The 121896-nt window shown below is 41.9% G+C and overlaps 3 protein-coding genes and 3 non-coding genes across 7 annotated transcripts; 3 read left to right on the top strand and 3 right to left on the bottom strand.

Moving 5' to 3' along the window:
- Positions 1 to 3284: 3284 nt before the first annotated feature.
- TRNAM-CAU lies at positions 3285 to 3357 on the top strand. The gene has a single exon. It is a non-coding gene; the product is annotated as a tRNA-Met (tRNA).
- A 10574-nt stretch (positions 3358 to 13931) lies between these two features.
- On the top strand, positions 13932 to 25328 carry LOC122740763 (ADP ribosylation factor like GTPase 2 binding protein). 2 transcript variants are annotated; one of them, XM_043983426.1, is made up of 7 exons: positions 13932 to 13988; positions 14403 to 14494; positions 16636 to 16697; positions 20560 to 20666; positions 22202 to 22287; positions 22495 to 22591; positions 23632 to 25328. In XM_043983426.1, exons 1-7 carry the CDS (start codon positions 13950 to 13952, stop codon positions 23731 to 23733), a joined length of 585 nt encoding a protein of 194 aa, XP_043839361.1. In that variant the 5' UTR covers positions 13932 to 13949; the 3' UTR covers positions 23734 to 25328. The 2 variants fall into 2 exon arrangements, with proteins under 2 accessions (XP_043839361.1, XP_043839362.1); XM_043983427.1 differs by having other exon boundaries at positions 13956 to 13988; positions 14407 to 14494.
- A 2033-nt stretch (positions 25329 to 27361) lies between these two features.
- LOC122740764 (plasmolipin) lies at positions 27362 to 62892 on the bottom strand. Its single transcript, XM_043983428.1, has 4 exons — positions 62496 to 62892; positions 33265 to 33438; positions 29388 to 29510; positions 27362 to 28533 (listed from the first exon to the last, which is right to left on the bottom strand). The coding sequence occupies exons 1-4, from the start codon at positions 62640 to 62642 to the stop codon at positions 28417 to 28419; spliced, it is 561 nt and encodes a 186-aa protein (XP_043839363.1). The 5' UTR covers positions 62643 to 62892; the 3' UTR covers positions 27362 to 28416.
- Positions 62893 to 79504: 16612 nt separating this feature from the next.
- LOC122743544 (40S ribosomal protein S29-like) lies at positions 79505 to 79786 on the bottom strand. The gene has a single exon (XM_043988586.1). The coding sequence runs from the start codon at positions 79784 to 79786 to the stop codon at positions 79616 to 79618; it is 171 nt and encodes a 56-aa protein (XP_043844521.1). The 3' UTR covers positions 79505 to 79615.
- A 13710-nt stretch (positions 79787 to 93496) lies between these two features.
- On the top strand, positions 93497 to 93579 carry TRNAL-CAG. The gene has a single exon. It is a non-coding gene; the product is annotated as a tRNA-Leu (tRNA).
- Positions 93580 to 93779: 200 nt separating this feature from the next.
- On the bottom strand, positions 93780 to 93862 carry TRNAL-CAG. The gene has a single exon. It is a non-coding gene; the product is annotated as a tRNA-Leu (tRNA).
- Positions 93863 to 121896: the final 28034 nt, after the last annotated feature.

Below are 121896 nucleotides of genomic sequence, written 5' to 3'. Positions count from 1 at the left end.
CTGATATGTTCTATGAATTTCTAACTGTTTTCTGTAGTACACAGTTATGAAAATATATTTTTTCACACCCACGATCCCTGGCACTACAGACTGTCTTTTTTCTCTTTGTAGGGTCCTCAGGAAGCTTATATTAGGTGTAGTCTCTGCTGGGTTTGTTTCTCATTTGGGTTCCCAGGGTCCTATCCTTTATACATTTTGCCTCTCTGTGCCAAAGGTCTCATTCCTCAAAGCTTCTCCCTCCCTGCTGTGCCTTTCTGTATTTATGTCTGTTTGGAGTGTGTCTCTGATCCCTCAGTTTTGCCCACAGCTCTCTTGGACCCACCAACTCTCAAATGGGATGTCTCCCTTTGGGAAATTTACTAGTAGATTCCATGGTCCATTTGGAAGGAGGAGAAAGAAAATCTCTCCTCTCTTCATCCTATGCCCTTGCAGGGGTCCCTTCTACAGGCCTATAAGCTTTTCAAATCTCCAGGGTTTCGCTATTTATAGCCCACAGGGGTTCTAGCTAATTTTTTGCTTGGCCAATCATAGTTATTTCCTTGTTGGTACAATGGGAAAGGTGTTTGTAACCCATAAAGTTATCACCCAGTGGCCACTTTTTCCCCCACTTGGTTTAACACCTCTTTAACACCTAGTAATTATGGGTTGGGTGAGGAACGGTGGTTAAGGACCACTACTCTACTTAAAAAACAAGTAACAGCTGTTACTCTGACCCACTCCACCCCACCCATAGGCAGAGGCATCCACACAAAAACATAAAAGGCTTCTTTCTGTCTCTTTTTGTTTCTCTAATCCAGAAATGGGTTCATTTTAAATTTGACGCTAGTGACATCTTGCACGTGAATTACACTTTTCAAAACACTTCATACACATTATGCTAAATACCCTTAGTAATTCCCAGCACTCATGTCTGAGTAGAATGTATTTTTCAAAAAATTCACATGAAATGTGGCTGTTATTTAGTCATGCATCCCACTACATTCAAGTGAAGTTAGTTCATTTGTTCAGACATTAGATCATTAAAAAATGAGATAAAGATTTTATTATAACTATGTCATTAAACAACTCCCTCGGACACTGTGAAGGATTTAATAGATTGTCTAAAAAAGGGACATTCAACATCATTTAGTCCAGCTCCCTTCACTTTCTAGAAGGTAAAGTTATAGGAGTGTATACAGACATAAAGGTGCTGCTGACTTTTGAGGCAAAGAATTTAACACTACCATCTTTTCAGAATTTGAGAGTTGGAAGGGACATAATTAGAAATCTAGCATTAAACTCCAACCCACACACGACATTGTCCTTCAGTAAGAACAAAAAAAAAAAGAGGGAGGAGGGATTTCAGATTGACTGGCCTGAAAAAAAAAAAGCAACCTCTGCTACATAAGGAGGCCCCAGATTCCAGATTCAATTCAATTAAACAAATCAATCAGTCAACAAATATTTGGTAAGCACCTACTATGTGCATAGTGGGATGCAAACACTAGGACTCAGGATGCAAACATACGAAAACCCCTTCCCCTAAACAAACAGTCCCTGCGCTCAAGGACTTTACATTCAATCCAGAGAGGGACGGAGATACTTTAATAGTATAAGGACTGGAGTTGGGATTTCACTGGTGTGAAAGGAATTCTGAGATGAAGAAATTCTCTCCAACTACCGCTCCCGCCACCTTCTCGGCCGACTCGGAGATTGCCTAAGAGCACTGATAGGTTAAGTGACCCGAGTCACTCAGAACCGGTTAATTGACAATATTTATATTGATAAGTAAATTCAATTTAATTTGAATGACCGTAGGGCATCTAAGAGGCTCAGAGAATAGAGAGCTGTGCCTAAACTCCCGAAGACCTAAATTCAAATCCGGCCTCATACACTTACTAGCTGTGTGACCCTGGGCAAGTCACTTAGCCCTGTTTGCCTCAGTTTCCTCCTCTGTAAAAGGAACTAGAGAAGAAAATAGTAAACCACTCCAGTACCTTTACCAAGAAAACCCCAAATGGAGTCATGAAGAATGGGACACGACTGAACAACAAATTTTACTTGAATATAGGGGGGGAGCGGGGGAGGGAGAGCGGCGGAAGCTAGTGTCCCTCAATCCAATCGCGTTTATTTTGATAGCCTCCTGGGGGGTTTGGGAGGAGGTGTGGAAGGAAAGTCCAATCTTACCTTATTTTTAAAAAATTATTTAAAAAACGATTAGAGGATAGAGCACCGGCCCTGGAGTCAGGAGTACCTGAGTTCAAATCCAGCCTCAGACACTTAACACTTACTAGCTGTGTGACCCTGGGCAAGTCACTTAACCCCAGTTGCCTCACCAAAAAAAAAAAAAAAAACGATTAGAACACTGCACCCCTCCGCAAAAAAGCTACATTGGGGAAAAATATATAGTTTGTCTGCCAAGACAAGGACAGAGCAAGGAAATACAGTAGGGGAGGGGTGGAATGAAGACAGAAGAGAATGTTGTATTTAAATTCTGCTCTAACTATCCCGTTAAACTGATTATCAGACTTTGGACCAGTTTGCGCCCCCCCCCCCCCCCGCCTCGTTGTTTGCCTCTGCTTGGGTTTTGCTGAGGCTTCCACTTTGAATGAAATCCTAAAGGGAAAAGACAGAGTTGGAGGTGAGGGAGAATAGGCAAGTAATGGGATTAAGAGGGACTCCTTAGGATAAACCCTCACACTTTCAGCCCACAGTCGCATCCACTGAGCAGCCCAGAATCTGAATTTGAAGGAGGGGTACCACTTCCCTTTCCCCCTACCCAGAACCAGGTTAAGTCCTTGCGGAAACAAACAAACAAACAAACAAAAAACCCAGGACCCCAAGGAAGCCAGGAAAGGGTGGTGAGGCTGAAGTGGGGTTTGGAGTTTAAGAGGAAGTTGGGAAGGAGCTGTGATAGGTGAGTGGACTTCGATGGATCCGTTCTTGGGGGGCGAGAAGGGTTTAGGGATAGAGGGAGGAGAATTCTGTACAATTCCTAATAATGAAGGGGTGGGGGTCCAATGAAGGGGGGGCGCCCCTTTCTCAGGTGTTCTGACAAAGAAAGGGATTTGCGGAGTTTAGAGAAGACGAATTTGAGAGTGAGGAAGGAAAAAGTTTAGGGGCTCGTGAGAGTTCAGGCAGGTGCCGCAGATTACCGCGGTGGGTGGGGAATCGGTGAGGTTGGTGGAATGAAAAATTTGGGAATAAATGAGAAACAAAATCAAAAATTACTGAGAGAGAAGGGGAAGTCAGCAGTCCCAAGATTAACAAGACTTGTGGAAGCTTAGGGGAATGTTGAGCAAGGAGCCTCGTTAGCGCAGTAGGTAGCGCGTCAGTCTCATAATCTGAAGGTCGTGAGTTCGATCCTCACACGGGGCATCCGCATTAGTTTTTGTTCTGAGAAGACTGTAAAGCTTGATTCGAGGGGGGAAAATTCATAATAATTAGACCTTTCATGTGGAATGGGCTTCCTCGGGTGTACTTATTCGTCTGTTGTGGAGAAAGTTAATCGTAGAGTACACTGCGAGTCCGCGTTCCCTTCAACAATGGGTAAGGGTTGGCCCGGGGCCAGGAGTACTTTTTGTCTCTGACACTGGTGAAATGAAACGTTGTTACCTATCCCGGCACCTATTTGAGATTTTGTTGTTGTTTGTTTGCTTTCAGGGAAAAAAAATCTCATTTATTTAAGAGAAAACTAGTCCTCGGAAGATGCCTAACACACACACACCCCTCCCCCTCCCATCGCTCTTTCAGGACTAGCTGACCTGGGCAGAACCCAGAGCCAAACAGCCCAGGCGGAAGGGCTTTGGGCTGTGACATTCCCTGTGGCTTTTCAGCCTCTTTTCTCTTGCCCAGAGGAAATACACCTTTGCATAGAATTCGTCCCACTGGGTCTACTACAAAGAAATTCCAACTCCCTTAAAGAAGGGGTTCTCAGGTAGCTTCTAAAAATGGGTTCCAGCCCTCCATCCCGGGTGCGGTTCTCATAACCCGGGGAGGTTCCCAAGCCTCTTGTGGGAGACCAGCTTTTAAAATGTACTCCAAGTTGAGACCAAATTGTGAGGGAAGTTAATCCCTTCTGATCCCTTATGGCTTCCAATTCTTCTCTAATTCTACATCTCCCTCCCACCAATTCTGACCCCGTGTCATCCTTATGCTTCTCTGATCTTACAGTTTACTTGATCCCTACATCATTGACGTCTATTAGTAAAAGATAAGCTTCTTGAGGGCAGGTACTATCTCACTGCTCTGATTGTATCCCCAAAGCCTGCCACAGTGCCTGTCACATAATATGCTCTTAATAAATGGTTATTGATTCATCGGTTGATTTACCGAGCTCAGTTACTCATGGCCTTCGTGGGAGTTAATCTCCCTCACAATTTGGTCACAACCTGGCAAACTTTAAAAGCTCTCCCACATAAAAACTGGGTCACTGCTGCATGGAGGGCTGCAACCCACTCTAGGAAAGGTCACCTGAGCATTTATTTTTCAGGGAGTAGAGGATTGTTTGTTTTAGACATACTTAATTGAATTCATTCAACATTTAATAAGCACCTACTATGTGCATGGTGCTGTTTGATAGATACAAACATTAATTAAGACCTACTCACTGCCCTCCAGAAGCTTTCAGTTTAAAAATGGCACACAACTGACCAAAACACACATTTTTAAAAAGGACAGAGGTCAAACAGAGATTCAAGAGAGATATGAGAAAGGAATAATTCAACAAACATTTGTCATGCTCTTACTACTCCCGGCCTATATCTCTACACCCTTTCAGAGCAAAACTCCTAGAAAAAGTTGTCCACACCAAAGGTGTCAAACTTGAGGCTGCAATCCACCTCAATACTCCTGAGTGCAGGTGAACTAGATTAAAATGCAATTGAGAGGGGCAGCTAGGTGGCACAGTGGATAGAGCACTGGCCCTGGAGTCAGACGTACCTGAATTCAAATCTGGCCTCAGACACTTAACATTTACTAGCTGTGTGACCCTGGGCAAGTCACTTAACCCCAATTGCCTCACTAAAAAAAAAAAAAAAGAAACAACAAAAAAATGCAATTGAGAAATGCTTTTAAAAAATTAAAAATTAAAAATAAAACATAGATAATGTAAATTTGTGGCTTTCTAAGTCAATATGTAACCTGCCAGGATCTGTTTCTATTTTACATTTGACTCCACTGCTCTATAACCATTATCACATTTCCTCTACTCTCACTGACTTCCCAGCTCTTTTCAATGTGGCTCCCTACCTCATCACCTAACTGAAAATTCTTTCTTCAAAGTTACCAGTGATTGTCATATCAAAAGGCTTTTTAAAAATTCTCATCTTTCTGGATCTTTCTTCTGGGTTTTAATTACACCTCTCTCTTGGATTTTCTCCTACTTTGTCTGACTGCTCCTCAGTCTCCTTTGCTAGTTCATCAATCAATGGGTAAATATTTATTAAGCACCTACTATGTGCCAGGGTGGGGATACCAAAAAAAAAAAAAAGGCAAAAGACAGTATCATGATTCCCCACTATGTGTCTATGCACTCTCTAAGCTCTGGACACTGAATCCACTTCTCTTTTTTCTTTATCTCATTTGGTTACTCTAATAGTTTACTGGGGCTTAATTATCATCTTTCTGCCAATGACTTCCAGATCTGTACTGTATCTCCTTTCCTAGTTTTCTCCTGAGATAATTTTTAATCTCCAACCACCTATTGTATATTTCAAACTGGATGGCTCATAGGCATCTCAAACTTAATATATCCCAAACAGAACTCATCATCTTTTCTTCCCAAATCCATCCTTCTTCTGAATTTCCATCTCTCTAAAATATGACCATTTTTCCAGTCACCTAATTTTCAAACCTTAAAGTCATCTTTTTACTTCTGATTTTTCCTCAGCCCACATCTCTAATTCCTTGCTAAATCTTGATGCCTTCACTCCTACAGTTGAGGTCAACATTTTGGGCATCTATGAACTTCTCACTATTTACAGAGATGCATGCCATGCTAGTTCAGGCCCTCTTGGATTATGACAATAGCCTTTGAAAAATATTTAAATTTTTAAAAACATGTTGAACTTAATGGACACTGAATAAAATGAATGTTTCCATATACATAGTAGAACAAAAAGAGGATTATGTATAAAACCAGAAATTATTAATTATATAGAGTTTGGGGGGTGGCTAGGTGGCACAGTGGATAAAGCACTGGCCCTGGATTCAGGAGGACCTGAGTTCAAATCCAGCCTCAGACACTTGACACTTACTAGCTGTGTGACCCTGGGCAAGTCACTTAACCCCCATTGTCCCACTTAAAAAAATTATATCGAGTTTGCTTTTCTTTTTAATAAATTAAACATATCACTTTCAAAGTTGTCCTGCTTGTCTGTAATTTCTTCTGGCTGGCTGTTCTCTTCTGTGCATTAAAAAAATGCATCAATGATCTTTTCTTTCTTTTTTTGTATGTATGGGGAAACCCTATCCCTAACTCCTTCTAGCAGCTGTGGAGAGGATCTGGAAAGTTTTGTGTAGAAGGTATCATTGGAAGGGAGTTTTGAAGGAAACAAGGGATTTTAAGAAGCAAAAGCAAGGTGGAAATATATTCCAGGCATGGGGACAGCCTGTGTAAAGTCTCAGAGACTGAAGACACGTGTAATGTGTGAAGAACAGCAAGAAGATGAATTTGGCTGGACTATAGGAAGGGAAAGAGGAGTGGTTTATAATATAGTTGAAAAGGTAGCTGGAAGTGGGGTACAGTGGTACACGTCTGTGTTCCCTGCTACTGGGAAGGTTGAGGCTGTGCTTAGGAGTCTTAAGCTGCAACAGGGTAAGTACCTCCTCAGCTCGGTGAGACCCTGGAAGCAAGAGACCACCAGGCTACTTGGAGAGGCTGGAACTGACCCAGGATGGAAACAGAACAGGTCACAATTTCAGTATTTATCAGCGGTGGGGCCAACTTCCAGCTTAGTCAAGATAGGGAGACCTAATCTTAAAAAAAAAAAAAAAAAAGGGAAATCAAAAAGAAAGTGGTGGGGGGAGAAAAAGGTAGGTTGGAGCCAGGTTATGAAAGCTAAAAAAAAAGTTTATATAAAGACAATAGTGAATCACTGAAGTTTTTTGAGTGGGGGGGATGATGTGATTAAACCCGCTCACTTTAGCAGCTGTATGGATAGATTGGAGAAGGGAAGGGCTTACATCAGGAAAGCCAATTAGGAAACTTGTAACTGTCTGGGAGAGATCTGGAAGGAGTGGTCTGGTCATTTTATGAAAACTAGATATCTGGAGTGGCCACAAGTATACACACACACACACACACACACACACACACACACACACACACATATATATATATATATATATATACATACATATATACATATATATACACATATATATACATATATATTCATTTATTAAATGGAGTTAGCCTCCATTTTTCAAAATTAGGAGAGTGAAATTATGTCTACAAAACAACCCCTTACTTGTATCATGACATATTGATTGATGACAGAATTCATCCATTTTTAAGGCTGAAGAAAATTTATCATTTTTTACTTTTGATAGCACTCTTTATACCACCAGACCATATGCTTTCCATCTCATGCTGCACTTGTCTCCACCCTGATCTCCAGCCTCCTCTGGGAAGAAGAATGGAACCTTCCACTCAATGAACATTTTCACACCTGGTCATACCCTCCACACCCCAATGATTCTGAACTCTCACTATCTTTCACTATCCCCCTTCCCCCATTCCAATTTGTTGCCAAGACCTGTGATTCAAACCAAGATCATCACCCAAACCACATTTCCCATCCTCCACCACTGGATTTCTAATTCCCTCATTCCCTCAACCCTCAACTTCATCCATACCTTCAACTGTGCCCTCTGGGATGCCTGTTCTATAGGCAACAAACTTTCCTTCATCCTAAATATTCCTCTCCCACTCCTTTGATCATCTAGCTGTCACTAAAATGTGGGTCCCCCTTGATGACAAAGCTTCTAAGCTTAGCCTCTCTTTCCAGTTCTGACTGCACTTTCACTCATTCTCCTAGTGTTTAATACACTTTTATGGATTTGTTGAGGAAGGGAAGTTGGAATGACTCTCTGCTCCCCATTGGGATTTCTAGGTTTTTTCCCTTCTTCATCACTCAATAATCTCTCTTCCTTTAAGGATCATACAATTCATATCTACCACTTAATCAAAATCTTGCTATTTGTTGTCTACAGACCTCCAGGTCAGTATCTTTCTTTCCTCAATGAATTCTGTACCTGGCTCACAATTTTTCTCTCCTCCCCAACTCCTGACCTCATACTGGAAGATTTCAACATATATACTGACTCTTTCAAACACCCCACCCACTCATTTCCTCAACCTACATCCTTCCCATTACCCATGCCTACACCTCATCTCAGCCACACACAAAGATGCTCTTGATTTTACCATCATCTACAAAAACACCACCTCCAGGTTCAACATCTGACTATAATCTTTTGGTTTTACACCTCTCCCTCTGCTTTCTCAACCCCTCTCCCAGGCTTTCTTGCCTCTTCTCTCCATCTTGACCCCTTAGTGAACCAGTTAAACTCTACACTGCCCTCTTCTTTGGAGTCCCAAACCCTCTTATATCACTGATTGCTGCCAAGCCTTGGCCTTGGAACATTCCCACCGTTCATTGTCTTTACTCTTATACATGTGCTGCTGAACAAAAGTAGAGAAAATCACATGACCATTCTGTCTGGTTCTGCTACAGATTTACATTACACAAATCTCAAGTAGGCCCTCACTGCTTCTAGGCAATTCTACTATATCTCCCTGTTCAACTAGCTCACTATCCCATTCTCCACAGTAGCTCTTGCAAACCTTTTTTATCCCTCATTAAACCTTCCATGGCTCTCCTCCCCATTCTTTTAGGTGAGAATATTGCCTCATATTCTACAGGAAAAACAAAATTGAGGCCATTCCCCATGAGGTCCCAGTTCTCCCTTGTTTCTTATCTCATATCACTCAGATGTCTTCTGCCACTATCTCCTAGATTTCTGTCTCAGATGAAGAGGTGGCTTTACTCTTTACCAAAGCTAACCCCACTACCTACACATGTGATTGCCCCTTCTGTCATCTCCACTCTATCACTTATCTTCAATCTCTCCCTGACTACTGGCTCTACTACTGCCTACAAACATGCCCATGTCTCCTCCATCCTCAAAAAACCCTCACTTGATCTTTTCATCCTTACTACCAGTTTATGTCTTTTCTGACTTTGTAGTTAAGCTCATTGAAAAGGTTCTCTCTTCTCATTCTCTCCTTAACCCTTTACATTCTGGCTTCTGACCTCATCATCCCACTGATACTGCTCTCTCCAAAGTTATCAATGATCTCCTAGATTTTTCTGCAGCCTTTGACATTGTTGATCACCCTCTTTTCCTTGATACTCTCCTCTCTAGGTACTGGGGACACCATTCTCTCTCTCTTGGTTCTCTGCCTACCTAGCAGACCATTCCTTCAAAGTTTCCTTTGTTAGATCTTCCAGATAATACCCTCTAACCCTAGGCATCCCACAAGGTTCTGTCCTGGGCCCTCTTCTTCTTCCTCTATACTACTTTCCTTAGTGATCTCATCAGCTCCCATAGATTTAATAACCATTTCTGTGCAGATGATTCTGAAACCTACCTATCCTGATCTAATCTCTCTACTGACCTCCAGTCTTGAATCTCCATCTGCCTTTCACATATCTTGAACTAGATGTTCAGTAGACATCTTAAATTCAATATGTCTAGGGGCTGCTAGATGGCGCAGTGGATAAAACACCAGCCCTGGATTCAGGAGTACCTGAGTTCAAATCTGACCTTAGACACTTGACACTTACTAGCTGTGTGACCCTGGGTAAGTCACCTAACCCCCATTGCCCTGCCCCCCCCAAAAAATTCAATATGTCTAAAATGGAACTTATTATTTTTCCTTCTACACCTCCCCCTCCCAGGCCCACTTCACTACCACTACACACACACACACACACACACACACACACACACACACACACACACACACATACACACACCCCTCTTCCCTATTACTGTTGAGGGTCCCTCCATCCTCCTAGTCCATCAGGTTTGCAATCTAAGTGTCATCCCTGATTCCTCCCTATCTCTCACTCCACCCTACCTCCCCATATCCAATCTATTTCTAGGGTCAGTTTCACCTTTGCAACATCTCTTGAATATGTCCCCTTCTCTCCTCTGAATCTGCTACTACTGTGAGGGCCAAATTTAAGATGTAGAGAGTTAATTGGGTGGCTCGCCGTAATATTGGAGTTCAGAAAATAATGAAGGACCTGTAAGTCCAAAACTTCCTCCCCTCCGAACTGCCTTTTTAGATATTTCTCCCAAGCCAATAAGATAGGAGCTTAACAGCCTCTTTTCCACAAATGAATCAGGTTTTATTAATGGGAATAAAATACACAGCAAAGGTGAAATTAATAAACTCAAGGACAAGGGAATAAAGAAAAATAAAAATGGATAATCCCCCTAACTCTAACAATCCCCAAGCCTATACAATCCCCAAACTCGCTTCCAGCTCAGCTAATTCAAAGAGCTGGGCTCGTTTATTAACTCATCACCTGGAGTCCATAGCTTCGATAGGAAACAGCTATGCAGCCAGGGCCCACAAGACAAACTGCTAGGAAAAAATCTCTCTCTCATCTGCTCCCGCAGCTCACCGACCCAAAAAAGAGACTGAGCTCCCCTCAGCGAGCATTTACTCTCCCTCCCCCCAAAAGGGGAGGTCCTTCAAACTCGATGGGAGAGTGGTTTCTGCTAACATCAGCAGCATATGTCACTCAGGACAGGCCAGGTGGGGCCCATCCCAAACAATCCACCAAATTCCATTATTTTACCACACCACTCTGGTACAGGTCCTCATCACTTCATGGCTGGACTAAATAGCTTGCTGGTGGGTTCACCTGCTTCAAGTCTCATCCCCTTTCCAATCCAACTTCCATTTAGCCACCAGAGTGATTTTTCTAAAGCTCAGGACGCCTACACCCCTTACTCAATAAATTCCACTGACTTCTAATCACCTCCAGGATTACAGGATCACATACAAAATGCTTTGTTTAGCATTCAAAACCCCTTATAACCCAGTTCCCTTCTACTTTTCCAGTCTTCCTACATCTTACTTACTGCCACGAAGTGTTCCTTGCCCCAGTGACACTGTTCTCCTGGCAGTTCCATGAACAAGACACTTTATTTCTCTGCTCCAGTCATTTTCTTTGGCTGTCCCCTATGTCTGGAATGCTCTCTCTCATCTCCATCTTCTGGATTCCCTAGCTTCCTTTAGGTCTCAACTAAAATCCTGTCTTCTACAGGAAGACTTTCCCAACCCTTTTAATTCTAGTGCCCTCCATCTTTTAATCGTTTCCTATTTATCCTGTACATATTTGTTTGCTTTTTGTCCCACCCATTAGATAGTGAGTTCCTTGAGGGCAGAGATTTTTTTTTTTTTGCCTCTATTTCTATTCCCAAAGGTCAGCACAGTGTCTGGAGCATAGTAAGGTGTTTAATAAATGTTTATTGACCAACTGAAATAAAAATGGAGATTGAAAAACCATAGAAAGTACAAACATGGATATACTGAAACATTTGAAATGGCTGGTTCTTTGAATACACAAGACCATGTTGGGCAGATAAAGAAGTCTGACAAATCCTAGGAAAATTAGTTTGGTTTAAATAAAAGAAAAATATAAATAAAATATGCTAGACCCACAAAAGGATGTGTTTGACAAAGTACCATAAAAATTTATAAAAGGAAATGCTAGCTAGCATTTATATGTACATTAAGGAGTTTGCAAAGATAAATATTATCTCATCCTATCCTCACAGTAGTAGTAGTAGTAGTAGTAGTAGTAGTAGTAGTAGTAGTAGTAGTAATAGGCTTCTGCCAGTCGTGGATGACCATGGATCAGTGCCTTGAAGAGCCACAGGCCACAGTGTGGTTGTGCAGTCCGATAACGGGAGCCACAGCTCCTGCCTCAACGACGACGTTGGAAAACTGCGCTCTCTGTTGCCATTGGTTCCTGTGTCTCATTTGTTTTTCTTCCTCCAGAGCTTGAAGGCTCATCACAGCTGCTCGCAAGCTGCTCCTGAGTACTGAACTCCATCGGGCATGGTCCTTGGCCATCTCCTCCCAGTTGTTGATGTCTATTCCCAGAGCCCTCGCGTAGCAAAGCTGGGGGCGTCCAGCAGGTTTTTGGCCTGAGGCTAACTCGCCATAGAGTAGGTCTTTAGGAATTTGCCCGTCTTGCATGCAGTGCACATGACCAAGCCAGCACAGCTGTCTTTGTTTCGGTAGTGTGTAGATGCTCAGAAGTTGCACGCATTGGAGCACTTCTGTGTTGGTGATCCTATCTGACCAAGATATGCCAAGGATGCCCTGAAGGCAGCACATGTGGAAGCTGTTAAGCTTCTTATCTTGTCTATTATACATATCCTATCCTCACAACAACCCTGAAAAAGAATGTGTTATTATTATCACCATTTTACATATGAGGGGGCAGCTAGGTAGCATAGTCAATAGAGTGCTAGGCCTAGAGTCAGGAAGACTCATCTTGTTCAGTTCAAATATAGCCTCAGACACTTACTAGCTGTGTGACTCTGGGCAAGTCATTTAACCCTGTTTGCATCAGCTCCTCATTTGTCAAATGAACTGGAGAAGGAAATGGCAAACTACTCCAGGATTTTTGCCAAGAAAACCCCAAATGGGGCCACAAAGAGTCAGGCATGACGGAAGATTGAACAACAACTTTACATATGAGGAAACTGAGGCAGAAGTTAAGTGACTTGTCATGGCTCACACAGCTAGTAAGGGTCTGAGGCTAGATTTCAAATCAAGTCTTCCCAATTCCAGGTCTAACACTCTCTTCACTGTACCACTTATAAGATTCCATCCTTCAATTACATGTCTTTGCACTGGCTAGCCCCATGGCTAAAATGCAATCCCTCTTCACAGATGCTGTTTAGAATATCCTACATTCCTTCAAAACTCAGTTCAAGACAGCTTCCACATGTGCCCTTTCCTGATGCTCCCAGCTGCTAGTGTCCCTTCCCATCCCATTACTATATTATTTGGCATATATTGTATAAACACACATTATGTATTATACACACGTATATGTAACATATATGTACACATTGTGTTTCTGATTAAATGATAGTCCCTTGAAGAAAGGGACTATTTAATCTTAGTTTTTGTATAGTACCTAGCATGGTTCTTGGTACAGTAGCAGACTTTTTAATGAATTGTCAATTCCTTTTTCATTTCAAATCACATATGTCTTTTCAAATTTTTTATAGATCTTCAAATTTCTTTATATGCCTTTTCATATTTCCAGTGCTTAGACAGTGCCTAGCACATTGTAGGCATTCAATGAATGCTTGTGGACTTGAATTTGGAATTCTGTGATTTTTAATCCAGTCTCCTTGTAGTGTGGCTCTTCTTCCAGAAGAGGGAGGAATTGTCTTTCAAATCACATACGTGAGCTGGCTTAAAGGGATCCCGCCTAATCTGTAATGTTGCTCACATCGATACATCCTTTGCTTACCTGTTAGGTTTCCGTGGACAAAAATTAGGCTGTACACAAGTCCATGACAAATTTTATTTTCAACTGAAAGCAAGGTTTGGGCATTGTCACATATCCCTGGTCATCTTGCTTGGACCTGGGGAACTTTAGGAGAGATTTTTCCAGTCATGAATGGTTCTAGTAATTTTGCTGAACCCTACCTTTCTCTTTTTCCCTCACTTTTTTCTGGCACCTTTCCCCTTCTACCTTTAGCGTGATTTATTTATTTCCTCTCCTTTATTCCTCCACTTCTCCCTCCCTCCCTTCGCATCACGCTGCCTCACGTAGTGCGAGCAGACGCATACAGCGTCTGCTGTGATAGGCTGGTCAGCCCCATCCTATCTCTCGGTCGTAAGGAAAGCCACCCGGATGGGATTGGAACGGCAGGCGGAAAGGATCGTCGTCATGGTAACGGGAGGCGCGGCTGGGGGAGGGAGGAAGGGAGGGATGAATTCCAAGTTCGGGAGAAGCCGGGGGGAGGGGTGGGGGGAACCAGAATCGTAACGGATTCAATGGGGCATCGAATCCGGTGGAAGAGTTCACGGTCACCTCAGCTCGGGTGAAGGCCGGGTTTCGACACCCGCGACTTCCGCAGGACCGTGGCCAGTGCCGTGGTTTGGGGGCAGCCCTTTAGCGCCTCGGGGCACTTGGAGCACCCCGCAGGGTGCCGAGTGGCCCCTGCAGTGCGCAGGCGCAGGCTGGTCCCCGAGACCCGGCCCACCCGGGACGGGGAGGAAAGGGGAGGGGGGGTGGAATCGCGGGGAGGAGGAGCCCGAGGCGCCGGGAGTCTCCATCCCGAGCTCAGGCCGCATTCCCGACCAGGTAGAAGTGAGGGAGGAGGCCCCAGAACGACTGGGAGCTTCACGGTCAACTATGATGGACACTTTAGAAGAAGAAAACTTCGCGCTGGCCATGTAAGTATCCCTGGCAACAGCCTCGCCCCAAAGCCCCAACTTTTTGGAGGGGGTCGAGGTGGGGGTGGGGAAGTTGGTCCTTAGGCTGCTACCAGACGTGTGCAAGATTTTCACAAGGATTGCTAAAAGTTGCAATGCACCAGGGGGTCCCCATGCTATTAGCTACACGAGGAGAGGCAGCGAGGTGCTGTCGTGGAAAGAGGAACGAATGTGGACCCGGGTTCAAGTGCTGCCTCAGTCTGTTTCCTGGGTGACCAGTCCCTTAAACTGCTTTCTAAAGCTGGTTTCTCATCCTCAAAATGGGGGTAAAGGAGAGGAAGGTGGGCGTGGTCTCAGGGTTCTTAACCTTTTTTTAGTCTGTGAGCTTTTCGTGGGCAAGAACTGGTGTATGGGTTTGAGAGAGTGTGTGTGTGTGTGTGTGTGTGTGTGTGTGTGTGTGTGTGTGTGTATGGGGGTTTTTGGAGGAAGGGGTGGCCTTTCTTTTTATGCTTGGTGCTTGGCACACAAGTAGGCACTTAATAAATGCTTGTTGACTTAACCTTTTTGTGTCATGAATGGACCTCTCTGACAATCGAGTGAAGCCTGTGGGCCCATTCTCAGAATAATGTTTTTAAATGATTGAAAGAAGTACTGTTTCAGTTAGTGGCTAGCAAAAATATTTTTCTTTTTTTCCTCATCCAAGTTCAGTACCTCCTCAAGTCTAAACTCCTCATTTTACAGATGAGGAAAGTGAGGACCAAAGGGGCTAAAGGAATTGCCCAAGATCACACAGGGTGGTAAGTAAAGCAGCAAAGATGGGATTTGAACTCTTGCCCTCAGACTCAAGAATCAGTGCTCTTTCCATGGTACACCACTGCTTCTTGGATCAAAGGACCTAGCTTGAATCCTGATTCTGCTTACTACCTGTCAGATCTCTGGCAGTTACTTCTTTCCCCTCTGAGCCTCAGGTTTCTTATCTGTAAAGTGAAAGAGTTGGGCTGGTGGCCTGTTTTTGTACAACCAGGTAGCTAAGAATGATTTTTTTTGCAGGTTAAATGACTTGCCCAGGGTCACACAGCTAGTAAGTGTCAAGTGTCTGAGGCTGGATTTGAACTCAGGTCCTCCTGACTCCAGGGCCGGTGCTTTACCCACTGCGCCACCTAGCTGCCCCAGCCCTGGATTCAGGAGGACCTGAGTTCAAATCCAGCCTCAGACACTTGACACTTACTAGCTGTGTGACCCTGGGCAAATCACTTAACCCCCATTGCCCCACCAAAAAAAAAATAATAATAATGTAAAAGTCATACTTAGCTAGCAGGCAGCAGCCATAGTTTACTGATCCCTGGACTAGGTAATCTTAAAAAATTCCTTCCAGCTTCTGTTCCTACAACTTGGATCTTATTAAACTGGGTAAAAGAATTTTAAAAGAAAGCTCTCTTAGAAGAATGTATCAAAAGAATAGATTTCTATACTGTGTTAAAACTCAACAAGTTTCCTCCTGCCCACTCTGTGCTTGCCATACCTCCAAGCCAACCAGTAATTTGTCTAGTATGTTGTCATGGAATTATATATGCTGCAGTCACAATGGGGAACAACCTATCTCAAGCCAGTGATATTCAAGTCCTGTCATGCATCTAACTGATTGCAGTTGTCTTGATAGCAACATAGGAAGAACGGGTCCCCTGAGGTAACCAAAAACCATACAGAATTTGGGGCATTTCCAAGTCAGCTCTTTGAATTATACTTCTAAACAGGTGGCCAACTTCAGCTGTGGTACACAGGTTTTAATGCTCCAGATTGTGGTGACCATAAGCAGATAGTTTTGTACTAGTTTTGGGGTCCACTTCAAAGATGCGGTAAGTAGAACAGAGAGCACGGATTCCTTGCTTAATTAAATAGTTATGTTGCCAAAAAGTTATATGCCTGAAATCTATATTTAAAGGAACTCTGCAGTGACTCCTTTTATTGCTTATTTTTTCAGGAAACCTTACGTAAAACAGTTTGTTCTTATAAAGGCTGGATGTACCTATAATAGGATTTTAAAACTTTTTTTAACAATCTGGCAAATATATATAATTTCTTTTTAATTATCTCTTGATTAATAGAATTAAATCAATGATTTGATAAATGGTCTGACCTGTGATCCTGATATTTATTTTTAGTTCTTCCGCTTCTGATGCAGAATTTGATGCCGTAGTTGGATGTATAGAGGACATTATCATGGGTAAGTTTCATTTATAAAAAAAGAAAAATAGATACTTAAAATAAACAAATTAAACTCTGTACATGTACATAAAAAAAATACAAACTCCTCCCGGTGTTAAAAAAGAAGATAATTATCCTGGCATAGAAATTTTTATTCTAATGCAGTACATTGCCAATAGAATTGGAATTCCAGAATTGAAAGAGATTTTAGCCCACATACTCTGTGCAGTATTCTTTTCTGTTGCATACCTGAGGATAGGTGGCATTCTTTTCTCTGCCTGTACATTTCCTCTCCAAAAAACAAACAAAACAACAACAACAACAACAAAAACTTTAAGGCCCTGTTTTAATTAGAGTTTAGGAATATAACCATGTTTAATATTGCCTTCCTTAGATCCCATGAACTCTAAGGTGATGAAATTTTCACCCAGGGTTCCCATTGCTTTTGTTATACAAAGCAGTTCCTTGTTGGTCAAGGTAAGGTCTAGAAGAGGGATTCTTAACTTTTTTATGTGTTGTAAGCATCTCTGGCCTTCTGCTGAAGCCTATGGATCCCCCCTCAGAGTAATATTTTAAATGCATAAAAAATACATAGGGTTTCAAAGGAAACAATTATATTGAATTATAGTTATCAACATATTGAAAATTCCATATTCACAGACTCCCCAATATCTGTTCCCCCCAGGGGGATGGAATAGCAATATAATTAGCCCCCAAGTGGTCCGGGGACCCCCTGGTTAAGAAGGCAAGTCCAGAATTTATCACGAGCTGAACTGTTAGTAGAATAGAATACTAGATGGTTAAAGTCCCCCATCTTTGCTTGCCTCCGGAGCAATTTTATGATCATCTCTTTACACTGAGGCAGTGCGTAATAGAGGGAACACCATACTTAAAATAATGAAACTTTCAGATACTGACTCTTTGGCTTCCTAACCAGAGGACTTTGGGCAAGTCACTTCAGGTCTCTGAGCCTTGGCCTTCCTAATTTGTAAAAGCAGAAAAATAATGCGTGTCTTAAGAATAGTACTCTACCTCACAGGGTTGTTGCGAGGGAGCTGCTTTGTAAGTCTTGGAGTACTATATAAATATGAGCTAATATTATTGAAATTATCCTGATATTTGCAGTTTAGTCCCATAATATTCTTTTAGTTTTCACTTAAATGTTCTTCCTGTGCTTCAGTGTTCAGGTTTGAGAATACCTATTCTTAGAAATAACTTTTTGGGGGCAGCTAGGTGGCACAGTGGATAGAGCACCGGCCCTGGAGTCAGGAGTACCTGAGTTCAAATCCGGCCTCAGACACTTAACACTTACTAGCTGTGTGACCCTGGGCAAGTTGCTTAACCCCAATTGCCTCACTTTAAAAAAAAAAAAAAAGAGAACTTTTTGGTGTACAGTGGTTATCCCTTTATAATGTTCTTTTTTTGAATGAGTATATCTTGCTGCTGTTCTGATAATTTAAGACTGCAAAGTCATTCATTTTTAGTGTGATGCTCTGACTTGTATCAGCCATTCAAACTTTCGTGGATTTAATGACCTCAGTCTATACAAAATTAGAAAGATAGGGGCAGCTAGGTGGCGCAGTGGATAGAGCACCGGTCCTGGAGTCAGGAGGACCTGAGTTCAAATCCAGCCTCAGACACTTAACACTAGGTGTGTGACCCTGGGCAAGTCACTTAACCCCAATTGCCTCACTAAAAAAAAAAAATTAGAAAGATAGATAAAAATTTAAGTAAAAATTTAAGATCTTGGGAACATCTGTAGTCCAAAACTTCATTGGAGACAGCTAGGTGGCACAGTGGTTAAGAGTGTAGAACTTGGAGTCAGAAAGACCCAAATCTGAATGTTTCCTCAGATACTTAGTAAATAACTGGTCAAGTCACTTGACTCTCTATGTGCCTCAGCTTCCTCATCTGTAAAATAAGGGAATTGGACTTGCTGGTCACTAAGGCCCCTTCTAGCACTAAATCTATAATCCTGTGACACTGGGTAGTTGGGTGCCTGGATGGGTCTTTTTTTTTTGGAGGGGGTCCTTTTCAGAACATTTTCTTTACTATTAAGGACAGAGAAGGCTCAAAACTAAGCTTCAGGTTTCAGTAACATTTTTCTCAGATAAAATTAGCACAATGGTACTCTTGCATATTAATATTTATTTTTTTCCTTAAAAAACATCTATATGTTGGAGAGAATGTCGGAAAACTGGGATGCTAATCCCCTGTTGATGGAATTGTAAATGGATCCAACCATTCTGGAGATCAATTTGGAACTATGCCCAAAGGACTATAAAACTGTGCATACTCTTTTTTTTTTTTTTTTTTGCTGGGCAATGGGGGTTAAGTGACTTGCCCAGAGTCACACAGCTAGTAAGTGTCAAGTGTCTGAGGCCGGATTTGAACTCAGGTACTCCTGAATCCAGGGCCGGTGCTTTATCCACTGTGCCACCTAGCCGCCCCCTCTGCATATTCCTTGATCCAGCAATGCCACTGCTAGGTTAATATTCCAGAGACATCCCAAAAAGGAGAAGATGACTTATTTGTACAAAAATATTTGTAGCAGCTCTTTTTGTGGTGGCTCAGAATTAGAAATCAAAGGAATGCCCATCTATTGGGGAATGGCTAAATAAGTTGTGGTATATGATGGTGATGGGATATTATTGTGCTATAAGAAATGACAAGCAGTATGCTTTCAGAAAGGCCTGGAAAGATTTGTATGAACAGATGTATAGTGAAGTGAGCAGAACCAAGAGAACTTTGTACACAGTGACAGCAATATTGTTTGATGAAGAACTGTGAATGACTTAAGTATTTGTGGCAATACAATGATCCAAGACAATCCCAAAAGACTAATGATGAAGCATACTATCCACCTCCAAAGAAAGAACTGATCTTGATTGAACACAGACTGAAGCATGCTATTTTTCCACTTTCTTTCATTTTTTTCTTTTATTCAAGTTTTCCCATACAAAATGACTAATATGGTAATGTTTTACATAATTGCACATGTATAACCTATATCTGATTGCTTACCACTTTGGGGGGGTATGAGGGGAAGGATAAAATTTGGAACTCAAAACTTTAAATAAAAATGTTTATTATTTAGAAAAAAAAATTATCCTGATATCTATAACCTTTAGCACGGTGCCTGATGCATAAGAAGCAAGTGTTTAATAAAAGCTTGCTTATTGAAAAAACAAAACATCTATATCAGTGCACTATGGAAGTGGCTTTAATGACAAGCCATGACTATTTTCTACAGACTTCTTTTCCTACAGATGTGCTCCCAAAATATCAATGGTGAAGTTTGCCTTTTATTTTTAAATGTGGAATGTGAATTAATTGATAAAGCTGCAAATTCCCTTTTGAAGTTTTCCAACAAGGATCTTGTACTCAGACTATGGAATGAGTAACAAAACTGGGGAATGTCTGCCCCTTAAGTCCCTCAAAGAGAAATGAAGACTTAAGAGGATTTCCTAGGCCTTCCTGTAACTTCATTTGTGTTTAAACTGTGCTGTATTTACCCATTAAGATACTAATGTGCTATTAAACTTAATCATACTGCCCATTTTAAATAGCTGCCAGCTTTTTTTTCTCTTGGGATTTGCCATTAAGGAAGTTTGTAAACAGAAACCTTCCCGTTGCAGAGACTTCACCATTTCAGGAAGAGTTTTTCTTTTATTTTGTTCTACTTTTATACATGCTAACCTAGAATGTGTCTGTTAATCTTTTGGTATTCCCTGAGTAAAGTCACTGCTTATAGGGTTTAAAGCAAAATTAAATTTTAGAGTGGGTTATAATTGGTAAAATTGTTCGGGTAATTGACAGTTTCTAGCCTGTAACTGGAGTGATTTTATCCTTTTTGATTGACCTTAATGGCTTCACTTCAGATGGCGAGTTCCAATTATTACAGAGAAGCTTCATGGAAAAGTACTACCAAGAGTTCGAAGATACAGAAGAAAACAAACTCATCTATACTCCTATTTTTAATGAATATGTAAGTTTGTTTCCTTTTTTTTCTCTTTCCAAGAGATTAGAAATTCTTTGAATTTAGACCTAGAACCAAAAGATGTCATTGGTATTACATATCCTTTTTTTTTTTTTTAAGTGAGGCATTTGGGGTTAAGTGACTTGCCCAGGGTCACACAGCTAGTAAGTGTTAAGTATCTGAGGCCAGATTTGAACTCAGGTACTCCTGATTTCAGGGCCGGTGTTCTATCCACTGTGCCACCTAGCTGCCCCTTACATATCCTTTTTTTTTTTTTTTTTTGGCGGGTCAGTGGGGGTTAAGTGACTTGCCCAGGGTCACCCAGCTAGTATCAAGTGTCTGAGGCCGAATTTGAACTCAGGTCCTCCTGAATCCAGGGCTGGTGCTTTATCCATTGCGCCACCTAGCTGCCCCACATAGCCTTTTTAAAATAAGTTTTTATTGTTCCCTTGTTTTTACATCACCTAGTCCCACTGTATTTTTCCCCTTACAATCTTCCAGAGAACCAGTTCTGTGAAATTGAACACCATATTGAAAAAGGCTGTGCTCATATGTAGTATCTTAAACCAATGGGTGTCCTATCGGCAGAGAAGCAGTATACCCTATGTCTTTTAAAATGTAACTGAGGGGGCAGCTGGGTGGCGCAGTGGATAGAGCACTGGCCCTGGATTCAGGAGGACATGAGTTCAAATCCGACCTTAGACACTTAACACTTACTAGCTGTGTGACTCTGGGCAAGTCACTTAACCCCAATTGCCTCACCAAAAAAAAAAAAGAAAAGAAAAGAAAAAGAAAAAATGAAAAAGTAACTGGGCTTTGATAAATGGGCAAGTGTTCCAACCCTAGTAGAATTTGTCTCTCATCTCCTGTTAATCATTTTCACTACCTTCCATTTCCTTCTTTCCAAAAGCCTTTCATCAAAGTGTCTGGGAGAGTTCATCAGTTTCTTATTTTAAAAAACAATGTTGGTATGAAATATCCTCTCACCATGATCCTATCTTCAGTTACCATGTACACAAGTCTAATCGAATATAATAACACTTTTCACTTTTCCAAATTCTTTTACAGATTTAATTTTAATAAAATTACAATAAATTATTATAATTATACAACAACCCAGTGGGTAGGATAGTAATTATATTCCCTTTTTACTGATTTGAAAACTAAGGCATAATAAACATTTAAGTTTTGCCACCCAGAAAGTTGGTGGTAGGGCTGGGAACTCTGCTCCAAGTCTCTTCTTCTCCAGAGCTCTTTCTGCTGACTGATGCTTCCCATAATTTCAGTAGCATTAGTTAGCCTAATTTAGAATAGGTTTTAGCCTCAGGGACTTAATTTTCTTAACACAGAAGCTAGAAACAAAAGAGCCAATTAATCAATTTAGAAGGCTTTATCAACTGAAGATATATATGTAACTCTGCCTTGTGAAAACAGGAGACATAATTAAAAAGGCATACAGCTGTTGATTCACAAAGAAATGTTCTTCTTAAAAAACATTTACTTTCTCTAAGTATCACTAACCAGGAGACTTTCAAATCTTTTAGATCTCTTTGGTCGAAAAATATATTGAAGAACAGCTGCTTGAGAGGATTCCTGGGTTTAACATGGCCACTTTCACTACAACATTACAGTAAGTGGAGCCTGGGATGTAGGGCTCTCCCCTCTCCTCTTCTACTTCACAAGTCATAGTGGAGGAGGAATCAGAGTATTGCTTGGAGAATGTCATTGGGCTGGTGGAGGTGCCTTTTAGGATGCTGAAAATTAGTCAGAGGAAGACTTTAAAATGTAATATTTGTTTGATTTCCAGTTTTAAAATTGCTAACCTTTCCATTAACAGACAGCATAAAGATGAAGTAGCGGGTGATATATTTGACATGCTGCTCACATTTACGGATTTCTTGGCCTTCAAAGAAATGTTTTTGGACTACAGAGCTGTAAGTAGCTTCCACTATTTAAGTAGATCTTCTGCAGCTGAAGGAATTTTGTTCAGTTTAACACATTAAGAATCTACTATTCATAAGGTATTGTGCCAGACTCTGGAGATGACGAAGATGAACAATTGTTTCTACCCTTAGGAAACCAGCCTCATACTGTGGGATAAATACCCAGACTGAGTGAATGCAAGATAATTTGTTTTGTGGGGGTATTTTTGGGCAGGGCAATGAGGGTTAAGTGACTTGCCCCTGAATGCAAGATAATTTGAAGAGGAAGTGGAAAACACTCACGATAAACCCTAAATAAGGTCCCCATGATGAACCTGTCAAATAGAAGCACTGTGCCTTACTCCCTTCCATCCTGTAATGCCAGTCTATTCTGACTCTTGTGCAGTTGGTGATGATTATTTTGCAGTCAGTGACCCACCAGATCTCTCTATTGCTAGGTCACATTTTTATTTCAGTGATGATGCATGTGAGCACAAACCTTAAAAGATGATCACATTGGGGCAGCTAGGTGGCTCAATGGATAGACCACTGGCCCTGGAGTCAGGAGGACCTGAGTTCAAATCCAGCCTCAGACACTTAACACTTACTAGCTGTGTGACCCTGGGCAAGTCACTTAACCCCAACTGCCTCACAAAAAAAAAAGAAAGAAAGAAAAAAGGAAAAAAAAAATGACCGCATCCCCGATTTGGACTGTTTTCCTGAGTGATCTTACCTGGGGAATGTGCTTTAAGTTTTTAGGGTAAGTAAATATGTTCTTTTGGAAGAATCTTACCGGGCCTGACCTTGGTCAAAATTGTAATATGAACAATGATTTCCCTCCTTTTTCTTTTGAGGCTTTCATCACCCAAACCTAAGAGTGCAAATGCCAAGCCTTCTTTGCTCTGGACAAAGGCAACACCTACTAATCTCATTCACGAAATATCTTACTTTCCCAAGGAATTTAGAATCTGGAGTTAGGAAGGACTTCACTGTTGATGTTTTTCAAGAGTTTTGACTGTCACTTTTTAAGAGGTTGTTTCTTTTCTCCAAAGGAAAAAGAAGGCCGAAGTCTGGACTTAAGCAGTGGTTTAGTGGTGACATCATTATGCAAGTCATCTTCCATACCTGCTTCCCAGAACAATTTACGACATTAGTTCAAATTCTCTGGATGAGAGTTTATCATCTTGGACATTCCAAACTTGAAAGATGGTGAGTGACCACAACGTGATCAATGACCAACATGCTCAGTGATTGGGGAATACAGCTGGAAAAGACTGACCTTGTTTTGGTGCTTTTAATTAATGTTAAGTGTACAGTGATCATAAAGAACCCTGCTGGAATATTATAGGCTTCTCATGAAATATCCCCGTTAGCCCTGGTGCACCAGCCAAAGTGGCCTCAGCCCCGGGTTGCTTCTGACCGGGAAAGAGGACACGTGTGCATGTGTGTGTACGTGTGTACACATTCGTATATACACTTCAGGATGAAATTATATTGCCCATTTCAGCTATTGCTCCCTTTCAGTATATTGTGGGAGAGGAACCCAGGATGAGTGTTATCAGCATGTTTCCTTTAAATCAAAAAATATTACGACTTAAGTTCTCCATCCTAAACATGGACAGATTTTCCTCACACCTCTTTGTGGCACAAGGCTGTCTTTGGCTGGTACATATGTCAACCCAAGGAATCCTACTCCTATATTTTGTTATATCTTTTTGTGTTCATCTAGGGACAGTTATTCAAGCCCAGCTCATTTTCTTAGGGATTTATGAAGTTGATGTTTTAACTTTCTTTTCACTGTGGTAGGAACATTGGGAGGAACACCAGTTTGGCTGGGAGTCCTCCGAACTAAAATATATAAACCAACTCATAGTCTCAGGTTTGTAAAAATCTTGTGACCTCAGCATGACCTTGTGCTGGTCCTTATAGCAGCAGTCTTATTATGTCTAGCCAAAGCACCCTTTGAGAATCTACTAACAGTGTACATTGTAGTAGCAAATTCTAAGATCTGATAAATTTGGTTTGGACACTTCATGAATGTCCAGTTAGGAAGAAGGCTAAGTATTATGTTATAAAGCTTTTTAGGTTTAAAGTATTCTTGGGTGATAAGTTATCTTACATTATTAATTCCATTTTGTCAAAGACCCTACAGGTTATATACAGACATCTGATTTATATTGAAAAAACAGGGACTGAAACATGTGCTTTTTTCATAATGCTCCCATGGTTAGTGTAAATCTGTTAAAGGGCTCTGTGTCAGAGATCATTTTTTCCTTCAAAAAGTGTGTAACTCCCAACCTTGTTAATATTCTCTCCTCTTAAAACCTTTCCTCCCAAGATGGTGTTCCACTGACCCACACGAGTGAATAAGAGGAGGAAATGGGCAAAGGCTTGAATTATCATCTCTGCTTTTTTCAGATTACGAAGATGTTTAGTTTCTCTAATAACTGTTAAGGTACTGATAAATGTATGTGTCAAAACACTTTGGAGGGAAGAAAAGACAGGTGGCTGGCTGACTTTCAATTGAAAACTATTGAATTTTAATTTAACTGTTCCAGTTTTAAGGCACGGACTGAAGATTGCTTCTTTTTAAAATACAGGTGCAAATGCATATACATATGTCATGTATTGAGGAACATGGGTTGGTTTGGGGTCTTTGGGTTTGTTTTTTTTTACTAGAAGTGTAATCTGACATACTTATCCAGAACATCATCAGACACTCAGATATTAAAGATCATTCTTTCTTTAACTGTCCTCAGGTGACTGCTTTTTGGGTTTTAGAGGTAAGCTGAATAATCCAATTTTGAAAGTTATTAGTTTGTCCAACAAGCATTTTTCTCCTGAACCTTGTTACCAGTGGGAGGATCTAATGCCTGAGTCTTTGAAAAGTACTTACTGTTTTATCAGGTTTAGAAATTGTAGCTGGACAAACCTGATGCAGACTTGGATGTGAATCAGCCAAGAAATATTTGTTAAGTTCCGATGTGCCTGGTGCTATGATAGGCACTGGGGATACAAAGACAAAAATAAATTTCCTCTGCCCCCAAGAAACAATAATGAAAAAGACTAACTGTTCTTTTTTGTTGTTACGTTTTAGGGAAGAGTAGTGCCCATGCTCCTTTAGAGACTGTAGGGGAGAGGATGAGCAGGAGAGGCACTCCAGCAAGTGCATGCACCATTATTGAGGTGGTCCCCCTTTTGTAAGAAAAGAGAAGCCCCAAGCAAATGACCTCTTCAATCAATGAACTTAAGGTTTTAGGCAGGATGGAGGATGTTGACTAAACAGTGACTGGACAGCTTGAGTGATGACCATGTTTAAGCCTCGTGGTGTCCTGCCACAGGCAGACTTATAAAGCTGTGAGCACAGAGATTCAGGAATGTTAAATCACTTTAATATTGATTGAAGGTTTTTTCAGCCCTGAAAAGCTTACGTGCTACTTGGTGAATATTTCAGCAAGACCTTTTTTAAAATATCACTTCCTGTTAGTAATGAAACAATCTATCCTCAACTTATTCATGTATGTTATTCAGACCACATATATTTGTGTATAATCATATTTTTAACATCTGAGAGGGAGGACAAGTGAAAACAGGTGAAATTTTGTTTAAAGAACTTATAGAAAGTACTGTCAAATTTTAGCCCTGCCTATACTTCAAAACTTGGGATGTGTGTACCAATGACAAGTGTTCTGAGTAAGGGTCATTAATTACTCCCAATATGTGCCTTCTATTAATGGCCTTTTGAAGGTAAATAGGTCAATTGGTAAATAACCAACTTCAAACTTGAAGGTGATGTCATTCTGTAGGTAATTTACAATTAGTAAGTGCCCTTGGGTACCAAATCTATAAGAAGTGTGAAGGAATTGTAAATTATTCAAGAGAATGATGTGACCCCTGGAGCCTCTCCCAGAACATGTGATATTTACTTACAAGACTTAGGCTTCCTTTTATTTTGTCCTTTCTAACCCATGTAGCTGTATAGTTTTGTTTAGCATGAGATTGTCCCTAAGAATGAGGTTTAGACTGGATTTGTTTACAATTCAGCAAACTGTAAGTCATATTAATCTGTACTACTAGAGAGACATCACTCTTTTGGCTTGGAGGGTTAGATTGATTGATCCAACAAAGCTTTGGGCTAAGGTTTGGGCCTTCTTAATTCTTTGTCCCTCTGGTCTCAGTGTTATTTTCACCAGTGGAGCTCGACCAAGACACAGGTACTTCATAATTATTAGTACCACACTCTCGCATGGGTTTCTATAGGACCTTTTTAAGCAGATCAGTGGCATGAGCAATCTTCCTTTATCCTGACCTCATAGACTAAAGGGAAAACATCCAAACAGTGGCCTTCATTAGCAGTAGGGTCTTAGAATCCTTGAAGAAGGGGGCAGCTAGGTGGAGTAATGGATAAAGCACTGGCCCTGGATTCAGGAGGACCTGAGTTCAAATGTGGCCTCAGACACTTGACACTAGCTGTGTGACCCTGGGCAAGTCACTTAACCCTCATTACCCAGCGCAAAAAAAAAAAAAAAAAAGGAAAAAAAAGAATCCTTGAAGAAGATAATACTGGGGTAGGCTTCAAGTACATAAGTGCAAGGAGGACTACTGGGTTATCCTGAAAAAGGAGTCACACTAGGAATCACACCAAGTGTTAGTATTCACACTTTTTCCACAGCACTTGCAAGCGAAAGGGATAGTGAAGATAGGCCAGAAGGATCACCCAGCCCCAAAAAGCAAAGGGAACAGCATCATGGAGCCATTTACAAAAATTTCCAACCACATCTCTTCCAAACAAATGTTTCCATGGTCTTTATTTATTTATGTACAAAGAACAAATTCATTATTATCCAATAATCAGGCAAGTTTGTGAGCCACCAACCACCAAATCCATAGCCTTTGGGCTCAGTCAGTGGTATCAGGAAGGAAATCAGCCTTGGTACTTAGCTTTTTCCAAGAGGATATGTAGGTGAAAATGATGTTTTAAAGTATAGAGAAAGAACTGGACAGCAAGTATCTTTGAGAAGCAGGTAAAAACTAGGGTTTCCATTAAATACAAGCTTCTAAAATGTGCAAATGCTCATGGAGATGCCCCCTATATATTAGTGAGATCTTAACCTAGTACCTAAGCACGGTCTTATTTTAGTAGCCTATTAATGAGGTTTATTTTTTAATATCTCATAGGCCTTTCCTTGCCTTGGTCCCATAACTAGCCATGGAAGAAAGTGAACAATCTGTTCCTTTTCCCATTGAAATAGAATAGTTTGCATTGCTAGATACTCTCCATATAACTTGGGCTTTTTGTTTGAGGTGAGACCAGCTTTTGGGTACAAATTTGAGAAATTCCAATAGCTACCTTGAGTAGCTGAAGTCTTTTCATAAAACAGTGAGGCTACTACCCATTACCATGGTTACCTTTACACTATATACATGATAGGGTCACAAGGTTTGAGGTGTTATATGTTAGCAGATTTAATGCTGGCAAAAGGGGTTGAATTCCTGGCCCTGGAAACTGAAGCCTTACGAGTTCAAAGCAGGGGTGGCCACAACCCCACTCCCTGAGAGGTGGCCTTCCTGAAGGTTGGTGAGGTCATTTAACATCCTTGACCCTTTCCCTGCCCCTGCTCACAAATGCCAGTTTATGCCAATCCAGCGTGGTGGATTGTGTTCCATTAGGAGTGGAGTGAGAGCACAAATTCCATCAGCAGAGGATAGCAAATTTGGTCACAGCTGGGCCGGTTTTCTGCTGGTTATAGCCTCCTTGTGATGACCAGTGGTATCCAGGCTCCTACACGATGGCACGTAGACTTCAGTACCAAGGTGGTCCATGGGCATTGCTGGATTTAGGAATAGCCACCAGCCATCTGACTAGTAGCTGCATTGCTGCCCATTCCCTTCCAGGCTCGGAAGCTGAAGAAAGCACTCACCCCATAGGCGATCATCACTACACATGCAAAGAACTGAGAAGAGAAACAGACTATGTGAATGGACTGGAGACTGAAGAATCCACTTTGTGGATGTCATAGGGAGAATGAGACAACAACCTGCTTGATTTGACTAGCAATTACAGTACAGCTTTGGTGAATCGGAGCAGGCAGTTAACCAGAATTTTAGACTATCAAATGACACCCAGATAAACTGCAGTCAGGAAACCGGTGCAGTGGCAAGAACTGGAAGACCTGGATGCTCTCCTGTTTGTGCCACTTTCTTTGTAATATTAGGTAGCCATTACTTCTCCTGGGCATCCTTTCCTTTTCTGTAAAATAAGGGAATTAAACGAGCGATCTCTAAGGTCCCTATGAACTATATTGAGTCAAAAGAAAGGAAGAAACTTCCAGGGAGATGTCTTGGGATCAATCCAGATTTAACCCAACCTTTTTCATCTGTGAAGGGAAGATTACTGTTCCTAGTCTGGTTCCTATTCTTCCCAGTTTCTAGTACCAGGAAGGTAGGTTCTAGAAACATTTTCAGCAAAACATGAAGACTGATTTATTTGGAGCTACCCATTCCTTACCATTCTCGTTAATTGAGGTTTCACTGTAAGCATCTTTATTAATAGTTATAAATACTTATTAAATATAACTGAGAAAGCATAGCTCAGTTCCCTTTGCATTGTTAAGAAAAAAGGAGTCAATAACTACAAAATAAAATGGATCTGACTTGGAATGGAAAACAATCCTGCCGTTGTACCTTCCCCTTTACCAAATTTGTGGTTTGAGTCCTGGATACATAATCATGTCCAGTTTTCTCCTCCCCCTTCCTTCCACCCTCCGTAATTGTAGAGGACAAGACCAAAGGAGAAGCAGGCACTTACAGAAGCAGCAGCCCTTTTGTCATATATATAGGAACCAGTTATTGATGTTTGTTCAACTGCAACCGCACAGGTGATGAATCCAGTAATGTAGAGAATCGTGGCACTTATATTAAATATCATTAGCTAGGGAAAAAATTGATAGAAAAAAGTGGATAAAGCACCCGCCCTGGATTCAGGAGGACCTGAGTTCAAATCCAGCTTCAGACACTTGACACACACTAGCTGTGTGACCCTGGGCAAGTCACTTAACCCCTCATTGCCCCACAAAAAAAAAAAATTAGAAAAGAAAACTTAAAACAAGAGGGCTCCAGTTTCCAGCAAGCTAAAAGGTTTATTCTCTTCCCAAAAGACAACATCACATCCCAACTCTGATACTAGCTTAGCTACACAACAAAGGCAGATTACAATTTATTTCATTGAGGCTAAATCCCTGTAGCACCTCCCTCCAACAGAAAGAGTTCTGAAGATCAAATCAGGAGTGTGTACAATGCTTGGCAAACCTTAAAATGTTACATCCTAACTGTTTTTATTATTCCTGCGATTTGATTTTCACAATTCTAGAAATGCATTACTTGAGCATATATTGTCTGAAGCCGTACAGGTTTTTTTCCACAAAAACTTTTTATAGCACTTAGCCCAGAGCCAGTGGGGGTAGGATTCCCTCTTCCTCCCTCCCCTCCAAAACCAAGAATATAATCCCTTGTCACTCTTAAGCCACTCAACTGACAGTTTTAATGGACAAATCTAGCATGATGGTATGTTTGGATATGGAGACCACACGTAGAGAACAAATATGTCCTGTCATCACAAAATGATTCTGTTACACAGCAAGCTAAGAGCAACTGGGACAAGTTACAGTATCTATAAAGTCTTGAGTTTTCTCATCTGTGAAATGGAAATTACAAAACTTGTTCTAGCAGCTTCCTGGGCTAGCCTTAAAAATGAGATGAGGTATGTCAAAGTGCTTGGTAAACTAAAGCACTATATCGCTATTAACCCATATCATACTTCTGGGAGACTGGATTGACTTAAAAAAACACCCAGCATTCTCCCTGATAAATTGTTTCTGAATATCAGCAATTATTTGTATTTTTCCAACTGGTAGGTAAAAAGCCCAGTCAATCAAATGTAGGAAGCAAACATATGCCCTCACTTTCCTCTGGCTACAGAGTGAGCCTCATTAGGTAGCTGTCTCCCAGGGGTGCTCTGTTTTCAGGAAGTTTCCAAGAGTCTGTGGCAGGTCCTCTGTGTAGAAGCCACAGTACCACAAAGAAAATGGAGCCTCCCATCTGGCATGTTAACAGGCCACAGGCTGATAGCAGACCAATGTGGAACCCTATACAATTCTGAGACAATAAGGATCAGAGACAGTGGACTCTGATCTTGGGAGGCAGAGGAATGAAGACAACTGGGGAGGCACATGCACCTAAAGAGGAGGTGACAGTGGTGGAAATAAAGGGAAAAAAAAACCTTTTACATCATTTGTAATTTAACAAATGATGACTAGTCCATTCAAGAATGAGGCCTCTACCCATCTGTCCCCATTATCCCAGTCAGCTAGATAAGCATCTGTATTCAAGCATTGCTATGCATTAGCCAACCAACAACCCAGAGAATCAGGGGCTACAAAATCTTGTCCCACCATTGAAAGTGACATGCCTCCTCCCAAACTAAACTAAGCACTACTTCTGTACTTTACTGTCCCCAGCTAAAAAATGGGAGGTAATACTACTTGGGGAGGGGAAGGTGGGGAGCGGGGGGGGGGGGGGGGGGGGGGGGGGGAATGCATCCAGAGGGGTTTGAGAAATTTGTCAAGAGGTATAGAGAATATTAAAAATTAATCTGTTGCTCCTCATTGTGCCTATCCATGATAACATTTCTTATGCCCTTTCATACTGAATATGGGGGTATAGGAAGGTTTACTGAAAGCTAAGAGGTGCAGGGATTGAAAAAGTTGGCAATCTCTGGCTTAGAAGATGAGTTTGAAGAATACCTGAAGCCCATAACTAAAAGACTGCCAGGTACTAAAGACATTCTAAGTTACTAATACAAATCAAGAACTTCCTTCCTGGCTTTAAGGATCAATGAACACTAAAATAGGTAATTAAATGGGGCAGTAGAAACTTTCCTCCTCAGTTGGTTGGTTGGTTTATTTGTTTGAAATCAGTTGCAGCCTTTCCTGGACAGGGGGATGGACTCTGGGATGCTATGACACAGTTCTAAGACCTCTTTTCGTAGCTCTAGGATTTTCCCTCCCAGTCCTGCCCCAGCAGTAGAAGGAAGACAGGCTTCTAATCAGTGATGTAAAGATCTAACAAAGCAGTTCTGTTTCTGGGGATGACTCACATTTCCTAATTTTAAAAAGTCATTGAATTCAGAACAATGCTGCCTATTCCAAGCTTTGCTTATCTTAAGATCATGTGCCTCTTACCCTTTGAAAGCTCCCAATCCCAGCTGCAGGGATTCTTTAGATCACAAATACAACTGAGGAAGCCGTGGGGGAAGCACAATAATGAGATCATATATTTTGCAGAGCTGAATTAGGATCTGTGTCACAGAATCATGGGTGAACCCTCCCGGGAGGAACCTCCTCAAATGGAAAGCTCTGTCTTTGATGTTATCCTTATGGTCCCTTGGGTAGAGGGGTGTGAATTGATGAGGATAATGTCAGTTATCTATCATCAGGAATAGTACCAGCCCTTCTCTTCCACTCCGTGCCTCCACAACAGGCTCATCATTTCTCCACTACAGCTGAAATCTGGATGCCAAAGCCCCACAGATGCCAAAACTGTATTTTGACTCACATTTAAGCCTTTACTAATATGATCTTCATCACCAAAGGGCCAGCAGTGACATCAGTTTGACTTAGAAGGACCTGAAGGCAAAATCCACCTACCCCCTTGCAATTTAAAAATGCCTTTTAATTGCAAAATATTGAGGGGCCACCTCATTTTAAGTTCTCTGTTTGGGAGGTAATTCAAACCTTTGGCAGCCTCCTCAAACCAGTGGCAATTCTTTTAAACATTTTGAAATGCTGATTCTTTTTGTCTTGACTCTCTTTTTGGGAAATACTTAAAAAGAAAAGGGAAGGGAATAAACATTTTCATGGAACCTACTATGTAGGGAAGCAGAATAAGTATATAGCTCCTACTATGTGTTAGGTACTGTGCCTAAGTGCTTTTATAAATATTTGATCTTCGTGACAACCCTGTAAGGTAAGTGCTAATTACTGACATTTTACAGTTGAGGAAACAGGCAAACAGGTTAAAGTGACTTGTGGGGGGCACACAGCTAGAAAAAAGGCGGAGGCCAGATTTGAATTCTGGACTTCCTGACTCCACCCACCAGCCACAAAACTACTCTTGTAGACCACTATCAAAGCTACCACTGTTATCCAGAGCTGGATCCTCTAAACCAAGAGAACCTGTGTTCCAGTTTCACCTCTGATGCTTACTGTACCTGTGTGGCCTTGGACAAGTCACTTAACATCTCCAGGCCTCTTCATCTGTTAAGTGAGAAGATTGGACTAGATGAATTTTTAGTCCCTGTAGACCTATAATCTTTTTTTCCCCTGTCCTATAATCTTATAAACTATACCATATTATGGCCTAAGAACCTATGATCCTTTTAGCCAATCCCCTATCAGACTTCCACAAAGGGAGAGACATTGTCTTAGGTAAAATGTCTGCCACCTCAAGCATTAACCTGATGCTCTCTACACAAGTTTGTTTCATGAATTCAAGGCTCCAACCTTGTTTTGGTTGGTGTCTTTCAAGCCTCTTGACAATAACCCAAAAGACAGAAAAGCCTAAATATAACAGCTAATTCCAGAACTGCCTGCCCTTCGGGAATTTCACAGGCCACTTCCAGCACTCACCACCAAAGGCCAGGGTATCATGTAGAATTTCGTGTTTAGTTGCCACAGGTAGATGATGAAGAAGATGATTGTCATCAGCCAGAGGAAGACTGCTACAAACATCACCCAACCATAGATTGAGTAGTAGTGATAAGGAGTGTCTGCGATCAGGGCCCAAGTCAGCAAACCCACCACCTGGAAGGGCAGAACAAGAACAGGGCATCAGGAGTCAGGTTCCCCTCTAGATGGATTGGGTTAGGACTGGGGTGTGGGGGAGGTGGGAATCTCCATTTGTTGATCACCATCATACTGTATAAGTATAGAGCTATTTAAGCCTCCATGCCAGGGTCACTATCCTTTATTCCAAGACTCACTGGACAGTAGGAAGAATCCAGCTAGTGTTATCTTTACTTTATGAATAGAGAACCAGAGGTCTAGAGAGGTTAAGGGCACTCACTTGTGGTCACACCTTGGAAGGGACCCACCTAAATGTCATACCTGGGCACCTGGCCTCCCTGCTAGTGTTCTGAGTCTAGATTTAGGGACACCATCTGTTATGTGCTTAAAAAGCCAAAGGAGGGGGCAGCTGGGTGGCGCAGTGGATAGAGCACTGGCCCTGGATTCAGGAGGACCTGAGTTCAAATCCGACCTCAGACACTTGACACTAACTAGCTGTGTGACCCTGGGCAAGTCACTTAACCCTCATTGCCCCGCCAAAGGAACTGAATAACAAGGCCTTCCTTAGACATGGCATTCTCTCTAACCTTGCACTGGTGGATTCATGTGAACTAATGCAAAATGCCCTTCTTGAAGCCTCAGTTTGCTCATACAACTGGGAGGCAGGTGGAGGTTGGACTAGGTTACCCTTGTGGCTTCTTCCAGTTCTAACATTCTTTGAGTCTATAAATTCAACTCGAGTGAATTCGTAACCCAAGTTACACAGAGACTAGTAGCCCCACATGATGTGATTCTGCTAGCACTGGCTACTTTTGGTAAAATGAACCACAGTGAGCTGTGCAGGTAACTCAGCACCTGCGGTCTCAGGAGCCCAGATGAACCAATTATGTTGTGTCTGAACTCTGATAAAAAGCAAAAGTTTGAAGTTAGCTTTTGCTTCTAAAGCCAAAAGAAGAAATCAAAACTAAAAGTGGTATGCAACATAAGAGCCCACTAGTTGGGGAACAAATTGGCCAAATTATGACCTAAGAATGTCCAGGAATGTAGGCGTGATGATTGTGGAGAACTCAGAGGAACATGGGAAAATAAATGTATGAAGTGATACAGAGGGAGCAAAGCAGTGACAAAGGAATCCTACACAATGGATACACTGTAAATAAAGCTAGCCAGAAGCAATAGAACTGGTCAGACACAATAATCAACATTAGTGCTGTACTAGCAAAGAACAGGGACACATCCTTTTCTATTCACCATTGGTGAGTTAATGAGCTGGGTGGGGTGGGGTGGGGCGGAGTGGAATATGCTTTGAAGAGAGGTTTGTATTGTTTTGTTTTGAAATATCTGTTGCCTTAAATCAAAATCTGCTTTCACTGCGAATTGAGAGGTTAAGTAAATATATGAAAAGAGCAATTTTTTTAGTTATTAAATGTTAAGCACTAGAGATGCAAATAGAAAAGCAAGGCTGTTCCTGTTCTCAAATTCACATTCAGATAACTTGTCCAGATTTAATAGGCCTGGAGGGATTAAAGGCTGGGTTTCAACTCCTGTCTACCTTAGTCCAGGCCAGCTCTCTCCATTATGCCACATGGTTTCTTATTGACTATTTTTTTTTTTTTTTGGTGTGGGGCAATGAGGGTTAAGTGACTTGCCCAGGGTCACACAGCTAGTAAGTGTCAAGTGTCTGAGGTTGAATTTGAACTCAGGTCCTCCTGAATCCAGGGCTGGTGCTTTATCCACTGCGCCACCTAACAGGGTTTCTGTATTCCCTCCAACCCAGGCTGGGACTGTCGAGAAGTGGTCTGAGAAAGATCTGGTTTAATGGTCCATAGACAACAGTGGAGAAAACCCATTTCCTTGCTTCCACGCTTTTTCTTCTAATGCAAGATCCATAACCTGCCTAGAAAACCAAGTGGCTGCATTTTGCCTGAAAGCATGTAGCCTCCTTGGCCCATGTCACAGATTATTGTCTGCCCTCAGCCATGGCATATTTTGTCCCTGTGGCTCAGCTCTGGGAAGTAGAGCCCAAATGTGGTTATCAAACTCCTCTTCCCTCCTCACAGGTCCTAATGCTTTAACATGCCTGTTTTAAGGGTACCTACAAGATCAAAACTTTTCAAATGATAACTAAGATGTATTAACTTGGAATGAAGTAAATATAGCTATAACCCACACAAACAAAAGCTCTTTTTGGGGGGGGGGCACTGTTTTTAAAAGTATAAAGGGGTTGGGGCAGCTAGATGGCGCAGTGGGTAAAGCACCAGCCCTGGATTCAGGAGGACCTGAGTTCAAATATGACTTCAGACACTTGACACTTACTAGCTGTGTGACCCTGGGCAAGTCACTTAACCCTCATTACCCCACCAAAAAACAAAAAAAACTCCACCCTATTCAGGGTCCACAACCAGAGAACTTCAGTTCTGGGTGCCACATTTTAGGAAGGACATTGATAAACTGAAGAACATCCAGAGAGAATACTGAAGATGAGAATACCAGATCATTCCTTGTGAGGAATCAGCCTGGAAAAGAGAAGATTTAGCAGGAACATGATATTTACCTTCAAGAATTTATAGGGCCAAAATCTGAAATTGGAAAGCTTGTATAAACAAAAGTTGAGAACTATCTTTACATGTAACGGGAAAAAAATAAAATACTTTATTTAAAAAAAAAAAAGAATTTATAGGGCTAGTACATGGCCTGTACATGCTCTGAAGGGCAAAATCTGCTGCAATGGTAGAAGTTGCAAAGAGGCAAATGTTGGGTCAAATTTAAGGAAGAACCTCCTAACAATTAGAACTACCCCAAAATGGAATAGATTGACTAAGGTCACTAGAGGTTTCTGAGTAAAGAATGGATGACCACTTGTCTGTAAAATATGTTGTAGAGGGAAATCTTATTCAGAAAAAAAAAGGAACACATGTAACTCAGGAGAGTATAATAGAAAGTAATTCAGAGAAGAACAAAAGGACTGTGGCATAGGATCATGGACCTAGTTGAGAGCAGATAACATGGATTTATAATAGATTTATAGCAGGAATCTTTCTCCAGGGGAATCCAGTGCCTCAGGCACAAGAATGGAGGAGGTAGATTGTGACGGTCATACAGGCTTGAGGATTGGAAGGCTATCTCCAGGCGGGCTTCATGGGAATTATGTGAGGAAGATATCAGCCTCCTCCTTTGGCGAAGTACGGTAGGAGAAGGTAGTAGAATCAGTCAATAGATATTTATTAAATACCTACTATGATGCCAGACCTGGAGGAGGAAATGGCAAACCACTCCAGTATCTCTACCAAGAAAACCCCATGGACAGTAATAGTGTGCTATGGTCCATAGGGTCCTAAAGAGTCAGACATGACTGAATGACTGAACACACATACATATTGCCAAGCACTGTGCTAAGCACTAGGGATACAAAGAAAGGCAAAAGACAGTCCGTGTTCTCAAGGAGCACATGGTCCAATGGGGAAGACAACATGAAAACTACATGCAAATAAAATATACATAAAACAAATATGAAGGAGTCAACAGAGGTAAGGCTCTAGTATGACGGGGATCCGGAAAGGCTTCTTGTTTCTTGGAGGAGGTGGTACTTTAGCTGGAATCTGCAGGAATCCAGGAGGTAGAGATGAGGAAGGAGTGTATTTCAGGTATGGGAAATAGCCAGTGAAAATGCCCAGTGTAGAGGTGGATTGTCTTGTTTGAGGAACAGAAAGGAGTCCGGTGTCATATGGGGAGTAGGGAGAAGCAAGGTGAAAGAAGATTGGAAAGGTAAGAGGAGGCCAGGTTGTGAAGGCTTTGAATGCCAAACAGAGGATTTTATAGTTGATCCTGGAGGTGATAGGGAACCACTAGGGCTTAGTAGTAGGGGGAAGAGGAGTATGTGATATGGTCTAAACTCTACATTAGGAAGATCAGTTTGACAGCTGAGTGGAGGATGACTCACTAGCAGGCTATCACAAAAGTCCAGGTGTGAGGTGACGAGGGCCTGTGTCAGGGTGGTGGCCATGTTGGAGGAGAGAAGCGGTGGTATATGAGAGAGATTAGGAAGGTAAAGTTGACAGAACTTGGCAGCAGATTGAATATGGGGGTGGAGGAGAGTGTTGGGTTGAGATTGACATCTAGGTTTTGAGCCTGAGTGATGAGAGGATGGTACCCAGTCAGTGACGTTCTTCTCTTCCCCAGCTGAAGAGCTACAGATACACATCTGTAGGTTTCTTTATACTGTCATATTTCTTAAGCTCTCTTGAATAAATTCTATCATAGTCCAGCTTCTTCCTTGAGGTCAGGGACTTTCTTTTGCCTTCCTTTGTATCCCCAGAATTTAGCACAGTGCCTAGGACATAGGAGGTACTTAATAAATGTCTGATTGTGGGGCAGCTAGGTGGCACATTGGATAAAGTACTGGCCATGGATTCAGGAAGACCTGAGTTCAAATCTGGCCTCAGACACTTGACACTAGCTATGTGACCTTGGGCAAGTCACTTAACCCTCAATGCCCTGCAAAAAAAAAAAAAAAGACTGATTGACTTCACCTATAAAAGAGGAATAACAACTTCTGTCTTGCCTCCCTTACTAAGGGTGTTATGAGACACCAAGGATAGCATCATGGTTGTGAATAGGATTTGTTGGTCCATGGTTTAGTCATGTCCAATTCTTCATGATCCCATTTGAGTTTTTCTCAGCAAAGACACTGGCGTGGTTAGCCATTTCCTTCTCCAACTCATTTTACAGATGAGGAAACTGAGGTAAACAGGATTAAGTGACCTGCCCAGGGTCACACAACTACTAAGTGCCTGAAGCTGAATTGAATTCAGTTCTTCCTGACTCCAGGTCCAGCCCTCTGGACACTTCAACATCTAGCTGCCCTTACTGAAAGTAAGGCACTAGATGAGCATGAGTTATCATCATCATTGGGGTATCATCCCCTTTTTTGTTGTTTTTTTTTGGGGGGGTTGTTTGGTTTTGTTTTTGCTAGGCAACTGGGGTTAAGTGACTTGCCTAGGGTCTCATAGCTAGTAAGTGTTAAGTGTCTGAGGTCGGACCTGAACTCAGGTCCTCCAGACTCTAGGGCCAGTGCTCTATCCACTGCGCCACCTAGCTCCCCTATCATCCCCTTTTTACAGGTGAGAACATTGGCACAAAAAGAGAAATGACTTGCTCCTGGAAACAGGAGGGAGACAAATGCTAAGTTCAAGGCCAGTGTGGCTAGAAGGTAGGATACCAGAAGAGGAATTGATAAGAAATAAGTCTCTTGAGAGAGGCTGGAGCCAGACTGTGAAGGAGCCAGGTTGAGGAGTTTGTAGTTTCTCTCTATTTCTCTGGCGCACAGTGCTATGTTGTAGGTTCCAGGCCTTCAAAGTGGCGCTTGGTGGGGTGGGAGCAATGCCCCTTTGGCACCAATCATTCTTTTCCACCTTTTCCCTTCTTAACACCTGACCCAGGTGTTAGCTGCCTGAGATTTCTGCCAGGGAGGCAGAAGGTGTCTGTTAATGTTTAAACAGGGCAGACCGGTTTTTCTCTCTACTCCCTACCCCAGAATTCATGACTCCCCAAATACCTACTCAGACAAAAGGGCTTTCCCCATCAGATGCATCTACTCCCCTTAGTACACACTGCAGGCACATGCCACTCTGGGATCAGATTCCTTCAGCTAGAGTGGCAGTCAGATCACATTGGCCCTACTGGGGTAAAAATAGGTATGGGCTTCATTCTGGAGGTAGCAGGGTACTAAGCCAGCTCCTCCTAGCTGGTATGCTGTCTGAAAGGGAGGGTGACACTGGAAATAACACAGGAGCTGGAGTCACAAGGTCTGAGTTCAAATCCTGACACTGAGGTCACTTATGTGACCTTGTGCAAAGTCATTTAACCTTCTTATGCCTCTTTTTCTGTATCTATAAAATGAGAATGGATCAAATGACCCTTGGAGTTCTTTCCAGCTAGTTCTAGGTCTATGTTCCTATGATCTCTTTCCCTAGGCCTCAGGCCTCAGTCTCTATGGGGAAAGTGGAAGACCCTCTATGGCCCTTCCCTCCAAAACTGCTGGCTTTGGGCCAGCTGAAGTCACTAGCACACTATCCTTCTCCCAATACCATTAAAGACTCAGTTCCTAAAGTCTTCCCAATTTAACTCTAATGATGGGGGAATGGGAGGAGAGAGGAGAAACAGGGAGAAAGGTGGCCTGTCTGGTGTGGAGGATATTCAGAAAGGTTGAAAAAGAAAACCGCAGGGCAGCTAGGTGGCGCAGTGGATAGAGAACCAGCCCTGGATTCAGGAGGACCTGAGTTCAAATCTGGCCTCAGACACTTAACACTTCCTAGCTGTGTGACCCTGGGCAAGTCACTTAACCCCAATTGCCTCACCAAAAAAAAAAGAAAAAGAAAAACCCCTTAGGGTCAGCTAGGTGGCGCAGTGGATAGAGCACTGGCCCTGGAATCGGGAGGACCTGAGTTCAAATTCGGCCTCTGATACTTACTAGCTGTGTGACCCTGGGCAAGTCACTTAACCCCAATTTTAAAATGTAACCGGGGGGGGCAGCTGGGTGGCGCAGTGGATAGAGCACCTGCCCTGGATTCAGGAGGACCTGAGTTCAAATCTGGCCTCAGACACTTAACACTTCCTAGCTGTGTGACCCTGGGCAAGTCACTTAACCCCAATTGCCTCACCAAAAAAAAAAAAAGAAAAAGAAAACCCCCTTAGGGTCAGCTAGGTGGCGCAGTGGATAGAGCACTGGCCCTGGAATCAGGAGGACCTGAGTTCAAATTCGGCCTCTGATACTTACTAGCTGTGTGACCCTGGGCAAGTCACTTAACCCCAATTGCCTCACCAAAAAAAAAAAAAAAGTAGCTTGAAAACCCCCTCTAGGATGTTTTTCTTTAACCTGAAAGAAATTCTGAATTCTGAAATGTATTTTTAGACCAGTGAATAAAATGTTTAGGGTAAGGAATTCATATAGTGAGTACTGGGGCATCTAGGTGGCACAGTGGGTGGAATGCTGGGCCTGAAGTCAGGAAGACTCATCTTCTAACTTCACATCTAGCCTCACACACTTAACAGCTGTGTGACTCTGCGCACGTCACTTAACACTGTTTGCCTCAGTTTCCTCATCTGTAAAAATGACCTGGAGAAGATAATGGCAAACCACTCCAGTGTCTTTGCTAGGAAAACCTCCCAAATGGGATCATGATGAAGAGTCAGACTCAACAACAACAACAACAACAACAACAAAGTGAATGCTACCCAGGCTCCCCCACTCCCAAAATGATTTTTTGGGGGAAATCTTGCCATTTCAAGATCCCTAGAATCAGATCATTACAATTCCCAAACAAGGAAGGTGAGCAAGTAATGCAATACAGCTAACTCTCCAAGGTAGGAGCCAGAGTCTGGCCTCTGATGATGTTTCCATTTCTAGAAGGGAAAGAAGCAAAAACCTTTTGATAGCAACACAACTCAGAAAAGATTAAACAGACAAGGCCTTGGAGGAAGAAAAAGAATAGCTTACGTTTGCATGGCATTTTATAGTTTGCCAAGCTTTCCTTCCTGTTGTGAAACAGGCAAGATCTTTAGTATTATCTCCATTTTTTAGAAGAGGAAAATGAGGTTCAGAGATTAAGCAACCAGTCCATGGTCACTTACATAGTAAATGGTGGTGCCAGGAACCAACCGTCAGGTCTCCTGACTCTGGGTCCAAAAGTTATAGAGAGCAAGTTTAAGTAGGGGGAGGATGGTTCCTGTCCTTCCTTACTCCCTCCCCTGCTCCCATCCCTACCCATTCTGAGACCATACTGAGGGTTTGACTGATGAGGGCACTGCAATGATTGCTCAAGTGCATCACGGAATTAGCACCAAAATTGGGGAACTTTTTTTAAAAGCATGGGCACAAATTTCTTTTTAAAAAAATTAAAATCTTATTTTTAAAGATCAATACAGTATTTCACCTTTTCATTGTCTAAAATAAATGTTAGATTCTTTAAAATATATTTGTTTAGTTGTGATATGATTTTGATGGAATACTGTTATGCTGTAAATTGTACCAAATATGGGGGCGGCTAGGTGGTGCAGTGGATAAAGCACCAGCCCTGGATTCAGGAGGACCTGAGTTCAAATCTAGCCTCAGACACTTGACACCAGCTGTGTGACCCTGGGGAAGTCACTTAACCCCAACTGCTTGACCGAAAAAACAACAACAATTGTACCAAATATGTAAATTGTTCTCCTGGTTTCGTTTACTTTGTTCTCTATCAGTTCATACAAATCTTTCCAGTTTTCTCTGATTTTGTAATTTCTTATGGTACAATAATATTCCATTACATTCATATACCACTATGTGTTTAGCTAATCCACAACCCATTTTCCTTCCAGTTTTGTGGTACTACAAAAAGCACTGCTATAAACATTTTTATATTAACAGGATTTTTCTTTCTTACCATAATAAGATCTCTGAAAGGGGAAAAACCCTCATATAAATATACACTAAGAATGACACCAATTATAGGCTTTACTCAAGTGTTATACAGTTACCCAAATGACCTGTATATAGAGGCACAGGAACTTTCCATCACTCAGCTGGAAGCCTCTTGTAATAGTCCTTGTTTAGGGGTGGGACCTCTCAGGGATGGAGAATTGAGTACTTGGCCTAGGAAAGCCACTGATCCCAAAGGACCTACCTAATGTCAGCAGCTCACCGGGTTTATCTGATTTCTTCTGGCCTCAGTCCAGGCACCAAAAAATTAATTGACTCCTGTACCCAGGGGGACATTAAACTTAATGACCTCCTTGGATCCCTTATAGTTCTGAGGTTCTGTGATTCTTTGCCAGGGACAGGAAGAGGGAATTCACATATTCTTCTCCTCTGAGCCTACCCCAGCTGGTTGATTATGTTTACTTGATGTCAAACAAGAATTCAATAACTCTGAATGGATGCTATCTTAGACTTCAGGCCTGGGATCCACACCCAAATGATCCAGCTCTAAAATTGCCCATGCTAGTCTGGGTTCATGCTAAACTCTGCAACCTGTCAGCTGTGTGACTTAGATAAATCACTTCCCCTCTCTGGGCCCCAGATTCCTCATCTGTAAAATGAGGTTGGATGAAATGATTGGACTGACTACTCTGACAGTCGATGTTTAACATTTGAACATTCTAAGACCCTTCTTGAGCTGACACTCTGTGATCTAAAGTGTCTTCTAAGGATCTCCAAATCCAGGAAGAAAAAATAAAAGAACTGTGGAGTAGATGCTGAATGAACCATACTGTTTCTTTTGTTTTTGGTGCTGTTGTTTTTTCTATTTTGAGCTTTTTTATTATTGCTCTGATTTTTCTCTTATAACATGACTAATGCAGAAATATGATTAATGTTATTATGTGTGTGTGTATATATATATATAACCTATATCAGATTACCTGCTGTCTAGGGGAGGGGGGGAAGGAGGGGAGGGAGGGAGAAAAATCTGAAATTGGAAAGCTTGTATAAACAAAAGTTAAGAACTATCTTTACATGTAACAGGAAAAAAATAAAATACTTTATTAATTTAAAATGTCTTCTACCTCTAGCATTCCGTGTATGAAATCCCTGTCCCCAGCTTGAGTTGGACCAGAAACCTAGCACCCTGTAATTTAGTCTGCTCTTCCTCTACCTCCGTACTGCTCTCTCCCTCCCCCATCTGTACAACCATTTACTAAGAGGTTGTCACATCTCACTGGAGAAGCTGTGTTAATGTGCAACCAGAGATCCTTCATAAAGCCAGAGAGTGAAAGCTATAACCATCAGCAAAAAGGCAGGTAAGGGCTCTTCTCACATAGGACCATATGGCCTAGAAAGCACTCTGGGTTCATCCAAGAGCTGCTTTCATGATTCACCCCTTCCTCCAACTTAAGCAAGGGGCTGGGGAGGAAGAGCCATGACTACAAGGCTATCATGAGGACAGCAAGGAGCAAACCAGTCCCTGGAGAGTGGAAATCACAATCATCTAATGTCACAACTGGGAGGGATTTTATGAGGGGAAACTGAGGCGCAGAAAGGGGATGTCTTTGTCCAAGGTTACAGGGAGGCAGGTCAAGAGTTGGAATTAGAACTCTGGTTTCTCATCTCCTGGTCCAGCCTTCTGGCCAACACATCACTTACCCTTGAGTTAGGCATTTAGTTCAACTCATATATATATATATATGTGTGTGTGTGTGTGTGTGTGTGTATATATGTATGTATATACACACACAAATATATATATATGTATATATGCACATATATACATATACACATATATCTATGTATACACATATACATAGATATGCACACACAAACATGTATGTGTATATTGGAGAAAGGAGAGGAGAGAGAAGAGAGAGGAAAGGGGAAAAGGGAGAAAGGGAGAGGAAGAGAGAGAAACAGAGACTGAGAGACAGACAGACACAGAGAAAGAATGAGAATGAATATGAGTGTTCACGACCTCAGAGTCTGAAGGGGCCTCAAACCATTTAGTCCAACTTATACTCCATCAAGAGTCTCATATACAATATATTTCATTCTGGATGTCCAGTAGATATCTTACACTCAACAGGTCTAAAGCAGAACTTTCTCTTTCTCCCTAAGCCTTCCTGCCCTCCTAACTTCCTTATTACTATCCAAGGGTTAGAACAGTAAGTGATAGTGGGAATTGAGTGAACCACACTGATTCCATCTTGTGACTCAATTCTGGAGCTAGCTCAGCTCCCTTTCTATTCAACTATGGGTCTAATCCAATTTCTGTCTTGTAAGAAAACTTTATTCAATTATGGGAATGGTAGGAAAGCCTTATTGCATTGTTCGAACCTAACTCTGTGTGGCTGGGAAGCTGGACCACCTCTACCTGCTCCTCAGAGACCTTAACTAAGGTTATGCTGACCAGAAACCAAGTCAGATCTGAAGATTGATGCAAGGAGTTTTCTCACTATTATACATCTCAAGCAACTCATATGTCTTACCTGAAAAGTGGCCCCATACTGATCAGTTATTGTTTCCACATTACTTTGTTTACAGATGGTTGGGGGCGGGGAACGGGACACCTCTTTTTCTGATTTCAGGGAACTGTACTTGTTTGCTCTCCCCTCCCAACTTAGAAAGGCCCTAATCTTTCCTCCAATGAGAAATCAGATTACTTAATTTTCTAACCTGGTTGACTGTTTTCTTTTAATTGATTGGTCTTGTTTGATTGTTTTTAATGCATAATCTGTCTCCCCCTGTATTTGAGGTCCAGGGCCAAGCTGAGGAGGGAGGCCCGGTCCTAGTTTGTTGAGCAATTGGCATGCATTGAAATCAATATGTTCAGGAGCTTGAACTTTTGTTTCCTCAGTCATTTCAGCTTTCACCCACCACAGCATCACAGCCTAGGTGTCATCCTCCACTCTTCACTCTCTCTCACCTCCCAGATCCAATCTGTTGCTAAGGCCTGTCCATTTCCCCTTTGTAACATCTCTCATATGAGCTCCCTTCTCTCCTGATATTTGCCACCACTCTGATACAGGCCCGCATTACCTCACCTGTTTGGACTATTGCAATGGCCTGCTGGTTAGTCTCCCTCCTCCCTCCCTCAAGTCTCTCCCCACTCCAATCCATGCTCCATTCAGCTGCCAAAGCGATTTTCCTAAAATGTAGGTCTGACCAAGTCAACCCGCCCCCCTCCCATTCAGTAAACTCCAGTGGCTCCCTATTGCTTCAAGGATCAATTTGAAATCCTCTATTTGGCATTCCAAGCCCTTCATCATTCAGCTCTTCCTCCCCAGCCCTACTTTTCTAGTCTTCTTACACTTTACTCCCCACTATATACTCTTACACTCAGTCACACCAGCCTCTTCCATGTTCCATGAACAAGATACCTTATCTCTTGGCTACAGGCATTCGCTCTACCTGTCCCCCAAGCCTGGAATGCGCTTCTTCCTTGTCTCTGCCTCTGGGGCTCCATGGCTTCCTTCAAGTCCCAGCCAAAATTCCATCTTCTACAGGAAGCCTTTCTCAGCCCTTAATCTTAGTGCCTTCTCTTTCAAATTATTTAGTTTTTCCTGTGTATAGCTTGTTTGTACATATTTGTTTGCTTCTTGCCTCTCCTATTAGATTGTGAACTCCTTGAGAGCAGGGACTGTCTTTTGCCTCTATGTGTACCCCCAGAGCTTAGCACAGTGCCTAGCATATACTAGGCATGAATGACTTAAATAACTGACTGACTTTATAAAGAAGTGGTCGGGGCAGCTAGGTGGCACAGTGGATAGAGCACCGGCCCTGGAGTCAGGAGTATCTGAGTTCAAATCCGTCCTTAGACACTTAACACTTACTAGCTGTGTGACCCTGGGCAAGTCACTTAACCCCAATTGCCTCACTAAAAAAATTTTTTTTAAAAATTAAAAATTAAAAAAAAAATAAAGAAGTGGTCATTCAGCCTTCAAATATATAACTTGTGGCCCAGGGCCACACTCTTTAGTGTGTATACCCTTCGATCCAGCAATACCACTGCTAGGTTTATATCCCAAAGACATCTCCAAAAAAGAGAAAAAGACCTATTTATACAAAAATATTTATAGCAGCTCTTTTTGTGGTGGCTAAGAATTGGAAATCAAAGGAATGCCCATCAATAGGGGAATGGCTAAACAAGCTGTGGTATATGATGATGATGGAATATTATTGTGCTATAAGAAATGACAAGCAGGATGATTTCAGAAAGGCCTAGAAAGACTTGTATGAACTGATGTATAGTGAAGTGAGCAGAACCAAGAGAACATTGTGCACAGAGACAGCAATATTGTTTGATAAAGAACTGTGAATGACTTCTTGACTATTCTTAGCAATACAATGATCCAAGACAATAACAAAGGACTATTGATGAAACATACTACTTCCAAAGAAAGAACTGATCTTGACTGCACAGACTGAAGCATGCTCTTTTTCACTTTCTTTCATTCTTTTTTTCAAGTTTTTTTGTACAAAATGACTAATACGGTAATGTGGGGTTTTTTGGTGTTTTTTTTTTTTTGCAGGGCAATGAGGGGTGACATTCCCAGGGTCACACAGCTAGAAAGTGTCAAGTGTTTGAGGCCAGATTTGAACTCAGGTCCTCCTGAATCCAGGGCTGGTGCTTTATCCACTGCACCACCTAGCTGTCCCTTACAGTTGTCTTAATTTTTTATTTTATTTTTTTAATTATTTAAAAAATTTTTTTGGTAATCACACATGTATCACCCTATTTGATTGCTTACTGCCTCAGGGAAGGGGAGGAGAGGGAGGGAAGGAGGGATAAAAATTGGAACTCAAAACTATAAATTAAAATACTACCCATATGCCTAAATAACAATTTTCTCTATTAAAAAACAAACAAAAAACCCTGGACATTGTAAGCACATACATCCATGTCTATTTTTGTAACAAATGTCTTAGTCCCTAGTTATTACTATCTCTTGGTCTGGGAAAGTCAACTTTCAGAAACTCAAGTCTTAGCCACTTGTAAGGACATAAAACTCCCACATGTTTTTCAGGGCTCCTCATACCTCCACAACAGAGGTCCACTCTGTTGCCTGCTGATTTTACAAAGCACAGAGAGCTTTGTTGACAAGAGTTTATCCTCTTGAACCAGCCAACCATCAGGAGTTCTGTGTCCACACAGCAAAGTACCAGTGGGCATGCCCACCCCACATAGGGAGGTGCCCCTCAGATGCCTTCCAATCAAAGTGATTGGGAAATTAATCAAATTGACAGGATGCCTCTGATCAATTCTCCTAGTATCTAGTGGGAAGGGGAACCCACGATATCCTAAAGCAACTTTCGGAAAGTTCTTATTGGAGAAATGCTTCCTTACTCCAATGTTGTAATGTATCTATGATCTCATCAGTGTAAATACCCCCCTCTAATGGTGGGACCACAACCCATCCATGCCTTCCCACCTTGAGAAATTCTTGTCCCTGTCCTCCCATGTATAAGACACAGTGACTCCACTCAATGTGTTAAGATTTTACTCTGATTTCTTTTGAAATTATGAGGATGCTAGGAGTACCTGGGCTGTCCATTGGTTATATTCCTCACTATTTCTATGTGACCAGCTTATCTTTTTCCTATCCTATATTTCTTTGACAGCAACTCTTACATTGCTCCTCTTGTGCAATTCCTCATTTGTAACAAAGTACAGCTTGCTTATGCCTGCAGTGTGTGTCACAATTGCCCTTGGGGTGATCACTAGCTTCACCATTACTCAAAGCCATACGATAGTAGTGGAAGAATATTGGTGTTAATATGGTAGATCTTTCTTTTAGGAAGAAAATTGAGATTATTAAAAGAACTTTACGATTTCCCAAGGGTAATTTGACTGCTTTCTTCCTGTTCAATTCTGTATCCAATTCATTGTACATTTGCATATTTTCCCCAAAATACATACTTTGTAAACTGTTTATTCAATTGTATTTCATAGTCTACTCTAAACAATAGGCAAGTTTCATCCACATGGTTTTTCTTCTGTGGATCCACAGGCCAAACACTCTTAAGTGACTATGCATCTCATTTAGGCAGTTCTGCAACATTTCAATAAGCACAATATCTTCCACAAATGGGAATGCTTGGGAAGACAAGCATCTTTAGTGAATACTTCTATGACTTGAACTTTGTATCTCATCTATGATGGTGGGAAACACCTTTGACATGCATGTGTATGTTTTTATGCTTTACTTGATATTAATTAGTTCTTTTTGTTATATCTTTCAAAGAATCTTATATAATTTTTTTTTTTTTAGTGAGGCAGTTGGGGTTAAGTGACTTGCCTAGGGTCACACAGCTAGTAAGTGTTAAGTGTCTGAGGCCGGATTTGAACTCAGGTACTCCTGGCTCCAGGGCCGGTGCTCTATCCACTGCGCCATCTAGCTGCCCCGAATCTTATAATTTTGAAACACATGAGAGATGTCTTAATAAAGAGCTTTTAAAGTAGCCTTTTTGCTTTCCCAAATCAAATGCCTTTTTAGAGTCAAACTATATTTGTTTTCTTCAACACCATTTCTACTTCTACTATATCTGGGACTATAATGCTAGAGTCCAAATGTGGTGGCTCCACTGCCCTTAACGGTGAAAGGAGTTTGTTATTCAACAGCAAAAATTCTTGAAGATCTTTTACATCTTTCATCTGTTTTTTGTCCCTCTTCCAGTTTCATCCTTCATTCAAATTCATGGGATGGCTTTGACTATTTGCGTCTTTAAATTTGTTTTTCAGGAGCAGCTAGGTGTCGCAGTGCATAAAGCACCGGCCCTGGATTCAGGAGGACCTGAGTTCAAATCCGGCCTCAGACACTTAACACTTACTAGCTGTATGACCCTGGGCAAGTCACTTAACCCCAATTGCCTTACCAATAATAATAATAATAACAACTTATGATTTTCCATCATCCTTTTCCTTAAAATTTTACAAACAGGTTTATTTTCTAAACCAATTCTGCCTTTGTATGCTATTTCTTTCTGCTTGGCAAACTGATCGTGAGTCTAATGACTGAGTTGGTTTGTAGGTTCTTTTTGGTCTCCTTGTTTGGCACTGATTTATAATGGTTAAACTTCTTTACCAAATTGTTATAATTGGTGCCAATGTCCTTTTTCCCACCAGTTTCCCATTTTGGGGGGCATCAATAATTTGTTTAAGTAGGTTATGTCGGAGTTTTTATTTGGGCAGCATAATTTTTATAACTTTATTCTTTTATTAGTTTTATATTTTCATATAAAATTAGTAACCATCAAAATATACTTAATAATTTACTTTCCCCCCACTTTCTCCAAGTAGTAAATCCTATATCTCCACCTTGTTTTCCCTATTTTTTCTGGCTGATGTTGTGAGAGGATAATGCTCATTTTGAGGGTCATCATCTTCTCCTGAATAGGGCAGCAACATTTTTTCAGAGAAGGCATAGTCAACTAAATAGGAATCAAAGCATGTGTTGTTATTATGATTACATTATAAGCATGGGATGATCAAACTACAGTTTTAATTCTCAATCGTTTTCATATGAAAAGGTTCTGGAAAAGGAATCCAGTTCATTGTGGAAGAGTCACTTTCTCCAAGAGTAGTAGCTTTTACTTTAAGGAGAGCTAGTTCTCAGCTGGCCAGCAGTTCTTTCTTAGAACAAGCAGGATTTAGAAAGTCTTCTAGGACCTGGTATTTTCCTCAGGTAGTTCTCACACTCCAGGGCTCACAGTGTCTTCTAGTAGCAATCAGCTGCACTAAAATGGAAAAATCTGGAACATCTAATTTTCCTACAGATCCCACTTCTTTTACAGTTGCTCCTTCTGCCTCAGGGAGCTCAGATAGAAATATTCAGTGTACTGACTTCAGGTATTTTCTCATATAGTTTTAACTTGTCATCAAGCTCAGCAATCTTGTCATAAACTATAGTTAGCTGTTCCTTAGGATTCTGGTCTTTACCCGCCTCTAAGGATCCTTTTAAAAGTTCTCTCTCTCTCTCTCTCTCTCTCTCCCTTTTTTCATGAACAGAATTTCTTTCCCACAGCCATGTCAGGGTTGAATTTTGATCATTTATCATCTTGCTTTCTGTTTCAGTGGTTTCAGCTTCTGGAAAGCAGAAAGTATCTAAGGTTGACTCACTCCTGCTAAGATGTCCCCACGGATGTTAAGAGCTTGGCCAAATGCTCAGATCCATCCCAGGGGGCATCCCAGCAGCCTCTTGTTGTCCCAAGGGTGCTAGCACACATCATTTTGTATTAATTTTAATCCTTCCTCTAACTAGATCTAGATAGCTGATTCATAATTTTTTACATACATACATAATTTTTTAAAGTTTATTTTTCTTGAGTTTTTTTTTGTCTGTTTTCTTTCACAACCTGACTAATATGGAAATGTTTTGCATGACTACACATGTATAGCTTATATTGAATAGCTTGCCTTCTTAAGGGGGAGAGAGAGGAAAGAAGAGAATTTGGAGCACAAATTTTTAAAAATGGACTTTAAGAATTTTTTTTACATCTAATTGAGGAAAATTAAAATTCTAAATAAATGAAAAAATTTAAAATCAAAATTTAAAAAAGGAAGTGATTGCTAATAGCAATAACAAGTTCTATTTCCTGTCCACCCAAATATAATTAATTTCATTTTTGTGATATTATTTAGCACTCCCCAAATCCAGCACTTTCTAATTCTTTTCTTTTTTTAAAAAAGTTTTAATTTTTAATTTTTTAAAACTATTTTATTATTTTCCCGTTACACATAAGGATAGTTTTCAACATCTGTTTTCACAGGATTTTTAGTTCCAAATTTTTTTCTCCCATCCTCCCTTCCCTCCCTCCTCCTCAAGATGGAAAGCAGTCTAATATAGCTTGTATATGTACAATCACATTAAACATTCTAATTCTTTTCTTGAAGAAAGTATTCATTATGTGTAGTGAGGATTTCATGAAGTATACAATTCTTTAGTGTCTTCCCTTCCTCCTGAACAAGATTTTTTTGCTCTCCTTGCCTTTGCTCACTTTTACATTGAAGTTTTAGTTTTTATTTTAATTTGGAGGATTCTATCAAGTTCTAATATAATGTCTGTGTCTCTTCTTCTTCTTTTTTGTTTTTTTTGCAGGGCAATGGGGGTTAAGTGACTTGCCCAGGGTCACACAGCTAGTAAGTGTCAAGTGTCTGAGGTCGGATTTGAACTCAGGTACTCCTGAATCCAGGGCCGGTGCTTTATCCACTGTGCCACCTAGCCACCCCCTATTTACAAACTTTTTATTTCGTAAGATGAAGAGACACATGGGGCAGCTAGGTGGCGTAGTGGATAAAGCACCGGCCCTGGATTCAGGATTACCTGAGTTCAAATCCGACCTCAGACACTTGACACTTACTAGCTGTGTGACCCTGGGCAAGTCACTTAACCCCCATTGCCCTGCAAAAAAAAAAAAAAAAAAAAAAAAAAAGTTTGTAAATAAGCTGTAATTATTTCTTGGTGGTCCTTCAGCAGTTATTTATTATGAGTGCTGTAATATGTGGGAACCAAAACCCTATGAAATGATATTTCTTTGACATGTACTAAAAACAACTTCATCGCTTCATTAAGCTTTCCTTAAATAAAGGCAAAACCCTTCTCTGCAAAGTCAAGATCTTTTTGGATCTTGGTTTTGCCATCCAGCCCATTAGCCATCCTTAATTTGCTGTCACCTGCAAACCAACTAAGCATGCCATCCATGTCTTTATTCCAGACTGATAAAAACGTTGAGCTAGCAGAGGGTCAAGCAGAAATCCCTGAGACACTCCACTGGAAACTGCCTTGATCCAGCCAAATTATCCTGAATCCATCTAAACATGTTATGACCTTGCCCACATCTCTCTGTGATAGGCTTTATCAGATGCTTTACCAAGATCTAAGTGAACTGTAACTGTAGCATACCCTTTACTATTCCTCCTTATTTGGGACTTTAACCCCCCCCCCTTTAGCCTTTTTTGTTCTTTTCTTTTCAGGCCAAAGGTCATTCTCCATGGCAGATAAAACAGAAGCAAAGCAAGAGCAGAGCATCTCTACCTTTTCTCCATCATCCTCCCATCCAGGCAATCTGATAATAAGCCTGCACATCTGATAGGCACTCCGACCTCTGCCATCAAATCTATCCTCCCCACACTTCAGTAGAGATAAGGAATCAGGCTGCTAGGTTCAGGACTGAGGCAAGTCAGGTGATAGTCATAATATTCATAGACTCACAAAATGCTTCGAATGGTAGGACCCTTAAGGGACTATCTAGTCCAACCTCCTCATTTGAAAGAGGAGGCCCAGAAAGCCCAAAGACAAAAAGTGACCTCCCTAAGGTCACCAAGGAAATCAAGAGTAGAGCCAGCTCTAGAAGCAATGTTTCTTCCCCCTCTCTCAGCTGGGATCTTTCCACCAGGCCACACTGTCTTCCCTGTCTCTCATGAAAACTAGCCATGTCATACTGGGGAAGTCATTTGATTGCTCTGATTGCCACGTTCCCTACTTGACTGCCAATTGGGCATCATCTTTACTCCATCCACCTGCACAGCAACCTTGATTGTGAGAATCAAATCAATTATTGGATTCAATTTAACAAATATTTTTGTAAGCCCCATAGAAGGCCCTAGGAATACAGAGATGAAATAAAACATACTATTTTCAAGGAGTTTACAATCTAATGGGTTATGAGGTACACAAGAGATATATAGGTAGGTATGGATCAATCTAGGTTGTGCACTGGGGTCTAGTCAGGGAGACCTGAATTCAAATCCAGCCTCAGGAACATGTGAGATGTGTGACTCTGGGCAAGTCACTTAACCTCTGTCTGCCTCAGTTTCCTCATCTGCAAAATAGAGATAATAGCAACTATTCTCCCATGGATATTGTAAGGATCAACTGAGATAACAATTGTACAGCTCTTATCATACTGCCTAGAACATAGTGTTAGATAAATGGTAATTATTATTTCAAATAACTAAGATCCATGGAAGAGCGAAATAAGTGAAAAGGTATCCGGACAAAGTGCTAGGAGAAATTTGAGCAGGGAAAAAAAGATCATTTTCTTCAAAATTTTAATGGATTTCTTATGTTTTTGAATCGCCTTCATTTCCAAATATGTCTTCTCCTCCCCTGCCCAACAGGCCATCTCTTGTAATGAAAAATAACAAAGAAAAAGAAGGGAGGAAATCTATTCAGCAAATGTAGCTAGCTAACTCATCAACCAAGTCTGACAGCACAGGCAGTGTTCCATACCAGCAATCTCACACCTCTGCAAAGAGGTGAGGCAGGTACGTTTTCTCTTTTCTTTTCTCTGGGAAAAAAGCTTCAGTATTATATTTACACAGTGATTACTTTCAAGAAAAATCATGCTGAACTAGCTTCTGGGAAGAAATGGCATGAGCCAAGCTCCAGAAGCAGACATCCAGAAGACAAGAGGGGATCGAGAGTATGTCTTTGGATCCTACAGTAAATGAAAGGTAGTGATTCGAGATAAGGCTGCTAAGGCCTTTTGATAACAATTAAATGCTTTATATAAGTGAATTATTAAAACTTCCTCATTGCTGAAATACTAGTAGGGTTCAACCACTGAGGTCATAAGAACCCCAAAAGGGTCCTCAGAACTATTTAATCCCTTATCCCTTCATTTCACATGAGAAAACTGATGATCATCAGAAACATAACTTGCTCAAGGTCACCCAGATGATAAATAGTAATCTTTGTCTCTGGACTTCTTTTCTTTTTGGCGAGGCAATCTGGGTTAAGTGATTTGCCCAGGATCACATAGCTGGTAAGTATCAAGTGTCTGAGGCCGAATTTGAATTCAGGACCTCCTGACTCCAGGGCTGGTATTCTATCTACTGTGCCCACCCCTGTCTCTGGAGTTCTTAAGAAAGAGACAGTTGCCTAGACCTGAGAATGCTGGACCAGACAATTTCTCACCCCCAAGATCCCCTTCTGTTCTACGATGCCAGAATTCTCACCATTTCATATATAAGGAAACCAAAGCCGGAGCAACGAACAATAATTCCCTACTCCTTGAGTCTATTTTCCCTTTCCTTTCATTCCCACCCATCAAAGGCAACTCTTCCTTCATCTTCTTTCCCTCCACACTTTAAAGCATGGGGCACATTGGGGACTAGGATCCACAGCTGTGCCCTTAGCATTTGTCTGTGGTAACACCAGAATGTGGCCTTGCCAGGCCCAGCCTCCACCTCTGCCTTTCACTTCTTGGGGGTGGTGAAAGGGCCTTTATGGAAAAGAAAAGGCATTGTTTGGAGGATTACAAAGGGGTAGGGGACACAGAGGAGGTCTTTAAACTGCCCCAGCCTTAGAAAAACAACAGCCCCTTTTCACTGGTAAGTCAAGTTTAGAGAGGAGGAGGCCCAGAAGTGGTAGTGAAGACCCAGGCAGAACTTGGGGTAGGGTCCAGGCAGGAAACCTCTGTGGGTTTTCACACCAAGAGCTCTTTATATAAGCAAAGCAAGAGGGGATCGAGAGTCCCATGGCCTCTAGCAGAAAGCACCCTGAGACCAAAGTTATAGTCACAGCTTCACTGCTGGCCTTGTCTTGTGTCTTTTAACAAATGGCTTCATCTCTTTGGGCCTCAGTTTCCCCCACTGTCAAATGTGAGCTTCCGTTTCCCCACCTTTTTATAAGATTAATCCACAGCTTTCCCTCCCCCCCCCCCCCCTTGCAGCTCCAATTTACAAACAACTATAAAATGCAAGCTTGGGGCAAGATGATCTCTGAATTTCCCTTCTGGCTCTAAATTCCAAGATACTAAGAGGATCCTGGCCAGGAAAGGGCTTTACAAACCAAATGGGGCTAGAGAAGCCAGAGCCACTGTCATTAATGAGATGCACAAGTGATACAGATGTCAGGGGTACCTTCATATGTATCTTCTATTGTCTGCACTGGAGTTGGAATTTCCTCTGAAGTCAGGGAAGTGGGTGCTGCTTCTAACCCCTGCAGGGCACCCCCAAATAGAGAGCTCTGTGCAGAGAAGGAGCCATCCTATAGTGGTGGCACCACCTGCCTCCTACCATCCTGCAACATGCCCTCCCACCCCACCCCACTGCACCCCCTGTCCCAGCCTCCCACAGCTCTCAGGGCCTTCTCCCTGACTCCTGGGACAGGCACCTGCAAACAGGTGCTGCCACTTCTCTGATGAAAAGGCAGCACTGACTTCCCCATTCCTGGACCTCACCAGTTCCCTTTTAATAAACAAACAAAAAACTGAGTGTGCTTTTGTGTTTTGGCCCTCTTGGGAATCTCAGATCTGTGACAGGTGAGCTGCTCCGACAACTTCTCAAAGCTGGAGAGCAACCAAGAAAAACAGAGGTATGGCACACAGCCTCACAGCCTTCCAAGTCGAGGGTCAGAGCTATAGACCTAGGTTGGGTCCTGCTCTGCTGGTCTGCGAATCAGCGTAACTGGGTCCTCTTCCTGGTTATGCCACATACTCCCCGTGAAACCTGGGGGTGAGACCTTAAACTTCCCAGGACAACCATTTGCCCATCCATAAAATGGGTGAGCACAAATTCAGCTAGTCCTCCCACTTCCTGTCAAACGTGCTTCTTGTTAAGACATCATGTGATTGGGGCAGGTAGGTGTCGAAGTGGATAGAGCACCAGCCCTGGATTCAGGAGTACCTGAGTTCAAATCCAGCCTCAGACATTTAACACTTACTAGCTGTGTGACCCCGGGCAAGTCACTTAACCCCAATTGCTTCACTAAAAAAACACACAACAAAGACATCATGTGATTATGAAGCAGCCTGATCCTCTGGTGGCTCATCATGGCCTGGACTATTGAATGCAGCTGAAAAGCAAAGCTCTGGTGGGCTCTGTCAAGTTGGAAAGGCTTCTAGTACAGACCAGGGGACAGTCTGTGCCTGCTGTCCCAGGACTAGCCCAACTAAGAAAATCCCTACCAACTTTTTGGCCTGACCCATGCAAGAACAAAATGGTCCTCATTCCCAAGCACCCCATTCTGCTTCCTTGGGTAATCATGGCAGAGTATTGGAAAAGAGTCACACCAGTAAGTGGCAGAGATAATGTTCAAATTCAGCTCCTCTCATTTAAAATACAGCACTCTTCCTAATGCACTACTAAGTTGCCTGGAATACCGACAGGTTTAGTAATTTCCTCTTAGTCACACAACCTCTAAGACAGGACTTGAACCCAGGTCTTCCTGACTCTCAGGACTGGCCCTCTATCCAATTCAAATTAGCACTCCCTAAATCAGGCCTTTGTTCTGAAGAATCGGCCCTCAGTATCTCATTTCTGACCCTAAGACTGACACAGATCAGTACAATTCTTGAATTACTAGGCCTGAGGTTTAAAAGCCTTGGTCCCTTTACCAGTGGTGGTGGCATGGGGGTAGGGTATCTGAGACCCTGGTGTGATAGACACACATGCACACGTACTCAGAAACCTAGGTCTGACCTCTCTCTTGTAACCAAGAAGGGAAATTGTCCCTTCCTCCCCCCACCTCAACCTCCAGAGAATTCCCACAAATGCTCTTGCAGGGACAACTGCCTACTAGGTAGAGGGACACAGTTTGGAGTTCCTTCAGCCAAATCACAGAATGCCAGAAATAGGAGAGACTTTGCAGAACAATAACCCCCTCCTTTTTTCAGGGGAGGAAACTGAGGTCAAGAGAAAGGAAATAATTTGCCCAGAAGTTACACAAGCAGTAAGTGGCAGTCAAGAGTTCAAGGCAGGTGTTTCTGACTCCTCATGAAACATTCTTTCCACTGTACCAGCTGCAGGATGGCTGCTAAGCCATGTCTTGTTTCATCTCTAGCCTCATAAAAATCTGTGGCAGCCAATGTGGCCACTCCTGAACTGAGAAAGACACATTTAGTACCCTTCACTAACAATGTCCTCTTTCCTGGGCTTTTAAAAATGGGACTCTTTTGAACACAGGCTTGTACAAAGACATTGAACAATAAGTCTGTTTTACTAGGCCACAGAGGAGGGTGGTACTCCCTGATGATGAGATCCTTCACTCAGAAGGAACACAGGCTCACATTCCAGGTGATAGCTAGAGAGTTCTTCCTAGGCCTTTCAAAAAGATGCCATAGGTCCAAAAGAAAACTTGAACTTCTGACTCTAAGTCGAATGAATGCTGGCCCTGCCTTCCATGCCAGACCTGGCCTAGGTAGGATTTAAACCTGATACCAGATTCACACAGTATCGTGCTGGGCAAACAGTGGGAGCCAATGACGCACAGAGTGCAGATCAGCCTGGCACAGCCCCATGCTGCAGACTGCAGGTAAGACTAGCCACCCAGCCAGCAAGACCTTTCTGCACTGGACTTCATAAGGCAATACTGTGAAGGACCCAAAGAAAAATGGGCTGAAGCAAGACTAGTCATATAGGACATAGGTAGTTGCTCACAGCATAATACACAGGGGGCTAGGTTACACTTTTATGGTGACTTTTACATATGATTTTTTTTGGGGGGGGGGTGAGGCAATTGAGGTTAAGTGACTTGCCTAGGGTCACACAGCTAGTAATTGTTAAGTGTCTGAGGTCACATTTGAACTCAGGTCCTCCTGAATCCAGGGCTGGTGCTCTATCCACTGCGCCACCTAGCTGCCCCTATGATATTTTTTTTTTGGTGAGGTGATTGGGGTTAAGTGACTTGCCCAGGGTCACACAGCTAGTAAGTGTCAAGTGTCTGAGGCTGGATTTGAACTCAGGTTCTCCTGACTCCAGGGCCGGTGCTCTATCTACTGTGCCACCTAGCTGCCCCCTATGATTTTTAATATATGTGACATTTTATATTTTTGAATGCCAGATAATCCCATTCTTTATGGCATGTAGTAATTTGTTTTGTGACAAATCAAGTAAAATGTGACCTGGAGTATTCAAAGCTTCCAGTAGAAGGTCATAGGTGGGAGGCACAATTTTCAAACTTTGCCTGGGGCCTGGGACAAATTTCTTGTCCAAATCCCAGGGATAAAGACCCACTCCATCTTATCACAATAGTCATAAGACCAATGTTTTAGTCAACAGACCAGAAATTCTTACATTCAAGTGAATAAGATATCCTTCAAGGCAGTCACCTTGGGAGACTTATTTCTAAGCAGCTCCCACTGTCCAAAAGGAACTCCTTTGGGAAAGACTTTTAGATATTTTAGGAGCCCAAAAGAAGAATCCATCTGATTTCTTTAGCCAACTCATTTTTTGACCCAAGAGGCTAGTACCCAACTGAGATACCTTATTCAACTGTTTAGATTTCTGTGACTTTTGGTTATTTCCAAAAATCTCTCCCAAAAAGCTGAAGATTTGGGCCCCTCCCACACATATCCCCAGCCCCCTAGGAGGTAAAAAAGAATGTGCTTTAGACAATTCCCAAAAAAGAGTGGAAGAAATGGAAATTTCCTCTTCCATGTGCACATTGGGTCAAGCACTTCCCCATGCGTTATTTCATGTGATTACCAACACAACCCAGGACAGAGATGATTATTCCTACAGTGTCTGATCAAAGAGGAAATAGACTGCAGAACTTGAAATAACTTGTCCAAGGACCTATGGCTAATAAATAGCAAAATAGTACTAGGACCTAGGTTCCCCGACTCCTGGTCCAGGGATCAATGCCTCTCCTGTATTAGTGTACAGGTAGTCCTCAAGGTGAAATCCATCCAAAGGAGTATTAAGTTCTGGTCTGTTGACTAAAATAATGAAACCAGTCCTATTGCTTTATGGTTATAGCTCACATTCTGCTAACTGAGGGAGGCAGATGTACACACATAGGGCAATGACAACACCAGGCAGCATGTGATCACTGTGCCAAAGGAGGGGTACAGTAGGAGAGAAGATGAAAGGAGTCGGAAAGGTCTGTCTAGGCTGTGGTGGTCAGGGTAGGTTTCAGAGAGGAAGTGGGCCTAATAGGGATAACTTAAAGGTTAGGGTTTGGGTCAGTAGGGAATGGCAGACAAAGGAGGCAGAAAGTGCAAAGAATGTGTAGTGGACAGTAAACACTCCTACTTGATTGGTGGAGTGTTCATTTAGCAGGAGAGAAGGCTGGGGAAATAGATTTGACTTATATTGTGAAGGACCTTTAATGGAAGACAGCTAACACAATAGAATCATTGATCATTCAAAACTACATATGGCCAAAGATCATGAGGTACTCGGACCCCTGATCAAAGCCAGTTCTGGCTCAGACCCCTCCCCACCCCCTGCCAGACTCTAGAGTTGGGGGGAAGAAGGACAGAGAAAAGCCCAGTGTTCTAGGATGGCCAGACACAAGTCCTTCGTGTCTCCTCACAGCTGACTATCACCTCTCCAATAAAAGCCTATTCTCTGTCTCCCATGATCAAGCAGGTTGGGGGCACCCAGCACTGGACTAGGAAACTCTTGGATGTCAGCCTCATTTTTCAACCTGGACAACTGGTGTGGCTACACCTACCACCAGCCTCAGGAAACAAGTGAAAAAGAAAGGGCTTGGGAAGCCAGTGGCCCCGTTTACAAGGCTGATGCAGCTTTGCCTTCTTTTGAGTTCAAAGCACCAACTCTAGTCTGTTCCTATTGGAAATAAGCCAGAACAGAATAAGGAGCCACTCATCATCACTTAGTTCAGGCAGCCGGCAGCTTAATGTTTGGGCGCCTTCTCCCCACACCTGCTCACCAGCCCCTTCCCCACATGATAAGCTGACCTCAGAAGTTGTGGTTCTACCCAGCTCCTGCCCTCCCCTGCCCTCTGCTTTCAACCCCCACTTTACTCAGAGAAAAGGCTCGGAAACAAAATTCCTCACAACACCCACCCTACTGCCCAAAGGCCAGTTAGAGACTGGAAGGGGCAATTAGGTGGCACAGTGGATAAAGCACCAGCCCTGGATTCAGGAGGACCTGAGTTCAAATCTGACCTCAGACACTTGATACTTACTAGCTGTGTGACCTTGGGCAAGTCACTTAACCCTCATTGTCTCTCATTGTCCCTGCTCTCCTTTTTTGTGATACCCTTACAAATGCTAGAAAACAGTGATCATGTCCTCCAGAAAGTCTTCTTCTCCAGACTAAATTTTGAGATAAAATCATGGAATTTAGAGATAACTGAGGCCATCCCACTCATTTTACAGAGAGAACTGATCTCCAAGGCTTCACTATGGTCACACAGGCAGTAAGTAGGACCCTTAGGTCCTCTACCTCCAAATCTAGTCTTTCCACTAAACTTAAATTCTAGTTCTGCAACCAGTTAGCTATGGACCTTTGGACCAGTTATTTCAGCTCTCTGAATCTACTTTCTCATCTGGAGAATGGGAAGACTGGTATTGGACCTGTCTACCTCACAAGACTGTTGTGAGGTTCGCTTAATATATTTTGGAAAGTATTAAAGCACCACACAGGTACAAGGTATTGTTATCTATTACCTCCCAATGCTCTCCATCCTGTCTAATCCTCTGTGCCCATACCTTATTGATAGCTTGGTCAGAGTTTTCTTAAAACTATATTCTAGGGGCAGTTAGGTGGCACAGTGGATAGAGCACCAGCACTGGATTCAGGAAGACCTGAGTTCAAATCTGGCCTCAGACACTTAACACTTACTAGCTGTGTGACCCTGGGCAAGTCACTTAACCCCAATTGCCCCACAAAAAAACAAAACAAAAAACCCTCAAAAAACTATATTCTAAAACCACTTTATATCAGCAAACCTGGGCCTCCCTGGCTGGTGACTGAGAAGGTAACAAGCAAAGTTCATGCTTATTACTTCTGCAAAGCCCTAGCTTTATTCATAGGCCCAGAGAATGAGAACTCTAGAACATACCTAAGGATATCTATCATGTTAGACAACATGACTAATGTGGAAATGTGTTTAACATGATTGTAATGTATAACCTTTATCAGATTGCTTGCTGGTTTCAGGAGGAGGGAGGAAAAGGGGGGAGGGTAAAAAATTTGGAACTCAAAATCTTACAAATATGAATGCTGAAAACTATCTTTACATGTAATTTGAAAAAAAAATACTACAAAAAAGAATATTGTGCTAGCATTATAACAGAAATCAGAACACATCTGTCTCCTCCCTTGTAACTAGAATGTTCAGAAAGTCCACATTAGCAAAGGGGTCAATGGGTGAGTTACCTTTTCTGCTAAGGTATTGACAAGGAAAGACTGAGCTGTGTTTTCACCCATCACCAGCACAGAATCACCAAATAAATCCTGGTATGTTAACAATTCTGCCTCCTCAAGGAAGGTTGTCTGCACTATGGAGAAGGACTGGACCTATGATTTTACTGGTCTGGGGACCTTGCTGCTGAGGAAACTCCTTCCACCATTGCAGGTTGACACCTTTTTTTTGAGAAGTCTTTGAGAGCTGCCTAGAACTCTGAGAAGTGGCTTAGTGACTAGTGACACAGAGAGAACCTGAACCCCAGTTTTCTTGGCCCTTGGGCAGCTCTCTGGTCCACAGTAACACATGTAACATCATCAAGGGCTAGTTGGCAGGGGATGAGGTGGATTACCCTGGGGGCAAATTCCTAAATTGTTCTCATGGACTTCATTGTAAAGCAGAAGAATTACAGTACACATCTGAAAGCTAGCAACTTTCAAGAGCTGACTTTTCTGTGTTTCAGTGTAGGACAGACCACACACAGAATCTTAGAGCTGGAAAGGGCCTTTCCAAGTCACCTAGTCCAACCTCCTACCCAATGCAGACATGCTCTCTACATCCTTTTGGGGTGGTTAACTGGCTTACATAATATTCTGGAAATGTGTGGAAAAGATTTGAGGCTCAGTATGTATTAAGGTTAGTGTATATAATATATGTGTGTGCATATATATATATATATATATATATATATATATATACACACACACACACACTCCAGTCTATAACATGGGCCATCCCTCTAAAAGATGTAAAAGTCACCAAAACTGCAAACAAGTCAGACAAGCCAAGGGTCAACTTCAGGTTCTCTGCTGAAGCTGTGGATCACCCCTACCCTGGGGCCGCAGGGATCAGCCAAGTCTAACTTCTCACCCAGCAAGAACCAGGTACATCCAGCTCCATAGCTTCACAAAAGAAAAAAAAAAGCCACCCTAGGTGGCCTCAGATGGACACCTCCCTCAGGCAAAAACAGCTCTTGGGCAGGGAGCAGTTTGAGGTGTGAGTTTGGAGGAAATAGAATGTACTTTCCCTTTTTTGGACTGGGGTGAAGACTAAGGTGTACTAACTAAGGTGTGACCAAGTGGGAAGTAAAAGGAGTGAGCTTGTAATTAGGGGAAAGGGTAGGCAGGTGATGCACTTAGAGCCCTGTAGAGGGTATGTCAAGCCTAGAATTTGTCAAATACAAATTATCCAAGTTCCTTAAATAACTTGAGTAGAAAGTCCAGGACGGGAATCCAGTCCTAGCAGGGTTCTGGGTGTGTGGGGGCGGGGGAGACAAAGCGGGGCGTCTTATCTCCGTTTCTAGTGTATGTAACCGAGCCAGCAGGAATGGCCTCAGTTCAGATCCAAGGGTATCCCAGTCCCGTCCCTGAGACTGCAGTCCCTGTCTCCCCAGCTATCGGAGCAAGGGTCCTATATTCGCCCCCACCAGATATACGCAACGACCCCTAAGCTTCCCCCCCACCAAAATTAGCCTGAGCGCCCCAGTGGGCGCAGAGGCTCGAACTCACGATCTCAAGGACCATCAGGGCGCCCACTACAGAGCGGAGGAAGCCGAGGTCTGGCCGCAGAGCCCCGAGTCCCGGCAGCGAGGAACGGGCGCCACCCTGCACCGGGGTGCTGGTCTGGGTGCTGACTTTGGATGGGAAGTCAGCCATGGGTTCGGCTGCCCTCCAACCCCCAGCGTTGGGGGTTGAAGACGGCGGTGACCGATGCTTCGCCTGCGCTACGGACTCCGCGTCCCTGCTCCAGGCAGTGGCGGTGGAGGTGGAGGTGGAGGCAGCGATGGAAGCGGCTGCACCCGGCACTTGCTCTCCCCGTGGGACTGGCCTGGCTCCACGCTCGTTCCTCCCAGGCGCACAGAGCACAGACTGCACCGCCCTACGCGCCTACTCGCGCATCTGGGAGGCGCCAGGGAAGGAGGGAACCAGGGAGGGGAGAACAGGGGAGATATACAGGTACTTGCTGATGCTTAGAGTTATCGGCACCGCCCTTTCCTAGTTCTCGGCGATTGTAGATCCCTGGTGGAGAGCCTCTGGGGCAGGACTTCGTCGTGGAAACTCTGGGCAAGGCAAAAATAAGAAGGGGAGACCTAAGTCAGAGGACAGGGCATTACCTGAATAGGGGGTTCATCGAGAGAGAAAGAGGAGGCAGGTGACTAGCGGTAAATTCGTTGAGCACGCAAACTTCTTGGGTTCGGGTCCCTTGCTCTATCCCAACCATCATTTTGTTTTGTTTTGTTTTTTAGTGAGGCAGTTGGGGTTAAGTGACTTGCTCAGGGTCACACAACTAGTAAGTGTTAAGTGTCTGAGGCCGGATTTGAACTCAGGTACTCCTGCCTCCAGGGCCGGTGCTCTATCCCCAACCATCATTTTGTAACCCCCCCTACAACTAGCAAAGTGCCTTCCACATAGTAGAATGTGGTGGTACCCTGCAGTGTCCAGCAACAGTTCACCTAAAAGTCGCTCCATTCATGCAGACCTACTAAGAGGACAGAGAGAAAAATGTAGCGTGAGAGAGAAATGAAAGAATTAGAATTTTTAGGGAACGGCCTTGGGCACGTTGGGGAGATACTAAGTGGGGAATTTATGGCAGGACACGACAAGAGCTTCACAGTAGGAGATCTGCTAACCAGCCTGCAAATGATCTCCAGACTTTACTTTGTGTTTCAGGCCTCTGCACAGCCCCAGGAGAACTACCCGATTTGTATGAATATTAAGAGCAGCCCCAAAACATGTATGTCTAATACTCTGTCCTGAAATGGCCCATTTCCTGTTTCAAAACTACTAAGGCTTTCCCTTCAAGTACTGGATATCTGACTAGTGCTAACAATGTAGTTTGGACAATGTCCACTTTAAAAAAAAAATCTTGGTTAGTAATTTCATCATGGTGGGGAATTCTTTTTTTAAATAGTATTTTATTTTTTCCGAAATGTATGCCAAGACAATTTCTAGCATTCATTTTTGTTTTTTGTTTGTTTTTTGTTTTTTTTAGTGAGGCAATTGGGGTTAAGTGACTTGCCCAGGGTCACACAGCTAGTAAGTGTTAAGTGTCTGAGGCCGGATTTGAACTCAGGTACTCCTGACTCCAGGGCCGGTGCTCTATCCACTGCACCATCTAGCTGCCCCCATCTAGCATTCATTTTTACAAGATTTTGAGTTTGAGCTTTTTCTCCCTCCCTCCCCTTCCCTCTTCCTAAAATGGTAGGCAATTTTAATAGGCTATATATGTGTAATTATGTAAAACATGTTCATATTAGTCATGGTTGTGAAAGAAGAAACAGATCAAAAGATATGGGGGAGGGACAACATTGGAAAAAAATAAAGTGAAAAAAGTGTGCTTCAATCTGCATTCAAAGTCCATCGGTTCTTTATCTGGATGTAAACAGCATTTTCCATCATGGGTCCTTTGTACTTGTCTGCCATTATTATGTTGCTGAGAAGAGCTAAGTCATTCATAATTAATCATTGTACAATGTTGCTGATACTGTGGTGCAGTTTTCCCGGGTTCTGCTCATTTCACTTTATGTCAGTTCATACAAGTCTTCCCAGGTTTTTTTGAAATCTGCTGGCTCATCATTTCTTGTTGCACAATGGTATTTCATTATATTCATATGCCACAGCTTTTTCAGTTATTTCCCAATTGATGGGCATCCCCTCAATTTGCAACATTTTGCCATCACAAAAAGGGTTGCTATAAATATTTTTGTACATGTGGGTTCTTTTCTCTCATTTATGATCTCTTTGGGTTACAGACTTAGTAGTGGTATTACTTTTTGGGCATAGTTCCAAATTGTTCTCCAGAATGGTTGGACCAGTTCACAACTCCATCAACGGTGCATTAGTGTCAGGGTGGGGAATTCTGAATGTGGAAACTGTTTCCACCAATGTAGATGGGCAAATCATCTGTTACTTATGCAACTCGGCTCCCACCAAGGTGGGGTTGATTAACATAGAGAATGCTGAGCATGATATTATGAATCTGGATTAAAAGCTTACTGAGTTTGTTTGAGACAGACTTCAGTGATACATGGGGTAAGAGAACCTGAAAGGAGGTGGTAGAGAGAGAGATTCTGGAATGGTGGACATTCATGGGAAGCCGTCCCCTTCATGTTCCTGGACTTGCTTCAGTTTCTGGAAACTCTTGAGAATGGATGTGCTCTAAGTGAGATCATTCCCTCTCCTTGGTTAAGCTGAGACCCTACCTCCTACCCAGCTAAAAAACTCATTCACTGTTATTTTTGAGACTTTCAAACCTGTATAACTTCCCAAATTCTGTTCTCTGTTTTGCTTCAATAAGCAAAACCTGGATAAGCATTACTTGCTGTCAGCTATCTGTAATGGTCTTTCATGTAATTAGCTCTCGGTGGTTACCTTCCATTTAAGAATGATCAAGGAAGAAGCTTTTCTTCTGGACTCAGACTCATACCCCTGGACCACAGTTATTTGAAGGATGACAGGTAAATATATTAATAGCCCCACGAATTCTGGGAAACTAGAGGAGATATTGCCCAGCTTTGGCTCATCTAAATCTTACCTGCCCCTCACTCCTCCCCAGCTAGTGTGATGGCTTTTCTCCAATTTCCCAAAGAGTTGACCAGACCTTAGATCAAAACTATCTATGCCACCTTCAAGCTATATCTATGTATTTAGACAGTCTACACAGATAATTTTACACATAGGTAATATCTTATATGGAGGGGCTAATCTGGGATAGCCAAAGCTGGGCAATTTCTCCTTCAATCTCCAAGAATAGTTGTCAGGCTCAAATTATATTTATCTGCTACCCTCAAATATCTCTAGCCTATTACTATGAGTTTGGAGCCAGAGGGAAAGCTTCTTCCTTGTTTACTCTTTTTTTTTTTTGAGGGGCAATGAGGGTTAAGTGACTTGCCCAGGGTCCCATAACTAGTAAGTGTCAAGTGTCTGAAGTCACATTTGAATTCAGGTCCTCTCGAATCCAGGGCCTGTGCTTTAAACATTGTCCCACCTAGCTGTCCCCTTCCTTGTTTACTCTTAAGTGAGAGGGTAGCCATTGCCTAGTGCTCACCATCTTAATCCCTCTCCACCAAGTGCTTTTGTCTTTAATAAAAGACCATCACATATAAATATATAAATACATCTTAAAGGTGTGAGGCTAGAATTATATGCCACCTTTCAAATAACTTTGGTCCAGGGATATGAGTCTGGGTCCAGAAGGAAAGCTTCTTCCTTGATTACACTTAAGGAAGGTAGTTATTAGATGAAGCTCACTAACTTAATCCCTCCCCACCAAGAGCTAGTTACACGAAAGACCATCACAGATAGCTGTCAGCAAGCAAACGGTTTATCCAGGCAAAACAGAGAGCAGAGTTTGGGGAAGTCATACAGATTTGAAAGTACCAAAAATAAACAATGGTGAATGAGTTTTTCAGCTGGGTAGGAGGTAGGGTCTTAGTTCAACCAAGGAGAGAGAAAATGATTGCACTCAGAGCAGGTCCATTCTCAAGAGTTTCTAGAATCTGAAGCAATTCCAGGAGAATAAGGTGATGGCTTCCCATGCATATCTACCATTCCAGAATCTTTCTCTCTCTACCACCCCCTTCCAGGTTCTCTTTCCCTATGTATCTCTGAAGTCTGTCTCAAACTCAGTAAGCCACTTACACAGGTTCATAATGTCATGCTCAGCATTCTCTGTGCCAATCAGGAACCACATTTTCCTTTGCATAAGTAATTCAGGGCTATCCCTCCCCAACCCCACCTTGATGGGAGCTAGATTACATAAAGAACAGACGATTCGTTTATCTACATTGGTGGAGGCAGTTTCCATATTCAGAATTCCCCACCCTTATGAATTGCAAGCTAAGCTTCTTTTTCCTTCTCTTCTCTTCTCTTCTCTTCTCTTCTCTTCTCTTCTCTTCTCTTCTCTTCTCTTCTCTTCTCTTCTCTTCTCTTCTCTTCTCTTCTCTTCTCTTCTCTTCTCTTCTCTTCTCTTCTCTTCTCTTCTCTTCTCTTCTCTTTCTCTCTTCTCTCTCTCTCTCTCTCTCTCTCTCTCTCTCTCTCTCTCTCTCTCTCTCTCTCTCTCCCTCCCTCCCTCCCTCTGTCTCTCTCTTTTTAAATTTTTTAGTGAACATTATCCAAACTACACTGTTAGCACTTGGTCATAGAAATTAATTCCTTTTCCACCTCCATATCTTGGTTCAGGCCTGTTCTCTATACCTGAAATACTCTCCCAACCCCAACCCATAATGCCATCTCTGCCTTTTGCAATCCTACCTACCTTTCAAGTCCCAGCTCAAAACATGCCATGCCCTTCTCCAGGTAGCCTTCCCTGACAACCACTGTTTCCCATACACATTCCCAGGCCACCATATACCCCATACCAAGTGATAACGATCTTTTCTTATTGAGGTGACACAGCAATTTTAAACTTCTTTTTTACCAAACGTATAAACTGTTCTACAGTGTCATGCAGTAGATAAATTGATGTAGAGTCAGAAAACATGGGTTTAAATCCCATTTTTGCTACTTATAACCTTTATAACTTGGAGTGAGTCATTTGAACTGTTGTAGGGAAATAGGGTAGGGGGTTTGGGATAGGGGTAGGGGTTCAGGGTCCTTAGGAATTCCTCTTTAAAGAATTACACCCTCTTGCACACAAATCCAATAGAATAAGATAATAGTTTATTTAAGGCCTGGGGAAGGGAAACCAAGAAAGAAATCCTTGGATTTCTCTTGGGGAGAAGGCATGGCACAGAGGTGTGGCTCTGAGATACCAATCTCCCCTAGCAGGAGACAGGCAAATACTTTTATAGAGGACTGATGGTGGTCTGATGAGGTGATCTTCTGACTGTGGAAAGTTCCCCTATTTTTTTTTTTTTAGTGAGGCAATTGGGGTTAAGTGACTTGCCCAGGATCACACAGCTAGTAAGTGTTAAGTGTCTGAGGCTGGATTTGAACTCAGGTACTCCTGACTCCAGGGCCCGTGCTCTATCCACTGCGCCACCTAGCTGCCCCGGAAAGTTCCCCTATTGAGGGAGGACCATCCCCCACTGGTGGTGGCTGGGGGAATTGGATGAGGGGTGGCTTCAGATCTCTCAAGCCATCTCTCTCCTCCTCACACCACCAAGGCAGCAGCCACACCTAATCTTATCTCCCCTGGGGTGAAGGAGACTGGAATGAAGGGAGGTTGTCCTGGAGCTAGCTCAATCCTGATCAGGTTCCACTTATCTCTTTGGTTTAGCTTCTCAAGGAGAAGATTCTTTGATGTACCCCAGAGAACTTCTGGGGTGGCCTGGGCCCATAACATGAACTCTTAAGATTTCAGTATTCTCATCTGAAAAATAAGGGCCATTCTAAGGTCTCTTTCAGATCTAGATCCTATGAATAGTTTTGTGTATAATAAAAATCTGGTGCAAATGCAGAGGGTCTCAGATAGTAATGGTGCCTGAAGGTAGAGGACACTAGGGAGCAGATGGAATCCCTCCATTCAGAGAGTACTAGGGAGTTGTATCTGGGAGAATCATGATGATGTGTGAGAGAAGAGTATTGGAAAGAGTACGCAGCATGCATGGACATTTTGGAACTGGCTGTAGTTGACTAACTACATGTTTGAGAGGAGTCTCTTTGATTGCATAGCTGAAACTGTCACTGTCTTCAAAAAGAGCCAACTTCTGCTATCTTTTTGTTACATTGCCTTCAACCGTGTTCTCGTGTCGTGACAGCATCCAGTGAGAGACTGCTGCATAGAGGAAGAAGAGCTGTCTTCCTATGAAGCCATATGGTCCCCAAGAAATGGAAACCTCTTGGTCTCTTTTTTTGCTCTTCCCCATTCTAGGTATAGGATCATTGGAGAGTGAGCCACAGGAATCTGGTCCCTGAAATCCAAGATAGATATTGCTGCCAGTCCTTCAGTTGATATCCTGAGGAGCTAGTAGTAATCTTTAAGAGAAATCTTCTAGTCCCATGTCAACTAAAACTAATCCTCAGACTCATCTAGCAGCAAGGCTGCCTTTGAGATATGCACTTGGTGGGCCCAGTGTTATGCATGAACTGAGCTAAGTTATGAGACTACTTCTGCAAAGAACAAGGTGATCTAGGGGAGAGTATGACCTAGAGTTATGGAGGGAAATGTTTGTTTGTTCTTGTCATATCTATAATTAAATATCTCTTTTAAAAAGCTTATTGAGTGGATAGAGCACCGGCCCTGGAGTCAGGAGGACCTGAGTTCAAATCTGGCCTCAGACACTTAACACTTAGTAGCTGTGTGACCCTGGGCAAGTCACTTAACCCCAATTGCCTCACCCCCCCCCAAAAAAAAAGCTTATTGATACAATGATCCTAGACAATCTCAAAGGAGTATTGATGAAACATACTATCCACCTCCAAAAAAAGAACTGATATTGCTGGAACACAGACTGAAGCAAGCTACTTTTCACTTTCTTTTTTTTCTTTTGTTCAAGTTTTATTGTACAAAATGACTAATATGGTAATGTTTTACATAATTGTACATGTATAACCCATATCTGATTGTTTGTCACCTCAGGGAGGGGAAAGGGGAGTGAAGGAAGGAGGGATAAAAATTGGAACCCAAAACTATAAATAAAAATGTGTATTTCTTAATAAAAAAAAAAAGCTTATTGATATTAAGTGATCAAATGGACCTGGAATGCTAATCACAGGCCCCTAACAAATGGAGGGAACAAAGCTGGTGGGGGCTCAAGTTGATGGCAGAGAAAAGAGATACAGCCTAACATGTCAGTGCATCCTAGAACCCTGAAGGAAATTGCTGAGTAAACCTAAGAGAATGAGCCAGAGCATACTTGTTACATACATACACATACATACATACATGCATGTGCCTATATGTATGTATGTATTCATCCTCTTGATAGTATAAAAACTCCATAAAGTTATAGATTTTGTCTTCTTTGATTTTTGGATCTGATCTCCATTAGAGAACACAGGACCCTGCACATAGTAGGTCCTTAATAAATAGTTGTTGAATGAATTAACAAATGAATGAATAATAGTAATCTTTTTTTGTAATATATTTTTAAGTGTATGTCTCTCTCAAGCCAGACAGTGCTGGTATAGTGCATTGCACACAAGACATTCAGCTACTAATAATTTGGTTTTTGATTACTAGCTTAAAAAACCCAATCTTTTCAGTTTTTATTTGATAGCTTCCATTTCTTACTTCATCATAATTATACTAAGTATCTGTTGCCTTTCCACTCTCAAAGAACCATCCCATATAACAAATAGCATTTTTGAGAGAGAGAAAAATCATCTCAGCTGATCAATACATTGAAAAAGTCCAAAAACCTATTCAATGTTTAATACCTTTGGACCTTCCACCTCCACAAAGGAGTGAGTTGGTGTTTTCCTCTCATATCTCTTCATTTGAGTTCTGCTTGCTCTTCATAATTTGGTTTGTTAACCTGGAAATTAAGGAAACATTCAATATAGGAGAAATAAGGTCTTTAATCGGGGCAGAGGAACTATAGCTCCTGGTATCTCAAAGCTTGGAAGCTAGGAATACCCAAAGATGGGAACAGAGGACAGGGTTTTAATGGGGTAATAGAACAAAAAGATTGCTCCACAGTGACATATAGCTAATTAATGTAAATGAACCTTTGACAAAAGAAATAATAGAACTGCTCCTAATTTAAGTATAGGCATTACTGACTCTGAATAGAAACTACTTAATGCAGATGGATCCTTTTTACATAATAACATAAAGTCCGGGGAGTAAGGTGGGGAACACTGGGAGGTTGCTTGGGGAAAGGTCCATAAGTCCATCAAGAGTCTGGAAATGACAAAGACAATCAGCCCCAGGTAATTCACCTGCCTGGGAAAGGGGGGACTTGGGTGGGGAATCAGTTCTCAGTAAATTTTGTTGTTCTCAGGTTACATTGACTTTTTATATTTTGGTGTGTCATTGTTCTTTCCATTTATATTGTTGTAGTTCCTGTGACTGCTTACTTCACTCTGCATCAGTTCATATAGCTCTTCCCATGCTTCTCTATATTTCTTATATTTGTCATTTCTTACAGCACAGTAATATTCCATTAAATTTATGTACCACAATTTGTTTAGCCAGTCCCCAGTTGATGACCATCTAGTTTGTTTCCAATTCTTTGTTATCATAAAAAAGTGTTCCTGGGGGCAGCTAGGTGGTGCAGTGGATAAAGCACCGGCCCTGGATTCAGGAGTACCTGAGTTCAAATCCAGCCTCAGACACTTAACACTTACTAGCTGTGTGACCCTGGGCAAGTCACTTAACCCTCATTGCCCTGCAAAAAATTAAAAATAAATAAATAGATAGATAGATAGATAAATAAATAAATAAAGTGTTCCTATAAATATTTCGGTGCATATGGGGACTTCCTTTTCATTTGAAAATTGTGACAGGAATTGGAAAACTTTGATTCTGTGTTTGAATTTCCTTAATTAAAATTCTAAAAACTTTAATCCAAAGACTATAATTTAAATTCTATTGTTGCCTCCTACTCCCAAGCAAAGACTTCAGAGATAATTTTTTAAAAATCACATAAAAATTCTCAGCAGTAAGAAAACATTTTCTCTGACCACAAAGAGTATCTTTCTTCTTTAGTTCTCCAAGTTACACATGGTAACTTTACTCAAAATCTATCTTTGTTGTGAGGCCTCTCAATTCTTTCATATAAAAACATCCATTTATTTAAGTCCTGGGTATATGAGTGAATCACTAGCAATATGAAAAATGTCACAATATCCATCTACACTGATGGCTTTTACCGTACCTATCCTGTTTCCCCAACTAGATTGTATATCTCTCAAAAGAAGGGACCATCTGTGTGTGTGTGTGTGTGTGTGTGTGTACAGTCTCTGTCTGTCTGTCTGTCTGTCTGCCTGTCTCCTGGACCTGTGATTTCATTGATGTAGGAAACTTCTTGTGAGAAAACTCTACCAATACAAATTGACAGCTGCTCTGCGTCTTAGAGTCTTAGATATTTGTCTGGGATACTGGGGAGGAAAAAGAAAGAGAATATACATTTCTGAGGTGTCTACTATGTGCCAGGCACTATGCTAAGTGCTTTTTACAGATATTATCTCATTTGATCCTCACATCAACCTGCAAACTAGGTGCAATTATTACCTCATTTATAGTTGAAGAAAGTGAGGCAAATATAGGTCAAGTGACTTGCATAGGGTCACACAACTAGTGTCCAAGGCCAGATTTGGATTTAGGTCTTCTTGACTCCAGGCCCAGTGCTCTACCTACTGCGGTACTCAACTGCACAGAGAAATATAGCATCTGTCTAATGTCACACACTATTGTGTATATCTGAGGCCTTCCTGACTGCACAACTAGCTCTCTAGCCACTAACTACACTGCCTCTATGTATGCCTCAGATTTTTGCATATTCAGTCCAGTGCACAGAAAGTGCTCAAGAAATGCTTGGGGGCAAGGAGAGGAGTGAGAGGTGATTTATGAAGCTCTCCTGTAGAAGTCAGTCTTTTTGCAAATTGGCCAATCGGATCTGTTTAAATATAAAGAAAAGTTTGATTTAGGGTTGTAAAACCTATCATAGAAGGCAAACAAGACAAAAACACTTCAGGAGTTTAAAAAACAACAAGAAGTTAATGAAAAAATTATTTGATAGGCTTTGAATTAGAAAACACCATTTTCATTTCAATTATTTTGATGATGATGATTTTAAAGCATGTTACTCTTTAAACTTCCAGTGAGATTAAACAAACATGAGCTCAACTTCATTTTCCAAAACTTCTTGTTCTAAATTCCGTATATTGAAATTAAAAAAAAAAATCATTGTTTGTGTCCTGACTTGAACCGTCTCTGATCCTGAGAGTGAGGTGGAGCAGAGGGGGAACTTGTTTCCCAATTTCTGGCAAGTGGGCCAGTTTTTCCCTCTGGGCTATGATACCGCGTCTAGCAAATCAATGTGCTTTTTAATTAACCTACTTGTAGGATTTGCTGGTAAGAAGTGATAGCAAAGGCACAATCAAGGACGTGTATAAACAGCAAAGGAGGTGCATTGGCTGTGTATTAAGGATAACAGATGCACACTCCAGTCGCTGCCCTGGCATCTACTCAATATCGAGATAATTAGAAGAAGCCTTCTAGTGCATTAGGTAGATTATCTATGGAAGATTTGTGGAAGGAAAAAGCACAGGATGTGAGACAGCAAGAGGGTTTCCTAAATTGTATTTTACTTTTATTCCGTATAAAAAACAACAAATAAAGGAGCAGTTCTCTATATAAAATAGAGTAGCAAAAGAGGATTGTGCACAGAACTGGGAAGCTCTGTTATGTACAGCTGGCTGAATGCTCTCTTTTCTGTACCAAGACAGCTAGACTGCACACGGATAACGTCATGGAGCAACCTAGAAGTCATGTCTCCTAAACTGGCCCTAATATCTGGTCCTTGCTCAGCTCCTTAGAACATGGAGCTGGTGTATTTTGATATCTTCTGAGCCTATATCCAAGGAGGCTCAGAAGCTTAACTGATGGCATGTCCTCTCATCGGCATGCGGGCCTCAGCTCTTTCCCCACAACCACCTACTGCTATTCTCTGTTCCAGATGCTTAGACATTTACACTGACAAAACAAAGTCACCTACAAGGATTCATTAAGCACCTACTATGTGCTGGGAACTGTTCTACGAGCTAGGGATGCAAAAAAGGACAAGAGACAGCCCTTGTTCTCAAGGAGCTCACAGTCTAATGAGGGAGATGGCATAGAAACAATTGTGTACAAACAAGCTCTATACAGGATGAATTGGAGAGAATCACAGCAAAGGTCCTAAGATTAAGGAGAACTGAGAAAGGCTTCTTGCAGAAGGTGGGACTTTATCTGAACCTTGAAGGAAACCAGAAGTGGAGATGAGGAGCAACAGAATTCCAGGTATGGGAGGCAGCCAATGAAAATGCCTAGAGCTGGGATTTGGATGTCATGTTGGAGGAACAGCACGGAGGCTGGTGTCACTGGATTTCAGAGTACATGGAGGGGGGGGAAGGTGAAAGAAGACTGAACAAATAGGAAGGGGTAGCATTATGAAGGGCTTTGAATGCCTAAAAGGATTTTATATATATTTGTTTTGTTTTGCTGGGCAATGAGGGTTAAGTGACTTGCCCAGGGTCACACAGCTAGTGAGTGTCAAGTGTCTGAGGCCGGATTTGAACTCAGGGCCTCCTGAATCCAGGGCCAGTGCTCTATCCACTTTGCCACCTCACTGCCCCAAGGATTTTTATATTCGATGCTGAAGGCGATAGAGAGCCACTGGAGTTTATTGAATGGTGAGGAGTCATTGTCTACTTCAGGAAAATCAATTTGACAGCTGAGTGGAGAATGGGTTGGAATGGGGAGAGACTCAAGGCAGTGAGACCAACCAGGAGGCTATCATAACCATCCAGGTGAGGAGGGCCTGCACCAGGGTGATAGCAGCATCAGAGGAGAGAGGAGAGGGCTTATATGAGAGATGTTTGGAAGGTAACTTGGCAGCAGATTGGACATGGGGGTTAAGGGAGAGTGAAGAGTTGAGGATGATATTTATGTGGTGAGCCTGGGTGATGGTGAAGATGGAGGTTCCTTGAACAGTTATAGGGAATATAGGAAGAGGAGAGGGACATTTTTTACAATATCATCTCATTTGATCCTCATATCACCCCTGAGAGGAGGTGCTTTTATTGTCCCCATTTTCAGTTGAGAAAACTGAGGGGGCAGCTAGATGGCGCAGTGGATAGAGCACCGGCCCTGGAGTCAGGAGTACCTGAGTTCAAATCCGGCCTCAGACACTTAATACTTACTAGCTGTGTGACCCTAGGCAAGTCACTTAACCCCAATTGCCTCACTAAACCCCCCCCCCCCAAAAAAAAGAGAAAACTGAGATAGAGGCTTGTCCAGGATCCCACAGCTAGAAAGTGACTGAGTTAAAATTTGAACTTTGGCCTTCCTGATTCCAGTCTTAGCACTCTACTGTTCTACCAGCTGCCTCTATGAAGCAGAGAGAGGTTTTTTTTGGGGGGGAAATAAGATTTTATTTTTAATGTGTTGATTGGTTTAGTTGATTTTTTTTCTCTTTAAAAATTTTATTAGAAAAAGGTCTATTGGGGCAGCTAGATGGCGCAGTGGTTAAAGCACCGGCCCTGGATTCAGGAGTACCTGAGTTCAAATCCGACCTCAGACACTTGACACTTACTAGCTGTGTGACCGTGGGCAAGTCACTTAACCCCCATTGCCTCAAAAAAAAAAGAAAAAAAAAAGAAAAAGGTGTATTGTTAATGGATGGCTCTTTAGGAGGAAGAGTAGGCAGTATACAGGTTAAAATGTAGGTGATGTAAAAACAGACGATATCAATAAAATGTATTTAAAAGAATCACAATAATATCTTATTTTCTCTGTGTCCTTCCAATCTCATTTCTTTTTCAAGGAATGTATAGTGACTAGAGGCAAGACACACAGGGAACAATAAGAAAAAAAGACAGTACAGAATGAAGTGCTAAATTGTACAGTATGGGCAACTGGAGAGCAAGGCAATCTTGCAAGAAGGAGCTCATTGTGTGGGCTGAGTTATAAGCACAAAAGGACTGGGCAGAAAAGATAAGGAGATGGTATATTTTATATAGTGGGCAGAGTAGGGGTGGTAGAGTGCTGTGCTTCTAGTTAGGAGACATCTGGGTTCAAATCACACGTCTGATACTTATTGGTGTAACCTCTCTGAATCTGTTTTCTCATCTATACAACAGGATAGCTACTCCCAGGGTTATTTTAAGCATCAAATGATATAATGCAAAAGGCTTTGCAAACTTCTATAAAAATGTCAGTCATTATTATAATTCATTTCATCTGGCTTGGGTTTTTTAAACCAAACTGGGCACTTCTCACAGGAAGCCAAATCAGAGAGAGTTAATTAATTGCGATGCTATTTCAAAAATGCAGGGGATGGTTGGGCAGAGAAGGGAGTAGCCAGGGATATTGAGTGGCCTTTGTTCACTGGGCCTCTTTCCCTGAAGTTTTCCCAGCTGAAATAACTTATGAAGAAAACTTACCCCAACCCAGGGACTGGTAACTTCTTCTGTGCACTTTCTCCCAACTTTTCTTAGAGCCCAGAAGAGTTTTGGGGATAGTTCAGGGTGGGGGTGTATGGGTGCCAGGGCTTCTGACACTAAAGCTACTTCTGTTACACCTCAATTTATTTTGTTTGTTTGTTTGTTTGTTTTGTTTTTGCAGGGCAATGGGGGTTAAGTGACTTGCCCAGGGTCACACAGCTAGTAAGTGTCAAGTGTCTGAGGCTGGATTTGAACTCAGGTACTCTAGCTGCCCCCTACACCTCAATTTATGAAAAATACCATCTGATTAATTTGGTGAGGGGAACATAGGTGGTAGTTACCACTGCTCCAGTCCCCAACTCTCAGACTCAGATCTTCTTTCAGGTATGGAGATGAATGGAAGAAAGAAGCCATAAAAAGAAAGATGATTTCCCCCTTTGGTACTTAATCATTGATCACAGATTCTGTACTTAGAAGGTAACTACAATATTGTCTAGTCTCATTCCTCCATCTTTTCAGATGGAGAAACCAAGGGCAGATGTAATTTGTCCAAGCTCACAAAGCTACTTAGTGGTTGGTAAAGGTGGGACTAAGACCCAGGTCTCCTGACTCCTATAATTATTGTTTATAACACTGGAGTCAGCTTAGACAGTAATAAGAAAAGCTCATATTGATGTAACATCTTCAAACTTACAAAGTACTTTGCCTAATATAATCCCATAAGGCAGGTGAGTCAGAGGATCAAATGAGATTCAATATATAAAAGGACTTTGGAAACATTTTAAATGGCCATTCTGTCATAAGAGATAATTACTAGAGCCAAAAAATCCATCTCAGGGGTTTGGTTTTAAGTTCTGGAATCCCAGGCAAAAGCTGGCAAAGGAACTCTCCCCAAGGTCCGCCTTTAATGGGCCTCCTAACCCGGGGCATCTGTTAAGGATGATAACTAAAAGGTCTGCCTAAGGAGACAGACCAGGATTTAGACAGGAAACTATTCCCTCCATGGCAGTGAATTGCTTTTACTGTCAGGGCTGGGGAGCTAAGGGATTGTGGGATCTGTTTTTTACAGTGTACAGCTATTTGTGCCCCAGTGACTCTGGTTACTAATTTCCCCTGAGGCTGGACAAAGGTCACATTCCCAGTTTAATCATTGTCCTTTCCATAGTGGAGGATCCCAAGGGGCTACTGGAGTCCAAGTCCTCTTCAGTGGCCTGGCTGGATTTTTTTTTTCCAGGTCACTACACCCCTCACCTTTGATGGAATTTCTCCCAGTTCCATTGATCCCTAGCTGACTGACTCCACAAAGACATGGAGGTTCTACCCTGATTCATATCAATCTCTGACCATCCTCTCAACCAACAAGCCCAGTCTCCAGAAGGCCAGTCACTAGGCAGTGTCCCTAGTGTATCTTGGGTTCAGAGTATTCAAGGGACTTACAGGGAAAGTTTCTGGAAGCATAAGGTCCATTTTTCCAGAAAGAACACCTAGTAAACTTTCTACCTTTTAATACCTTTCAACCAGAGTTGCAAATACTCCCAAGATACTTGGGGGCACTGCTCACAAGCCATCTGGAATCTAGCTGATCACTCCCATGATTCCCATTTATATTTTTATATGGTCCATAACTATATCTGGGGTTCCATTAGTACAAAATTCCTTTATACAATTCTCCTCAGAGAAAATGCACAAGCTGGTAAATTTCCACGTTTGCTGGAAATGACATTGAAAATTAGTAGCTCACTTTTTTGTGAGTGTGAGGCAAATGGGGTTAAGTGACTTGCCAAGGGTCACACAGCTAGTAAGTATCAAGGGTCTGAGACCGGATCTGAACTCAGGTCCTCCTGAATCCAGGGCCGATGCTCTATCCACTGTTCCACCTAGCTGCCCCAGTAGCTCACTTTTTGTGGTGGCAAAGAATTGGAAATTGAGTGGATGCCCATCAATTGGAGAACAGCTGAACAAGTTGTTTTTTTGTTTTTTTTTTTTTAGTGAGGCAATTGGGGTTAAGTGACTTGCCCAGGGTCACACAGCTAGTAAGTGTTAAGTGTCTGAGGCCGGATTTGAACTCAGGTACTCCTGACTCCAGGGCCGATGCTTTATCCACTACGCCACCTAGCTGCCCCTGAACAAGTTTTAATATATGATTGTGATGGAATACTATTGTGGTATGAGAAATGATGAACAGGAGGGTTTCAGAATTGAGGGAAAGAATTGTATGAACTGATACAAAGTGAAGTGAGCAGAACCAGGAGAACAGTGTACACAGTAACAGCAATATTGTATGATGGTCAGCTATAAATGAACCAAGACAATTCTGAAGGACTTATGATGAAAAATGCTATCCATCTTCAGAGAAAGAACTAATGGAGCCTGAATGCAGATTGAAGCATGCTTTTTTTAACATTGTCTTTATATTTCTTGTTTCTGTTTTCATTTGGGTTTTGATCTAAGTTTTCTTTTATAACATGGCTTATATAGAAATATGTTTTGCATGACTGTACATGTATAGTCATGTCAAAATGACTCAGAAATTATCTGTTGAACTTTTTATGCCACATAACCGGACTGACAAAAGAGACACACAACAACTTTTAAAAGTCCTGCGAGTAGACTCTGATAATGTGGTTCTTTAGACTCCCAAAACCTTAGCAAATTTCCTCTGGGATCTGCCTCTTTATCTGAGAGGGAGGGCAAGGTGGAACAATCTTCTTCTCTTCCCTATGTGTTGGCTTATTTCTTATTAGTTTATTACACTTTATTCCTTGGTACTAATAACACCTCTACAATTATTCAATCTTTCTTTCTGTTTACCTAGGCTTCTCTCAATTGTGGAGACCTGGAAGCTACCGTAGATTCAAGCAGCACATTGCAAAATCATAATTCAGGAGCCCTGGAAATATTTCTCTTTTTTCAGACCAAATCACAGGACTCCCTCTTTTGCCCTAATCCACACCTCAAAGTTCTTCTTTATTCTCCTCCATTCTTTCTCCCTTTGCTCTGGTTTCTGCTGAAGAAGTAACCGGTCTCCTGGCCAAGGCCAATCCCACACCTGTGCTCTGGATATCATCTCTTCCATTTCCTATACCAGTGTAGTTCTTCAGTAGTTCTCTCTTGATGTATTGACTCCTTCCCTGTTGCCTACAAACCTGGCCAGGTCTCCTCCATCCTCAAAAAACTCACTTGACCCCACAAACCCCTCCAACTATCATGGTATCTCTTCTCCCATTCACAGCCAAATGGCTAGAAAGATGTGTTTATATTCATTGGCTCCATTTACTCATCTCCTATGAACTTCTCAACCCTTTGTAATCCGAGACCCAAATACTTGACTTAAACTACTCTCTTTCAGGTTGCAAATGATCTCTTTAAAAAAAAAAATCAGACCCTTTTTCCCCCAAATTACATGTAAAGATATTTTTCAAAATTCACTTTTTTTTAAACTGAGAATGACCTGTTTATTATAAACAAATTATCATAGCAGACACAACAGGATCCATCTTTAGGTAGATAGACCAAATAGCTGAACACAGTCCAGTAAAACGGTGGTCACTGATGGTCAAAGTAATCCCATAATCAGCGAGATCCGTAGACATAATTTAGTGCAACTTGATGAAGCCGATGTCTATCGCATACTGACGGAAGCACTGGCGGCACATGTTCCGGCCGTACTTGCGGATCAGGCCATGCCGGTTCGAACACAAGCAGCACGACCGAGACCCCTGGCCGAATTTGCGAGGGTGGCTCCAGTAGAGCTGCTGGTGACCCATGGCGCCGCTAGCAGCAAAGATCGGGAGAAGAAAGCCAACGTTCACTTTTGTAAGGTTTTGAGTTCCAAATTTTTCTCCCTCCCTCCCTTACCCCTCCTCTACTGATGGCAGGTAGCAATCTGATAGAGGTTATACATTACAATCCTGTCAAACGTATTTCCACATTAGTCAAGAGAGGAGTCAGGAGAAAAGGGGAAAAAACACAAGAAAGAAACAACAAAAGTGAAAATAGCATGTTTGAATTTTTTTTTCTGTATGTGGGGAGCATTTTCCTTCCTTAGTTACCAATAATCTCTCTCTCTTTTTTTTTTTTTTTGTAAGGCAATTGGGGTTAAGTGACTTGCCCAGGGTCACCCAGCTAGTAAGTTTTAAGTGTCTGAGGCTGGATTTGAACTCAGGTACTCCTGACTCCAAGGTTAGTGCTTTATCCACTGGACCATCTAGCTGCCCCTCCCAATAATCTCTTAACTGCTAAATTCAATGGCCTTTTCTCAGGTCTCATTCTATTTGGCTTTTCAGCCCCTTTTGACCCTATTCACCACTCAGTCTCCTCCTTTGGATTCTGTGCCACTGCTTTCTTCCCGTTCTCTCTCAAACTCTCAGACTGCTTTTTTTCAGTCTCCTTTGCAGGATCTTCTTTCTTCTTTTGCCCACTAAGTATAGGCATCCTCCAAAGTTCTGTCCTTGGCCCTCTTCTTTTTTTTCCCCTCCCCCCCTCTTCTTTTGTGATCTCATAAACTCTAAATGATCATCTCTAAGTAGATAACCCCCAAGTCTCTCCCCTGAACTCCAAGCCCTCATTATCTCATTACCTCAATGTTCCATAAGTATCTTAAACTCAATGTGTTCAAAACAAAACATTACATTTTCCCCCAAACCCACTCATCTTCCAAACTTCCTTGTTTTTGTTAAAGGGATGACCATCCTTCAAGGCACTGTAGTTCAGAACCTTGGAATCATCCTTTACTCTTCCCTCTCCCTCACCCTTCTTCCCCTATTTCTTTTTCTTTCTTTCTTTCTTTCCTTTTCTTTCTTTCTTTCCTTTTCTTTCTTTCTTTCTTTCTTTCTTTCTTTCTTTCTTTCTTTCTTTCTTTCTTTCTTTCTTTCTTTCTTTCTTTCTTTCTTCCTTCCTTCCTTCCTTCCTTCCTTCCTTCCTTCCTTCCTTCCTTCCTTCCTTCCTTCCTTTCTTTCTTTCTTTCTTTCTTTCTTTCTTTCTTTCTTTCTTTCTTTCTTTCTTTCTTTCTTTCTTTCTTTCGAGGGAATGAGGGTTAAGTAACTTGCCCAGGGTCACACAGCTAGTAAATGTCAAGTGTCTGAAGTTGGATTTGAACTCAGGTTCTCCTGAATCCCAGGGCTGGTGCTCTTTTTAAAAATTAATTAATTAATTAATTTTTTCTGTTACATGTAAAGATAGTTCTCTACTTTTGTTTATACAAACTTTCCAATTTCAGATTTTTCTCCCTCCCTCCCTTCCCTCCCCCCTCCCCTAGACAGCAGGTAATCTGACATAGGTTTTATATATATACACATAATAACATTAATCCTATTTCTGCATTAGTCATATTATAAGAGAAAGATCAGAGCAATGATGAAAAACCTCAAAATAGAAAAAACAACAGCACCAAAAACAAAAGAAATAGTATGGTTCATTCAACATCTATACTCCACAGTTCTTTCTTTCTTTTTTTTTCTTGGATTTGGAGATCCTCTTCTATCATGAGTTCCCTGGAACTCTTCTGTACCATTGCATTGGTGAGAAGAATATAGTCCATCACAGTAGGTCAACACTCAATGTTGATGATACTGTGTACAATGTTCTTCTGGTTCTGCTCATCTCACTCATCATCAGCCCACGAAAGACCCTCCAAGTTTCTCTGAACTCCTCCTGCTCATTGTTTCTTACAGCACAATAGTATTCCATTGTATTCATATACCACAACTTGTCCAGCCATTCCCCAATTGATGGGCATCCCCTCAACTTCCAATTCCTTGCCACCACATACAGAGCAGCTATAAATATTTTTGTACATGTGGGTCCTTCTCCCCTTTCCATGATTTCTTTGGGAAAAAGACCCAAAAGTGGTATTGCTGGGTCAAAGGGTATGCACAGCTTTATCGCCCTTTGGGCATAATAGGGCTGGTGCTTTATCCACTGTGCCACCTAGTTCCCTCCTCCCCCTATTTCTAATCAATTGCCCCACTGTCTGAGGGTTGGCTCCACCCCTCCACTGCCCCAACCCTAGGGTTCTGAGGTACCATGAAAGAATTGAGGTACCTTTCTTCTCCACCATTGACTTGAGACCACACTATCTGTATTCTTCTTAATTTTAGGGGACTAGTTTAATTTAACCATTTCACATCAATTGTATTTTTAAAAAGGAATATTTGCTTTACAGATATAGCAAGAACAAACATATTCCATCAATACCTGGGGGGCATAATCCTCCCTCTACCCTCTGAGTATGGGAGGGGGGATTGGCATGGAGAGGGATTAAGTTCACAATTTAATTCAGTTCCTGAATAGTATCAGTCTCACCAAATTCATGTTCAAAGGTGGCATCCCTTAAAAATTTTGCTGAGTTGGAATCCTGTACCTGTGGTCTTCAGGACATCAGTACTGGGCTAACTATAATTCCTGTCCTAGATTCCTGGGCTTTGGGGTTCCTATGGCTCAAGCTCCTGGCTCATATTGGAGATTCTACTCCTTGTACCAAAATGGAAAAGAAGGCCATGAACTCAAGATTCTTTCATGTGGTCTCAGGGGTAAAGGCCTGGTGGCCCCCTCCCCTTACAGCATGGTTCTTTTACCAGAAGCAATAAGTGAAGGAGTCCTCTTGCTACCTCAGATGCAAATGCTGCAAAAGCCATGGCTGGTGCTGATTTAGGCCTTTTTGAAGGTCACAAAAAAATGCAGCTACAGAGCCAACAGAAAAAGGCTTCTACCAGCCATGTAGCAGGTTGAGTAGAAGCAGTTATATCTATATGTCCATGCATGCTCCAGTCCTCATAATTCTCCCAGAAGCATCTCCCTATTGTCCTTCACTTGAAGATGCCATTTTAGAAAACTGAGGGGGTCAAGCACATGGGCCAGACGCCCCCCATACCATTTGGTTTTGTTTTTGTTTTTTTGCAGGGCAATGAGGGTTAGGTGACTTGCCCAGGGTCACACAGCTAGTAGGTGTCAAGTGTCTGAGGCCAGATTTGAACTCAGGTACTCTTGAATCCAGGGCCAGTGTTTTACTACTGCACCATCTAGCTGCCCCCCTCCCCATACCATTTGTTACATATTTGTTTTTCTTTTTGGGGGGGGGAGGGAGAAAAAATAATGCTTGATAATTGAAAAAGTAAAATTTAATTAAAAACAAATTGGTGTATACATATCGTATCCCCCAAGTAGGATATATGCTCTCTGAGGACAGGGACAATTTAATTTTTGTCCTTGTATCCCCAAGTGTCCAGGGTCTGTGAATTTTTCCTCTTTTCTCTCATCCTGCCCTATGATTTTCCAAACCTTGGTTCATCCCAGCACAGGATTGCTGTCTTTCTTTCCTTTGTGTCTGACACACAGAAGGTATTCAATAAATACTTGTTGAATGAAGTTGAATAATTGTTTGTTGAACTGACACATTAGTTCAAAGCAAAACACATGTAATTAAACAGGACATCAAGGTAAATAACAAAGGAAATCACCTCATGCATACAGGTGAATACTTTCTCACAGATTCTCCCATTGCTTCTGGAAAAAGGAACATCCACAGGGAATATATGTAATAATAGAACAGCCATGGGAGAAAGGAAACAGGTAGAGATTGTTATGGGGAAATGGGGTAGGGGGTTTGGGATAGGGATAGGAGTTGGAGTTTGGGGTCTTTAGGAATTCCTCTTTAAAGAATTATACCCTCTTGAGGGTGGCTAGGTGGTGCAGTGGATAAAGCACTGGCCCTGGATTCAGGAGTACCTGAGTTCAAATCCAGCCTCAGACACTTGACACTTACTAGCTGTGTGACCCTGGGCAAGTCACTCATTGCCCTGCAAAAAACAAACAAACAAAAAAAATTATACCCTCTTGCACTCAAATCCCATAGAATAAGATAATAGTTTAATTAGTGGCTGGGGAAGGGAAACCAAGAGAGAAATCCTTGGACTTCTCATGGAGAGAAGGCATGGCACAGAGCATGGCTCCTGGAGCAGGAGACAGGCAGATACTTTTATAGGACTGATGGGGGTAATCATCCGACTGTGGAAAGTTCCCTTATTGAGGGAGGACCATCCCCCCACTGGTGGTGGCTGGGGGAGTTGGGTGAAGGGTGGCTGTGGATCTCTCAAGCCATCTCTCTCCTGCAGCAGCCACACCTAATCTTATCTCCCCAGGGGGAATGAAGAGGGGTGGGTCTGGAGCTAGCTCAGTCCTGATCTGGTGCCACTTATCACTTTAGGTGTGTCTGTCCTTTGGTTTAGTTTCTCAAGGAGAAGGCTCTTTGATGTACCCCAGAAAACTTCTGGGGTCCTAGGCCCATAATAAGATCATTCATAGCATGAGACACTCATTCATCTATGGATGTACATCTGAGCCATCCTCTGTCTTAGAGGCTGTCACTACTGATATCAGTTACCAGCTTGGTGATGTCATCTACCGGACTGCTTTCCTTCACAACTTGTGAGCTGCTTTACCCACGGTGTTATGAGCCACAGGTGCCATCTGTTGCGTTATTTTGTCTACCATATTTCCATTTGCTGGTTCCCCATGATTGATTCTCTACTGAGATGCTGCCATCTGCTGGTTCTCTGCTGATTTGCAGCTAAGGTGCCAGGAGAGAGATTACAACTCTTTTTGTAAAATAGTACAAAGGCAATTCCAGCTCTTTTGGGAGTCAGATTCACAACTGGGGAAACCCCGCCACAATCTTTAGGTCACATCTAGTTTCTTGATCTGCTTTGCCTCTGCCTTAGCGACTACTCCCCCAGACCCAGGTCTTTGTCCTGAATTCATACCAGCACCAATATTATTCTTCTGCCTATATTCACAATCCCTATGAACCCAATGGGTGATTGATGATTTGCCCCTGTTTTATAGATAAGGAAATTAAGGCCCAGAGGATTCTTCACGGTGGAAATTTCAAAGATGAGTAAATAACCCAGAGACTGGGGTGATGGAATCTTGGTGTGGAGGGTGCTGGTCCTGATGGGGAGAAACAGGAATGTGAGCAGAGAAGATGGACAGATGGGAGGATGACTGGATGGGATGGAAAGCATGATCTGGTCTGGGACTGGCTACGTACAGTAGTAGGCTAGGTAAGTTTGTACTTGTGCCTTATTATTAATTTTTTTTGTGTGGGGCAATGAGGGTTAAGTGACTTGCCCAGGGTCACACAGCTAGTAAGTGTCAAGTGTCTGAGGCTGGATTTGAACTCAGGTCCTCCTGAATCCAGGGCTGGTGCTTTATCCACTGCACCACCTAGCTTCCCCCGCTTAAACCTTATTCTTATCCTCTTACTAGACTGTAAGTTCTATGAGGGCAGGGACCATGTCCTCTAGGTGTAAGATGATATCTGTTCAACATTCTCTTTGGCAACTACATCTTCCAGAAGCATGTGTATGGCTTACTAGCTTTCATTGTGACCAGTATGAAAAGAAGACAGAAGTCTTGTGCCCCGACGAACTGAGGTTTGAAAAAAGCCCTGGGCAATATGAGAAAGAGAGGGAAAAAGTCACAAGCATGGCCTGACATCTTGTTTCTAGTTGGTGTGCCAAGGAGCAGCGCTCTCAGAATGGCCTGTAGTTTCCAGTGTTCTGGTTGCTATCCAGAGTGCTCAAGCTCTTAGAACAGTCCGAGGTTTCAGTGGTGACCTAGGTCCTATGCTCAGGGGAAGCAGCAGTGGCCTCTACAACATTCTCTGATTCCTAAATCAACACCCTTCCCCTTCTGTACTGTGCTGAAAGACCCAAAGGTATACAACACGGCTGCTGTGAACACCAACCTAACACCCTGTTGTCAGCCATTTGTTCTATGCTGCTCCCGCTGAGTTGAGGAGGTAGCAGGATCAGCCCAGAGGGCCTAAACAGCAGATGAGACCAGAGGTCCATGGAAAACATGTATGGGGAGGTGGTAGCTTTGGCAAAGGGGTGTTGGGAATGCTGCTGGAATTAATTGCTCATTATTTACCTTGCATTCTGCTTTAAGTGAATCTTCTTGGCTTAACTCTAATTACATGAGATTTATTTCAGCTTGGTCCAGGGGAAATTAAGTGGAAATGGGAGCTTATGAGCTATGGATCAAATTAGATGATTCATTCTTGAGTGACATAGACCTAGGAGTAGCCAATAGGGTTTTTTTTTTTGGTTGTTTTTTTTTGTGGGGGGGGGGGCAACGAGGGTTAAGTGACTTGCCCAGGGTCACACAGCTAGAGTGTCAAATGTCTGAGGTCAAATTTGAACTCAGGTCCTTCTGAATCCAGGGTCAGTGCTTTATCCACTGCGCCACCTAGCTGCCCCCAATAGTGTCACTGAGGAGCCTGAATGCTTCTTGTTTTTTTTGTTGTTGTTTTTGTTTTTTGCAGGCAATGGAGGTTAAGTGACTTGCCCAGGGTCACACAGCTAGTAAGTGTCGAGTGTCTGGATTTGAACTCAGGTACTCCTGAATCCAGGGCCGGTGCTTTAACCACTGTGCCATCTAGCTGACCCATTTTTTTTTCTTGTTTGTTTTTTTTTGTTGTTGTTCTGAATGCTTCTTAAACAGCAGAGTTGTCAAACGTGCTGCTGGCCCACAATACTCCCTACTGCACCAGAACTGGATTAGAATTTGGAAATATTTGACAAAATAAGTAAAAATACAATAAAACAGACAATGTTAATGTGTTGTTTTCTAAGTCAATATGCAGTCAGCATGAACCCTGGTGTATGCTTTAGTGGCCCCTATTTCTATTTGAGTTTGACACGTCTGTTCTATAGCACCCAGCATAGCAGGCCTTTAATAAATGTTTGTAGATTGATTTGAACATAGTTGTGAAAACCACCAAGGAGATAAAGACTGAAAGAAAAAGTGTCTGAGGGGTTTTGTGCTGTCCCCAGGCTCCTCCTCCCCTCCTATGTCCCTCCTTGCCCAAATACATACTCCCATAGTCCCCTGGTACAGTCAAAGTACCCTCCTTCAGCTCTTTCATGCTCCACTCCCAGACTTCCTTGCCTTTGGCTGATAGTGCTGCTCACATCCTACACAAAGGACTGGGCCAGTTTCCTCCCTGTACAATTTCAGCAAAACTTCCTGAGGTTTCATCAATGATTGAATATGAATAATTCCATGGGCGTGCCTCCCATTACCACTCTGGGGTGTTCCTTCCATGTAAAAACTGAACTCTTGTAAAAAAAAAAAACAACAACAACCCAACAATCTTATTTTAAATAGCTTGGCATAATCAGGAGCACCTACTTCTGCAACATTCTTTCCCTATCATTCTCCCCCCCGGGATGAATACCTGCACTATATTCACTATTACTCACTTATCTGAGTTCAATTCGATAGGCATTTATTTTATTTAAAAAGTCAAACCACCACCACCTTGACCACCATCTCCTCTGATAGACACATTCCAAGACCCTGAATTTAGGAACTTTTGCCATGGCAGTGCCTTCAGCAAGGTGACCCCACCATTATTCTGGGAAGTAATGCCTGTGAGGAGATGCCCCCTGGCAACTGCTCTTGTAGGTGCAACAGGCACAACTACTGAAGAAAGTCCTTGGCACTGTCAAATGGTTCAATACCAGAAATTTATATGATTGTATCAGAAATGATATTAAAGAAGAAGAATTATTACCATAATTTAATATTTTTTCATTCATTCTAAATGTTTTCATTCATTCTAGATTTTTCCCTCATCAGTGAACTTTTTCTTGAAATAAAAATTTTAAAATAAAAAGTTTTTTTTTTAATTCAGCAAACGAAGACACCAACTGCATCTGTCAGTATATGAATCAACCAACCAATCAATAGACATTTATTGATTATTCTATGCTTTAATCTCCACACTTCTCCAATAAGACCTGGGAGGTACATTTTCTTAACTCTTCCCTAGGACCAGGCTTGGTCATTATGTGTTTGATTTTGATTTTGTAAAGGTGTCATTTTTTTAAAAAGTGGGGTTATTTTTCCTTTTTCTAAAACTTTGTATTGATGTATTTTGTTTTTACATAATTTTCATTTCCAAAGACATCGTTTTCCCCTCCTCTACCTAGGGACACCCCTTTAAACTAAGAATAAAAAAGAAAGAGGAGAGCAGCTAGATGGTGCAGTGGATAAAGCACTGGCCCTGGATTCAAGAGTACCTGAGTTCAAATCTGGCCTCAGACACTTGACACTTACTAGCTGTGTGACCCTGGGCAAGTCACTTAACCCCAATTGCCTCACCAAAAACATTAAAAAAAAATTTTTTTTTAAAAAGAAAGAGGAGAAAAAGCAATTTAGCAAAATTTAAAAATATTGACAATATGTGAAATATTCTATACCTGAAGTTCCTACCTCTGTGAAGAAGGAAGGGAGGTACATTTTCTCATCTTTTCTTCAGGGCAAAGCTTGGTCATTATAATCACTCAGCATTTCATTTTGTATTTTTATTCTTTCCACTTACATTGTTATAGCCATTGTGTATATTATTGTTTCGGTTCTGTTTCCTTCACTCTGCATCATTTCATATATCTCTATCTCTATATCTCTCTATCTATCTTCCTACAATTCTTTGAATTCTTGTTAATTTTTCTTATAGCGCAATAGTATTTCATTATATTCATGCTATTTATTTTGTTTAGCTATTCCCTAATAGATTTCCGTATACTTTGTTTCTAGTTCTCTGATGCCACACAAAAAAAGTGCTGTTATGAATATTTTGCTGTACATAAAACCCTTCTTTCTGTCTTTCACCTCCTTAGTACATATCCCTAGGTAAATTCCTGGGTAAATGGGTATAGATATTTTAGTCACTTTCCCTGCACAACTACAAATTGTTTTCTAGAGTGGTTGGAACAGGAGTAGCAGGCAGAAGTTCCAAAGAAGAAAATTTTTGGTGTCAGCAAAAATTTCCCTAACAACTAAAACTTTCCATATATAGGATGAACTGTCCTCAGAGGTGATGAGTTCCTCCTACCTTGGAAGTCTTCAAGCAAAGGCTGGATGACCATTTATCAGATATGTAATAATGGAGATTCCTTTCTTTGTGTGGATTAGACTAGTTGGCCAGAGAGGTCCCTTCAGCTCTTAATTTCTGTGAAATAGATGAAAAACATTTATGAAGTAAGTACAAGGTATTTTTTTTTCCAGGAAAGGGAGGCACTAGCAGCTGGGGCAGGGTTGGGAAAGGGAGGATGGAATGGGGATCCGATAACGCTTCATGTAGAGGTGGCACTTCAGCTGAGTTTTGAAGGACACTGGGGATTCTAAGGTGGAGGTGAGAAAGGATTCTAGGCATGGGGAGGCATCCAAAAGAGAGAAAACTTAGATAGAGATAGAAGAGGGCCCAAAACAGAGCCTTGGGAAACATACAATTGGGAGACCCAACATAGATGATCCAGCAAGGGAAACTGAGGAAGCATTTGTCAGACAGGTAGAAGAAAAACTACAAGAAATCCTAAAAGCTGAGGGAAGAAAATATTCAAGAGGAAGGGATGGATGATTAATAGTGCTAAAAGCTGCAGAGAAGTCAAGGAGGATGAGGGCTGAGAAAAGTCTATCAAATTTAGTAATTCAAAGATTCTTAACTTTGTAAAAAGCAGATTCATTCAAATGGTGTAGCTGGAGGCAGATTGTAAAGTTTAAAGATGTAAAGAGGTGGTGAGGAAGTAAAGACAATGAGTATATATGTCTTTTTCCAGGAGTTTGGTTGTGAAAGGAGGTGAGATAGAAGAGGACAGCTTGAGTCAAGGGATGGTTCTTTAAGGATGGAGGATAGCAGGAAGGAGCCAATAGCTTAGGAAACATTGAAGATGAAGGAAAAAGGGCACTGATGAAAGGAGCAAACTCCCAGAGATGATGGGAAGGACTGAGATCAAAGAAACAAGTGGACATGTTGGTGTTGGAGAAAAGAATGGGGGTGATATAGAAAGGTTTCGAGGTGTAGACTAGAGGAGGGAAAGGCTCTCACAATGAATGGATTCTAATTTCTCAATAAAGAAAAAGGTCAAAGGATCACAGATACAGAGCTGGGGAGAGAGTTGGAGGTCATCTACATTTTATCCCTTCATTTAACAAGTAGAGAAACCAAGAGCCAAGGATTGGAAGTTGCCCAGAGTCATACACTTAGGAACAGAGCTGGGATTTTAACTCAGGACTGACTCCAAGTTGACTGAGGAACAAAGGGATGGCCTGGAACAGCTCGTTTGAGGAGTGTTATAGAGAACCAATCACAAAACCAAAGCAGCTAAAATTAGAAGAGAAACAGGTAAATGAGAAAAAATTCTTTGCAGATATTTCTCTTATAAAAAGTCTCATTTCTGAGATATGGATCTGATTCAAATATATAAGAATAAAATGTATCCCTCAATAGAAAAAGGTATGAATAGGCGATTTTCTTAGGAAGTCAACTATCACTAGTCATATGAAAGAATGCTCTAAAAATCAGTGGTATTAAATTAAAATAGAAACAGGAGCCATTAAACAATACATAGGGATTACTGGGAAAGCATATTGACTTAGAAAACTAAACATGAACATTATCTATGTTCTATTGTGTTTTTTAGTTTTTTAATTTTTATTGTGGGGCAATGAGGGTTAAGTGACTTGCCCAAGGTCACACAGCTAGTGTCAAGTGTCTGAGGCCAGATTTGAACTCAGGTCCTCCTGAATCCAGATCTGGTGCTTTATCCACTGCGCCACCTAGCTGCCCCTATTGTGTTTTTATTAATTTTGTGAAATGTTTCTTAATTTCATTGTAATCTGGTTCAACAGGTTCTGGCCTCATGTAGCTGGTGTGTTTGATACCTCTGCTCCAAATCATTCATTAGAAAAATGCAAATTAATATGTCTGAGGTTCTATTTCACACTTATCGGATGGGCAAAGTTCACAAAAGAGGAAAGTGACACCTGCTGGAGGGGCTGTGGGAAAATCAGTACATGAATGCATCATGGTTGGGACTGTGAAACTGATCTAGCTATTCTGGAGGACAATTTTGAACTGAGCCCTCCAAACTATTAAACTGTGTAAAGTCTTTCTTCCTTCTCTCCCTCCCTCTTTCCTTCCTTCCTTCCTTCCCTCCCTCCCTCATGTTTGTCATTGTTTTGAGGTGCAGGAGACTTGGACTTAATCGTGACTGCTTAACTCTGTCACTTTATTGGAAGTCTACTTTCTTCACATTCTTCCTTGTGGTCTTATGGGTTCCATTATCATTTCTTTTCTTTTCTTTTTTTTGTGAGGCAATTGGGGTTAAGTGACTTGCCCAGGGTCACATAGCTAGTAAGTGTTAAGTGTCTGAGGCCACATTTGAACTCAGGTCCTCCTGAATCCAGGGCCAGTGCTTTATATCCACCGAGTTACCTAGCTGCCCCAAGAGTTCTTGACTCTTGACTTGTGTCTGTTTGTTTGTCTCTCTCCAATTACTTGTCAGGTCTTGTCAGGTCTTGTCAGGTCTTGTCAAGTCTGCCTCCACAACACTCCTTCCCTCTCTCCACTCACATGACCACTACTCCAGGACAGGTGTGCATCATCTCTGTTATGGGGAAATAGGTGGGCGGTTTGGCATAGGGGTTAGGGGTTTGGGGTCCTTAGGAATTCCTCTTTAAAGAATTATACCCTCTTGGGGAAGCTAGGTGGCGCAGTGGATAAAGCATCGGCCTTGGATTCATGAGTACCTGAGTTCAAATACTGCCTCAGACACTTGACACTAGCTGTGTGACCCTGGGCAAGTCACTTAACCCCCATTGCCCCGCAAAAAAAAAAAAAAAAAGAATTATACCCTCTTGCACACAAATCCAATAGAATAAGATAATCGTTAATTTAGGGGCTGGGGAAGGGAAACCAAGAGAGAAATCCTTGGACTTCTCATGGAGAGAAGGCATGGCACAGAGCGCGGCTCTGAGATACCAATCTCCCCAAGCAGGAGACAGACAGGTACTTTTATAGAGGACTGATGGGGGTGATCATCTGACTGTGGAAAGTTCCCTTAGTGAAGGAGGACCATCCCCCACTGGTGGTGGTTGGGGGAGTTGGGTGAGGGGTGGCTGTGGATCTCTCAAGCCATCTCTCTCTTCCTCCTGCCACAAAGGCAGCCACCACACCTAATCTTATCTCCCCAGGGGGAATGAAGGGTGGTGGTCCTAGAGCTAGCTCAGTCCTGATCTGGTGCCACTTATCTCTTTAGGTGTGTCTGTCCTTCGGTTTAGTTTCTCAAGGAGAAGGTTCTTTGATGTACCCCAGAGAACTTCTGGGGTGCTAGGCCCATAACAATCTCTCACTTGGACTATTTGCAAGCATCTTCTAATTGACCCCCTGGCTTCTGGTCTCTCTCCTTTGGAATCTATACCTAACAGCTGGGAAAATTATCCTCCCAAAGAACAGTTCTGACCACATCCATTCTTCTGCTCAAGAGTTTTCAGTGGTTCCCTATTGTTTCTGAAGTTCAAATATAAAGTCCTTGGTCAGTCCCCTCACTTAAGGCCTACTACTCCCTTCTGTACATTGGGCTATAGTTAGTGGTCCCCCAGACGTTTCCCAAACTTGGAAATTCCTTCGTGCATCACTGGCATTCTTCAATTTTAATTGATCATTGGCCCTCATAGAATAGAGATGAGGACTAAACACACTCCGGGAGAAGCATCAGAGATGGGATTTGAACACGCAGGTTTTCCAGAACCAAAGTCGGAGATCTTTCCACTACGCCACGCTCCAATCTTATCATGGGCATCATCTTCTTTCAAGGGTAAACTCGGTTGGCCCCCTCTGTTAAATCTACTTCTATCTCTCTGCCCTCAGCCAAATGACATTGTAATTATATTTATCTGTGTATCTCTTGTATCCACAACTACTCCCTATTATATCTCCCCTGCTCCCCATCACAAGCTCCTTAAAGGCAGACACTTTCTTTTGTTCTTTTCATGCTTTATAGATGCTGATAACTTAATATTTAGGGTCTTAGAAATAACTAGTCCAACCCCTTCATTTGTCTAAGAACTCCAGAGTGTTGTGGGGCTTTAGAGGCAGAAGAAATCACATCTGCTTGGGGAACAAGTGTGTCCAGGTTTGCATCCCTGCAACGTCTGCTATGGAATCTAGTACAGAGTAAGCTTTCAATTCCTTTCCATTTTTCTATCTCCTCCGTCGTCTAGCACAGTGCTCTGCACATAGCAGGCACTTAAGTATTGATTGAATTAATATAACCTATGCTTTTTGAAGGGCTGGGATTTCTGCAGAACGAAATTATACCCATGCACAATATATTGTGCATTATGAGGCTGGAGTGAGGTGGTTTCTCTCCATGAATGGTCGCGTTCCCTGGGGAGAGGGAGTCTTGGTGCACCTCCCGCCGTGGTCCCTAGGGGGAGGGCCAGACGGGCTGGCGCACAGAGGAGCCGCAGAGGAAGGGAGGGGCCAGGAGGCGGAACCTAGTCTGGGCTTGCAGCATCAGGACACTTGTGTGTACCATGGGATTCCAGCAGGGGCCACTAACGCTTAATGCAGCACATCCCACTACGCTCTCTACAACAGAGAAGGCAGTAGAGGTGCTTCACAGGAAGTCAGGATGGCCGAGCGGTCTAAGGCGCTGCGTTCAGGTCGCAGTCTCCCCTGGAGGCGTGGGTTCGAATCCCACTTCTGACAACTCCGCGTTTTTTCTTCCGACTTCATTTTAAAACTTTTGAGGGTCTCACTGCTTGAATGCACTCTTTCACAGGATACGAGATAGGTACTTGCAGTTAGAAGCGCGAAGCGAGGTATGGACGATGGTGTGGGGAGCACGAAGTGAATGTGTAACATCTGACCACTTTCGCAACTCAAACAAAAAGTAAAAGTTGCGTCATTGTCAGAAGTGGGATTCGAACCCACGCCTCCAGGGGAGACTGCGACCTGAACGCAGCGCCTTAGACCGCTCGGCCATCCTGACTACCGCGAAAGCACCCTTTGCCAAAAGCCTTGGGAAGCTATGGCCAAAGCCTATGTGACCATTGTAATTTACATGCTTTACAGACGTCCGCTCTGCGGAGAGCTTTGCAAACTGAGCGAAGACCGGGAAGGGGATCTGGGAGCAAGAATACGGCCTCGGAAGACTTGGGGTCAGATATGTTGCACCCAGTGCCAGGAACTTACGGTGTGGGTGTTGGGGGGCGGGGAATAGGGGGCTGGAGGTGGGGTTAAAATAGTAGAAAGGGGTCACTATGACCAGGTGGGATTTATACCAGGAATGCAGGGCTGGTTCAACATTAGGAAAACTATTAACATAATCAACCACATCAATAAGAAAACCAACCAAAATCATATGATTATCTCAATAGATGCAGAGAAAGCTTTTGACAAAATAAAGCACCCATTCCTAATAAAAACACTAGAGAGTTTAGGAATAGGTGGAGCTTTCCTTAGAATAATAAACAGTATCTACCTAAAGCCATCAGCAAGTATTATATGCAATGGAGATAAATTAGAGGCCTTCCCAATAAGATTAGGGGTGAAACAGGGATGTCCATTATCATCCCTATTATTTAATATTGTCCTAGAAATGTTAGCTTTAGCAATCAGAGAAGAGAAAAGAATTAAAGGAATTAGAATAGGCAAGGAGGAAACAAAACTATCACTCTTTGCAGATGATATGATGGTATACTTAAAGAATCCTAGAGAATCAACTCAAAAATTATTTGAAACAATTAAGAACTTTAGCAAAGTAGCAGGATATAAAATAAATCCACATAAATCATCAGCATTTCTATACATGACCAACAAAGTCCAGCAGCAAGAGATAGAAAGAAAAATTCCATTTAAAGTAACAGTAGATAATATAAAATACTTGGGAGTCTACTTGCCAAGACAAACCCAAGAAATCTATGAACACAACTACCAAACACTCTTCACACAAATCAAATCAGATCTAAATAATTGGAAAGATATCAATTGCTCATGGATAGGCAGAGCTAATATAGTAAAATGACAATACTGCCTAAATTAATTTACTTATTCAGTGCCATACCAATCAGACTACCTAAAAATTATTTTATACAACTAGAAAAAATAATAACAAAATTCATCTGGAAAAACAAGAAAATCAAGAATATCAAGGGAAATAATGAAAAAAAATTCACAGGAAGGTGGGTTAGCAGTACCAAACCTGGAGCTTTACTATAAAGCGGCAGTCATCAAAACTATCTGGTACTGGCTAAAAAATAGAGTGGTAGATCAATGGAATAGGCTAGGCTCAAGAAATGCAGTAGTAAATGACACTAGTAATATAGTGTTTGATAAACCCAAAGACTCCAGCTTCTGGGATAGGAACTCAGTATTTGACAAAAACTGCTGGGAAAACTGGAAGATAGTATGGCAGAAATTAGGCATAGACCAACATCTTACACCTTATACTAAAATAAGGTCAAAATGGATACACGATTTAGACATAAGAGGTGATACCATAGGTAAATTAGGAGAGAAAGGAATAGTCTACCTATCAGATCTTTGGAAAGGAAAACAGTTTTTGACCAAACAAGAGATAGAGTATACTATAAAATGCAAAGTGGATGATTTTGATTATATTAAATTAAAAAACTTTTGTACAAACAGAAGCAATGCATCTAAAATTAGAAGGGAGGCAGAAAGCTGGGAAACAATTTTTGAGGCCAGTATTTCTGATAAAGGCCTCATCTCTAAAATATATAGGGAACTAAATCAAATTTATAAGAATCCAAGTCATTCCCCAATTGAGAAATGGTCAAAGGATATGAATAGGCAGTTTTCTGATGAAGAAACCAAAGCTATCTATTCCCATATGAAAAAAATGCTCTAAATCTCTAATGATTAGAGAGATGCAAATTAAAACAACTCTGAGGTACCACCTGACACCTATCAGATTGGCTAAAATGACAAAAAAGGAAGATAATAAATGTTGGAGAAGCTGTGGGAAAATTGGAACACTAATGCATTGTTGCTGGAGCTGCGAGCTGATCCAACCATTTTGGAGAGCAATTTGGAATTATGCCCAAAGGGCGATAAAGCTGTGCATACCCTTTGACCCAGCAATTCCACTTTTAGGTCTTTTGCCCAAAGAAATCATGGAAGGGGGAAAGGGACCCACATGTACAAAAATATTTATAGCTGCTCTTTATGTGGTGGCAAGGAATTGGAAGTTGAGGGGGTGCCCATCAATTGGGGAATGGCTGGACAAGTTGTGGTATATGAATACAATGGAATACTATTGTGCTGTAAGAAATGATGAGCAGAAGGAGTTCAGAGAAACCTGGAGGGTCTTGCGTGAGCTGATGATGAGTGAGATGAGCAGAACCAGAAGAACATTGTACACAGTATCATCAACATTGAGTGTTGACCTACTGTGATGGACTATATTCTTCTCACCAATGCAATGGCACAGAGAGTTCCAGGGAACTCGTGATAGAAGAGGATCTCCAAATCCAAGAAAAAAAAAAAAAAAGAACTGTGGAGTATAGATGCTGATTGAACCATACTATTTCTTTTGTTTTGGGTGCTGTTGTTTTTTTTTTTTTCTATTTTGAGGTTTTGCATTACTGCTCTGATTTTTTCTCTTATAACAGGATTAATGCAGAAATAGGATTAATGTTATTATGTGTATATATATGTGTGTGTATATATCTATATCTATAACCTATATCAGATTACCTGCTGTCTAGGGGAGGGGGGAGGGAGGGGAGGGAGGGAGAAAAATCTGAAATTGTAAAGCTTGTATAAACAAAAGTTGAGAACTATCTTTACATGTAACGGAAAAAATAAAATACCTTATATGTTAAAAAAATAGTAGAAAGGTGCCTGATGCATTCTTGAGGATACTTTTGTTCAAAATATTGCAAAATATGCAAAGTTATACTGTGTCAGTTAGGTTGGACCCCCTGGATCCCGCCGGGGAGGGAGAGTTTCTGCATTTATAAATATCACAGATCATCTGAATTGTCAGGGCTCTTAGATGTCAGCGAATCCAGTCCCCCTTTCCCCTCCACCTCCCACTCCTCTCCCTCCCCTCTCCCCTCTCTCTCTCCGCCCCCTGCCTTCTCTCCCCCCACCTCCCCCCCACCCCCTGGGAGAAACCGAGGCGTAGAGAGTGGTCCTGACTAGCCCAGGGTCACACACCTAGTCGGTAGCCCAAGAAACGAGGATCGGGAAGATTTAAATAACTCTTTATGAATAAGTAGGGAGTATCACAGACATAAGCAGTGCTCAGAATTTCTTCCGACTTTTACTTTGTTACCATACAACCTTGTCTATACTGGTAAACATTTTAACAAGTGGCTGGGGCGGGGCGGTGTGTGGATTGCAACCTGGACACACTCAAAGTTTATCTACATTATTAACATTTCCTTCCTGACTTTAAGTTTAGTCAATTAACAAAACAATAATTCAAGTCCTGATTTGCAGCGTTTGCCGATTTCTCAGGTGTAAATGCTTCTGCTCAAGAGCCGGTTAGAGGTGGTTCCACCCTACCCCTGAATCCCGTTCTCATTCTTGTGCTACACCTTCGCTTATGAGCCTTTCTGGGAAGTCCTCCTCCCTCCTTCTTTTTCTCAATTTTACTCATTTTTTGAAGCCCATTTAAATCACTACCTCCTTCATGATTTTTTTTTTTTTCTTTCTGATCACTGTATATCTGGAGCGGAAAGGGTCCAGGACCTCATGTTTCATCAGTTTGAGAAACTTCCAGAGTGAAAACTGCCTACAATAATGCAAATCAGCAGTTCACGTTCAATATATAATACGAGAGGGTTTTCTGAGGCATGGGTGCACAGCTAGGCTATGTCAGAGGCAGGAGCTGAACTGAGGTCTAGATGACTGCGAGGCCAGCCCTAGATCTACTAAGCAAGGCTGCCTCTATCCTGCCTCTATCCTATCTCCTAATTATTTCATATGTAAAGACAGCACTTGTCTCTTCCCTAGTAAAAATTTGGCCCCCCAAGGGCAGAAAAAGCACACAAATCTCCGTCAGTCACCTGTCTCCCAGTGGTGCTGGAGAGAACCACAGGAACAAAACGTATACTTTATCAACAGGAAGAGAGTAATCAGGCTGTGGAGAAAGCAGCATTGAGTTTGAATTCTCTTTCGTTTCTCCCTCTATCACTACTTGACAAGAAATGATTGTGGTGAATTGCCTTTACATGACTCCACTCTTCCTCCTCCTCCTCCCTACCCAATATCTGGGACTAACTGGTAAACAGGCAGGTTGCCCAGCCTGGTATGGGAGAGGTTTCATTTGTTGTGCTAACTTGTGTGTCCTATGAACATTAAGGTGGGTTTTTTGTTTGTTTCTTAGCAGAACTCTCACCTTGTTACAAATCTTGAAAATGAACATGGGTGTTGCACTGTCAATTATTTCTTTTGTGTCAATGTAGCCAAATGGTAAGCGTTTTTCAGCTGAAAGATACGTGTTTGTGGGTATCGACAATCTCATCATTCTCAGAGACTCCAAAAGACAAGCTGATAGGCAGTCTTGTTCATTCTTGTCAGCTTGAATTCTAGAGAAAACAGTCAATATAGGAAAATTGGGGTATTTGATCCGGGCAAGTGAGCTGCAGCTCAGGGTGGCACACAGCAAGTGCTGGTGTACCTGAGGAGGGGCCTGGAAACTGGGTTTATATAGGGCAGGGCTTCTTAAACTTTTTCCACTTGTGACCCCTCTTCACTGGAAGAATTTTTTTAATTAAAAATTTTTTTTTTAAGTGAGGCAATTGGGGTTAAGTGACTTGCCCAGGGTCACACAGCTAGTAAGTGTTAAGTGTCTGAGGCTGGATTTCAACTGAGGTCCTCCTGAATCCAGGGCCAGTGCTCTATCCACTGTGCCACCTAGCTGTCCCTCACTGGAAGAATTTATACCAGACCCTAGGTATATAGTAGGTATGTAAGACAGGTATACCTTTTGCTGTTACCGAATTTTTCTGGACCCCTCCCCCACATTCAGTTATGCAACCAAGGGTTGAGACCCACAGTTTAAGAAGCTTTGATATAGGATAGTAAGGCAGAGGGACTGGCCAAGCTGCAGGTGGGAGAAGTTAGGCAGAGGGAGAGGGGCTGCCGGTGCCTGGTGGTTGGGACATTCTTTGGTTTTGCAAAACTACTGAAAGTCCATAGAAAAAGCTAGGGAATTCTGGAGGGGAGAGTTTAGGACATTTACAAAACAGTCAGAGGTTGGGAGTGATAATGTCTGGTCAGCTTCAGGCAGTTCATGGGTCTGGGAATGGGAACAAGGTTAGATTTGGTAACCTGAGTTTGACATAGCCAAGCATCAAGGGGTAGGGTAGAAAACCAGTGGGTCATTCCTGGCAGAACTGTACAATATACTGACTCCACTTAATTTTTGTTCTGGTCTCAGTGTCCCTAGTATGGTCTGTGTGCAGTTGAAATGCCCCTTAAAGATGTTAAGGTTCTAGGCTTTCCAGCGCTGACCAAAACTAACATCATCTTTTTTTTTTTTTTTTTTTTTTTTAGTGAGGCAATTGGGGTTAAGTGACTTGCCCAGGGTCACACAGCTAGTAAGTGTGTGTTAAGTGTCTGAGGCCGGATTTGAACTCAGGTACTCCTGACTCCAGGGCCAGTGCTCTATCCACTGCGCCACCTAGCTGCCCCCAAAACTAACATCATCTTAAGCAGAATACTTTCAAAGTTTTTGCCTTGATCCAAATGGACATTGATAGGTGCATATACTGAGAAGTATCTCTCATAATTACAGTGGAAGCTTTCTGGTTGGGTATGCTAGTCACTACCAATATATGACATATTCTTGCTCTTTCTTTTTAGGGTTAGGAAGTCAATGCAGACAAGCACCAAAAATAATTAGGATTTCCAAATATGTCATGTGAGTTGGTAGTGCTTTGCTTTATATTCTTGGTGACATTTGAAGTTATCTTAGATCAATTAAATCTGTTTCTTATTAACTATAGGGCCCTTTCTCGGTCAATATGTCCAAAGTCAATGTGTAACACTTTCATGGCCATAGAATAATATACATTGTATAGCAATAGTACCAATTATTTCCCGGTACTACATCTGGGATCAGTGACAGTCTGGTATAGTAATCTATTGTATGGCTCTCATGTCTGCCATTATCTCAACAGTAAAATGCCTGAAGGAGATTGGTACTTTAAAGAGTCCACAGCTATCACACCCTACTTCTTGGCTTATATCACTTTACTTAGCTCTTTAACAGCCATCTGCTTGTTCTCCTTGCTACTCATCCATAAGTAATAATGCTTGGCTCAATGAAACAAAGGTATTGGCATGCCTCTGGTGGCCATCCCCAACCTTCAGCCATTCTTCAATCTGTTCTGTAATCCCGTTCTGTAGATGCTACTAGGTGTGGTATTTACTCTTTCTTCAGGAATCACCATAGTTTTGGTGTCCTGTGGCCTTCTGAACAGGCCATCTGCATCCACATGGGTCTTCCTGATTAGAAGTGAATACTGAATGAATAGTTGGTTAGTGCTGTCACCCAACTTTGGCAAACAGAATCTAACATGGTCAGAATATGTCAGGAAGTTGTTGTCAGTGAATACTTACAAGTTTACAACATTATCTCTTCCACACCGCAACTTTCCCCATCATGGTTTTTATATATCATGGGTCGGCATTAGAAATTAAATGGGAATTTGGGGGGAGTTTTGTGGAAGTCACAGATGACACTCAAAGGCCAGAAGAGGATACAGGAAATGTTTAGAAACTCAGAAATGCATAAATAAATAGGTATAGTTTTGTGTGATATCAACTCCAATTTTACAAGAAGGCACTGTAAACACCCCATAAAGGAAAAAGAAGAAATTTAGACTTCTATGGTATGAAGGAAGGGCCAAACAATTTTACATGGATTTTCTAGATTGTGGGGATACCACTTCCCTAAGCCCCATGATGCGGGGGTGTGGAAGGGATAACTGTATAGTCTTTGACTTTCTCAGTTATAGGCCACACCGAATCCAGGATCTCTAGCTTGGGGATGGGATAAAGGGTCTTGCTGCTGGTCAAGCATCTGTGGGCAAATGCCACTGGTTTCATTTGATCCTCACTTTCTTGGTCTAGGACTTCTTCCAACCCCTTCAGGCTGTCATCTGTATACAGGATAATAGATTTGTTTGGATCAGCATAGTCCAACATCTGTGCATGTATGAGACAGTTGACTGAGCTTAGTTTACATCTGACTGTCCATCAGCTTTGTTGCTTTTTAAGATAACTTTGTGTTTCCTGTAGTTCTGTTTCTGTACCATCAGCTGGAAAAGGCTCAAGGGAGAATTAAGGATGAGATCATGCTTATTATGTGTGGAGACCTGTAACTTCCTTCCCTAGCCCCACCTCCTTTTCCCAAAGCTGATCCTTGAGCCCTCAGTTTCTATACCACCAAAATTACATTCTCTTCCTAAGTGCTTATAGCCTAAGTAAGTGTGGCCATCTCCTCCATAGTTATACCAGAAGTAAGTCCTGCTCATCTGGCTTTCTTTTTTTTCCAAATAAATAAATAAATAAACAAACAAACAAACAAATAAGTAAATAAATAAATAAACAAACAAATAAACAGATAAACAAACAAATATATATATATATATATATATATATATATATATTTTAGTGAGGCAATTGGGGTCAAGTGACTTGCCCAGGGTCACACAGCTAGTAAGTGTTAAGTGTCTAAGGCCAGATTTGAACTCAGGTACTCCTGACTCCAGGGCCGGTGCTCTATCCACTGCGCCACCTAGCTGCCCCTTAAATAAATATTTTTATGGAAAATTTTGAGTTCCAAATTCTGTCTCTCCTTTCCTCCCTCCCCTCCCTCCTCCCCGAGGCTGCAAGCAATCAGATATAGGTTATACATGTGCAATAATGTAAAACATTATCATGTTAGTCATTTTGTACAAGAAAACTTGAATAAAAGAAAAAGAATGAAAGAAAGAAAGAAAGTGAAAAATAGCCTGCTTCAGTCTGTGTTCAATCAATATCAGTTCTTTCTTTGGAAGTTGATAGTATGCTTCATCATTAATCCTTTGAGATTGTCTTAGATCATTGTATTGCTGAAAAGAGTTGTCATTCACAATTCTTAATCCAACACATATTACTGTCACTGTGTACAATGCTCTCCTGGTTCTGCTCATTTGACTATACATCAGTTCCTTTAAGTTTTTCCAGCCCTCTCTGAAATCATCCAGCTTGTCATTTCTTATAGCACAATAGTATTCCATTACAATCATATGCCATATACTTCTGGCTTTCTTTCTTTCTTTCTTTTTTTTGGTGAGGCATTTGGGGTTAAGTGACTTGCCCAGGGTCACACAGCTAGTAAATGTTAAGTGTCTGAGGCCAGATTTGAACTCAGATCCTCCTGAATCCAGGGCCAGTGCTCTAACCATTGCGCCACCTAGCTGCCCGTGGCTTTCTTTTAATGATGATGTTTCCATGTCAGGCCGCTTTACCCTCCACCTCCTTATCTCATTACCTTTGTGGTTACAGTTATCCCTTTCATATCTAGGGGGTTGGGGGCACAGCACCCCCTTGGATTTGGAAAATCTGTTTATAATTTTTTGGCCCTCTCTTTGTAACAGAGAAGTCTGGATTATTATGGTATTCAAAGATTAAATATGTTGATATTATACAATACTATACATATATTTTGTTCATTTCTGTGTTTCTAAACTTTTTCTGTGTCACCTCCTGGCCTTTGTGTTTCATCTGTGACTTCCACAAAAATTCTCATTTAATTTCATATGCCAACCTGTGATATATGGAAACTGCAATGGGAAAGTTGCCATGGGGAAGGGATAACTATAGAATGGGTTTGTTCCTGGGTAGATCCACTTCACCACCAGATTTTCTACAAGTTTCCTCAGTGGACCCCGTACTTGCTGGCTATTCATCCATTTAGCCCATGCAAAAGCAGATTTTCTGGAGGTGAAGCCTTTCCCCCTGGCCTTTTCTATTAATTCATCACTCATTTGCTATTTCACTGTTTAGGGCTGCCCTCAAGTTGTTCCAGTTTACCAGTCATTTGGCTACTTGGTTCAACCTGTTTATATTTTTCTGTATCAGGAGGAATTATCCTTTCCCACACTATTCTTTCCCACTCACTAAGTTTTTATCTACCAGGCCCCCAAATTGGGATGGTGGCCCTTTGCTGGATAGTATTCCCAGTCTCTCAAAGTGTCATCTTCATTGATTACCTAGGAGCCATAAAATGCCCCCAAATAATTTAAACATTCTAGACATATGATAACAGGGTTTTTATACTTTAGATCCCTCAGATGTTTACGTGTGGGGTCTTTGGAACTTTCCATCAAACAGTTCATCTTATCCATGTTTGATACATACCAATCTTTTAGCTCTTTTCTTGTCTGCTTGGTCCTTGTCCCTACTAGAGGCCTTGGTCAATCTCTGAGGAGGTCCTTGGGTTGGGCATATTTTCACCATCTCTTTTGCAGTATCTGGACTTGGGAAGGGCCATCTCAAGGCCACATTTTGAAATTTTGTTGAATTCTCTCTCTAACAAAGCAGAACTAGCTTTGGGCCTTGTTCCCACTACTACAATGCCACCTCTCTGACTTAGGGGAATTTTACTTTCACCACTGACAGAGAGCATGCAGACTTGGCATCACTTGCATGTGCTTCCGCTGCTAATGACTTCGCTTACTATAGAGATGTCAACCCAAATGTAGTAGCAAACTTGGACCTCACATGTTGTGCTATGCCATCAACTTCCTTTATTAAGTGTCACGGGTTCATTCCATTGCTCCTCTGCCTCAGAGGGAGGATTGTAGACTAAAACCCAGGCACTATCCCCTATTTGTATTTTGTTTGCTATGTTTGAGTGTTTACCTGTGTCTGGTAATGCATACAACACATTCTTTAGAGTACAGTGGATTTATATCCCTATGTGGGGGATCCTAATGTTCCTCTTCTCCTTTGCATTGTACTTAAACACTGGTCACCATTATTTTAGAGGAATATTGATGAAATATGCTATCTACCTCCTGATAGAGAGGTGAAGGACTCAGAATACAGAATGAAACAAATATAATTTTGGACATGGATAAAGGGGAAATTTGTTTTGGTTGACTGTACATGGTTTTAATAGGTTTTGCTTTTATGTAGTTCTCAAACTTGGGAGGGGGGGAAGATAGGGGAGAGCCTAAGAAGGTAGATTTTTACTGATTGTAAACATTTTTGTGTGTGTGTGGGGGGGGGCAATGAGGGTTAAGTGACTTGCCCACGGTCACACAGCTAGTAAGTGTCAAGTGTCTGAGGCTGGATTTGAATTCGGGTCCTCCTGAATCCAGGACCGGTGCTTTATCCACTGTGCCACCTAGCTGCCCCCCAACATATGTAATTTTAAAAATCATTTAAAAAAATCTTATACTTGAGGTCTACTCCCACTATCAGTAATCCTGTATGAATATTAACATTAGCAAGGTGATAGTTTGTTCTAAAAATCATGCTCAGAAATTCATAATTTCAGCCCCTAGTGCTGAAGCAGTCCATAAACCAAAAAGCAGTCCATAAACCAACCAACCAATTCAGTTTAGCCAGGCAACATACATCAATACGAAACAATTATATGGAAGCTAATATTTTTGCTTTAGCATCATCTAATAAGCATTAATAACTATATGATGGGAGGGAATGGAATTGGTCAATTCATTCGAAGCTAATTTGAAGACCAAGTTTGGAAAACACACAAAAACAAATATTAAAGTGTATATGTACTCCCATCAGAGAAAAGGCTCTGTTTTTCCTCCCTAGGATGAGGTTCCCATTTGAAGCCATTAGGAGTCGCTAGAGACCTCAGCATAAGTTCATTTTTCTTTGTCTAGAGCAAGGGTACCTCTGGGGTCACATAGATTTCCTCCCCCACCCCGCTATTTCAGGGAGCTTATTAATGTTGATTATTCATGAAAGATAATAAAACCTATAATTCTGATGCTAGGGAAAATTTTTTTTTCTCTATCCACTGGGCAGAAATTGGTCTTTCTGCCCTGTAATACACTGTAAAATCCCAGCAAGTCACTGCATATCTCCCCCTTATTCATACCCACTAGCAAATACTCAGAAAGAGATTAAAATTAGCTTTATCAAGAGACAAAATCCATCATCAAAGTACAAATAACAAGAAAACAACATTTAAAAAGGAAACTCTGAAAAGCAAACAATGCCTATTTGCCAGGCAGTGAATGATGAAGCAGGAAGAGGAGAGAACTGAAGAGTAGTTAAATTCACCATGTACCAGCAGTGCTCAAGGGTAGGCATAGTTTGGCAAGTTCTAGCCAATTAGATCACTTCCTAAACAGACCAGTGAGCAAGGCAAGTCTCTAGCTTATGGTAAGTCTGGAGTAGGAACATCTTCCACTTGCAATTAACTCCCACTGTCCATCTGAACATCTGTACCCCGTCCCCTCTTCACACAGCACTTCAATGTTCCTGGACTCTCTCTGTCCCCAATGGGTTATAATCATTCAGACTACTTTTAGGTTGGAAAAACTATACTTACCAGCAGCCCATGTGGCCAATGGAGGGTTGTGAAAGGACTTTATAGCGGAGAAAAAAAGTGCTTCCCTTATCCAGTATCTGAAATGCCACCATAACTGATCCATACCTTTGGGTTAAGCATACTACCTCTCTATTTCTCTTTTTTAAAGTGCATCACTCTCCCCTTACCTCCTTCCTCACCTCCAGAAAAAGGAAGACCTTACTGTCACAATCAGATACTTCCCTCTAGAATGCAGGAATCTGGGACAGCAGGAGACCACTGGGCATGGGGCTGTCTTGGATGAGGAATGAAAAGGCAGGTAAGGAGAAGCCATGACATATTAAACCAAGTTCTCAATTTTATAGTGGGATGGTTTTGCTTTGGAAGGTCCAGTACCTCTTTTGATCCCACTCTGAAAAATCATTTGGGAAGGAAAAAGTAGACAGATTCTGTGACCTTTCAATAGATGACATTTTTCAGAGGCATGAGAATGAGCTGTCTTTTCTCCTTTTTAAGATCACTGAAGGGGTTCCATGTATGGACAAAGTATTGAAGGAGCCAAGACCCTGGTAAGACTGAGCTCAGAATGAGATGAAATCGGGAGCCAAAGTAAAAGTATGTTTCTTGTTTCCTGAGAAAATGCACTATCGAGTCCACAGAGTCTAGGAGGAAAAACATGGTCAGGAGCCAGTGCCAGCTCCAAATCAAAGCTTAGGAAGTTTATTGAAATCACTGAGAAAAATCCCCCTGAGCATAGCCTACAATGTTCCCTGACTAAATCTGGGAAAACCCCTGGGACTGGCCCTTTGTGTATCTTAATGTCCTCAGCTATAGAGGGAAAGGGCAAGGGAAGGAGCTGGCTGGACTACAGGACGACTCCAGGAAAGTAAGGTTCATGACCCCACCGTGCTCACTGCTCAAAGATGTTGACACAATGACATCTTTGCTCCCTAGGACAGGGGACTAAAAGGTCCTTCTTTAAGCCTATCCTGTGGCTTAAGGAGACATGGAGGTATAAAACAAAGAGCCCTGGATTTAGAGGACATGGGATTGATTCTTGGCTTGGCTACTCAATTTATGACCTCAGGCAAATCCCTTCCCCTTTGGGTTTCAGTTTCTTCATCTGTAAAACGATTGGGGTGGGACTACATGATTCCTAAGATCCTTGTTAACTCTAAATCCTGCAAACAATTTATGAATGTCTGATGATCCATATGGAATGAGCCTCTGAGGAGGAGAGAGGAGTGTTGAGGGTCTGAAAGTAGCAGTGAGAAGAAAGGGGTATGCTGGCTCAGCATGCTGGCATGTGAGAGAGAAGGTACAGGTAGCTCCAGAGACAGTGGCTAGTCTTCTATAGGGAGAAGAGGAAGAGAATATAGGAGAAAAGGTCTGGGGGCGGCTAGGTGGCGCAGTGGATAAAGCACCGGCCCTGGATTCAGGAGTTCTTGAGTTCAAATCCAGCCTCAGACATTTGACACTTACTGGCTGTGTGACCCTGGGCAAGTCACTTAACCCCCATTGCCCCACAAAAAAAAAAAAAAAGAGAGAGAGAGAAAAGGTCTAACGTGTAGGGTAGACTTCTGAAACAGGAGAGGCCTGGGATGAGGGAGCAGGGTGATCCCGCCCTGTGGCTCTCTCTGGGAGTTAGAGGATCACAGAGCTAGAAGGAAGCTTAGAGGTCATATAGCACAGGGGCTCTTCACCTGAGTTCCCAGAACTTGTGGGGTTTTTTTGTTTGTTTTTGTTTTTTTAATTTGGTAACTGTGTTTCAGTAGAATTGGTTTCCTTTGTAATCTTGCAAATTTTACTTTATGAAATTTTAAAACATTCTGAAAAAGGGTCCACAGGCTTAAAGGGGTCCATGACGCAGATCAGGTTAAGAATTCCTGGTCTAGTCAAACAACCTCATTTTACAGATGAAGAATCTGAGGCCCAGAAACATTTAAGTGACTTGTCCAAGGTCATACAAATAGGAAGTAGCTGGTCCATGATTTGGACTCAGGTCCTCCCATTCCAAATTCAGCAGCCTTTCCACTGGTTGGCCTGAGCCCTTGACCCCCTGCTCCTGTTCTAGCATGCTGGGAATGGACCCATCACTGCCCTGGGTGGTCTAAGAGAGCCAGCTTAAGGGTCATTCAGTCCAAAGGGATCACCTCACTATGATCCTCAGTGCTAACAGGGGAAACAGCCTTGGCTTTGGTACTTGGGGTTCAGAATAAGGAACAGCCTTTGCCTTTGGGGAACAGATGGCTTGACTGAGGATAACCCCCCATCCACAGGGTGCAGAGCCCTGTCTGTGTGGTGACAGGCTGTTGTTTGTCCTTGGAGCTCGAGGATGTTATGACTTGTACTGAGTTGGGTTTAAATGAGGGAGAGCTGTGTGACAGGCAGAGGAAGAAGACAAGGAGAGCTTCAATATTCCCTAACAATCAATCAATTGGTCAATTAATGAGCATTTATTAAGCCATTACTACATGTGCCTAGCACTGTGCTAAGCTCTCCGGAAGCCAAGAAAGGCAAAAACTTAGTTCCCACTCTTAAGCAGTTTGCCAGGCTAGGTGCTGGGGACACTGACGAAAATGGTCAGTCCTTTCTTTCAAGGAGTCCATGTTCTATAAGGGGAACTGACCCCTACATATATAAGTACATTAAAAGAAACCTAAAATAAATGCTGGATAATTGGTGGGGGTGGGAGAGGGAAGGCACTAGCAGCTGGGACAGGGCGGATCACGAAAGGCCTCCTGTAGGAGGTGGCATTTGAGCTGAGCTTTAAAGGAAATTATCTTTCCTTTCCTTTGGTTTCCATGGGAATCAGCTGTGAGGGAAAGCCGGGGGTGTATGCTGTAGGCAGGTGCTGGGTGCTTTTTAAGTTGAGTCAAGTTGGAGGTGTGGGTGGCAGGGGAGGGGAGGAGGGGCATCGTGAAGTGGTACAGGGGAGAGCACCCAAGAAAAGTCTGTCAAGGGCTTTTGCAAGAGGCTTAACCCCACCATGGGAATCTTCTCCATCTACTGTAGCTCCCACTTATCCCTCCCTTCTCTAAGCTAAGAGGGTAGTGGAAGCCAGGTGGGAGCTACCCAGGCTGGAACTGTTGCAGGCCTCTGTGTCAGGAGGGTGAGACTATGCCCCTTCATCACGGGCTGCCTTCTACTGCTCTCTGACTTGAGCAGCAGGAGTCATGAGTTACTTGTTGCTTATCCTTTTCCTGTTATCAGGCATTTTTGGGACACTTTGTAGAAGGAAGAAAGGAAGGAAGGAAAGAAAGAAGGGAGGGAGGGAAGGGAAGGAGAGAAGGAAGGAAGGAAGGGAAGGGAGGAGGGAAGGAAGGGAGGAAGGAAGGCAGGCAGGCAGGCAAGACTTAAGCACCTACTATATGCCAGGCATTATGCTCAATGATTTACAAATATCTTATTTGATTCTCACAACAACCCAGGGAGGTAGGTGCTATTATTATCCCCATTTTACATTTGAGGAAACTGAGGCAAACAGAAGTTAAGTGACTTGTCCACAGTGATACAGCTAGTAAGTGTCTGAGATTGGATTTGAATTCAGGTCTTCCCAAGTTCAGAATTCGATATTACCTAGTTGCTAAGAGTCAGGGAAGGAAAAGTGGGAGGTTAGGCCAGTTCCCTGAGTGGAAGTTCATGGGGGATACTCGATGTACAGTAAAAGGTTGTCCTGAGTGGACTTGGATGCCCATTTCTTTGTAATAAACATTTTTACTTATAGTTTTGGGTTCCAATTTTTATTCCTCTTTTCCTCCCTTCCCTTCCCCCTCCCTGAGACGACAAGCAATCAGATGCAGGTTATACATATACAATTATGTAAACCATTATCATATTTATCATTTTGTGCAAGAAAACTTGAATAAAAGAAAAAAAATGAAAGTGACAAAAAGCATGTTTCAATCTATTCTATCAATATCTGTTCTTTCTTTGGAAGTGGATAGTATGTTTCATCAATAGTCCTTTGGGATTGTCTTAGATCATTGTATTGTTGAAAACAGTTAAGTCATTCACAGGTCTTCATCAAACAATATTGCTGTCTGTATGCACAATGTTCTCTTGGTTCTGCTCACTTTGCTATACATCATTTCATACATGTCTTTCCAGGCCTTTCTGAAATCATCCTACTTTTCATTTCTCATAGCACCATAATACTCCATCACCATCATATACCACAGCTTGTTTAGCCATTCCCCAATTGATGGGCATTCCTTTGATTCTGGATGCCCGTTTCTGCTCTGAGAGTCTAAGATTCTGTGACTTGCCCAAGGCTACATAGCTTTGTCATACTTGGAGGAGGGCCTGACTTTCCCAGATTGCAGGCTGGGGGGCTGATGATGAAAGCTCAAAGTGGAGCCCATCCATTACCCGGGAAGGACTTTTCCCCAAGGTTGCTGAAAGGGCCCGCACAGATATTAGGCCCAGAATCCCCCTTCCCCACAAGTTTTGCCATTGGTAATTTCCCCCTGGATGGTCTAAATGTAGAGTGCTTCAGGCTTGGGTGGGGCTGAAGGGCCCCCAGTGCCTGTCATTAAATTTCCCTTTTCAATTTACTAGTCAGGGGCAGCTAGGTGGTGAAGTGGATAAAGAACCGGTCCTGAATTCAGAAGGACCTGAGTTCAAATCCAGCCTCAGATACTTGACACTTACTAGCTGTGTGACCCTGGGCAAGTCACTTAACCCTCATTGCCCTGCAAAAAACAAAACAAAACAACAACAACAAATTTACTAGTCAGTCCCATATGCTGTTGCTTTCTTATCAACCCCATGTTTCAGGGGCCACACCCCAAATTCCCTCTAAGAGAGCTTGTGATTGCACTCAGTCTATCTAGCAGGAATCAGGCTCTGTGACCTCTCCCCCCATTTTCAGAGTGCCTGTTTTACTTATAGCAATATTTACTCAGGCTACATCTCTCCCAATCTCTTACTCAAAAGTTATTAATTACTCAGTCCCCACCTATCCCATTGCGTGACAGGGGAGACCCATAGCTAAAGTCATTTAGGTGGTGCTCCACCCAGCAGTCAAGAACTAACTGCTAGAGGTAGGCCGGACATAAGATGAGGAAGTTCCATCTGGGGAGGTAGAGCCCTTAAATCCAAATTTTCAAACCCATTTCCTTTAGGAAGTTCACTCTGTCTCTTGCAGATCCCTAATAGGGAACTGACTATAAGGCCAGGTATGAATAATTCTCCATCTCAGCCAAATAAAAAGAAATAAAAGGCATTCCCAGTCTGGTGGTGTTAATAAACTTGGTTGGCTCTATAAAAGAGCTATAAAAGTGTTCAGAAAGTTCTACCGGTCTATGGAAGTCAGCTGCAGAGAGCAGCTAGGCATTGGCTTCATTAGACCATGCCCTCAGGAGCCATTGTTCCAGTAACTCACTGGGATTGCGTTTGAACTTCTTCGACCACCCCAGCATCTTGGTGGAGAATTTCTGTCTACCATTGGTTTGCTCAGGGCAGGGAGTCCTCCTCCCCCAGGAAGCAGTGATAGGGTAGTCTAGAGCTCTCTTACTATTGGTGGGAGTTCCCAAATCTATTCTTCTCCTGTCTCATTGCTCCAACCTCAATAGGAACCAAATTTCAGAGTCTGAGACCATTTTGTAGTTTTCTCCAACCCCATTAGGAGAGATCCCTTTACTCCCACAGCCACCAGCCCCATTGGGCTGTCCCTCAGCTTTCATTGCAGAGTCACTGAAAGCCAAGAGTTCTGTTTCTAGCTAATAAATGTGATAGCCATGTTTATTTTCTTCCTTTCCTTTTTTTTTTTTTTTGGTGGTGGGGCAATGAGGGTTAAGTGACTTGCCCAGGGTCACACAGCTACCAAGTGTCAAGTGTCTGAGGCTGGATTTGAACTCAGGTCCTGCTGAATCCAGGGTCAGTGCTTTATCCACTGCACCACCTGGCTGCCCCCAGCCCTGTTTATTTTCAATCTTATCCTGGCAGTCCAACTTGGTCAGAACAGTCAACAGGGAATGCTGGACTTTGCTTTCTTTAGCCTCCTAAGCAGCATTTTTCAGGACCCACTGAGCTCCCCGTCCCCTAGAGATTTTCCCATACATGATCAGGAGGGTTCTTGTAACCTGGAGCTATGCAGTATCCCATCATCCTATTATATTACCCTTTATATTTGCAGAGCTCTTCCTCCAAGTCAGCCATGATGGAAGCCATGAGGTACCGAATGTTGCAGATGCTGCTAATACCTCCACTCTCATTGTTCAGGTTCCATGTTGAGATGAAACAAAGCAATAGCAAGTCTTTGAGCAGTTGACAAAAAAGGCTTTACTCTGGCCTAACATAGTAAGGATAGGCAACAAGGACACAATGGTGCTTAGCTTTTCTGGTTGAGGCCCACATCTTCCCATAGGGAAATGTGTCATTAAGGTAGGATAGAAATGGTAAAGGATAATGGTGACTTGGGGAGTCTTCAAAAATCTACCAAGTCTAATGGACACTGATTGCTTGTGGATGGCTCTTTTTATTTTTATTTTTTTAATCTTTTATTTATTTATTTATTTTTGCGGGGCAATGGGGGTTAAGTGACTTGCCCAGGGTCATACAGCTAGTAAGTGTCAAGTGTCTGCAGCTGGATGTGAACTCAGGTACTCCTGAATCCAGGGCTGGTGCTTTATCCACTGTGCCACCTAGCCACCCCCAGATGGCTCTTTTTATGCCATTAGGTGACCAGGGAACTGCATCAGGGAAGCAGGAGCCACTCAGGTCTCTTGACAGTTTTGTCTACTGTTAGGGAAAACTAATCCCTATCTCAAGAGAGAGGAGGGAGCGTAGACCCAGAGGTGTGTCTTTGTAGGATCCCCAACCCAATCTTACCTCAGTCTCTGGGGCTATTTTGTAAACAGTCAAGTCGCCCAGTCTCTCTACTATTAAGTGAGGAGAACTTTTCCATTTATCAGCTAACTCATGTGTCCCAGGAACACCAAGATCTCTCAGCAGGACTCTGCCACCTTACTGAAGGTTGCTTTGACAACAAACTAGAGCACTGTACCTTCATCACTAGCATTCTCCAACTTTAGTTGATCATTGGCCCTCATAGAATAGAGATGAAGATTAAACGCGTTTACTATCTATGCTCACCTATGGAGGAGCATCAGAGATGGGATTTAATTTAATTCTGACAGCAACCTTTTGAGCTGATTTTATGGGTAAGTGGTAAACTTTCTTTAGTTTCTGTCTCAGACTAGAGATGTATTGTTTGTAGGATTCTGCAGCTTCTCCGTCTTCACAGACTCTAAGGTACACATCCATAGGTAGTTGTGGCTCATGCCTAAACATCACTAAATGAAGCCAATCATCTTTCCTGGTGGAGCTCTTTGCATGAAGCCACTGTTGACTCTACTGAATTCCTTGTTCTAGTCTCCATGTACCTAACATGTTCATCAATGTAGCTGAGATGTTCTAATTTTTGAGGGTGCTAAAGTATTGAATTAGACTTCTTTTTAAAAAATTCTTTTAAAAAAATTGGCAGAAATTCATTTTCCCTCCTTCCTCTTCAAAAAAAAAGAAAACCCTTGTACAAAACATATATGTATATATACATTTACATATTCACATAGAGTCAAGAAAAACAAATGTCTGTGTTGACTATATCCAAAAAACACAATATTCCGTCTTCACCCTGACTCTATCACTTGTCAGGAGATGGGTAGCATGCATCAACAACATACCTCTGGAATTGAGACTGGTCATTGTGTTGATTGGAGTTCTTAAGTCTTTCAAAGTTGTCTTGTCTTTAAAATGTTGTTATTGTATAAACTGTTCTCCTGGTTCTGCTCACTTCACTCTGTATCAGTTCATGAAAGTCTTCCCAGGTTTCTCTGAAACCAGCCAATTTAATCATTCAGTCATCTTTCTGTTTATCAGACCAGTTCTCTTCTGTCTCCTTGCTGGGTCTTCATTCAGTTCACACACACTAATCGTGAGTGTCCTATGGAGCTCTGTCATGGACCCTTTTCTCCTTTCCCTCTATAGTACTTCACTTAGTGATCTCATCAGTTCCCATGGATTCAATGATTTTTCAAATCTACTTGTCCAGCCATAACCTCTCTACTGACCTCTGGTCTCACACCTCCAATTGCCTTTTTTTTTTTTTTGTGAGGCAATTGGGGTTAAGTGACTTGCCCAGGGTCACACAGCTAGTAAGTGTAAAGTGTCTGAGGCCGGATTTGAACTCAGGTCCTCCTGAATCCAGGGCCAGTGCTCTATCCACTGCGCCATCTAGCTGGCCCATCCAATTGCCTATTAAATATCTCAAGCTAAGATCTAGACATCTTTAGTTCAACATATCCAACACTGAACTAATTATCTTTTTCTCAAAATCCTACAATCTTTCTAACTTCCCTATTACTGTTGAGGGCACCATTGAGGGCATCTTCTCAGTCACTTGGACTCACAACTTAGATGTCATCCTTGACTCCTCACTCTCCCTCACCCTCCATATCCAATCTGTTTCCTAGGCTTGTTGATTCTACTTTCATAACTTCTCTCCAATATGCCTCTTTCTCTCTACTGATGTTACCACCACCCTGGAATTGACTCGTGTCATCTCACACCTGGACTATTGCAATAGCCTGCTGGTTGGTCAGACTGCCACAAGTCTCTCCCCACTCCAGCCCATCATCACCTGGCTGTCAAAATGATCATCTGGTAGCATAAGTCTGATCCTCCCCTCCTCCCCCCACCCCTCTTCACCCCACTAATAAACTCCAGTGGCTCCCATCACCTCTAGTATCAAATATAAAATCCTTGTTTGGTGTTCAAAGCCCTTGATAAAATTCTCCCCCCCCCCACTTTCCTAGTCTTCCTTATTTCATACATTTCATACCCTACACTTCCTCTGTGATCAGCGGCACTGGTCTACTTGCAGTCCCTCACACAAGATACTACATCTCTAGACTACAGGCATTTTCACTGACCATTCCCCATTCCTGGAACAATCTCCCTCCTCTTTGCTGCCTCTTGGGTTACCTGGCTTCTTTCAAGTTCAAATTCCAGCTAAAATCCTACCTTCTGGGGGCAGCTAGGTGGTGAAGTGGATAGAGCACTGGCCCTGGATTAAGGAGGACCTGAGTTCAAATTTGGCCTCAGACGCTTGACACTAGCTGTGTGACTCTGGGCAAGTCACTTAACCTCATTGCCCTACAAAAACAAACAAACAAAAAAGCAATTAAAATCCTACCTTCTACTGGAAGTTTTTCTTAACTCTCCTGTAATTCTAATGCCTTCTCTGTGTTGATTATTTCCAATTTATCACATATATACCTTGTTTGTACATAGCTGTTTACATGTTGTCTCTTCCATTATCCTGTGAGTTTCTTGAGAGCAGGGGCTGTCTTTTGGCTTTTTTGTACCTCTGACGCATAGTAGGTGCTTAGTAAATGTTTGTTGGTTGACTCACTGACTGTGTAGACCAGGTACAAGTCTCACACTTCATAATGGTATCTGTAGCCATTGTCAGTCAATAAAATTTGTTTCTTATTAGATATAAGGTACTTTCTTTTTTTGTTTGTTTTTAGACTTTTATTTTCCAAATTACATGTAAAAGCAAATTTTGACATCAATTTTTTTAAAACTTTGTGTTTCAACTTCTCTTTCTCCCTCTCCTCTCACCTCCACCCCAAGAACTCAAACAATTCAACATGAATTATACATGAGTAGTCAAGGTACTTTCTTAATCCATGTATACATTGGTATCATTTAATCTTTCATGCCAAAAGGATGATATAACCAAGTACAGTCTAGCATACTTTTGGCACTTGAAGACACAACTATAAAGTGCCTTCAAAAGATTGATTCTTGAGCCCTTTGACATTACCACATTCTTAGCTTACAGTGGATAGAGAGCCAAACCTGGAGTCAGAAGACATGAGTTCAAATCTGGCCTCATATACTTTCTAGCTATGTGACTCTGGGCAAGTCATTTAACTCTGTTTGCCTCAGTTTTCTCATCTGTAAAATGACCTGGAGAAGGAAATGGCAAACCACTCCAATATCTCTAACAAGAAAACCCTAAATGGGGTCACAAAGAGTTAGACATGACCAAAACAACTGAACTACAACAACAAAGCTTGCGTTACTTCCCATAGCCATTTGTTGACCATCTCCTCAGACAACTGGGGTAGAGAAAGTTGACTAAATGAAGCCAGGTTCAGATATGCCATTAGCATGCTCTCTGATCAAAGTACCAGACTTTTGAGAGGCTTGTTATTTGTTTCTATTCCAGCCCTTTGGGTGTTGTATCTATTTTAAACTTATGGGTATCCTGGTAAATATTTAACAACCAGCTTCCTGAAAAAAAAATACCACAACAGTATGCATGACACATTTTAAAATTTAATCTGCATGGTTAAAATTTTTCTTTATTATTCTTGTTTTTTGGGTCTGTGCTTTCTTTTATGACATGGTTAATATGGAAATGTTTTGCATGACTACACATATATAATCTATATCAAATTACTTGCCTTATAGAGGGTGGGAAGGAGGAGGGAGAAAATTTGGAACTCAAAATTTTGAAAACTAAATATTAAGATTTTTTTTTGTTTACACGTAATAGAGAAAAAATAAAATTAAAATAAATTTAATCTGCATTATAAACATTTTCCCTAATACTTTTTTTTTTTGCGGGGCAATTGGAGTTAAGTGACTTGCCCAGGGTCACACAGCTAGTAAGTGTCAAGTGTCTGAGGCCAGATTTGAACTCACGTCCTCCTGAATCCAGGGCCGGTGCTCTATCCACTCCTCCACCTAGGTGCCCCTCCTAATACTTTCTTAATTTTAGATTGTCAACAAAACAAATTAAGCTGTAATTTGTAGCATTTTCTGATTATAGAGTTGTAAATGCTCACACTGAAAAATTCAACACACCTGTGTTTTCTCTCCTTCCTTAGGTATTGCCATCACCTCCAGTGTCACATGGCCTTCTAGAAGGAAAATCTGCATCCACTAGGCTTTCTTGAACAATAAGGGATACTGAACTAGTGGTCAATACTATCACCATCTCTGGCAAATAGTATCGAACTTGGCACTGGTCATAATATATCCGTGGATTCTTATTGGTCCAAATTTGTGACTTTGTTTCATACATGTGGTCTTTGAATTTCTCAGTGATTACCCACTTAAATTTGAGGAACTTTAACTTGTCATTCAGGCCTCTACTGGGAAATGCAACTGGTTTCATATGATTATCATTCTCTTGGTACAGGGATGCTCATGAGTCCTTCAAATTGACATCTGTATGCTGGACAAAAGGCTGATTTGGGGCAGTGTAGGACAACACTAGTGTCTACGTAAGGCAGCTGACCAAGTCTTTGAAAACTTGTTCACATCTCTATCCACAGTTCTATTAAAGGTTTTGTTGATTTTTTTTCGGGGCAATGAAGGTTAAGTGACTTGCCCAGGGTCACACAGCTAGTAAGTGTCAAGTGCCCGAGTCCAGATTTGAACTCAGGTACTCCTGAATCCATGGCCGGTGCTTTATCCACTGTGCCACCTAGCTACCCCCAGGTTTTGTTGATTTTAAGAGAATTTTGTGTTTCTTATCTTTCTGCTTCTGTGCCTGCAAAATCATATATGTTTGTGTGAGGTCATTTAGTTGCTTGGAAATAGTAATCTAGATTTGTCCCTTTTTAAAAAAAAATAAATTTTGATATCTTTTGTTTCAATGTTGCCTAAATTTTCCCCTGTGTTCTTCCCCTTTCCCCTTTTCTGAAATCCATTCATAAATCGTTTTTTGTGTGTGTGTGTGTGAGAGGCAATTGGGGTTAAGTGACTTGCCCAGGGTCACACAGCTAGTAAGTGTTAAGTGTCTGAGGCTGGATTTGAACTCAGGTCCTCCTGACTCCAGGGCCAGTGATCTATCCACTGCGCCACCTAGCTGCCCCTCCTAAATCTTTTAAAAGGAAAAAGCAGAGAAAGAAGAGGGGGAAAAAATCAGCAAAACTAACCAGTAACATTGAAAAAAATCTGAAAATATGTGAAAAATTTCACATCTGTGAAATCTATCTCTGTGAAGGAGTTGGGGAGATGTCTTTTAATATCTCTTTTTGGGAGCCATACCTTGTTTTAAATTTTGAAATACTTAAAAAAATTTTTTGTATGGTTCTTTCAATTTGCATTGCTGTCATCACTACATATATTGTTTTTCTTGGCTCTGCTTATTTAACTTTGTACTTATTTATGTAAGTCTTTTTATGCTTCTCTGTGTAATGTGTAATTCAATCTTGAATTATCCTCACAAGTCTTTCTTTATTTAGTGGAGAGGATGCCTGCCTGTATGATGGGTAGAATTCCCATGAAATATTGGGAGAGGAGAAACCTTCATGTTTCCTACTTTAAGAAAGGACGGGAGGTGGTGCAGTGGATAAAGCACCGGCCCTGGATTCAGGAGGACCTGAGTTCAAATCCGGCCTCAGACACTTGACACTTACTAGCTGTGTGACCTTGGGCAAGTCACTTAACCCTCATTGCCCTACCCAAAAAAACAAAAACAAAATAATAATTAGGAAATGTTCAAGTAAATAAATAAAAATACAATACAACAGAATGTTAATTTGGGGCAGCTAGGTAGGGCAGTGGATAAAGCACTGGCCCTGGATTCAGGAAGACCTGAGTTTGAATCTGGTCTCAGACACTTGACACTTCCTAACTGTGTGACCCTGGGCAAGTCACTTAATCCCCATTGCCCTGAAAAAAAAAAAAAGGACAGGGGGCAGCTAGGTGGAACAGTGGATAAAGTTCCAGCCCTTGTATTCAGGAGGACCTGAGTTTAAATCCAGCCTCTGACACTTACTGGCTGTGTGACCCTGGGCAAGTCACTTAACCCTCATTGTCCCACCAAAAAAAAAAAAAGGGAAGAAAGAAAGAAAGAAAGGACACATGGGGTTTCTAAATGTCTTCTGGTATATACTGGTACAGAAAGAAAACAGATTTTGGAAGGCAGACATGTAGGGGAAAGCCAGCACCCAGACATGTTGATTTCTAGCTTGTCTCCTTAGGGACTTCAGGGTATTTCTCTTTGAGTGATATCAGGAGTGCTCTATATTTCTTTCTGTGTCTATATATATCTCTGTCTTTCTCATCTTATTCCCAGTGGGAGAGGTCATTCACTCTTTGTATTTACCTGGTATATTCTAATATGTATAACATTTATTTTCTGCTAGCTGATTGAATAAATGGATTTATTTACGATTCACTATTTGTGATGGTCTTTTGTGTAATTAATATTTGGTGAGAAGGGGTTTAAGATGGAATATAACCTTGGAATACTCTTTCTCCTTTAAGGTATATGTACCAGGAAGCATCTTGAACCTAAAACCAAAATCATATACTAGCAATACTTAGGTGTGTGGGGTGGAGATGGATAAAACTCTAGACAGGTACCTCCTCTCTGAGAAAAAAATTTTCCCAATCTGTTTCCCAGGGGATTTTGTCTTCCCGTTCTGGAAAACACATTTTGTTTGCATTTTCCCCTTTCTTTTCATGATGAGCAGATTTTCTTTTGAGCTATAGGTATAGGTACATCCTTGAATTTAAAAAAAATTTAACTATTAATTGTATTTTTATTTTCTGGAGGTGTAATAAACTTATCTAACCTAGCTTGGTTTCATTCCTAGCTGATGTTAGCATGAAAATATTGTTATGCAATTGCAGAATTTAATGATATGTTGTACCTCTTAAAAGTTTGATTGCTACTATATGCATAATTAATCTATGATGATACATAAAAAGGCATTGATATGATTTTCATTGTTTGAATTCAGATATTACTATGCTATCATATTGCTTAAGCATATGTGACTATCATACTGCACATTGTTATTTGCATTAATATTTGTGTATTAATGTGAGCACACATGGAGCAATCTCTGAAAAAAAGTTGGGAACTCAGGCAGCTGAATAGTATTGTCTTGCTTCTGCAGTTGAGAAGCTTAGAGGTCTCCTAATATTAGGAATAGGACAGCTAAGTGGCACAGTGGAGTCAGGAAAACTCATCTTCCTGAGTTCAAGTCTGACCTTAGACACTAGTTGTGTGACCCTGGGCAAGACACTTAACTCTGTTTGTCTCAGTTTCCTCTTCTGTAAAATGAGCTGGAGAAGGAAATGACAAACCACTCCATTGTATTTGCCAGGAAACCCCCAAAAGGGGTCATGAAGAGTTGGACACAACTGAAAATGACTGAATGACAACAAATGCAATCTAAGGATGTGAGGGCAGGGTTTTGTTTCTTTACAGCTCTATGAGTGCTCAAAAGCAGAATCTTTAAGGCTTCCCATCAAACAATGCACTTACCAGTGCCAGAGGCCCACCAATCTTTCTGTTGCTTATTAAGCCCAGTCTCTCACAGCATCTTGGCTGGGCTGAGAGGTAGAGATCTTCGAAGATGTTAGGGATTGTCTAGATAGGGATTGTCTTTGCTGTTCATAACAATGCAGACGGTTTGGAATCTCTCCAGAGGAATCATCTCTGAGCCTTTCAGGGAGGGCGAGGTTCCCTGAAAGGCATCTGAATGTTTTCTTCAGCAGAGGAAACACTCCACTTGATATTCCCACATTTGTTACAGGAAGCAAGAGAAGTTCCACCCAGTATTCTGAAAGATTTTTGAAACCTTTATTCTCATCTAAACAAATTGTGGTATATGAACAAAATGAAACATTATTATCATAAGTGATGGTGGGCCAGCTAGATGGTGCAGTGGATAACTCACTGGTCCTGGAGTCAGGAAGACCTGAGTTCAAATCTAGCCTCAGATACTTATTAGCTTTGTGATCCTGGGCAAGTCACTTACCCCAATTGCCTCCAAAAAAAAAAAAGTGATGGAATGGATAATTTCAGAGGAAACTGGGAAGACCTCCATGAAATGATGCAGAACAAAGTGAGCGCAAATAGGAGAACAATTTATACAATGACAAAACATTATAGACAAAACCAACTTTGAGGGAACCGAAGGAGAGCTCAGGTAACTCACTGGCTTCTCTCTGCCATCTTGGCTCTACCTCCAAAACCAACTTTAAAAGATTTTAGAATGCTGATCAATGCAATGAAAAACCTTAAGTCCAAAAGAATGAAGATGGAATTTGTCACTCACCTCCTGACAGATAGGTGATGAACTTTAAATGCAGTGACATATATTTTTTGGACATGACTAAAGAAGGAATGTGTTTTGCTGTCATATGCAGCCATATATTTATTCAAAATAAAGTGATTTAAATAAAGCTATTGTAATTTAAGATTCTAAATGTGAGTTCTAATCTGTTCCCCCAGTTTTGGGGGAAATTGACTAAAATCACTGATAAAATGAGTTTAGGTTTTTAAGGGTTTATTGAAAGGTAGAAAGAGAAAGATTGAGAACAGAATTCCAACAGCATGGCAATCCTATCTTTCCTCAATTTTCCTGTGAAGTCCTCTGCCGCCACCACCACCACCATAAAGTCAGGAACCAAAAAGAGATAGACCTTTCCGCACAGGTCCTCCTTCCTCCTTCCTGTCCCCTCCCAGAAAATGGGAGGCTCCTCAAGTTGATTGGCTGGTAGCCTTGGTGGACAGTAACCATGCGCAAACGTTACTTCCTGCCGCCAAGGAAAAGCTGCATGGCCTTGCCCTCTGAGGCATTCTCCTCATGGTGGAGCTTTCTTATAGTAAGTCTGCATTAGGTGGCGTCATTCCAATCATTACACTATCATGACTATTAATTTATTTCTTTTATTTGCTTAATGGGTGGGTATAGTAGGTGGGATGGATTAGTAAAATAAATGTTAATTGAAAAAAAAATTAAAATAATAAACCATTTCAAAGTAAAGACATATAGTACAAAAATTAAACAATAGGGTATAATAGCCAGTGAACAGAACAGCTTTTCAGCAGGTGTCATGTTTCTCTGTAAGTCGTTTTTCACCAGACACAATGCAAAAACAACAAGCAAAGTTGAATTATTTTTGATTCTTTTATTTATTATTATTATCATTGGTTTTTTTGATGAGACAATGAGGGTTAAATGACTTGCCCAGGGTCACACAGCTAGTAAGTGTCAAGTGTCTGAGGCCAGATTTGAACTCAAGTCTTCCTGAATCCAGGGCAGGTGCTTTATCCACTGCACCACCTAGCTGCGCCCCAAGAAATCTATTACTTTTTTTGGGGGGGGTGAGGCCACTGGGGTTGTGACTTGCCCAGGGTCACACAACTAGTAATTGTTAAGTGTCTGCGGCCAGATTTGAACTCAGGTCCTCCTGAATCCAGGGCTGGTCCTCTATCTACTGTACCACCTAGCTGCCTCCTGAATTATTTCTGATTCTAACTGGGCAGAAAGTTTTGAGTATGAATCTATATCTCTTGGTGTGATTAATGGATGGTATCATACTTTTATTTCCTATTCATGCCTGTATCCTTTAGCTGTGTTTCTGTATGAATAGGAAGAACAGCAAGAATACCAATTTGACTGGATCATTGGAAGGGATATAATGTACCATAAGAC

Source organism: Dromiciops gliroides, chromosome 2 (genome assembly GCF_019393635.1).
Source record: "Dromiciops gliroides isolate mDroGli1 chromosome 2, mDroGli1.pri, whole genome shotgun sequence".
Taxonomy (NCBI): Eukaryota; Metazoa; Chordata; class Mammalia; order Microbiotheria; family Microbiotheriidae; genus Dromiciops; species Dromiciops gliroides.
This window is presented reverse-complemented; position numbering and strand designations above follow the sequence as displayed.

Coding starts and splice junctions, on each gene's coding strand:
- LOC122740763 (XM_043983426.1), top strand. CDS start 13,950: ATGGGATTGGAACGGCAGGCGGAAAGGATCGTCGTCATG. Junction 13,989..14,402: donor CGGAAAGGATCGTCGTCATG/GTAACGGGAGGC, acceptor ATTCCCGACCAG/GTAGAAGTGAGGGAGGAGGC. Junction 16,698..20,559: donor TATAGAGGACATTATCATGG/GTAAGTTTCATT, acceptor GCTTCACTTCAG/ATGGCGAGTTCCAATTATTA.
- LOC122740764 (XM_043983428.1), bottom strand. CDS start 62,642: ATGGCTGACTTCCCATCCAAAGTCAGCACCCAGACCAGCACCCCGGTG. Junction 33,439..62,495: donor CCCTGATGGTCCTTGAGATC/GTGAGTTCGAGC, acceptor CTGCCCTTCCAG/GTGGTGGGTTTGCTGACTTG. Junction 28,534..29,387: donor ACAAAAGGGCTGCTGCTTCT/GTAAGTGCCTGC, acceptor TTCTCTTCTCAG/TTCTTTGCATGTGTAGTGAT.
- LOC122743544 (XM_043988586.1), bottom strand. CDS start 79,786: ATGGGTCACCAGCAGCTCTACTGGAGCCACCCTCGCAAATTCGGCCAG.